This window comes from Sinohyriopsis cumingii, chromosome 1 (genome assembly GCF_028554795.1).
Source record: "Sinohyriopsis cumingii isolate HCF-2022 chromosome 1, ASM2855479v2, whole genome shotgun sequence".
NCBI classification, from domain to species: domain Eukaryota; kingdom Metazoa; phylum Mollusca; class Bivalvia; order Unionida; family Unionidae; genus Sinohyriopsis; species Sinohyriopsis cumingii.
Genome location: NC_142961.1, coordinates 89,126,293 through 89,270,471, shown reverse-complemented (window position 1 = coordinate 89,270,471; position 144,179 = coordinate 89,126,293). Strand labels below are relative to the sequence as shown.

Sequence of the window (144,179 nt, the reverse complement as noted above, 5' to 3'; positions counted from 1 at the left end):
TACAATGTTGACGGTACCTTAGAGACGGTACCTTCCAAAACAAGACATATAAAACGTAAAAAAGGAAAGATGTACAAGCTTGAGACTGCATTGCGGCTAGTATAAAAAGGGGCTATGGTCAAGATCGATAGTTCATTGGGACTACCAAGACCGAGCGAACAAGATGAATACTTTCAGAGAAACACAGAACAAGTTGTTTAGAAATGCACAATTCAAGTGTGAGACTTCGGAAGAGGAATGCGATTGTGAGCCTTGCGATGGGTACGATGCTGTACGTTGTGACCTTAGTGATGCCGTAAAGCATCATGGGAACTTTGTTCTCACGACCCCTATCATGGAAAGGGATGCTGTGCGTGTCAAACCTGAGGGATGTGAAAGTGATGCCGCTCGTCCTCTTGGACATTTTACTGGGTTTCGTTTTAAAGGGGGATGTTCACCTTCACGTCTACCCCCCTACGGATGTCATCCAACCCTGAGCAAACTCCTGCCCATGTCACCCAACCCTCATCGAAATGAACCTGTGAAAGACGAATATTCGTTTCCTGTGCGTTTGTCGGAATACTGCGACTTTGAAAATCGTCTTCAATCGTTCAAAGGAAAATGGCCTAAGTATCTGGGAGGACCGACCCCCGAAGAATTAGCCAGAGCCGGATTTTTCTACTTGGCCGAAGGAGATAAAGTCAAGTGCTTCAGTTGCGGTGTGTCACTTCACCACTGGGAACCGCAAGATTCGGCCTACGTAGAACATGCTCGATGGTCACCGAATTGTCATTACTTACCCTTAGTGGGACCGAGACATTGAAGTAACTTACCATAATCTGTTCATGGATACTTTACAAGAGAACATTCGTGCTTTGCCTGTGGAGTTGAGAGAACGCATTTACCGAGAGCTGGTCAAAATACAAGTGAAACGTAAAGAACAATTGCATCTGTTACGTCACCGGTGTTTGAACCACTGGTACCTGAATGCTATACAAGGAATGATTGAGTTGAAAGTGTTCCATTGGACAGTCATTGATCAACGACCCCTGGTTTTAAAAAGGATTGGTTTGGTATTGACGATTCTATCTACTACATTGTAAACGTACTGCATCGAATTCCAGAGGAAGAGTTAACGAATTACCAACATCTTGAACACAATGTCAACTTGGTGAAAGAGGAAACTTCTGAACGAATTGTAACGTGTAAATTAGTAACTAAACGATTTAGATTCGACATTGAATTGAAACCATGTCTGTGCAAACAGTACATGTCTTGTGTCAGACCAAAGAGGATTTAGTATGACCTATTCATGGATACTTTGCTAGAGAACATTCGTGCTTTGCCTGTGGAGTTGAGAGAACGCATTTACCGAGAACTGATCAAAATACAAGTGAAACGCAAACTCAAAGTGATTGAACCGTTTTTAAATTATGCCCTGTTCCAAAGTATAAGAAGACTGATTATGAGTGGATATTACATCAGGCACAAAGGTAAACGAGGCTATTGGCCACCACCCAAGGATTCCAAAAACAGTGTATATACTTATGGATACTTTACAAGAGAACATTTTGGGCTTGCCTGAGGAGTTGAGAGAAAGGATTTACCGAGAGCTGGTGAAAATACAAGTCAAACGTAAAGAACAATTGCATCCGTTACGTCACCAGATCTTTAACCACTGGTACCTGAATGGTATAAGAGGACTGATTCGTCAGAAATTTTTTCAGTGGTCAGACCTTGTTGAACATTTTCAGTTTGTGAATGATGAAGTAGACGTTCGTAATTGTGGTTACTTCGAGATTCACTTACTGCAACGTATTGAGGAAGACGAGTTAAAGGATTACCAACATTTGTTACATGGAATCTGCTTAGAGAAAGACGAAACATCTAGACAAACTCTGACGTTTCACTTACAGTATGTAACATTTAAATTCCCTACTGGAGAACGAACATGTTTACTTAGAAATTACCTTTATTGCTTCCGAAACAAAGACACTATAAAATCAAGTTGCTATGCCACGGATTATGTCACATATTATTGAACAGATTCCGTGGAAGGAACTCAACGACCATATTCAAACCGTGGATCATTACCATCGATTATTACAAGAACTGTATCCATTCAATTTGGGACGACAAGTGGTGTGTGTCTTAGTGACTTGTTTCCTGGGATTTCGTTTACCAGCCGATTCTTTGTGGACTCTTTACGATCAGTACTTACCACCTCAATGGCCTTAAATGGTCACGAAAAACTCCTTTTGCTCAAAGCCTTGCGGTTTCATCTGGATACTTCTCGACCTCTACGGGAAAAAAGATTCGTCAACTTTTAGCTACCCAAGACGTGTATGACGATGTGTGTGTAGCTTGTGACTTACATCCCCATTGGACAGATGTCCGTGCCTGGAAAGAATGGGATTTTGAGGCTTGGACCCAAGAAGTGGCCCAGTATGCACGAGAGTTGTTCAAGGATAAAAGTTACTTTTCAACCTGTGTTAGTGACGGTGCCAGAAGAACCCGTAACCCAGGACGGGACTGTCGTGGACAGGCCTGAAAGACCCTTTCGGGAGGACACTTGTGTGACCTTACCCCCTACTATAGAACTGGTTAGAACATTACCCAAAACATGTTGTTGTACAGACACTTGTGTTTATTCCACGTTAATGGTTATCATGTGCCTTTTGTTCTTGTACTTAAGTCTTTGGCTTTTATGTATTTTTGTCTTTCGTATTCATGTTTGAAAGCATTCAATAAACGTGTTCTGAAAAAAGTATATAAACTCTTGTCTTGTTTGTTTTCGTGTCACAAGTGACATTTCTCACACTATGGCTACCTCTGCTGTCTCTGCTCCCTCTTCCTCTACTGTCAAAGTCATCGACGAACACTTAGATCGTGCCAGTTGGGAGGCTTTGTATCTTCGTCATCCCTTTAACATGCTCATTGCTGGACCTAGCGGTTCAGGCAAAACCGAATTCGTCAAACGTTTGATCGAACATAAACATCATTTGATCGATCGACCACCTCAACGGATCGTGTGGTGTTACAAAGAGTGGCAATCGGCGTACAGCCTCTTGCGAGAAAGTCAAGGCGATTCCATCGTGTTTGTGGAAGGCATTCCTAAAGAAGACGACGGCATCGTCTCTGACTCCCGTCAAACCCATTTGGTCATTTTCGACGACATGTTAGGAGAAGACGAAGAAGAAATTAAACTGTGGTTCACACGTAAAGGGCATCACCGTAATGCCAGTGTCGTTTACATCACCCAAAATTTATTTCAACAAAGTAAAGCCCATCGCACCATCAGTCTCAATGCGCATTATGTGGTCTTGTTTAAAAGCCCTCGAGATAAATCGCAAGTGCAAGTCTTAGCCAAACAGTTAGGAACGCCTTGGCTGATTCAGGCGTACGACGATGCCACTCAAACGCCACACGCCTATTTACTCGTCGATTTGAAACCTACCACCCCCGAAGATTTGCGATTTCGTACCCACTTGTTTCACCACTGGTGCCAAGACGGAGGGCCTGTCCTGTACACGTCTCCGTCCTCGACTTCATTTCACTCCACATAAAAAAATCTATAAAAACCTCACACCCTTGGGAACCATGTTGGGAGGACTGGTGGGAGCAAGATAAAAAGGCCCTCGGAAGTCCCAAGATCTCAGAATCGACCCCTGACAACCCCATGGAAGGACGAAAACTAGCTTTAGTGCCTTACAAACGATGGATGGAATACCATCGGTGGCAAGAACAACGCACCATCATTTACCTCCCAATCCCAATTTGAGCGAGATGTCCCAGTTACAACACGAATTGCAGTCCTTGATGGATCGCCAAGATTTGTCCGAAACAGAAAAATCGCAAAAGTACGGTAAACTCTTGCAACGACTGCAACTCTTTCACCAGAAAGCCTTAGACGAAACAGCTCTACCCACTCTGAAAGATTTTAAGACCTTGATGAAAAGTTCAGCACCATCACCAGTACCAGTACCAGTACCACCAGAACCAGTGACCAAGACAGAAAAAGGAAAAGAAGAAGAAGAAGAAGGGTTTCAAACTCCACCAGAAAAAGTACGCAAGTTAACAACACCACCTACCTCCAGAATTGGATGGATTAAAAAGATGATGGCCACCCCTTCTGAAACCACAAGAGAAAAAGAAAGTGAAGACAGAAGTGAAACAAGAACCGATATCCCCCGCTCAGACATCCTCCTCCTCTTCAACACCTATTGCCGGTCGCACACGCAAAGCATTGCAATCCAAGAAAATACCCCAAGAGAAAAAGAGTAGCATCCTTCAAGAGTGGGTGCCTTATTAACACACCAACCAACACAAAAAATAAAAAAAATGGAAAAAGTCTTAGCCAGCATTTACTACGATCCCTCGCATCCTGCGGGTTACGCAGGAGTTCAAAAATTGTATCGTGCTGCCAAAACTCGACTGAAAAGTCTCCGTTTACCTCAAGTGCAACGATGGTTACAAGAACAAGCTACCTACACTTTACACAAACCCATTCGACGCAAGTTTGCCAGAAGTCGCACCCGAGTGGAAGGCATCGATCATCAATGGCAAGCCGATTTAGCCGATGTCTCTCATTTGGCCAGCTATAATCGTGGCTACAAATATTTGTTTTGTGTCATCGACGTCTTTTCCAAATTTGCCTGGGTCGTGCCCTTGACTTCCAAATCGAGCAGCGAGTTAGTGCGAGCCCTGCAACGAGTGCTGAAACAAAGCGGTCGTCACCCTCTTCGATGGCAAACGGACAAAGACACCGAATTTCTGAACCAAGCTTTCCAAAAAGAATTAAAGAAACGTGACATTCATTTTTTTACCACCGAGAATCCCGAAACCAAAGCCAGCATCGTGGAACGTTTTCAACGCACTTTGAAAGAACGCATGTGGAAATATTTTACGCATCACCACACTCTAAAGTACATCGACATCTTACCGCACCTGGTGCAAGCGTACAACCAGTCTTACCATCGAAGCATCGGACGTGCCCCGCAAGACGTGACTCCCGAGAACGAAGTGTTGGTGTTTGAGCGCCTGTTTGGTACGTCCCCGACGAGGGCTGTCCCCAAAAAAAGTGGAGACTTGGCCGTAGGAGATTGGGTGCGCATTGGCAAAACCAAACGCACTTTCGACAAAGGTTACTTACCTAACTGGACGACCGAATTGTTTCGCGTCACTGGACGAGTGCATGGCCGTCATCCTACCGTCTATAAATTGGAAGACATGAACGGAGAAGTGCTCAAAGGAACGTTTTATTTGCCCGAGTTACAACGTGTCACCAAAAAAGAAGACGACGTGTACGACATCGAAAGCATTCTCGAACGCAGAACCCGTAAAGTGGGCAAACGACGTGTCAAAGAAGTCAAAGTACGTTGGAAAGGATATCCACCCAGTTTTGATTCTTGGATCGACGCTTCGCAAGTCATCGACTATAAAAAGAAGTGACCATCATGCCCTTTCACACAGACGCAGCTACGTCGACCACTCCTCCTTCACCTAGTTCTTCTGTGCAAGATTTACAAAAACAACCCTTGTGGGTCTGGTGTGGAGAACGTGTGCCTAAAACGCAAATCGTCTTTTTCTGCCAAATCTTCGTGGTGTATTGTGTCATCGGGGCAACCATAGCCAATTTGAGTTTGCAACAAGGAGACAAACAATTGTGGACCATTTTATTGAGCAGTTGCATCGGTTACCTGCTTCCCAATCCCTTCCTGAAATTCTCCTCGAACGGGAACCACGGGAACCTTGTGTCCAGTGCCAGTGCCAGTCACCACTCCAATAACAACAACCACAACCAGAACCCCATTTTGGGCGGAGACACACCTCTGACGTCCAGTAATAACCCCTCGGACAGCCACAGAACTCTGGAATTATGAGTCACGAAAACCAATTTTACTTAACCTTACCCAGTGACAGTTCCATGGAGGTGTTTCCCAACAACACGTTGTGCTGTTACACGGCCAAATTACCTCAAGCCATCCCGTTAGATCACGAAGCCCATTGGGAAGTGGCTTTAGTGGAAATCATTCACCCGACCCAAGTCCTCAATGTCCTTCCCAATCAAAATAAATTTGATGTGGAAGTTCATGACGAACAAATACAACGCCACTTGGATGACAACGTCAAATATGACAAGAAAACCCGTACACAAAAGTACACCACCTATCACTTGTTCATTCCCCCAGGCTATTATTTTAGTGGTCAACATTTGGTCAGCACCATAGCCACCATGTTTAATGGTGTGTTTCTGAAAGCTTTGGAAAGTGTCAAAAAAAGTGTCACCCTCGTCGCTTCCTGCTGAAATTTCCTGAGGGGGGTAAAATCATGTCTTTCTTATTTTGTCCTGAATTGTTTGACATGTTGGGCGGAGACATGAACATGAGAATGACCATGATGAAGAAAAACGAATTACCCATCGTTTACGACAACGAGTCTTTTAGCAAGTTATTTCGTACCCGGGTAGAACCGAACCAAGGACTGAATTTGATGTTCGTGTATTCCGATGTGGTGGAGTACAACGTGGTGGGACACACCTTCGTACCGTTACTGCGTGTCATTCCTTTCAAAGTGGATTCTGCCGCGAACGCTGACGAGGAAGGTGGAAACACTTACCACGTTCACCGCGAATTTGTCCATCCTCACTATTTGCCTGTCAGCAAGTCGTATTTGGACACGGTCAACATTACTATAAAAGGAGATTTGGGACAAAACATTCCATTCACCAAAGGAAAAGTCACGGTGAAACTCCATTTTCGAAAACGGTTCTCTCACGATTCGTAAGTCATGTATCCACTGTACCGAGGGGTTGCTCGACAGCGAGGACACGGTTTAGGAGATATGTTAAAATCAGCCTTTCGTTCGGTGGCCCCGGTGTTGAAACCGATGGTGACACGCGGATTGCACGCCTTGAAAGATGCGGCACTGACACAAGGCAAAGAATTTCTCCAAAATGTCATCATCGACAAACAAAACCCTAAAGAAGCCTTTATGAGGGCAGGCAAAAATGTCTTGCTGCAAACGGGCAAAGACATTTTGGGCCGACGAGACACACCTATAAATGCCCTGCACGCTACCGAATCAGGCATTCAGCAAGGACAAGGCAGAAAGAGACGACGAAGAAAACACCCTTTCACCAGACTTCAAGCTAGAAAAGCCAAGAAAAGAAGAACCGTTCGAGACTTAGACGTTTTCGATTATTGAGAAAGAGAAAAAAAATGATGCACCGAGAGTCTTGCGCTTGTTCCAAGACGGAACTGGATCTGTTTGCCATGCCCCCCACCATGATGACGATGCAAGAATCCCAGTGGGTGGAATTTCACCCCGTCTCCTCATTGACCGATTCTGCTCCCATCGAGTTTGAAATCAAAGGACAGCCCGAAGATTACATCGATCTGAATAGCAGTTACTTGTACCTGAAAGTCAAAGTTGTAGATAAGACTGGAGGTAATATAGACGATGAAGCAGTAGCTCCCGTCAACAATTTCATGCATTCCTTGTTTAGTGGAGTGGACTTGTACTTGAATAACAAACTAGTCAGCAGCAGCATGGATACTTACCCTTACCGTGCCTACCTGGAAAATCTATTGACGTACGGAATAGACGTAAAGAACTCTCATCTCAATGCCTGTGTGGTATGGGAAGCTGACGATGCAGAGCAGTTCGAAGAATTCGAAATTAATACAAAGAATCCACACAATGCGGGATTTGTAGAACGAAGAGACAGAATCAAAGATGGAAAGAGTTTAGAACTGATGGATCGTTTGCATTTGGACATGTGGTTGCAAGAAAAATATTTGCTGAACGGGGTGGATGTCCGCCTGAGACTGAATCGGAGCAGTACCGCTTTCCATTTATTGGCTGATGCTGACGAGTACAAAACCAAAATCCAAGAAGCCAGACTCTACGTACGCCGTGTGGAAGTGTTACCTAAAGTAGGTAACGACATCAGTCAGACGTTGAGCAGAACGACCGCCAAGTATCCCATACGACGCGTGGAAGTGAAAACTTTCACCATTCCCAAGGGACAACGATCCATGATCGAAGATCATCTGTTCCAAGGACAGCTACCCAAACGTTTAATCATTGGTATCGTCGAGAATGAAGCCTTCAACGGAGCTATCGCTAAAAATCCTTTCAACTTTCAACACTTTGGCGTGTCCAAGATTGAAGTCAGTCGCGATGGCAAGACCTTGTGTACCCGACCTTTCGAACCTGACTTTGCCAACAAAAATTACTTGAGATCGTACTTGTCCCTGTACGAAGCCACCAGTCAGTTAGGAACCAACACCAGTCACGGCATTACGTACGACGATTATGACGGAGGCTATGCTTTGTGGGCTTTCGAATTCACTCCAGACCAAGGCAGCGACGAGGGACATTTCCACCCTATAAAATCTGGCCAGATTCGTGTGGAAATTCAGTTTGCAAACCGAGTCCCTGATGTAACGGTGAACGTCATCCTGTATGCAGAATTCGACAATACGATAGAAATCAACAGTTTGAGAGAAGTTATTCTAGATTACTAGAAACCATGGTAGATTGTTATCCCTCTTTACCTAGTGGAGAAACTTTGGACATGAAATGTCAGGAGACCGTGGAAAAAGAAGAAGAAGAAGTGATCATGATGAAGTCGAGATGGCCAGAACAAGAAGCCCATTTAGTCTCCTGTTTTGCCAAACACTTGGCTGAAAAAATAACGGAATTGATCAAGAAAAATTGCTATGGATGTCAAAACGATCATCCCAGTCAAATTCAACACGATAAATGTCTGATGTTGAGTCAAGAAGAAAAATTGGACTAGTATCTGGACGAAGCTTGGAGTCTCATCTCGGACGAAGTCGTGTTGCATCAGTGGTATAAAGACTTGCGTGAACATTCTTGTCCACCATTAACCACTCAAGAGATCCATCGTATCGAAGCTCTCCTGAATCAGAGTGAGGAGACGAAACGAAGAAACAGTTACTTGTCAGACATTTTCAAGCAAAAAGTCAGGATCGAATTGACAACGTATTAATACCTTTGAAGAAGAAAAAAAGCACACAAATCAATGGATACTTGGGAACTTTATTACCTTTTGAACCACAGTTCGTATACGGTTTCTTGGAATCCTGTCGTCTGTGCTAAAGATGAACTCCCTCATCGCAAACCTAAAGACCATCAAGCTTACGTGATCAACACGGACGACAGTCATCTCCCAGAAACCCACTGGGTAGCCGTTTACTTTCCTCAAGAAGGATGTGTGGAATATTTCGATTCGTACGGATTGCCCCCTTTGGAAGACGATATCATCGACTTTATGAGAAGAAATGCTCAGACCACCCGATTCAATAATGTGAAATTACAAGGCACAGATTCCTTGGTGTGTGGACAGTACTGTGTGCATTTTCTGCATCATCGCAGCCTGGGCTATTCCTTAGAACATTTAGTGACTCATTTTGATCCTCGTTCTTCTTCAAGAAACGATGTGAAAGTAGATCGATGGTTCTGTGACCATTATGCTTATATTTTGTCTCAAGCTAGGAAACGTAGTGTCCATCAATGGCCTAATGATTTCCAACAGTGGAAATCACAATTTCATTCACAACGTTGTCAGCCCTGTTTAAAGTACAGTGCGAATTGAAGACAAAAATGTTTGCCATTTTTTTTTTTAAGAAAAAATGTTTGATGTTATAATGTTGGATTATTGTTAAAAATGTTAGAGTTGTTGGTTAGTGTTAAGTGATTTTTGAATAAAAAATGTTGTGTTTTGAAAAAATGCCTTTGTCTTTTGTTTAGCTATAAGAATGTTTGATTGATGCTCTTTAATTTCTTACTATCCCTCTCATGACACTCATTGAACGTTGCGGCTCGAGATCCGTGTGGGGGATGTTTTCCTTCACGTCCGCGCTTTGACTTTAAGAACCGGGTTGCTTCCAGTCTAACCATCTATTGTCGACTCATCCTCCTACGAAGATGTGCTCCAAACTAGCTAAGCTAAACGAAGCCTACATGAATTTGCATAGGGTCAGATACAGTCTGATACCGAAGCCAGAAGAAATAGAGAATGTGAGAATGCTAAAAGTCACTGGAGACCTGATATAAGAACTCTTCAGAGAAGAAGTGAACAGGGAGAAAGAAGAATGGACAGAGAAGTACAGACTTCAGAGACAGCAGCAGCAACAACAGCAACAACAGCAGCAGCAGCAGCAACCTGAACCTGACAGAGGCTTTGTCGATTGTCGTATCGACACCAAAGAGTTCTTCTTCTCTTTCCGAAGAAGCAGACCTATTGCCAGAAAGTCTATCCTCAGAGGACATCGCATTCTTAGAAACTAAAAAAGATTGCCATAGCAAACAAAAAACAAAACACAGCCCTTTTCAGGGCTACCCAATACTCTAGAAAAGAAATAACGATCCATTTGCCAATGTGTGTAAGTAGAGTAGTGTGACTATAAACACTAACTCTTTTCAAAAAATGTGAGGGTATGTGATTGTGTGTGTTTGTGTTTGTAAGTGCTCACGTAAGTTAGTATGGATAGTAGATTAAGATGATGTCTTTTTTTGGCTGTTTGAGGTGTATATTTGGGGTTAGATTGGATTGCTTTGTGTATGTGGTTAGTCTATTGAAGTGATTCATGAAAAAAATTTTACAATAGGAATGGGTAGCATAAAAAGTGAGTGAGTGTTTCTTTTAGGTCCGCGCGTTGTTTTTTGGTCATGATCTAGGTAAGATCAATTTTATCTTTTTAGGGGGATGTTTTCCATCACGTCCGCGCTTTCACTATAAATTGAAACTGGTTCGGCAGTCCAGCTACCCTCGTTGATTGATCAACACCAAAAAACGAACACGAGACTGGCGAAACTGTTGGAACTTCATGTGCATCTGGAATATGCCAGGCGCCTGTTGAATGAACTGGCCGCGGAAGCCATTGTGGAAGACGGAAGGATGAGAGAGCAGGAGGAAAGAAGAAACAAAGAAGAGGAGGAGAGAAAATACAAAGAAGAGGAGGAAGAGAGAAGAAACAAAGAAGAGGAGGAGGAAAAGGAGAGAAGAAGAAGAAATTTCAGAATCCCAGAGAGCGAAAATTGGGATTCTGACGCCACATATCCTGCCTCTGCTCTCTCCCCCCCAAAAGGTAAAAAGTAACTGGGGGACAAGATGTGTATGTGGCGCCAGGCCTGGAAGGTGCCACCATTAACCAGGTGTCCATGAAGTTCCAAAAAAAACAGCCCTTTTCAGGGCTACCCAATATTCTAGAAATGAAATAACCATCCATTTGCCAATGTGTGTAGGTAGAGTAGTGTGAATATAAACACTAACTCTTTTTTATAGTGCGAGTGCATGTGTTTGTGTGTTAGTGTGTTTGTGCTAGTAACTGTTCACGTAAGTTGGTGTGAATAGTAGATTATGGGTTACTTTATTGTTTCTTAGCGTATGTGGAGAGTATAGTTAGTTAGTTGGATTATAGTGGTTTTCGTTCTTTTGAACATGTACCACTTTTTTATTCACGCACTGCGTGATTTTTAATTACTCCTGGGGGAAGGAAAAGGAGCCTCATCCCCCAGGCTTTTATGTACTCAAAGAGTACTTTTTAATTTAGCCACTCAGGTGTAGGACTAACTAGTCCTTAACAACCTGACTGAAAGGCTAATAGACATGAGTGGGAATAGTCACACCACACACTCGTGTTTCTTAGTTGGATTGAAATGCCCCAGGTGTCAAACCAAGCAGTATGTGACTCCCGCCACGATTGGTCGGCAGCGATGAGGTCACATTAGGACACCCGGTCTTGTGGCATTGACGAAGTGGCCCGCTTTTTTGATATCATCAATTGCCTTTCCCAGTCCGATATTCCGGTAGACAGAGCCTTCCTTTTTTCCACTCTGTTTAGGTGGTGCAGGTTCATCAGCTTCATCGCCGCTGGATGATGATACTTCGAGGGCCGCTGCCAGCGTGGAAGTTTCAAATTCTTCAGTGTCGTCTGCCAACATTGCCTGGATTTGGCTGAGTATGTTAGTAGAAATAGCTGTGGAAGCTTGATTTAAAAGTTCAGCCAGATGTTGTTTAAGAGACAAGGAGACGGTTAGGAGTATTTTTTTTTTTTTTTTTTTTTTTTTTTTTTTTCTTTTTTTTTTTTTATTCATCAATTCCTTATTTATTTTGATTCCCTATCTTATTGGTTTGGAATGAAAACTTGTTTTTATGGTTGTTTGTATGTTATTATGGAGTCCTGTTTTAATTAATTCCTATTTTCCTATTTTAATTTTTTGTGGCCTTAATTGGTTTTTATTATTCGGGGTAGTTAGGGTTTTATTATATGAAATGAGAAAGTAGGGGATGTTTTCCTTCACGTCCGCGCGTTGTTAGGTCATGATCTAGGTAAGATCAATTTTATGTTTTTAGGGGGATGTTTTCCATCACGTCCGCGCTTTCACTATAAGAACCCACCACGTTCGTCCTTGGAACCATTCTACGGAAGAACCCAAGAAAATGAGTATTGAACTATTTAATGAGCTAAAGGATAGTTGGTACTGGATGACAGATGCAGCCTATGTGGTGGAAAGGCTAGAGAAGGAGTGGATGCATGAAGTTACTAAGGACTTTGTCAAAAGTCAAGTGACGAGTCTAAAACTTGCCAGGGATCTGATTGGGGACATGATTGAAGAGGAAGTTAAAAAGTTAAGAGGCTTCATAAAACTTGACTATGTGAAAGTAGGTAAACTGAAAGAGGCCCTTGATTATGTTTTTGAAGTGAGGTGTTTTTTAAAAGATATTTTGGAGTGGACTGAGTGGTCCTATGTGAAATGGGGTTTAAACCAAATGATGAAAGCAGAGGAGATGATGAGGAAAGTGATGAGAGAACAAGTCAAGATAATAAAAGACATTTGGACTGTAGAAAGAAAAGAAAAAGAAAACAAAAAGAAAAAGGAAGAGTTTGAGAGGCTAAATCAGAATTGGATGAAAGTCCAGGAAAAGTTTAGAGCCTTGGGCCATCCAGACTGGATGCCAGAAAAGGAGAAAAAGAAGACAGGAATAGTGATAAAAGTGAGAAGATGGTTGAAGAAGTAGAAGTGTTAGAAGAAGAAGAAGAAACCCAAAGGCCCTTTTCAGGGCCACCCATATTTCTCGAAAAGAGAATGACTTGTCAATTGCCTACCCTTTTTTTAAATTTTTAAAAAAAAAAAAATCCCATATTCAATTCCCTTGTACGTAAAGTGACCCACGATTTATTCCCATGTTAAATTCCCCTTGTACGTAAAGTGACCCACGATTTATCGCCATGTTAATTCCCATTGTACGTAATCTGACCCACGATTTTTCGCCATGTTAAATTTCCATTGTACGTAATCTGACCCAGGGGGGTCTGTAATGCTAATTCCCATTGTACGTAAAGTATCCCACTTCACTACTAAGGTATATTGAAAGCTTGCTGTCTTCCTTGCTACGGAAGGGGTCTGGTTTTATTTTGTAGTTTAATTTACGTGCGAATTAAAGACAAATTTAACTGTCGTGGACTTGTTTAAAGCCTTCATTCCATATCATTTGGTTATTTCTGACGTTTCTATTGGAGCAGGTTTCCAACAGAAGCACTAGCAAATTAAACGGTGGTAATTCTCACAGAAATGTATGTGCACACAAATCGTTATCGAATCGGAGGGTGGCAGTTTTACATTAAAATACGGTTAAAAATGATGAAAGCGTCTTTTAGTATAACCATCCTTCCTTTTAACGCATATAAGCGCTAAAATATGAAAGGTATCAAAACAGGATGGTTATTTTCACAAAAATCTGTTTACCGGCATCTTTTAGGTGTCGCTCGTGTAACTTCATTTGTGACAGCAGACTTGCATGGGAACAGTGGCATCACTAGGGTTGGTGTCACCCAGCGCGGTAACTCATGGTGTCACCCCGATGGACCTCCTTCTTCCACACAAATTCAAAACTTTTATAGACAGTCATGTGCGGTAACTCATGGTGTCACCGCCATGGACCCCCTTCCTACACAATAATTCAAAAATTGTATAAATAGTCATGTTGGTGTCACCCCCTCTGATGGTGTCACCCGGTGCGGTCCGCAAACCTCCCCCCCCCCCCCACACTTCTCTTGTGACTGCATGGAAAGTCCGGTTGTCCTCAAAACCGAGCTGTTTTTCAGATGCAAGACTAAATAATATTAAACTAACAACACTTTTACTAACAGTCAAGTATTTCGGGCAAGTGTAGGAGACAATTCGACTTTTAAACTCTTTGCTCAGTTTTATTATTGATTCTACTGTCCCAACTTCAACAATTATGGAACCTTTCTTAGCGTGAGTCTAAAACATAAAATGAATGGATCAAGGTACCTTGGCCCCTTAATAAAGCTGTTAGCATGTAAAGATATGCGTTAAGGAAAGAGCCAAAACAAAGACATGATTTAATATATTTCTTTAGCTTAATTATGATGCTTTAAGCGTTTTCCAGAGGATAAAACACGGATATTCATACTAATAAAGTCATTAAAATACATGCGCAAACACAGTTTGAGGTATATTCATACACTTCAGTGATGGAACAAACTTACTTGCACCATAGCACCGAAAGACTCGTCATTGATTTTAACGTATATACCTCTTGTATTTTCAATGTGAATTCTTACTGGAAGAAAGATTACTATGCAAGATTTTGAGAGTTTCAAGTAGTATGTGTTTTTGCTCGCCGAAATATTAAGTTATAAAGTAAACGCCACCAAAATCGTATTAATTCCTCTGCAAGGAAGAAATAATCCAATATATTGCAAGCATAAAGCTGGTCAATATTAACTCCTACAACTCATTTTCACTTTTTCTCCAGCATCTACCATACACAACATTATTAAAGCCAGACAAAACTCGTTAATTTTTTTCTTTACAAAATGCCTTATGCAAAAACAATCATTTTAGATAGCTGATGGCATTTAACGCACAATAAGCCATATCAGACTTCCATGCAAATCATTGGCGTCGCTGGGGGTGGGTGTGCGGACCGCAAAGGGAAACACTATCAGAGGGGGTGACAACAAAATGAATCACTATAAAACTTTTGAATTTTTGTGCAGGAAGGAGGTCCATGGGGGTGACACCATGAGTTACCGAACTGGGTGACACCAACCCTAGTGACGCCACTGATGCAAACCAACATTACTTTAAAGTGAGTCTAAATTAGTAATATCCGCGTTTTCGTTAACTAGCCATGAGTCAACACAATTACTTAAGAAAGATCCCCTAAAATTTATTGGGGGCCCCGAGTGGTCTAAAGCGCTGTCCGTTACGGATCACTTCCATCTCACCTCTGTCTGCGTGGGTTCGAGTCTAGGATTCGGCCAATGTGGGTATGTGTGAAAGCTTGCCAGTAGGTTCTCGTTGGTCGGTGATTCTTTCCGGGGTTTTCCCGGGTTCTTCCTCCATCATTAATACTGGCCGCCATGTATAGCCTATCGTGTGCTGAAAATGGCGTTAAACCCCACAACAACGACAACAAAATTTATTATTCTGCAGTAAAAATTTCTTAGATCTTCAAAAGATTGTTACAAAACAGGGCGATGATAAGGAAGATAATTAACAGTTTTGGAAAGAAACATTTCTCCCTCAGTCTGCCTATGAAAGTAAATGACACCGATCTTCACTCCTTTGTTGTAATCACACACACACACACACACACACACACACACTATGGAATAGGGTGAATTATAATTATTTTTTAATGCAATTGGGACACAACTCATGTTGCTTATGAAAACGCATTGATTTAAATGGTATGGAAAAGGATGCAAAAGAGTTCATTATATTTTCACTTCAAGAATTTCATACGTTTTTTTATCTGCGTTTATATATACATTCGATTTATCGAGAAATGTTTAAGGGTTGTAGTCGAAACTGACCATACCCGAGAAGATTGGCTGGAAGTTGATGTAATTTATATTGGTGTGATTAATAATGTTCAAGAGCCATCTCTGTCAAAACTTAGAAACTTCATTTTTCTAGAATCTTCTTGATTGAACAGAATACATCAAATTTCAGTAAAAGGTGGACACATTATTATTTAAGTTCAAGCGGATGGAACTCCTTTCCTTACTCATTCATCCGATTCTAGTTCGTTGAGCGCAGCATCACGAAATATATTCGCGTATGTATCTCTCTGAATTTTCACGTGAGCATCTCGAAATGTAGCTAAAATTACCGATTTCGTTTCGTGCAGGTATAATTGCAACACCATTTGTATTAACATACAGAGCAACACCATCTGTTTCATATATGCTGAAAAAGAGTGGTCTGTGTATATGTAAACCGCCATATTGGTGCTGAAGAAGTTATGGAAGAGTCCATTTTCGATACAGGACTGACCGGTTATAGGAAACATCACTTGTCGAAGTTAAACTAGAATAAGGCAATGTGCTTACAATAGCCAAAGAAATTATAAGTAGAAATAATACATAAGGCAATGTGCTTGCAATAGCCAGGGGCATTAGAAGTAGAAACTGTTATAAGGCAAAGTGCTTACAATAGCCATAGATATTAGAAGTAGAATATCACATAAGACAATGTGTTCACAATAGCCAAGATACATTAGAATTAGAAACTGCACATATGGCAATGGGTTTTCAAAAGCCAGAGTCATTTGAAGTTCGCTCTGCATATAAGATATGTACAATAGCCAGTGAGATTAGAAGTAGAAACTGCACAAACAACAGTTTGATATATTAGAAGTAGAGATATTATATAAAACAATGTGCTTACACTAGTCAGTGATATTAGAAGTATAAACTGCACATAAGGCAATATACCTACAATAGCCAGCGACATTAGAAGCAGAAAAAGCACATAAGAGTAGTGATAGGGGGCTGTTTAGCGACAGTTGGAAAATACATTGGGGAACATTACAGTAGAGATATAGACATAGACATATACAACACATAGACATAGATTGATGAACATCAATCTATCACACCTAAACTATAAAATCTACTTAAAAATATTTAGGCAAGTGAAAATAGAGAGAATATATATCTTTTCGAGGCATATGAGTGGCCCTAAAAAAGGGGCCATTGGTTTTGTTCTTATTCTGTGTGTTCTAATTCCTTCTTTTCCTCCACCATCTTATGTTTGTTATCGCTGTTGTCTTCTTTTTTTTTCCCTCTTCCTGTTTCTCCTTTTCCTCCACCTCTTTCTTCCTCTTTTCATTTTCTTCTTCCTTTTCTATCTTTTCATTCCATTCCCTCATTCTTATTCGATCCTCTTCATCCTCCTTCTCCTCTTTTATTTTTTAATCATTTCCTTAACATGTCCTTTGATTTTCACCGACTGTTGATCTACATCTTTACTCGATGGGGACTGTACTAATAAAAATCGTCATCCAGTTTGACTAACATTTCTTCGACCATTCCCAAATTATCAAGAAGGTCTTGCAGATTCTTCATTCTATCAAGGTGGTTACTTGCCATCTTGGTTTATTCAATGTTGAATGGCGCGAATGACAAACGCTCGACTTTATATTTGTCAAGCACGGAAGCGACGGAAAACAGTCCCTACGCTAACTTCACATATTAACTACTATCCATACCAGCGTACGCGAACGCATACAAACCCCAAATATACTATCCACACAAACGTACGCGAACTTATAGAAACACAATATCTACTATCCTACTATCCACACATGGGAAGAGGAAAAAAATATACTATCCACGCAATGTACGCGCACGCATACAATCACAATACCCACTATCCACACAAACGTACGCGAACGCATACAAACACGATATCTATTATCCACACAAACGTAGGCGAACGCATACAAACACAGTAACTACTATCCACACACGGGAAGAGGAAAAACAAATCCAAATATACCAACCACACAACGTACGCGCACGCATACAATCACAATATCTACTATCCACACAAACATAAGCGAACGCATACAAATACAATATCTACTATCCACATAAACGTAGGCGAACGCATATAAATACACACTCTACAATCCACTGAAAGTCACACTACTCCACATTCACTCAAATTGGAAACTTGAATAGTCTCTTTTCTAGAGATTTGGTTAGCCCTGAGAAGGGCTGTTTGTTGAGCTTCAGATACACCTGCTTAATGCTGACATCTCCCAGGCCTGGCCCCACACACGCAACGTCTACTCCAGTCCTGCTTCCAACTGACATTTGTTCTTGGGAGCGCAAAGGCGGGTTGAGTGGCCTCATCATCCCAGTCTTCACTTTGTGGAATAGTGAAGACTTCCCACAGTCTTCTATTTTGCAGTCGGGAATGATGAGGTCTCATTATCTCTGGCACTGGTACTGGTGGCTGTAGCTGACGTTGTTGTGATTGTGGTGCTAGTTGTCGTACTTGTTGTAGTGGTGGAGGCGTCCTCACCTCAGGCGTGACCTCACATAGAGATCTCAGCATGAGTTGAGGCAGTATCCCTCTCTTCATTTCCTTCTCTTCTTCTTTCTTTTTCTCCTCTTCCTCGTCCTCTATCCTAGCACTTTTGCTATAACCTCCATGTTCACTTCATCTAGTATGCGCCTGGCATACCCCAGATGCATCTGAAGCTCCAACAATTTCGCTAATCTACTACTAATTTTCTCGAAGTTGATACGTCAACGATGGGTAACAAGACTGATGAACGCCTCTCTTTATATTTGTGAAGCACGGACGTGAAGGACAACATCATCTGACACTAAAACTTACATTGCCCATAACATCACCTCAAACATATGGAACTCGCTGACCTAAAAGAAACAAATTTTTGTAACTTACAATCACTAACTACAAACAAAAACACAACTATTTGATAAGCTACGGAAACGATGTGCTTATAGACACACTTCTTTTTCTTTAAACGTACAGACAAACACATATACACAATATTTTGGCAATTGAACTTGTATGTCTTTTCTCGAGCATTGGGGTGTCCCTTTATCGTCGAAGATTGCGTTACCGCTTGGATGCAGGCCTTTCCACAGGATAGGGTGTGCTTCTTCGGAAAGAGAAGTAGAACTCTTTCGTGTCCACACGACCGTCTACAAAACCTGTATGGTTCCTGCTGCTGTTGCTGCTTTATCTGCTCTCTTTACTTCTGAAGTCTGTACTTCTCCGTCCACTCTTCTTTCTCTTTCTTGATTTCCTCTCTGAAGAGCTCTTCTATCAGGTCTTCGGTCACTTTTAACATTCTGACATTCTCTATCTCTTCAGGCCTGGCTATCAGGCTTTGCCTGACACGATGTAAATTCACGTCCGCTTCAGTCAGCTTGGCTAGTCTTGAACACATCTTCATAGGAGGATGAGTAAACAATAGATGATCAGACTGGAGAATACATCGCGGACGCGATAGAAAACATCTCTACGATTTGTTGTTGGGTCGAAACGCTAGGATTGTTGATTTTAGGGAGAGGGATAGAGAGAAGTCAAAGAGCATGTATAGTGATACAAATTGGAAACAAACAATAGACACGAATTTTTCAAAACACAACCTTTTTATATTCAAACAACAAACAACCAACAATTAACAGTAAAATATTTTTTTTCAAACAAACAAACAAATTTTCAAATAACAATTTTTTGACAAGGTTGACAACGTTGTGAAGTCAAGCTAGACTTCCACTGATGAAAGTTATTGGGCCATTGATGTACACTACGTTTCCTAGCTAAAGACTAGAATATAGCCATAATGGTCACAAAACCGTCGATCTACTTTGTCATCGTTTCTAGAAGAGTTACGATTAAAAAGTCACTAAATATTCTAACAAATATCCAAGACTTTGTTGATGAATAAATACACACTGTATTGTCCACGCACCATTGAATATGTGTTTTTTATTTTACATTATTGAATCGTATGTTCTGGTCATTTCTTCTCATAAAATCAATGATGTCTTCCAAAGGTGGTAATGTATACGAATCAAGATACTCCACACATCCCTCTTTAGGGAAGTAGACGGCTACCCAATGGGTTCCTGGGATATGACTGTCATCCGTGTTGGTGACATAAGCTTGATGGTCCTGAAGTTTTGCGATGAGGCAGTTCATCGTTAGCACACACCAATGGATTCCAAGAAGCAGTACACGAACGTTTATTCAAAAGGTAATAAAGTTGCCAGGTATCCATTTTTTGTGTTCTTGTTTTTTTTTTTCATATGTAATGAAATGTCATCAATTCAAATCGAATGTTCTGCTTAAAAATCTCCGAAAATTAACCGTTTCTTCGCTGCGTCTCCGCACTCTGAGCCAAGAGAACTTCGATTTGATGGATCTCTAGAGCAATCATTGGAGGAGAGGAATAATCACGCAAGCCTTTATGCCAATGATGCAACACGGCTTCTTCTGAGATGAGACCCCACGCGTCTTCTAGATACTCGTCAATTTTTTTCTTGACACAGCATTAGATGTTTATCGTGTTGAATTTTAATGGGATGATTGTTTTTACATCATAGCAATCCTTCTTAATCAATTCCGTAATTTTATCCGCCAGGTGTTTGGCAAACAGGAGATTCAATGTTGTTCTTGTTCTGGCCATCGGGACCTCATTACTATGTCCTTTTCGTCTTTGTCTTGGGTTCTACCTCCACGGTATCTTCCCATTCCATTTCAAAAGATTACCTACTATTCAAAGAGGAACTACAGTCTTTCATTGCTTCTAATAGTCTAGAATAACTTCTCTCAAACTTGATTTCTATCGTATTATCAAATTTGGCATACATGATGACGTTCACCGTCTTAGGTAGAGCTTTAGCAAACTGAAGTTCCACACGAATCTGGCCGGATTTTATAGGGTGGAAATGTCCATCGTCGCTGCCTTGGTCTGGAGTGAAATCAAAAGCCCACAACGCGTAGCCTCCTGCATAATCTTTGTACGTAATGCCGTGACTGGTGTTGGTTCCTATCTGTCCGGTGGCTTCGTACAGGGATAAGTATACCTCAGGTAATTCATCTTGACACTAGATTCAGGTTCGAAGGGTCTAGTACACAAGGTCTTGCCATCGCGACTGACTTCCATCTTGGACACGTCGTAGTGCTGAAACTCGAAATGAGTTTGATTGGGGGCTCCTTTGAAGGCTGCATTGCTAATTTTACTAACGATTAATCGCTTGGGTACCTGTCCTTGGAACAGATGATCTTCGATCTTGGATCGGAGTCCAGTGGCAATGGTGAAGGTTTCCACTTCATCGCGTCGTATTGGATACTTGGTGGTAGTTCTGCTGAAAGTGTGACTGATGTCGTTCCCCACTTTAGGTAACACTTCTACGTGTCTGGTATCTTCGATGCTGCTTTTGTAATCGGCAGTATCAGCCATCAAGTGGAAAACGGTACTGCTGAATTTCAGTCTCAGGCGGACATCCACGTCGTTCAGCAGATACTTCTCTTGCAACCACATGTCCAAATACAAATGATCCATTAGTGCTAAACTACGGGTTAGTATGATTTTCTTGTTAAGTTCGTCGAATCACTTATTGGTGCAATCTTTACTCGCTACCTTATCGAACTCGGTCAATGTGTCAGGTTTCCATATCAGTCAGGCATCCAGATGGTGTTTATGACCTCTTTCCCGTACGTCAAGAGATTTTCGAGGTACGCTCGATAAGGGTAAGTATCCATGCTGCTGCCCAGTTTCTTACTCATAAATACACTTCGTTGAACAACGAATGTATGAAATTGTTGACGGGAGCTACTGTCTCAGCGTCGTCTAGTTCGGAGTCATGCGTTTTGATCACTTTGACTTTCAAATACAAATAACTGCTATTCAGATCGATATAATATCCCCGCTGTCCTTTGCTTTCAAATTCGATGGGAGGTGAAGTCGCCAAAGAGGAGGTGGGTTGAAATTCTACTCACTGGGATTCTTACATCGTCATCATAGTGAGTGGAATGGCAAACAGATCCAGTTCCGACTTGGAACATTTGCAATACTCTCTGTGCATCATTTCTCTGGTTAATAATCAAAACGTCTAAGTCTCTGGCGGTTCTTCTTTTCTTTGTCTTTCTACCTCTGTGTGTGTGAAGTCCTCTGGAAGGGTGTCTTCGTCGTCTCTTTCTGCATTGTCCTTGGTGTGGCGTCAGGGAAGCAGGGATGTCTGACTCGGCACCGTTAACGGCATTTCTCGCCGACCCAAACTCTCTTTAGCCGTTTGAAGCAAGAAATATTTCCCTGTTCTCAAGAAAGGTTATTTAGGGTTTTGTTTGTTGATGATGACGTTTTGGAAAAGTTGTTTGCCGTGCGTCAATGTGGCATCTTTCAAGATTCTCGTGTCATCACTGGTTTCAAAACGGGAACAACCAAATGAAAGGCCGATTTTAACATATCTTCTAAATTATGTCCTCGCTATCGAGCTACTCCTCGGTACACTGGATACATGACTTACAACTCGTTAGAAAATCGTTTTCGAAAATTTAGTTTCACCATGACTTTCCTTTTGGAGAATGGAATATTTTGAACCAGATCTCATTTTGTAGCAATGTTGATAGTGTCGAAATACGACTTACTGACGGGCAAATAGTGAGGATGTACAAATTCGTCAGTGACCGTGGTAGAATTTACTTCGAAAGGAATGACCCGCAGTAGCGGTTCGTAGGTGTGTCCCACCATATTGTACTTCACCACATCGGCGTACACAGATATCAAATTGAGTCGTCGTTCAGTTCTACAAGGGATCCAAAAGCCCTGTAAAAATCCACATTACTGTTAATCTTCGGACTCAAATTCTGTGCTACCAACTGTGGAAGTCCACCTAAAATTTTAAACAAACTACCATCAAACATGATTGACAACGTTTCGGTATCCTAAAATTTTATCACTAGGCGACAAGCCACTTTTTGTTATTCAATCTTAACAATTGTATGGCTCTGTTCAAAGCTTCACCAAACGTTGCCTCGAACGTGTCAGCTATTATGTCCACCAAATTTTCACCGCTAAATAATGCATGACGAACTTTTTACAGTATAATGCTTAATAATGGAATGCTTACTGACTTTGTGTCATCTAAAAATCCGATTTTATTTATCTCTGTTTGCAATTCGACGTTCAGGATTTCGATCTGGAATTTTTTTGAGTTTCAGAGATGTTTTTCATTTGTGTAGGTTAAATTATTTACACAAACTCCACTTCCCAATGGGCTTCGCGATCTAACTGGATTGCCAGAGGTAATTTTGCCGTAAAAACGCACAAAGTATTGTAGGGAAATACATCCATGGAACTGTCACTGGGTGTCGTTAAGTAAAATTAGTTATTGTTGTTCATAATTCTAGAGTTCTGCTTCTGCCCGAGGGGTCACTCGAAGTCAGAAGAGTGTCTAAAAGTGGATTGCTGTTGGAGAGGTTATTGCTGAAGTGGTGACTGACGTTCGACACATGACTCCCTTTGTTCCTATTTGAGGAGTATTTCAGTGAAGAATTGGGAAGAAGGTATATAATGCAGCTGCTCAATAAAATGATACACAATTGTTTGTCTCTTTGTTGGCAACTCAAATTGGCAATAACAGCAAAGATGACACAATACACCACAAAGAATTGGCAGAAAAAGACGATTTGTGTTTTAGGCACACGTTCTCCACACCACACCCACAAGTGTTGCTTTTGTAGATCTCGTAGAGAAGAACTGGGTGAATTAGTGGTCATGATTGTAGTGGCAGCTGAGGCTGTCTTGAAGGGTACGATGGTCACTTCTTTTTATAGCTGATGACTTGCGAAGCGTCGATCCAAAAATCAAAACTGAGCAGAATCCTTTCCAATGTACTTTGACTTCTTTGACATCGTCGTTTTCCCACTTTTCGGGTTCAACGTTCAGAAATGCTTTCGATGTTGAACACTTCGTCTTTTTTGTTTTAACTAAGGCAAGTAAAATGTTCCTTTTAACACTTCCCCGTTCATGTCTTCCAATTTATAGACGGCAGGACGACGGTCACGCACATGTTCAATGACACGAAACAATTCGGTGGTCCAGTTGGTTAAGTAACATTTGTCGAAAGTGGGTTTGGTTTTGACAATGTGCACCCATTCTCCTGCTACCAGCACTCCACCTTTCTTGGGGACAGTCACCGTCGGGGACGTACCAAACATGTGCTCAAAAACAGTCACTTCGTTGTCGTGAATCAATTCTTGGGGGGCACATCCAATGCTTCGATGGTAAGATTGGTTGTACGCCTGGACCAAGTATGGCAAGACATCGACGTACTTGAGAGTGTGTTGATGCGTAAAATATTTCCACATGCGTTCTTTCAAGGTGCGTTGAAAACGTTCCACGATGCTGGCTTTGGCTTCGGGATTCTCGGTGGTGAAAAAATGATTTTCACGTTTCTTTAGTACTTTTGGGAAAGCTTGGTTCAGACATTCGGTGCCTTTGTCGGTTTGCTATCGAAGAGGGTGACGACCACTTTGTTTTGACACCAGTTTTGAGGCTTGCACTAACTCACTGCTCGATTTTGAAGTCAATGACACAACCCAGGCAAATTTGGAAAAGTTGTCGACACGATTGTAGGTGTCCAAATGAGAGACATAGGCTAATTCGGCTTGTCATTGATGATCGATGTCCTCCACTTGGGTCCGAATTCTGGAAACTTCTCGTCGAATGGGTTTGTGTAAAGTGGACGTGGCTTGCACTTGAGGTAAACGGAGACTTTTCAGACGTGTTTTGGCGCACAATAGTTTCTGAAGTCCTCCGGATCCCGCAGGATGGATGGGATGGATCGTAATACATACTGGCTAACACCTTCTCTATTTTTGTTAATAAGTCACCCACTCTTCACTGATGATACTCTTGTATTCGTGTGGTATTTTCTTAGATTGTAATGCTTTGCCTGTCCGGCGAGCGATAGGTGTCGAGGAGGGGGAGGATGTCTGAACAAGGTTAATCGGTTCTTGTTTCACGTCTGTCTTCACCTTCCTTTTCTCTTCTGTGGAAGAAGTGGTGGCCATCATCTTTTTAATCCTGGATGCATGTGGTGTTGTTAACTTGCGTACTTTCTCTGGTATTGTGTTTAACTTGCGTACTTTTTTTGATGGAGTTTGAATCTCTTCTTCTCCTTTTTCTGTCTTGGTCACTGGGGGTAGTGGTGGTGGTGGACTTTTCATCAGGGTCTTAAAATCTTTCAGAGTTGGCTGATCTGTTTCGTATACAGCTTTCTTGTGAAAGAGTTGCAGTCTATGCAATAGTTCACCGTGCCTTTGCGATTGTTCTGTTTCGGACAAATCGTTACTATCCATCAACGATTACAATTCGTATTGTAACTGGGATATCAAGGTCTAATGAGGATTGAGAGGCAAATGCGGGGTCCGTTGTTCTTGCCATCGATGATATTCCATCCCTCGTTTGTAAGGTATTAAAGAGACTTTTCGTCCGTCCATTCGATTCCAAAGGTCACGTCTGAGATCTTTTGATTCCGGAGGTCCCTTTTATGTTCTAGGCCCTTTTATCTTGGACCCATGGGTAAAACACCTCCCAACAGTCCTCGCAGCAAATCTCCCGCTATTCCTTTGACAAGAGGCCTTTAAAAAGTCCTCCGCGTAGCACAATCATGTTTTTCTTTTGACGGATGGGGATTTTCTTTTGGACCATTTGGCGAAAAAGGTGTCGATGTTTGGCTAAGCATTCTTTCTAGTGTTTAGATAAAAGTATCTTTCCTTTCAAGACATTCAGATAACATTCACTCATGGTATGAACGACATCTTTTGAGGCTGTTTAAATGGGTTGTTTTTGCATGGGTGAAGTTGCTTTGAACAGGACAGACAACAACTCCCATTGTTTAGCTAAACGAGGAGGTAGTCCTTTCCTATTCTTTCCTTTTTTAGCCTGAGACTGGTGTCATTTACCGCAGGCCATTTTTATAATGGAATGCGTCGCACTGATTGTCTTTCCGTCGTATCAGCTTGATGACAGGCATAGCACGTCATGAAGGGGTTCGCAACGAACTAAATCGGGTGAGTTCTTGCTTGGACAAATCTTGTAAGCTCTGTAACATGCCCGATCTCTCTTGGCCTTTGATTTGGGGAGCAGGTACTTTGTAAGCAGCTGCTACTGCAGCTACAGAGGAAGAGGGTATCACCGCTGGAGAAGTTCTTGGAGACGCGGGTTTCCATTCTTTCATCAAATGAAGAAGAACGGGTATCAAGTCGGGTTTGACTGGCATCAATAGCAACGGATAAAAAGTGGAAGAATCCGAGGCTGCTGGGGACGCGGTGGTCACCGTTGCTGTAGGTCGTTGCCTCTTGAGGGAAGAAGCTGTTTTCTGGGGTCTTTTCTATGGGGTTTTCTTTTTCTAATGCTGTGACCTGGTCTTGACACCATTGCTCTTTTTCTTTTGGGTCCGTTTGGAATTTTTGGGAGTGGCTATTTTCTTGAGGAGAACTTTGGGAGCATTGGGATCCCATTTAACGAGGGAACGAATGATGACACCTCCTAGAGAATCGCTACCTCCAGGTTTCAAAATGATTTCCTTTTTGGGTTGAGTGTCGATGCGAGGATCGGCCAGTTTCGCCAAGGCTACATTGTTTCTCTCAAAAAAGCATTTGGTTTGATGTGGAATGTGAACGATGCCTTGCAGTAATTGACGTGCTGTCACCGTAAACCATCGTAAGACTTCCTTGAGACTGGCTTCTAAGACACGAGCATGTATTTGTGGATTGTTTTCGCGAATGATGCCGTTCAAGGCACGAATTAATTTGATGGGAAGATAAGACTGAAGGGACCTCATGTTGACACTGTGTGAGACAGACCCAAAGTGACCGAGGTTTTTTTTTATAGATTTTTTGTTATTGTTGTTGTTAAATCGACGATGGGGACGTGTACACTACAGTGGTGGTGAAACAGAAAGGTATGAAATCGCAAATAATCGGAGTTGGGGGGTTAAATCCTTGTGTAAATAGGCGTATGGGGTTTGAGTGGCGGCGTCGTACGCCTGAGTCAGTCAAGGCATTCCTAACTGTTTGGCTAAGGCTTGCACTTGCGATTTAACTCTAGGGATCTTAAACAAGACTACGTAATAAGCACTGACACTGATGGTGCGATGGGCTTTACTTTGTTGAAACAAATTTTGAGTGTTGTAAATGACACTGACTTTACGATGATGCCCTTTACGCGTAAAACACAGTTTAATTTTTTCTTCATCTTCTCCTAACATGAGGTCGAAGATGACCAGATGTGTTTGACTGGGTTTGACTTGGTTTAGACACGATCCCGTCGTGTTCGCCAGGAATGCCTTCCACAAACATGATGGAATCGCCTTGATTTTCTCTCAGGCGACTGTACGCCGATTGCCACTATTTGTGACACCATACGATCCGGTGAGGTGGACGATCGATCAAATGATGCTTATCTTCGATAAAACGTTTGACAAATTCGGTTTTTCCTGAACCACTGGGTCCTGCAATTAACATGTTAAAAGAATGGCCTTCCGACTAGAACGATCTAAGTGTTCGTCGATGACTTTGAAAGTGGAGGAAGAGGGAGCAGAAACAGTAGAGGTAGCTATAGTGTAGGGAATGTCACTTTTGACACAAAGACAGACAAGGCAAGAGTTTATACTTTTCAAAACATCTTTAAAATGGAACAACACGAAAACAAAAATACATGAAAGCCAAATGGTTAGGTACAGCGATAAAATACACATCACAACGATCAAAGTGAAATATAAACATAAGTCACTGTACAACATGTTTTTGGTAACAAAGGTGTCCTATTTACAGTGTGTAATGTTATTACAGTCTCTACATTGAGTACAGTCTCACAGGTGTCCTCCCGGAATGGTCTTTCGGTAATATCTATGACACTCCTGTCCTGATTGGAGTGATTTCCTCGGTGTCGTGTTCTTCTTCTGGCCACTTCTTTGGTCCAAGCTTCGAAACCCCAACTTTTCCAGTCATGTTCATCTGCCAAGCGAGGGTGTAAGTAACAAGCTAAACTCACATCGTCGTACACATCTTCAGTACTTAATAGTTGACAAATATTTTTGTTCCCGTAGAGATCGAAACGTATCGACACGAAAACGCAAGGCTTTTTAGCAGAATGAGTCTCGTGGACATTTAAAAGGACCACCTTCATTCTTTATTTGGTGGCAAGTACTGTTCGTAAAGAGCCCACAAGGAATCGGCTGGTAAACGAAATTCCAGTAAGGAAGTCACTAAGACACACACCACATGACCACCCGGACACAGTTCATGTAATAAGTGTTGGTAATCCTCCACCGTCTGAATAATGTCATTGATTTCCTTCCACAGAATTTGTTTTATCACCACTGATAAAGGTCGTGGCATGGTAGCCCGATTTTAGACATCTTTTTGTCTGAGGCAATAAGTGTACTTTCTGCACACAGGTGATCATACTCCGGTGGCGAATCTAAATGGTTTAATCACTAGCTTGCACATCACACTCTGTTCAAAAGTTTCCTCTTGAACTAAGTTTACATTGTGTAAATATTTTGATAATCCTCTAACTCTGCTTCTGGTTTTCGTTGTAGTATGTCTACCTTGTAATAAAATGAATGAGTCACATCAAACGAATCCTTCTCGCCCACGTCCATTTTAACAATGTCTGACCACTGGAACACTTTCATCTGAATCAGTCCTCTTATAGCATTCAGGTACCAGTGGTTTAAACATCGTTGACGTAACAAATTCAATTGTTCTTTGCGTTTTACTTGTATTTTGACCAGCTCTCGGTAAATGCGTTCTCTCGACTTCAGAGGCAACCCACGAATATTCTCTTGTAAAGTATCTATTCAGTGTCCTCCAAGAATCAGGAATCGCTGTTTCGTGGCCAATAGCCTCGTTTATATTTGTGACTGAAGTAGTGTCCTCCCAGTCTTCGTTTACTTTGGTAAAGAGCATACTTTAAACATGAAGAAATGATTCGGAGTTTGATTTTCACTTGTGTTTTGACCAACTCTCGATAAATGCGTTCTCTCAACTCCACAGGCAAAGCACGAATGTTCTCTTATAGAGTATCCATCCAGAGATTACTGAGGTCGTCCCACTAAAGGTAGGTAGTGACAATTCGGAGACTATCGAGCATGTTCCAGGTAAGCCGAATTTTTCTGCTCCCACTCGTGAAGTGACACACCGCAACTGAAGCACTTCACTTTATCCCCTTCGCCCTTCATCCAAGTAGATAAACCCGGCACTGGCTAATTCTTCGAGGGTATGCCCTCCCAGATATTTAGTCCAGTTTCCTTTGGAGGTTTGGAATCGACTTTCAAAGTTGCAGCATTAAGGCAAAAGCATAGGGAACGAATATTCGTCTTTCATAGGCCCATTTCGACGAGGGTACGGTGAAATCCGCAGGAGTTTATTTAAGGTAGGATGACATCCGTTGGGTGGTAGCTGCATCGTGGAGGATGATATTGGCAATGAAAACCAGTAAAGGGATAAGGTGTTCTGTAACGAGTGGCATCGCTTTCGCATCCGTCAGGTTTGAAACGTACAACATCACTTTCCATGGTAGGTGTAGTGGTAATAGTCATAGCAAAGTTCCCATGATGTCCTGCTAAAATAGTCATATCAAAGTTACCATGATGTGATAATGAATCCCTAAGGTCACACCGTACGGCATCCCTGCAATCACAAGGCACAGCATCGCACTCTCACTTGAATGATATCCGAATACAAATATTTATCTCTCTCACTTGGTCTTGCTAGTTACAATGAACTATCGGTCTTGGACGTTGTCCCTCTTAATATGATGACCAATATCGACGTGATCGTACGGCAAAGTGAAGTGGTTGGGAAGTTGCACTCGCTTCTGGTACACGATTTGATGCACTTTTTTCTAAATTCTAAAGGCCGACTGACAGTTTGGTGTGTGGGTAAACGTACAATCTTGTGCAGCTCCTAGGTAGTCACTTTAAAGTTTCCATCCTGTCCAGACTGCAAAGGTTCTTTCAGCACACTAAAGTGCACGACTCTTTACACCTTACACTTCGTGTGCACTTCTCATTGTTTGTCCTGGTATTCGTAGCCATAATGTTTAGGACCACCACTAGCAAAATTTAGAATCTTGTCGTCGGGGTGCTCGACCGTCCAGGCTTCTAAATGGTCTCCTTCAATTTTAGGGTAATAGTGACCCAGGCGATCGTTGTATATGCAACTGTTCGTGTCAAAATACAGCACACGATCTCCTAACAGTTCTAAAACTTCGTACAACGTAAGCCGCAATGATGACATTTCCAAATTCGTCCGCTTCTACAAAATTCAGTTCTTCTTCGTATTTGATTAAGATCAAGTACTCACGAAGGACGTCCATGTGTTTCATGTACTTGGTTTTCTCGTGAATCATCTGGAAGTAGCGGGACAGATCGGACAAATACTGTCGTGTTGCTTTGACAAAAAATCGCCTTCCTTCGTTTTTCCCCAGTTGGTCTAAAGTGATGCCTTCCTGCTCACAGTATTTCTTTTCAATTCCTTTAAGTATTCGGGAGTGTGGCACCAGGAAGGATAGAAGCTGGCTTCTTGTTTCAGTTTCCAAAATACATCTACGTAGTCCGCGAAAATGCCTCTCTGACTTTGGTCACCCGTGTTTTATTTTTGTGTCTTGGGAAAGTGGTAAATTTCGTACACTTCTAACAATTGGTATCCCAGGTCCAGAGCATGGAACAATTCCACTCTGACCCACGTTCCCGTCAAGGCGCATTCTTCCTGGGTGTGCTGACAAGGTCGGTCTTGGCTTTATGTTGAGGCACAAGTACGGCACAAGGGTAGCATCAGTTTTCCTTGGCAATGGAGGTAAAACGGGATCGTATAAGTCAGAGGGAGGCAAGACTTTACATTTAATCAATCCTTCTTATTATTGAATGCTGTGCAGGTCGATGTGTTCCGTCAGCAATTGCGGGTGTACAGCGGGAAATTGACAATATTTGCACACGTATTGATACAGCGAACACACGTCCAAGTATTTGATTTCTTCTCCTTTCTCCTCGTCGGCGTGGTACAGCAAACAGGTGACATTCGTCCATCCTCCGTACAAACTATCTCGTGGATTCAGTGGTTCCACCAACTTGTAACTTTCCAATATACGTTTAAACTCGGGATCGGTTTTCAAATGGCAAATGTACTCGTGTTCCAACATTTCCACCAATGGTATCCTTGCTGTTCTAACTTCAAGCGCCGCTGACAAGTGGCCTGGTACAAGTCTTGCATGGTTCGTTATAAATACTGATTTTTGGTGTCACGTTGAGGGTATCAGATGGGACATCCGTGAAAGAAGCAACCGTTAAATTCGTACACGAGCTTGGGGTTTTCTAAGTCCCAACCATTTACCGAACAAGTTCCGATGGTCTTTTTGCCTCCTCCAATGCGAGCGTGCTGGATCAATTTGTTTCCTTGTCGCACAACTAATTTAGCCAGCGTAGGGCTTTGACTGAGTATTGACGTTTGACAAAATTGGTCGTTTGAGGGCTTATGACAGCCAGAGTGTTTTCGGGCATGAATCGTTGGCGGTACAGTAAGGAACACGCTTTGGCAATGGTGCAGGCTTCTTTCAAAGGATCGATCTCTTCGTACTCCATGAACAGTTCTTGAAAGTTTCCACAGTAACGCCGGAATATGCCCACGTCGGAACGACAATACTTTAAAAATAGCCTTTAGTCATTGCAGTCATTCAAAACGTTTTAGGCATTCGACTCAAAGGTATGGCGAAGAAAACTAATCGAATATTTAAACTGCACTTGTCCCACTTGCATGTAGATGAGTCTGGCTCCGTTCAAAGTGACAAGGAAGTTCGATACTTTGTTCCGTAAAATATCTGAGAAGAAAATGTCTATCATATCCCGAGGAATTGTGAGCCATCATCGTGGCATAGCGATGACAATCTCCGTAACGTTCGATGTCCTCTTGACTCCATGTCTGGTCGATGGGGTCTAAGATCCATCCGATGACATCGGCCAGCGTGTTAGATACCCGAAATATATTTTCACGTTCTCCAGGAATCTTTTTGCTGCAGTGAGGGCAATAGCTAAAGACATGCTCTTGAAGGCACTTCTCACACGCTCGATGAGCCACTCAGAAATTAGGAATATGAATACTGGTCTCTTGCATGCATTCGAAATCGAAAAAGATTAAATCGCATTTGTTTTGGTCATCGTCTTCCTCTTGACATTTGGAATGGTATTTTTTTAATGAAGATTCGTGTTCCTAGTCCACGATTCAGTGACAAATATGACATCGTTTCTTTTCTCGACAAACGTGTAACTTGGCACTATTAGAACGTATGAGAACGTATGCCTCGTCAAAAAGTATGGCACAATCTCAGGAGTTGACAAACACTTTTCCCTGTAAACCATATGTCTTCAAATGTTGATTGTAACATGTTGGACTGACAAAAGTGTTTTGTAATGCTTTCGTGCTTGTCCTTCCTCACGACAGGGTTGAGAGGCCACATTTCGATCCACAATGCTTGTGTTGCTCTCGACTGTTATAACCATAGTCACATTTTTAACAGTAATAACAGTATCTCAGGAATGGGGTGATACTGGTGACGGAATCGAAATGTTCATCGGGATGATAGATGCGAATGTATTTTCCGTCTTTGAAATATTTGCCTCAGATCAGTAGAGGTCCACGCCCTTCTTGAGGGTGCACTTTCAATGTGTAGCGTGGAGCAAAGACGTCTTGCAATTTTTGAATTTCATGAATTCCACAAAGGGTGTCTTTGGATGTTCCCGCTTGCTGTAACATGAATTCTGCTTCTATTCGTTGTTTGGCTCTTTCCGATCTTTGAACAGTTTTCCAGGCTCTTTTCCATTCTACCGTGTCGTTCTTGTTGGCATATGTTCGTCCCACCACGATGACACGTGCTAAACACATATTGAGGGTTGTTAATTTGGACGAGGCTCCTTTTGGTGCTGCAATGTTCGTCAAGCAAAATAATTTTTTTGGGGTCCTATCCCTTGGGGAAGAGACACGTTGGTCATGAACATCGTTGCTTTTCCATCAGTGATGTGAAACTTGTCGTTGGATTGTTGCACGTGTTGAATATTGTCGATGACTTTGAAAGGTGTTAGTTATGCCAGGCTGCTAAACGCGATCCAAATGGGAGACTTCAAACTGTCGTGATGAATGGAAAGTCTCAAGCGATCGTCGACTTTGGCTTCACATTATCGTCTCAGTGTGATTAACAAAGAATCACACACCTCAGTGGTGAACCCCGCTACTTTCTCCAACGGTACTTCGGACTTGAAATCTTTAAACATCACCTTGTAAGCCGTGGTTGTAAATTTTCTAGAGGAGCGCTTTTCCGTCTCTGGAATGTGGTAGTACTTTTGAGGAGTTAATGGTGGACTTTGGTTGGGTGTAGAATCTCTGGGTCTTAATTCTGGCTCACGCATGTCATCTTCAAAATCACTGGCATGAATTTGAGCCAAGACTTCAGCTACTGTCGAGGCGATAAATCACGTTTCTGCCTCTTACGTTCTTCTCCTTTCTCCACGAAATGATGCGATCCTTTTATCATGACTGCAAAATGTCAAATGACTACATTTTAAACACAATGGTCACATATATCCATGTGAGACCACTGACTTCCCTATATAAAGGGCCAGTGTCTTCACTCCCATTATTCATTTCACTCTCAGTCCTAACAGAACGCTGGAAGAGCTCACACAAATCGAACTTCTCATCAGAGTTTTGCGAAGTGTCATATGAAAGTTCTCTAGAGACAAGCTGACGTACTACTCCCTTCATTTGGAGATAAAAATCAAGATACTTGCTATATCTGTAAGAAAATAGGGCAATGGGCAACAAAGTGTCCAGACCGTCAAAAAAGCAAGACAGGTGTCAGAAGAGACAAAAGTCAAAATACCTGTAATCATTGTCAAGAGAAAGGACATTGGTCTTCACAATGCCCTAAAAACAACAAGAACAAGAGGAAGAGAGGGGTTCAGAACAGGAAGAAGAGGTACCCTCCCAAAAAAAAGAACTCAGACACGTTAAGAAAGAGAAAAATGTGAAGAAAAGAAGACAAGGAGAAAGTGAGGAAGAAGAGGAGGAAAAACCTGTGAAAGTGAAGAAATTCAACAACTAAAACAAAGAGAGTGAACAAAAGGACAATGAAGTTTATGAACTTTTTAAAGTGTTGTGTTGTGAATTGGATTGCAAAAGTTGCAACAGAATAGACCAGATAAAAACGTAAGTTTCTCTTTGTTTTGAATTTTTAGAATATGGACCTACACTCACGCATGCTATCTCTTTTAAAGAGATGTGAGTGGTCCTGATAACGACCTTTGGGTATTTGTTTTTTTTTTAAACAACAAACTCAGAAAAGGGACGCAGTCAGCTTTAACTGTTTTAAGCCTTTGCCACGGCCAAGGACTACTTCTGGACTTGCTCGTGTCGATGATGATTTGGTAGAAATCACTAGGGTGTTTATCTCAGGCGACGTAACAGGGTTAGGCTGTTTTTCTCGGGAAGATCTTATTCTCTTGGGCCGTATTAAAGAAGCCTGATACATTTGTTTCAGATTCCTTAACTCTGCCAAAATGTCTAAGAGTACCATCACTGTTTGATTTTCACTGTCCTCCTTCTCTCCTCGGCCTTGTTTCTTGCCTACTGCTTCATCTTCCTGTCGTTTCCTTCTTCTTGCCTCTTACTTTTGAAGGAGAAAAGCTTGTTCTGCTTCTTTCTGCTCCTATAAAATTTCTCCAATTCTTCTTTCTGTCTGTTTAAAATCTTCGACGTGTGGTAAGGAAGGAGAATGTGGCGAAGGTGCTGGTACCGGAACAAATTCTTGCGAAGAAGAGAGAAAATAAACTAAATCTCAGTTAAAATCAGTCTCTTCTGGAAGTAGGACTTTGTTGACTTCTCGTTTCCACGGCTGATGCACCCCAATTCATGGTCTTCTTTGTTTCCGTCATATTTGAAAACTTTGTCGCATTGATTCGCTGCACACAGACGCTAGCGCATCTAAATAGGGAATGTGACGTCACAGGCAGCCCTCTTTCTAATGGAAGACAGACTCCACACTGTGACTGAATTTTGTAACGCGTACTAGGTTTCGATCCGCTCTTCCATTATAAATAAGCGCGGTTCATTTCATTCCCTTCACCTGTTCTCACCACAAGACGTGGACTAACGTTGAATCATATACCCTCGTGTCATCAGTGCTGTTCCGCAAGGACTTACCCATCTATGTCAAATCATCATGGACAGTCAGCAAGATCACCGATACGAGCGTTTGGAAAAGAAGAATCTATGTGGAGAGACAAGGTTATCTGAAGAGAGTCCCCATCTACGGTCCAGAAGTTATAAGAAGTTTGAGGAAGAGAAGAAGATCTATGTGATGAGCTCTGTGTTAATGGAACGGTGTTAACAAAAATACTAAAGGCCCTTTTCAGGGCCACTCCACTGTCTCGAAAAGATATGTACTCTCTTGCCTAAATGTTTTTATTCGATTTTATAGTTTAGGTGTGATATACTTATGTTCATCGATATATGTCTATGTGTTATATATGTCTATGTCTATATCTCTACTGTATTTGTCTCTCCCTAGAGTAGCGCGTATTCAGGTCAAACCCTTGCCACATTGTTACCCATGTCCAGTACCGTGACGTCACCTCACCTGTTCCATTCCTATTGTCCATATACAACAACACAACTTTGTCTTATCGCTATACAGACCCAATATTCCCCATATTAAATTCCCCTTGTCGCTAAACGTGCCCAAGGTGTGCTAAAAAGTGCTGTCGTTAAACGTGCCCAAGGGGTTCTGTAATGTATTTTCCCATTGTCGCTAAACAACCCCCATCACTACTCATAAGAAAATGCGCGTAGAATAGCTAGAGATATCAGAAGTAGAAACAGCACATTAGACAATTTGCTTATAATACCCAGATACATTAGATTCAGAAACAGCACATAAGACAATGTGCTTACAATAGCCAGAGATATTAGAAGTAGAAACAGCATGTAAGACAATGTGCCTACAATAGCCATATATTTTAGAAGTATAAACAGCACATATGGCAATGGGCATATCAAGATCCATCAGAAGTAAGATAGCGCTGTGATATACAACACGCGAGGAAAGAGATAACAAACAAAACAGCAAATAAACAAAATAACAGAATCATATATCTACGATCATATATCTCTTCAAGCTCAAGTAGGACTTTACTGTCAGTGAGACAGATATCTTACTTATCCTATTAGAAGCATGTTTATATGCCTTCCTACTGAAAACAATTTGAAAAGTCGAACTTTTGTCTTTATTTCAATTTAAAATTTACTGACGAGATAATGTCATCCATATTATCCAGGGTATTTTCTTTTTGTAAAGCCCTGCATATATGATTACATTCAAGATAAGTTTGTAAATTGACATAAAACCCCCAATTAGCTCTCTTTGGCTTAATTATGCACAAATGTACATGTCGGGCCAGTCTTCAAATCGCTATTAGTCGAGTATGCCATTATGGGCCCAAGTGTTTCCGCCATTAAAGGTTACACTGTTGTTCGTGGATAACAGTGCGTTTCCTTTGCTTTAGTACAAACATCAGGTATAGCTATATTCCGTCAGTGCTGAGAGATCCGACTGATATGTGGAAATAAATTATTTACTAAGCAAGCTCTGATTTCGCTCATATTAGAAGACGATTCCCCCAAAATTCAAAATTGTATGCTATGTATTAGCATCATAACATGTCTCTAAGGAATATACCAGTACAATACTTCTTTTTACAAAATTCCCCTTGGTTATTTTTTTTTTCCACTACCTACTTGTCATGGATAGTTTACCAAATTGTCTAAACGAATACCCCAGACACATACTCACTTCACTGAGGGACACTAGTTTGTATCTAACATGTCTAAATCAGAAGTCAAAAGTCATAAAGCTTTTTCCTTTTAGAATCGATATGCAAGTTTACAACTTGAACATTAGCTCCGACCAACAAAACATAGCATTTTAATTATTCATTTTTTCAGTTCACTATCGTTTAAAAATACTTCAGTCTGAGAGATTAATTAATTTGTAGAACAAATGCTTTTTTCAGCATGATCGTTGATACTATTTTATTTAATGCAATGATTTTAGGAAGCATCCCTTTAAATGAGAATACATGTATATCTACAGGCTTCTTTACTCTTGGTGCATGACTGTAGATTGCATGTGAGCTATACAATGGTGTTGATAAGGTATAAAATTAGTCTTAATCATAAACCTGTCTACAAGTTAGGGGTAATTTCCCATTCGATGATCGAGTCAAGTGGGTGATGTCGAGACATAAGGTTTTGGGAAATATGTCACGTGGGAGGTATTGCGACCTAGATCGACTCGGAAAATGTTTTGATGTAGAGCCGTAAGGATGTATCTAAGGAAGTAGCGGCGGAGAATTAAATCATTACAATTTTCCTAATTTCTTTGTTCGTGTTTTAAAATAAGGCTGCATATGTTTTTAATGCTGTGTTTAGATAAAATCCAAGAAGACTTATTTGTTTGAATTATTCATTGGAATTACAAAGTGATCATTGACTCTGGACTGAAATATTATTTTGGGATTATTGTGAATTCACTCAAAGGAGATTTTGTACAATGCCATTATAATATATCAAGATTGTTGGCAGTTCAACACATTCAAAGATATTCTTACATCCGCACATTCGAGAACATGAAAAAAATTCATGTAGAACACTCTATTATGTTGGGCTTGTGACTGATTAGGAATATTTTCGATTTAATTCACAATAATATAAGTTTCAATCAAATTTTCATTGTACATCTTATAGAACAAAGCATTACGTTTTATATAAATTGTTGGTTTTGCTTCTTTCTGTTACTTAGATTGAGACCATAGATTCGTAACAATGCTTACTATTTTACTATTCATACCCTCGATGACGACCATAATCTGTCATACTTTACTTCATCAAAAGCTTTTTAAAATCGACAAAATTAAAATACATCCTACCTTTTTTAGAGATATATTTTTGAGCTAAAGCCTGAATATTCATAAACAATGCGTGTGCTTTATGTATCGGATGTTGTATAGACTATTAATAAATAAGATGCCTCTGTAATTGTTTTTTTTTGTCACCTCACTTTTATGTAAGATAGATAATTCTTTCTCCCACTGTTTAGTAAAATAACCAGGTTCAAAACTATTGTTAAATAGAACGTTAATAAATGGTAATATTGTTTCAGTCGTGCGCTGATAAAAACGAGTAGGTATCATATCAGGTCTGGGTGTTTTGTTTATGATTTTAAGTAAACGTCTCATAATTTCATAATTTATAACAGGAGTAATTAAGTCGTGGTCCTTTAAGTGAGGAAGTTCTTCACTAACAATATTGTTAGAGTCATCTAACTCGGATACTGTCTTCTTAAATGAAGATTTAAAGAATTCATACCAGTTTGGGGAATATGTTCTACTTCATGTTGAGAATAATGCGTTGCATGTTTTTTTAATAAAAATGCCAGATTTGTTGAGGGTTTAATTTGAAACTCTCTAGTGTATCTTTTCTTGAGTGCGATTATTGATTTAAAAGCTGATTACTACTTTCTATATAACTTGTCAACTTCAGAATATGAAAATCTAAAGCGTCGTAAACAGTATTATAGGATTTTTAATTATAGGATGATCATGGTTTGGTAATTATCGATGTGTAAATTTTACATAATCACTCAAAAAGTAAATATAGGACTTCATGTAAACTTTGTGAGTGATTAGGTAAAATTTACACATTAATAAATAACCAACCATGATCATTTAATCCTTATAATTCCAATTTACTTCCTTTCTAATATTAGATCAGCAGATTTAATCAACAAAACATTCACTTTTATGTACATCGAAGTTTTCTTTCATTAGCCTCTTAATTGCGATAGAATACATAGCCCTATCTTCGCTAGCCAAGATTCATCGATTCTTTATACAGTGATACTGGGTAGAATGTCATAGCGGGTCATGCCAGTGATATATTGTTATGATCATGTTTTTAATATATAAAAAATGGTTGTTGCGGTTAAACTAGGAATATTCCTTTTTTTTAAATCACACCTGCGTATGGCTCGTGTTGTTATAGCAACGTCGTTGTTATTTTCTACACATTTCGATCTTTCAAAAGCAAAATCGTGTCCATGTTTAGTGACATTCCTTGGTTGACGTATGACCCTGATCTTTAATAACCGCTGCTGTAACATGTCGAGGTAAAATGCAATAATTTCCATGATTGGCTTCTGACAAATGCCTTCTTCGGCAAAAGGGGTGAGTGTTGGAGTGTAGGAAAGTCTGTGCAATTACGTTGTTTTAACTTCTAATGGTCGATTTTAAGCTGTGGCTTGTCATTTTTGATCGGAAATCACAGGATTGGGTGGATGGGAGCTTGTTGTTATTATTAGTAGGGTGTAAGACGTTGATATAGATAACACTTCACATCATACAATCTGGTAACAGGGAACCAAAAGTAGTCCGGCAGGATTTATCAATGTGTACGAAATTCCAGATCAGTATCACGTGACCGTTTACATCCAATCAAAACGTAGAAAACGCAGTCAATTTATAGAAATTGGAATTATTATATTTTGCCTTATCGCATTCTTTATTTCACCGAGGAGTTTATGTTGTCATCACATTAGGCGCTTTACCTCTAGTCTGAAAAACTGAATGTATATTCTATTATAGTAGAGCTTATTTTCTGTGAAGAAGTCAGTATCAGTTTCAAGATATCTATAAGGATCATTTCGTTATGTCTTCATAAGCTGTACTAAACATTCTTACGAATAATTGTATATTGCCTTCAGTAAGACGAAAATATTCATTCACTAAGGGTGACCACTCCGGTGGTCTAAGTGGTGAGAGCGTCCACCTCGGATGCGGGAGGTCGCTGGTTCGAATCATGATGCCTCAGTGCTAGATATCATAATAAACTGCCACACTGCAGACATCGTAGCGATATGACTGAAAATTTGTTAAAGCTACGTTAAAAATCTAAATCACACACACACACACACACACAGAGGGCACAAACAGCCATGTTAGATTTCTCTTCATCCTGAAGAATTGGATATCTTTAATATTTACCGTGCTTGTGGTTTGGGAAGTGCTACCTTCATTTCTCACATACTGACTTAACCTAAGTGAACAATATATAGGAAAATGCGTAGATTGATCTCGAGTCCGAATTGCAGCTGGTAATCTAATTAAACAGTTCGTAAGAACATACCCTATAATCAGCTACGCTGTAACCATTGAAAGCTATGCACGTGTTTCCGCAGGGTCCGTATAAAATAACGTTATTTTGATCCATATGTAAATATGTAAACTTTGTTTCATTTATTGACACTAGGATCCCAAAAAGAAACGATGTTCTTGTCTTAATCTAAACACCAGCAATAATAGCCTTACGATGTTCCAGTCTTGCGAATACCAGCAATAGCAGTCATGCTGATTCTTGTCTTACGCTCGGTATTAACATAGATAACCGTCCAATACAATGAAATTAGATGACAGACAGTAGAACCGGAGAAAGGATACAAGTAATTGTCACACATTCTTGGATTTGTTCCTGAAAGACCTTTAGCTCAATTATGGGTCTTACCGGTGTATATTGTCATCCTTCATTATCTTGAGACCAGTAGGCATCAAGGGAACCGAATGTTTATTTGTCCATTTTTGTAGAGCAAAATGGTCCCTTCACGCTGTTAATTGGCAAATAAATGTTGCTATATGCACGCTTTACCAATATCGACGGAGGCTATTTATCCCAAGAGCTGATATAATTGTAATCTATAGCTTTCGACTTTTGTAGTGACTTAACGTTTTATGAAAAGATCAGTCCGGGTTGAATCGTTAAGCAGCTTTGTTCTCCTTAGTTGAATGCCAGGTTTGTCCATTGGTATACAAATGTAACTATCCTAGAATAATATGTACACGGAGTGTTATAGTGTCGAATGTGTTCATCTTTCAGAGAGACGGAAAGATCTTAGTATAATTGTGAAGCGCAAATTTTTTCTTGAGTAAAAAAAATCAATGTGGTGTGACGGGGTGTTTTGCCGTCATTGTGGTAGGTGTGGGGTGGGGTGGTTCTAGTATTCTACTCAAATTATTATAGAAGTCCCACCCAGGCTCAATTTTGGTTGGAAGTTAAATTAGTGAAAGATAGATGTAAAGCTTCGAGCCCCAAGTCAGCAATGCAGACGGTTAAATGATTGAATATACAAAATAGTGAAATTCAACTAATAATTTAATGAAAACTCAATAATCAAACGATTAAAATTTCCCAAATACTCTCCTTCCGCTCGACCCTGTGCTAACCTATTGCATCATCTGATTAGTAGTGTGAGATAGCTTGCCACCTGTCCGTGTATTCTACTCATCTGTGTATTCTTCTCTCCTTTTCCTTCTATTCCTTCTCCTCTTCCTCCCGAATTTCTCCACACTCCTTCTCTCCACCGACTCCTTGATACTCCTCATCCTTCTCCACTTTCTCCTCCTCGACTCCTTTTCTTCTCCTCCTCGACTCTCTCCTCTGACTAGACTTGTCGACTCCGACTGCTTTGCTAGTCTCACTTCCGTCTCCCTCTTAGAGACTCGGGACTTAACTGAACCGGAAGTTCTGTCCCCTCAAAAGCTTCTTGTGAAAACACAAGGACGGTACAGCTTTTTTTATTATTATCTCACACTACACCCAGCCTAAAAGTCAGATAACGGCTATTAAATTTCTTCGGTCACGCATTCATTCATATCGAAATATTCATACGTCCTTGTATGGTAAAACAACGTAATAAAAGCACGGTATCAATTACTTATATTACATACATCAATTAATTGCGTCACGTCAGTACATATTCCTAATCCCATTATACTATATAATATCACAACAATTAGACGCATTTCTTTTCATTATAACTCATACAAGGTACACAAATATTCAAATATCCATGCTCTGATATATCATACATCTATATTAACTAATCTTACAACTTCAACCATTTTCCACATTCACAAATCGAGCATGTATAAAATCTAATATATCACATGAATAAATGCACTAGTTTACTACGAAGTACCCTGACAGCGAATTACAAAATTAATTCTGACCACAAGCTAACAATCTACATAATTCACTACATACTACTCAAACTCATTTTCAAATACGTACGTAAATTAAACACTACAAAGGTAATTCTACGTACAAAACGATCCTAGTAATTAAGTATACATACTACACAGTATTACAATTACTATGCCGTAATGTTCTGCATAATCGAGCAAATAACTTACTGACCTTTACGAAGCTTTATATTTCCTTAGAATGTTCTAAGTTTTGCCGCAAAATTACGAATGGCTTTCTCGGAGTAACATTATATTGCTCATCAATCTTCCTAGGCGAGACTAAATTTTCGCTTGCTAGTTAGAAGTTATAATTCGGATCGAAATTGTTATCACACCCTCCGTCTCAATTCCGATTGGATGTTGCTTTGATTCGATCCAATCAAACTTAGCAGACAATGTTCTTCTCGCTGTCTGTCCACGTGGGGACGGATTTAGAACATGCCCCCGGTTCCTCGCGGTTCCTCTGATCCAAAGACAAGGCTGTAACACCTAGGTGGGATGTTGCGCTATCTAACGCCTGTGCCGATTCAAGATGCCGGATCTTTTCTCTGGTCACGGTAACCTTGTGTAAGAAATTAACTCTTAACCTGCGGGAATGTTTAGACAGCAACCATGGCTTGTACTAATACCTTAGTTTATACACGACTTTCGAACTGGCTGAGCAAACGTGACAATCAAATACTGTTGAAAATGTTGGCACTGTTGAAAATTACATTATTGTGTGCGTAATTCACCTTGGTGGTTTGACATGTTATTAGAATATTTATAGAGCTGGTAGACGTTGGGATGCGAGTTAGAATCCCAGTGCCGACAGGAAGTTTCAATTTCAGCGAGTTACCAAACCGTTCTTTGTAGCAAAATTACCTGAAAAAAATAATGTTTCTTGTTGGAAATAAAAAGCCATGCTAAATAAAGATTAATATTATTACGATACGGTCCTCCGATCCAATATGTGGTAGTTGTGCATGAATTTGGCATGTTTTGTATTGATGCATGCATTAAGTACGCTCGTTTCTGTCTGTTTTTAGGTGAAAAGTGCCATGCTGTGCACATATTCTAATGGTAAAATTTACCAGGACACGTGACTTTGAATGAAAGTGTGTTCTCACTGTTATTCTCATTTTAGTTCAGTTTCTCAAGCGGTCAGCAAGAAAAAAAATGGTATTTGAATTAGAATTTGAGGACATCGAAGAAGCTTTAGTGCCGCAGATACATTGTTTTTCATCTTTTCCACGCGGTGGTAGTGACTGTGTCTCATTGCAGACGACATTTACAGGTTGAAATGTTCTCTGACATGGTTCAGGCAGTCAGTTCATGCATAAATCCAAGCAAAAACTTTACTCAACAAATTTATTCACACAGTTGCACAATAATTTTAAGCAAAATGAACACAATTTTATTTAATTTTTTTAATTTTGCGATTGCCATACGCGTTGATCCAGATTTGTGCTCTAAATTCATTTATAACTTCACCATCGAACTTCAACGTGTCAGTTTCTAGCAGGAACGAGTCATTGTGCGCAGAACCTTTACTGGCGTGTCACTGTGCACCTCCCTTCGCACGCAAAATAGATAACTACAAAAGATGAAATAAATACACAAGACATGATTTTCCGTGTTCTTGATGCAATACCAACACTCGCAAAGTCATAGGAAATTACGGGTCACATATGCAATCACTGAGATGATAATGCTTGCTATGATGGACAAAGACTGTTTTTGCTTACTCATAAATTAAGAAAACTGTGATAAAGTGATATGTTCTGCGAGAACACATACATACATACATACATACATACATACATACATACACACACAAAAATATACATAAAGCAGTGAGAAGAAAAAGACGGCGAGTTTTTAAGAGAAATAAGTTATAACAGCTGTGTAGTACTGGTGTATTTTGCAATCGAACCGGTCAGCCATTTAACTTCCTTTGTAGACTAATATAAACGTCACACAAGCATTGCTGCGCAAAAGAGCAAAAGGCAATAATTACACAAGATTCCATATTCTTTACATCCTTTATTGCTCAAGTTTGTCATGTTTATGCATTATGCTATTGGTAACTTTAAGTGGCTGCAGACATTTAAGAGTTTTTAGTTAATTAAAGAAACTTAAGGACAAAGATGTGTCCTTCCGGTTGAAAGAAGTGTCGTTGTTATATTATTGGGGCAGGTGTACAGATTGGTTGAATGACTGCTAATCCTCATCATAAATCCATCCCCAAGGATGCATTACATGTTTTATGGAATGGAGAGTTTTTGTCTGTATCTTTGGTTTATTTTTTATTTTATTTTTTTGTTTGTTTCTATAGACTACACAGGACATGAACTCCGTTATTATTGAATCAAAATTAGAATAAAATCGGACAAAATTTAAGCCTCAAAATTTTCTCTTTGATGATAGGTTCGAAATAAGTAGTGAGTCAAAACTGTTGGCCGACTGAACGTTTTAAATTTGACATAAATGCATTTCAGATTTTCAGGAAAATTAAAACTAATTAAAAGTAATGTCAGTAATATAATCTGGATTACTATCACGCATTTATAAGAAAATATTTTTTAAAAAGTTATTTTGAAAAGAGAATCTTGCATTGACATATGTATAGTCAATTCTCTTTATATGTAGATATGTTTTTATAATGGTATTGGAAAGTTCAGTACCACAGTGTTTTCAAAATAATTATGATTTGATGTTAATGCAGGAGTTTTATCTACTTAAACTACATACATTCAGATTTATAGATCATTTCTACATGTTCGTAGGAATCGTTACCTTTATCAAAAAGAGATCTTCGGCTCGAAAAGGCGTTAAGTTGGTTAACACAAAGAAAGATAAACGACATGGCGGCCTTAAACTAGTAAAAATTATGGAAGCAAATCTGTAGATATTTGAAAGTGTTCCATAAGGCACACGTGTGAAATGAATAAAGACAAGTTTAGAAGAAAACGAACTTCAGGCGTATATAAAACATGCGATCAAAACTTTTTCTTTCTGAACTCTGAAAAACTGAGAATTTGTTATAACGTTCTCCCATAGCTGTAGACACTCAGGTCAAAACTTTAATGGAGATCCTTGACATCTTGGTCAACTGATTATATTCGTGGCAGAAATTTATAAATGTAACGTTTCAGGTTGAGGGCATTGCAATGCCAAATTCATTCTGGCGATATTCAATCACAAGATTTTGTAAACCTGTCTCTTAGATTTCATTATGACTTTATTTTCGAGTTCTATACGTAATATTAAAAATAGAAAATAAACTGACTTTTTAGACCTCATATCAGATAATGAATACTTACAGTACTTTTACATGAAGTAAGTATACGGGTGATTATATCACTATTTTTAGTCTTGTTGTTACAAATGCAAAAAGTCTGTTGTGAGGCAAGTCGATAGATTATTTAAAATGTAGGTCATATGGATGTAATATTCAAAGTAGTTGATTTCAAAGCTAGTAGTGGAATCTCTGTGAGACCTAGAAATTTAATTTTTGTATGGTGATGCAAGCAAGACAATGAAACAGAAGCAAAACCAACAAAAAACAACAAGCAATAACAAACAAACAAACAAAACAAAATAAAACAAATGTCACAGTTTTATGATAAAAAGAAGGTCCTCAGGAACTAAATACTTATGGTTTTGGAAAGTACAGTGCAGCATGTTTAATCCGGCCATAAAGGGACAAAATGTTCAGTATCGAATTAATTTGGAAGAAATAAATTACAAGGGACTAAATTTTGCAGATGTTTCTGGTAGGGATGTTGACTAGTTGTTGTACAATTAGACAGAATTCTTTGCATACCCTCTAAAGGCTTTTTTATGTTAATTATGAACTCGGTCAAGCTAAAGGAAGCCGGGAACATGTAGACTGTTTGCTACAGTAATACCGATTGCTGCACGGGGATTCCCTACTTTGAGAGTCCTTTTATTGGTTGATATTACAGCAATAATTGATAAAATTAAGCAACATTAAATGGTGATGCTGTTGCCATGAGATCAGCATAAATATTTAAAATCACACTTAACTGCAAGGATCTTGTACGAGGGTTCTTATGTCTATCGTAGAGTAAACAAGTAGGTAAACTACATAAATTATTCACTTCTCCTGAACTATATATAAATGGTTTATATTATTGAAAGACGGTATATTAAAGATTACAATAATTGTATTTAATGATAATTATGTATGAAAGAGTGACTGTGATCAATAATGAAGACATATTACTATTTTCCTCATATACGGGTCATTGACATGAACTATTTATCTTTTAATAGACAGACTTGAGAAGACTCCATACTTTTACATTAATTGTAGAACTAGTATTAAACGATTAGCAAATAAAGATTGGGAAATTGAAATTTATTTTTTATATTGTAACATTATCGTTCATTTTCAAAATCAAACGAATATATTATTTCATCCGCTAGTTTCGCATGGAATTGTTGAATATGTATCAAAGAGACATTTGAAAATCTGCACACAAAAAAATTATTTTGTTTCCGCTGTCCAAAAATAAGTGACGCTTTCATTCCTAATAAAGAGTAACCAAATCATTGATACTAACCTCGCACACATTGCGGATGCTAATAATTACCTTTCCCCGTTCTCCCCTGATATGACCATGACCCTGTCGGTCTTCAATGTGTCACTTCCACCAGAGCTCCATAAAAAGCCACTGGAAGATTTGACGTAACTGACGTCAATATTGTCAACGTCACCTACTTCTATTGCCGAAACGGCCAGTAGGTGAATTTGGGCGCTTGGATTAATGTCCTCCCTGAAAATAGTTTGTGTTAGATTAATTTACATAGGATAATCTTTTACACAAGAAGACGTTCATGTTAGATTGTATATCCAGTTTACATGCATGTGATTGGAATTGATACTTGGTCAGCATGACACATGACGCTCTCGCAACACCTAAACCAGGATGGCTCCAAACTGCTAAAAGATTGACGAGATTAGATTTATAATTACTATGCCGGGCAAAACAAAAGTCAGTTAAAAGTTCGGCTTCGAGCTCTACGATTAACATTGCAATGTAACTCAAAGACAATTTTAAGTTAAAACAATTTGAATGCATTATGTGTTTATTTTAAAGACTATACTGTACTGTCCGACAATATTACAACTGACCTTATATCTCATATAGAAATCAATTTGGATGTTCTAACTAGTACAGCGATAGGAAGTACAAAATTACTGTCAAACCAGATTTCAGACATAGCCAGATGGCCTGTTGAAGTACACTGCAGTAAGCTTAAACAATCAGATGAAGAGACTGTTCCACACTTTCAATTGATCTTGACAAAATTATTTGCACATAAACAATTTCAAAACGATTAACTGCAAATATCACGACTACGAAATTAAGCACGGCAAAAGCCAAGCAGTAAAATGTCGACGGTTTTATTTCTGTGCAGTGCGATGCAAAGTATTTGAAATATCATCTTCGGCTTTGCCATAAACCGCTTAAGGAATATACGTGCACTAGTAGACTATCATCTAGACAGCAGCAATTGCAAAATGATTAAAGGACTGTCTGCAGGATACATATGTAAATGAGTTGCTATGTTGTTGCATTGTCTGGAAACGCAAATGAAAACGATATGAAAGTATTAGAATAAATCACTTGAATTCACAATAAAGACTCGAACATCTAGTCGCTCCATTTTTTAATCAGGCAACTAATCAGGAGGATGACAACGTAAAGAATGACTATCTGAAGTGTGATTCGTATATGGCAAAAGTTTATATTTGCTTTAAAGTTTGGAAAGGTCATCTTTCATACCAGGTTGTACTAGCATATTCCATAATGGAATGTATTAAATATAATAAAGGAATATAATTAAGTTTTAAAAATGAAAGGATGCAATTTTTGAAGACCATGAGCGTTGAATTCTCATCTTTTACGATTGCATCAATACCCACAATATATAAGTCGCGCTTCACAGTAATAATACCAGTTTAGTTGCAACATATATTTCATATATTCTGTACTGATGTTTGCAACATGTGATCAACGCATTGAAAACAAATATATGTTATCACATAGGTGAACCTATGTTCATCGCATTTTTTAAACATGTAATTAATATATACCACATGTGCATAAACAAAATAATTGATTCATATGTGCGAGCTAATTCCTAGGCAAATCTGCTTGTTACATTTTTTATTGTGAACCAAACTCGTTTTACATGTAACATCATTAGATGTTTTAGAGGTGTGAAAGATTTTATCTTTTCGCATGTTGTTATAACACATTTGTATATGCATATGCAAGCATATGCTTTACCGGTGTAGCGGTCATTTTAATTCGTTAAAAAGTTAGGCATGTGAAAGATGCACGTTTTAAACGGACTACAACAGCCTTGTTTGGTCTTTTATAAGGTTAGGTTTGTGAAGGCCCTAGTTTTTAAACGGCTTACAACATCGATGTTTGGTTGTTACAAGGTTCTGTTTGTGAAGGCTGCACGTTTTAAACGGATCACAACAGAGAAAGTATGTGGATAAACTTTGCAGAAACTACCTTCTCTATCCATTTCTAAAATTCACATCAAGATGTCCAGACTTTTAATGGATCAGAGATAGAACCTACAATATCAATTCCATTAAAGTGCGAGCATGTAAACAAGTTGCGTTTGATTAGTTGTAATTGTTACGTTAACCTTGATATTATTCTCATTTAAAATCTGTGAGATTTAATTTCGTCGGGGAAAAAAGTTTTAAAAATTTTGATTCCATTCCGCAAAACTGTTAATATTGCATTTTTCTATTACCTACAATAACTAAATTTTTGTTTCTATAGACAACGGGAAAAGTTATGTCACCAAAGTGTGACATCAAAGCTCTTAAATATTTTATAGTGTATCTAAAGCTTGTTATCTGCCTGTAAGTTCATTAAAAATTATTTCCACTTGATTCAGCGTAGTTTTTGTTTTATTGATCATTACTTTTTAATTAAAAAATAATAGACCTCCAAAATATTTTTTTCCCAATGAGGTTTCATTGGTGATAAATCAGAATTTATTTAATAGGGTCACCCATCTTAGATTAGAAGAACACTAGGGGTGTAGATCTACTTAACAGAGTGTACGTAAGCCATTACATTTGATTTTTTTTATACAGGATACATTAAAGCAGGGGTGGGCAAACTACGGCCCGCGAGCCGCATGCGGCCTGCCAAATGCTTTCATGCGGCCCGCCAAGGGTTTTCATGAGGCCTAGGAACAAGTCATCATTCGCACTGACTCTGTTTATGTTACTCTGTTTATCAAATAAATGTGCTTCTTTTGAAGTTTAAGTTTAAGTTTTCAATTATTAACAACATATTAAAAACGGAAATTTAATTAGATATTATTTAGAAAAACCTTTTGTTTTTGCTCTTTCAAATATTGTTTTTTTTACTTAATGAACTATGCGGCCCGCGACAAGGTGTAAATTTGTGTATGCGGCCCTTGCACTGGAAAGTTTGCCCACCTCTGCATTAAAGAGTACATGACTCTACAGAAGAGGCACTATATTTGCACCATAGCCATTTTATTTCAAACTTTGAAATAAATATTATTTGCCTTATATTTAAATAATGAATAAACCTGGTTTTGAACGTTACATGTTAATTGCTATATTTATTTCTAAAATGAATAAGTCAGTATCGTTTAGTGATTGCAGGTCATTAAGATGAACTGTATCCAATCAGATCTTTGTCATATTGAGGCTTATTGCTGTACATAGTGAACCGGGACTCAACTTGCATACAAAAAATGTGAAACCCGAAGAGATTGAAAAAGCAGAATACAATATCATAGATGCTGAGAATGAGCGTATCAAATGCAATTACTAGTTCACACTGAGTTCTTGAGTGTGATAATTGTGTTTAATTTGGATGATAAAAAGGATGACTAACAATATGTTACCTTGAAGTATACCCATATCGAGAGTAATGTTTTATGAAAGTGTGGCTCCACCTATAACTTCTGAACTGTCTATTAAAAACAATAAGATATACTGATAGATTTAAGAGGTCATTCTTTATAATGTATTTCAGTTAACTATCATATTTTTTTTTCAAACCAAGGAAAATTAATATTATATGTTCTTTTTTCAAGAAAGCATTTCTTTTAAATGTTTCCATTGGGATTTGAAGATAAATGTTTATTCTGTGACGTCTGAATCCTCATTGAAAGTCTTTGTTAGTTCAAAGGTGCCAAATGAGTTGGGCATTCGTTAAATGTTTGTGAATCAGCAGCAAGTTAGTACTCTAGAACGATAATTGGAAGGACTGGATGGTACTCTAAAACGATAATTGGAAGGACTGTATAGTACTCTAGAACGATAATTGGAATGACTGTATTGTCCTCGCAAAAGTCTAACTACCAGTGTAATTGTTGCTTCTAGTCATAATAACGAGTAGTCGGCATTTTCCAAAATTAATTTAAAATGTGAAGTGTGTTGAGGGATGTATCAGGCAAGTTTTTCAAAAGCTTATACTGGATATCATACGGTCTTGCTAAAACTTCATAGACTCTCATCGTGAGCGTTTTATAGTTCTCTGAGAGCCAGAGGTTATTGTAGCAGACTTAAATTTAATGGATTTTTTTTTCTTTCAAGATTTTGATACGATGAAATTGTTCAGAATATTTCGGTGAATATCCACAAAGTTTGAAATTTGTGATAGTTTAGCGACCACTTTGTCAGACTGCATTAAATGATTGATGCAGCTGGTTTCATGTTTTGCCAAAGATGTTTCGCACTGTATTCCCTACTGATGTTATAAACGCACGAGAGTTACACCTTGACATAAAAGATTTCCATTTTGTTTGTTTTTTTTGGTGATTTTTTTGTTGTTGTTTTTGCTTTCTGTAATGATTCAATGGACTTTATTTTTGGAATATACGGTATATATTAAGGTTTACAGTTGTTGGATTGGTGTTGAAGTTGTTAAGAACCATTTTCCATTGAATGATCGACATATACATTGGAACACTAAAACCAATTGTAGAATTCTTAAAAGGAGAGAAGAAAAAGTTATTACAGAGCTGTTGAAAAGACAGGGCCAGAAGAAAACAAGAAGGCATAACCACGAATGGTTCCGATACTGATCCTGTGTGATCCAATGTAGGATCTTTGGATTCAGTTTTAAGTAAACATATTTATCCCGTGTGATCTAAAGACAGGACGAACCTCTTTGGCTACAGTATTAGTAAAACCATTTGTTTTGTCTTTTCATGAGTTTCGCAGTTAATGCTGTTCTTGTCATTCCTTCCGTTAGTGTAAAATAGCCAAAGCAGAACACGTTCAATTGGTACCTTAAAACTAACTTGAAATATGACCCAATATTTTAAGGCACCCTAGGTACTTAACATCCTTAAGTAATATCGTATTGTAGAGAACTAAATGCCAGACATGATTCACGTTATTGTTTGGTACGTATAAATACTGCTGTATTCTGTGTTCAAAATTAGGGCCAAGTTTATTTTGTAGCTACCTGAAATACCAATATAACTCTTTACATAGTTTACGAACTCGAGGTGTAGTCGTCCAGATATTTCTATTTATTTATATATGCTGCATAGATTAAGTTTGAAATGCAAAAGAATATTGATAATGTCGATACGTGCTGCGATACTATTCGTAAATGCAAAACGTATTTCCATTTACAAAGTAAGTGTAGATCATGAAGTGTGGCATGAAGGCAAACACAGATATTGATGTATATCACGAACATGCCAGCATTAATATTTTACACTACTGATATGTGATGGAGATAATCACACGTTGAATCAAAACGCAAACATCTGTCGATAGATGAAATACGATTTAAAACTGCATCTAGTATGAATCTATCGTTTATTTAACTTAATTGTGTCTATCGGATTTTCGGTGATATATCTGCAAGTGGTCGTCATAAGGGTACCACATTTTCCTTCTGGTCTACACCGCTGACACATTATGACAACAAGCAGTTTGACTATCTTATTATTATTATAAATATTTTTTCTTCCCTTCAAACATCTGTATACTTTAAGTTTTATACTGAAACATACTATAAAATCATACTATAAAATCATCCTATAACATCATACTATAAAATCATACTATAACATCATACTATAACATCATACTATAAAACTGATTGTGTCATAGACTATCGTCCTGATATGCTAAGTCTTTGCGTTGCATTTAATCTTTCTTTCTATCGTTGCACATTGAAACTAAAATTGAAAGTATTTATCGAGAACAATATTTATAATGGTTCTAAAGAAAATGAAATTAAGGTGTAGAACACACACACACACATATCTGTGTGTGTGTGTGTGTGTGTGTGTGTGTGTGTACCAAAGAGTCGATCATTCAATTTGTTCTCTATTTATGGGACTGTATGATTCCCAATTAAAATTCCTAATGATGCCATGAGTGTTATTGAAAACTGCTTCTCTAAAATACCTGACTGAAGCGGGATAATTGCCTCACACTACGTCAAGAGATTTGAATATATGACCTGTCCTGTCTTAAAACAGTGAGAAATATCATCCGGATATAAGTCGTCTTGTTTTGATCTCTTGTCTATAAATATTTGTCTATATTAAACTCTTTGCTGAGATCCTATAATTCAACCACATTCGTTTTAAAATTGTACCAGTTGCTTTAATTGGATATTTTTACCTAATGTTATAATGTAAAAAATATTTCCGGTATATTTATATGTCTTACATTTAATTCCAAACGATATATGGGAGACAAATGATTCAGGTGGATAATTTTGACAGAATTTCCGCTTCACTTATGTGTTTATGAGTTGTTTGAGGGAACGGTGTTATTTGTAAGGTCTTCCAGTTAAACAGGTTAAGATGGATGGCCAGTCGGCACATCTTACAAATCTTTTTAATCTACTTGCCAATTTCTTAGCATTGCCTTCATTGGCAATGTTTTCATCTTGACAAGCTTTGTTTTATTTATATGACTGTACGCCTATGTTGGCCATGTTGCTTGGGATTAGCTAAATCTTTAAAAAGTCTTAAGTACACATGAGTAATGTATTGCATTTTCCTTGGCACGGGTTATTCTCTTTTCCCCTGTTTTACAGAGAACTCAAGATGGTCTTCTTGGAATGACACTTGTGTCACCTCGTGGTTTGGGTTCGGCAAATATCCTGGTTTCTCTTTTTGATATATTAAATACAGGCAACCATTTCAAAGCAATTTTGTATGGAATGATTGAGAACAGCTTATTATGAGTTAAAACAGTGGTAATAATTTCCATTAATTGACTCTTACATGTTCAGTTTTTAAAGATTGTTTTTCTCGTTTAGTTTTTTGCCTCAAATTGCTTACTTTTTACTGTTCTTTTACCAGCTATCTCTGTTATAATCCTTTCCAACAGTAAACAATGTAGAAGACTTACTCTGTCGTATCCATCCAGTCACTTGTTCCCCATCGTCCATTCAGTCGAACTCGTACTTTGCCTTTTGTCTTCACCGCATCTACAGCAGTATGGATCCTGATGCTGTAGTGGTAACCTTGGGAAATAATATACACACTCTATAAACTCCAGTTTATTAGGAAAAGCTATTTGTAAAGGCAAATCCATTTAAATGTTATCTTTTTTAAAGGAAAGAAAATTGACTTCGTTAAGGAAGCAGTTACTACTTCTAGACCAGGTTTGTCAGAAAAAGGCCAGATAAACACGCACTGATTGTCTCTTCAGGACAAGTCGTGAGTGGCAATTAATGTATGTTGGATGGTCTCATATCTTCAAAGTCTTTTTTCGTGGTAGTTTGTTTCGTTTTGGAGGATGCTTTTCGTTAAGTTTATATGTATTTTATATGGTACATGTACAAAAATCTGTTGTGTAGTATAACATTTACCCATGTAAATACAACAAGGATGGTAATAATGATTATCAGATATTAGTTAAAGAAGCAAATGAAAGACATTTCGGATCGGCAATTTTCGTGTCGCCAAACCCGGGTTCCAGTGAAGCGCAAGTAGACATGATTCGATATATCACTTATCGAGATCAACGATGCGAGAGAAATCTCCACTATTAACCTTACGAAACAACTTTTAGATTCCAGTATCAAAATGAACATGAACATGGTTCAACTAACTTAATAGTGTCGTAAGTTCGACGCATTCAGTAAATATAATCTGGCAAAACTAAAAATTTTTGCAAAGACCGAGCTCGTTTCATGTTTGAACAATGTAGCATATGGCATGAGATAATCTAGTTTCTAAATATGCGCCTTTGCACTCTTGATGTAAGTGACACGGATAAAATGCTAAATATGAAAAACATCGAAGAAGTTTATGAAATGTAATTCTTCTTAATCCAGATATAGGTTTAAATTTTACCCACAGTTTAATGGACGAATTTGCATTTCCCACTTGAACAGTTGACTAAACATGTACTATCATGCTAGGGAATTTGACCCACGACTGTCGGATTGGTAGCAATAACAACACTTCCCATCGTGTGCTTACAGGAGATGAATAGGAACTGAATGCTTTAAATGCGTAATGGAACAAAAATTCGCAGGTGCTTAAGTTCCTGTTTGATGATGAAACTTCATGCTGAGTGCTAGATCTTATGTGGCAGAGGCATACACGTATTAAACAGTTTAGGGCTACCAAAATTGTTCCCTGAACATACGCCACCCCGCCCCAAATACTCCCTCAAAACCCTGAAAACCCCCAAAAAACAAAAAAACAAAAACAAAAAAAGAACAACAACATGAGAGCGTCTTTTAAAGAAGACTGGGTGACCAACTTTGCCTAAGAATACTATTAATTACATTAACAAAGAAAGGTAGTATTCAGTGTTAGCCTTTCAGATTAAAAATTGTCCCATCCACAGTAAATAAACTAATGCAATAAAACAAGAATGAAGTTGCAGATTAAGCACTGCGAATACATTTAGCTATAAAGGTTCCGAATATAAGAACTGGTCATGGAATGGCTTAACACCACTAGGACGAAAACAGATTATCTTAAAGTCCAGAAGACTTGGATAATATAAAGGAGTATGCATGTCTGTTGGAAATGGCACAGATCTCAAAATCTATTTTTTAAAAACTTCTAAAGTGGTATATGCATGGTCACCCTGGTGCCACTGTGTCTCGTTCTGTGTTATATATTAGCACCCTTTTCAAAAGCCTAACCTTGTACTGTGAAACAACAACAACACATCCAGAATTTCACAAGTATGTAAAATTCATTTATAAATTAAACCACCGAGAACATTTTCAAATAACATTTATTTTCAGATCTGTTTAACGTTTATCAGTGAGAAAGTTATGCTCTAATTGAACATTTCAAAACGCTTACAGACTTATAGAGTTTGAAAAATATGAAATTGCCAAGTCTTGAAAAATATTAAAAACTCCTAAATGAAAATGCACAAGTGTTTTCTTACGAAAGGTTTGGATGCAGACGACACACACATATAAATATTTGCTCGGATATGGCCCGGATTGCAGGATAACCTTTCAAGATATTAAGCTTCATATCGCGATCTGCTATTAGCTTGGTGTTGGCACTATTTGTATATATTATAAGTCCCAAATAAAAATGATTAACCCGCAGTCAGTAAAATATGTAGCATCGGCTGCATGCCCTGAAACAAGGATAGTACAGGTTGGTTCAAATAAAGATTAGCCATGCGTCATACAATTTAAACAACACTTTTAGTTTAAAATGAACATTCTTCAACGAATATTCAGAATAAAAACCATGGATGTTTTCTTATATTTAAAATCTCTCATTCTGGTTAAATTTAGTAATCTGAAGCTATCATGTTTTTCGAAAAAGGCATAAATTATCAACATTATAATAAACATTTCCTGACGAGTATTTGGACTGGTTGGTAAAAACGTAACCACAGAGAGAGAGAGAGAGAGAGAGAGAGCTAGCTTTGAATGTACGTTTTGAGATTAAACGTCACCTGGCAGATACAAAGATATAGAGACTTACATTTTAGCTGACTATTCTCGGTGTCTAGAGTTGAATTGACAAGTTTACCGAACTAAATACGCCATGATGTTTTGTTGGGGAGTTCCAGATAGAACATTTGTTTTCATATGTCCACACGTCAACAAGGGCTTTTGACACTTTCATATAGTTTGGCACTCAAGGGTACAATTATGTAATTTGTGTTCTTACCTGTTGTATAAACCCCTCGATTTAAAATTCTATGGCATATCAGTGTTAACCTGTTTATATTTCTCAACAATGCCATATTTTCTTAAGGATATTTGTTGAGTACTGTCGATTGTTACCTTTCTTACGCGTAAGGTAAGTTAATAAATGAATCCCTAAAAATCAAAAGATTAAGAAATTTACAATGAATAGTAAATAATGAATAATTAATAAAAAAAATATGGCATACTTTTTATCGAAGTTAAGTCCAACAATGTTTGATAATTTAAATAAATTCGAAGATTTAAAATTATATTCTTTCATTTGATAAATAAGTTATGGTTTTCGAAATAAGACACTGCAACTTGCAAAAAAATCCAACCACGCATTTACGACCACTGATTTTTCTTGGGAAATGGATGGAGAGGCGTTTTGATGTCATTAATAGGTTTACAAAATTCTCAGGAATATTTACTAGTTTAGTGAATTAAATATTATTATCGGAGCTCTTTGCGCTTGTCGATCATTAGTCGGTTTCAACAAACCAGCATGGGATTATAAGAAGTCGCGAGTTTTTGATAACTTCCTCGTAGAATGCAAGATTCTTTGGATAGCAGACCAAAAAATATCTAAGTACATGCACGTTATGAATACAAAGACAAAATGATCCCCTTTACCGGAGCCGTTAAATTTACTGTACTAATATTGATCGGATTTTATATATGTTTATATATACTTGAGAAGATAGTGTGAAATTAAACTTAAAAGATCTGTCAATGTATAATTAATAATTTGAAGGCTCTTAATCAAAAACAATACAATGATTGTTTTCCAACCATGTCACATAACACGATAAAAATCATTTTACCATTGTGTAGTTATTTATAAAGTAAACACACGTATTGAGAAGAATGTTTATAGATCCCACAAAGCGGTATAGCCTATTCTTGACGCTTTTGAATATATAATTATACATGTAAACGCCAGAAAAGCAAGCGAAAGGACTGATCAAACAATGTAAAAATAAACTTGTCCGTCTGTGAGAATATAGCTCTTTTGGTATTTTTGGTGAATTGGGCTCTTTTTACAACCTGTAGAGTACCATATTGGATGCTTAAAAAATCTATATCATTTATTACGCATTTCAAATGACAGCGATTCCAGCAACACTATTTGATGTTTAAGTCTTTGGATAATGTGAATTTTATAACTTGACGATTTCGGTAAAACAATTGAGTTGAAGATATTAGTCTCCTGCTAGTTTGACTATCCTAAACGTTGTTATCTTTAAATGCTAATTGTTTATTTCAAAAGAAGGCGATTTGTTACTATCAATATATGTAACATGGTGACCATAATCAGAAAATTATCAAAACTATAAAGTTTTGCAACAGTTTGAAAAGGAAGAATATACAGAGGCTTGGTTAATTACCTGTTGACAAAAATAGTTATTGGAAGACACCACCAACTAGATAGGGTCAAAAAATATTTAGAATACATGATAGTGATGATGCTGATAATCGGATTTATTGCTTGCTAACATGTAATACATATGGAAGATTCGAACAATATTTCCATCCTTAGGATCTTTGCGTCCGTCTTACGGGCTTGTTTTCGTATTGAAGTATGACTATTTATAGAAACGTATGCATGTTCGCAATTTTTTCTCAAACCAACATGCCAAAATAATTTTTAATGAAATACTCTTGTACACGAGTTTACGAACTTGCAGACATTTAAACTTTCTTTTATATACATAGCATGGTATGGACGTGGTCTCACTGGAGACCATAAAGTAGAGAGCTTTCGCTTGATTTCTTTCTTTCTTTCAGCCGTTACATTCATTTTATGTGATGTACGGATCGTCAGCGAATTCGAAAACGGACCCACATTATATATAATATTCCGCCATATAGGTGAGAAACAAATGATACAGCGTTGTCTAATTAAATTCACATGGTGTAAAATTAGATAGTTTCTGCTATAATCATTTCAAAAACGTTTTTGCTTGTGTTCTTTTGCAGCTTTTTCTCCGTGTTTGGATCATCCTTTCAGTTCTTATTAAGTAGCTCACGAAGCAGTCGCACACTTTGTAAACATTTTGTAATTAAATTAAGTGCACGTAGTTAGGTATTTTATATAAAACTAGGCTGTAATATGCTGCGACGGCTTATCTTGCTTATGTAGCTTACGTATTCCTGCAAACAAGTGAACGATGAAGTCAATAAAACGTTACGTGTTAACGCAAGAAGTAGATAACAACACAAAAATGGGTAACTCATCGGAGCATTAGACGTACCACAGGAAACGTTTGTCTACCGGATACATTATCTGAAAGCCAGTATCAATGTCTCTTAAAGTTTACAAGAAGAAAAAAAAACGACAAATTGGATGAGCTTCCAAATATGTTTGACGGATACGACTTTTGTCACTATCTTACAGCAACTCAAAGAAAAGAAAATTAATTTCTTTGGGGTGTATTCAAGATGTTCACAAAATCAGGATTTAATTTTCTAAAATTGATCTAAATATTGCTTGGTTCAATAAAGCATTTACAACAAACTGATGTATGCTAATAACTCTGAGATCAGACAGAGAGGGTCCGCACTCCGAGAATCTTGGATTGGTGTTACACAGGGGTTATAAAGTAATTCAATTTTTATATACATCCATATGATTAACATTGTAGGTCACTCTGAGATCTTTCAAGAATTTAACATTATTATAGCATTTTAACATGAATATTGGTCACCCTGATCTAAAACTATTACTCTATGCACGGGGGGTGGGGTCACTTAAACTACCATTTTGAAAATTTGACCATCTGGGATAAAATAAATTTAATATTTAAAATATTCATAAGTTTAACTATATGGGTCGGTTTGGGATTTATGGGAATTTAACATAGGCTGCAATTTTAAGGAATAAATTGGACCTTTAAGAAGGTAACGGGAATTGAACATGGGCTAACAGTTCCGGGACACGTGGGACTGTATGTTGTCTGATGGGAATTTAACATTGTCGGTCACTATGAGGCCCTATGGTAATTTAATGTCCAAGACGTCCACAGGAATATCACTATGGGCGGATATGGCGGTTATAGGAATTTAACATGGACTGCAACCCATGCTATTTATCATAAGGACGCCAAACCATTCACAATATTAAACCTAGCTTTAAACCTTAAATTCCCCTTGTGCTCAGAGGGTTATAATATAAAAATGGTCTGGTGATATTAAATTCCCTCATGCCCGGAGTGCCCGTTGTGCCCAGGAGCGACCCGTTCTAGTGTTAAATACCCATAGCGCACCAAAATCTCATCCTAATGTTAAATTTTTGTAAGATCCCAGAGTGATCTAAAATGTTAATGACATCAACATTTGTAACAATAAAGGTCCATATCCCCCAGAAGTGATTCAATCGAAGATGGCCGGAGACTAAATTTTCTCATTTGACTTAAGAGTGAGGACTACAAAGTTACCCCTATAGCAGTTTATATTTACAGCATAACTTAAGTTAACTAAAGCAGATATGTATTTCGCATTTATTCGTCTTGAAACGTCTTTTGCATTTTACAATAATTCCTATCCTGCATTGTTCCTTTCCATAGGTTAAGAATATTAACTTATCATAGGGACAGAAAGTCATCTCCACCGAGGTTACTTACCACAGAAAGGTTTGGAAGTCCTTGTTTTAAGATACATCTTACCCCGTGCTTTGTACCAGTCTGAGTAATACCCCATCTGAGAGCAGCCCCTTGTTCCACAACCGGTACACTCTCCTCGCTGAAATTTCTCCTGCAGAATGTAGTTTTTATGCGTTTATTATCACTTTCAGAGCGGCAAGCAATTCATAACTTTCAGGTCATACAATCCTCCCATCGGTTAATGGTACATATACATGATATCCTGTTTCATGTTCTTTAAACTGTAGTCCAACTCTTCGTAAGTTTAACACGAGTAGTTTAAGTTCCTAACTAAATATATTTCTTTCCCAAAAGGTTTATTTGGATTGAGCAGAATGACAATTAGCGAGATTACAAAACGACAAAAGCAGACATTTCAGAAGCCCGTGACATGTTTAAACATATATTCGATACATTATCTTCTCCAATAAAAACACAATCACACTATCAGTAAATGAAAATGGAGCCGATTTACTTTACGTTAGGTAATCATTTACAACCGATACAACAGATGATAAATAGTGACAGAATCAACACCAAAATAAACGAAAATGTAAAGGCATTAAAAACTGCATTACACATGGAATGGGTGCAAAGAGCACTAAATTGAGAGTTAGAAGAAAGGACAAAATATCGATGAAAAGTTACTCTCTCTCTCTCTCTCTCTCTCTCTCTCTCTCTCTCTATATATATATATATATATATATATATATATATATATATATATATATATATATATATATATATATGTGTGTGTGTGTGTGTGTGTGTGTGTGTGTGTGTGTGTGACAATCATCTCATACTTTACTAGTCTCTGACGGTAGCGCTAAATATACATCTAGATTACACATTTAAAGATCGTGTTTCAGTTAGTTCTTTCTTTCATTAATCAACCATTATTTTTAGATTCCCCCGATATTCCAACATATAGGAGTATAGATTTGCTCTTGGCGTTTGTGTTTAGTTTTTGTTTGGTGAATGTAAATTGTTCTTTTCTTCCCATGAGGAATAGCTTTTCTAGCTCCAAACGTTAGTATATTGTTTTGAATTTGCGACGTTATCAATTTGTGTGTTACTACATAGAAAATGTACACTGTATACACAACTTATCCAAAGAGAAATCTAATTTGTGCATTAGAATCGTAAAATCTTTATCTGAAAAGAAGAAAATTCATTTTGTTAATCTGCACATAAATGAAAAGTGCCATTGGAAGTATTTAAATTAAAAAAATATAGGCAACGGTATTGAATATAATCGAAAGAACAAAGTTCGGTCACTCTGTACTTGGACATCGTAGACAATACTTTCTAGCTGTAGTTATCCACGTGCTCTTCCTCGAGACTTCACATTTAACAGTACACTAGTCAAAAAGTTTCCAGCCCGATGACACTAACTCTGAATCTGAATCAATTGCTTAGTTTCTCAATGACAAATACAAAAATGGACTTGCATTTTTGATGACTACGTCACAAGAGAGAGAAGGGGGAGGGGAGAAAAAGGGGAGAGGTAGAGAGAATCCTAGACATAAAAATACACCATTACCTATTTTACGACTATATGGTAAGTAAAACCAATAAGTTTTGCAAAACGTAACAAATAATTTAAGTATCAACGTTATAAAATGAAAATGTAAGAGGAACATATTATGAACTAACACGTTACAGTTCTATTCAAGTCCAAAAGAATCAAATGCATCGATTAAATTTCAGGTCTTCGAATGCAACTGGTCTACCAGCATTCCCGGCGTATCAAGATGACAATGTCCAGCACTCTTTTGAATAATTCACAATAGTCCTAGAATAATATCTGTGTCAAATGAGCACTTTGTAGTTCCAATAAATAATAAAAACAAATGTTCCCCTCAAATAATATCTAAACGCAATACGTCTGAAGACTGATGTTGCAACAAGAACATAACAAATAAGACTGACCAGAATTGTTCGGTTACATATACTTATATACAAGCATAAACGCAATCTACACTTTAAATAATATGATTTCATATCCGTGTTCAAAAGGTAGCTGTCTAATATGTTAACTATCGTTGATCATTACAATTTACAGTCGTGAACAAAATTTACACATTATAATGACACAATCATGAACCAAGAGTTTCAAATATATATATATATATATATATATATATATATATATATATATATATATATATATATATATATATATATATATATATATATATATATATATATATATATATAACGACTAACACCACTCCCCATTCTCCAAGAATGAGGTTGAAGAATAGTATGATAATGTGCTGAAAGGCCTGAGAAAGGGATTGTGAAAGGTTTTACAACTCAGCGTTTGAGAAGATTTAGGTGACGATAGATATTCAAAATGGATTATTATCTGGTATTCATACTGAGGCAACTATTGACAGAAGTCTGTGTGGTTTTTCTGCCTTGGGCAATAACAGACCATAGAAATGTGCAACGTATACGTCAGTGATGATTACACTGTATCGGGCTTGATCCGAAGCAGAAAAGAAAAGAGTGTTACTCACAAAATGTATATCTATTTCATTTTAGAAGGTCAGGTTAATATTCAGATCTATCAATTTTAATTTTTTGTTTTATACATTAATGAGTGTATTGCAATAAATCTAATAACATAATATGGTAGAGTGACTAATTGTGTTAATTATGTACATTGTCTACAATTCGGTGGCAAGTGTGGTATCCGATGCTCATATTAGCGGTGGAAGCCCATCGACCGTTTTTCAGATGATCAACGTTAGGTTTAGTCATTCCAGAGAAAGTTTTATATTACTGATATCTTTCTCGCATAAACCATGCCTCTGATCTCAGAGAGGAGTTCATGACCTTTGGGGCTTCTAGAAGTTTCTTTGAAAATAATCTAAAATAATATAAGGACGTGACGATGTCATAATAATGGTTGTCCTTCGTCAAAGGAACAATTCATCTCGATGGATTCAAACTACATTCACACAAGCTGTCGATGATTTTCTTTGGGAGAAATTTTAAAGATTTGTTCTTGTATCTGTGTTCCAGATAAGGTTATTATTGTCAACAATTCCCAATGCTGGACTAAACTACGTGGTATTTAATTTTTCCCAGTTTTATGAGTTCTTCGACGATAATGAAAATTGTGGCAACGATGCCAAGATAAGTTTCTGTATGACATCTTGTGAATGCGAAAATGTGAATGTTTTCTATCATACAGGTTAACAATTTTATTTATTGCCAGGACCTCGTGCAAGCTTTCGTTGGACACCATAGGAAAACAATGGAGATTTTCATGGACTAAATCGAGTTAATAAGTGTCACGATGGAACCAGTAAAACTTTAGTTCTAATATGCAAGTATCCATTTTGATCGCTTCTTCAACATATTTGGAAAGACTTTTCTTACACATGGTTTAGCTGACATCATCAAAAACAAAAGAAAAAACGGAGTATGTAATGTTGACACGGGTGATGGTGGTTACGTTGACTGCTCTGTCCTTACTAATGGTTGTGGATACAGACGATACATACGTGTTCTGGATTAAGTGCCACTCTTTTTGTTGGATATGTCTGTGATCGTAATTATTTCTTTTTCTTTCGTACCGGGGGTGGTTCCATCTTCATCTTTATTATTTTCGCTTTCTTTATTATTTTTTACATGAATTTCTATCTGTTGTAACAATGACACTTCTTCGCTTCCTTGCTGTCTTTTTTCCCCTTACCACCACATTGAGTCCCATCTTACAAACGAAAGAACAATAACGCCTGACAAAAATTCACTTCAATTTAGCTAAAAGATAATTTGTTTTGTTGGTTAGGATATCGATTATCAGATGACAGTTGTGACATTTCTACTCCTTGCTATTCTAAAAGTGTTAATGTTGTTGTTGTTGGTTTGACGCCATTTTTCAGCACACGATAGGCTATACATGGCGGCCAGTATTAATGGTGGAGGAAGAAAACACCGGAAAGAACCACCGACCCACGAGAAGCTACTGGCAAGCTTTCTCACATTACCACATTGGCTGAATCCTAGACTCGAACCGCCGCTGACAGAGGTGAGATGGCAGTGATCCGTAACGAAGAGCGCTTTAGACCACTCGGCCACTCGGGGCCCCAAAGTGTTAATGTTTGATTAACAGTGTGAGTAATCCTTTGTAGCAATTGTCGTACCCTCAAAGTATTTCTTTATGAGTAGATCCCATAAAATATGTGAACGTACTGCTGCATAATTATCAGGAATGTTGGCATGCAGTATACGAATCAGTGTAGTTGGATTAGATGCAGTGATGTAATGAACAACAATAACAATAGCAAGCACACAGAAGTGAGTGTGTAATTTATTGCTCCAGTCCGAAAGTGCGTTAATGATGCCTTTAAACGTTTAGACGGACACAACCTATAATGACGATATGAATCACCGTGACTCCAGTTATGAAACAAGTCTGTATGAAACCTGAAATAATTAGGTGCTTTGATTTAAAATCTATTAGTAAATATGCGCGTGGAAAAAAAGGAACCATCGTCATACGCATAATTTAGCCATGGCGATGGCTATTATTTATCTAAAACGTGTACTTGAGATTTGTCTCTCTAATAACCTCAAATAATGTGCTTTGATCGAATAGCTTATCTCTGCCTCCCAGCTTTGTCGATCGGAGATTTCGTCGATCACGTTGAGAACAGACGATGCATCTATAACTATGCACCTTTTGAATTAAGAGCAAACAAAATAAACAATAGAATGTAGACAGCATATGAACTTGGCTTCTTCTTTAGTTGTGTGTGTTAGATATAAAACAAACAAACACAATGTTCTCTCTGTTTTCAGCTACAGTAAAAAAAACAACATTATTTTCTTAACAAGTACAGGCATTCTTTTTTCATGTTCATGAACAGGTTAGCTTACATACAGGAATTACGTGCAAATAAAAATAAGCCTATCAGTAAATGATTATCGTGGTTGGGGTCCAACAGCCAAACAAAACAAGACATCGAGTCTGACAGTTAGTATGATGGAGGTACGGGGTCTGTCTCCCACCCCCATCCCCGAATCGTGTCGGCGTTAAACATTGTTGGACTCTGAGCCCAATTGTTATAATGTTAATGTTTGAATCCCCTTCTCTTCACATGCCCTCGATCCATTTAACTATAATTTCAAATTCATTTGTAACGAACCGCATTGAAATTATTGTAGCCACAATGTTCTTCATGGTAGAGTTTGAGTTTCTCAGCTTTGTGGTAACTCTAGTCAACGAAACAATTAATAATTTTCAGAAAAATACGAAGATTTGTTATTGACTCTGTCAAAATTAATTTATTGAATTTTAAAATAAAATATAAATCCACCATTTTTATTTCGTTTCCATGACATGCAGTATGTATGCCTTCTGTTTCAGTGTTTACATTAGTTACTTTAAGCACGATTCTATTATAGAAGTTAGTAAAAAGTAGTTTCCGGATATTTTATACTGAAATAAACTCAGCTCGGCCTAATCAGATGGTTTAGTTCTTGCCATTGGAAATCGTTGCTACATTTAAAAACTAAAGCAATTGTAACTATGGATATATCATTATGTATTTATTGTAGATAACATAGGGAGATGGGCGGATAAATGGGGGTTTAAAATATCACATGAGAAAACTGTAGCAATACTGTTTACTACAAAACGAAATAACAAATTAACCTAACCTAACCTCTATTTACAAAACCAACTGATCAAATACGTTAAGGTTGTAAGATTCCTAGGAATGTATTTCGACAGCCACCTAACCTGGAAACACCATATAGATATCCTTATACAAAGCTGTAATAAAGACTTAAACCTCTTAAGAAACTTCAAAGGTACCACATGGGGATCCAACCAAGAAACCTTACTTACCATCTATAAAGCCCTTGTAAGATCCAAATTAGACTACGGTTGTCAAGTGTATAACTCAGCAAAACAACCACTCCTAAACAAACTAGATGCCATCCAAAGAAAAGCCTGAATCGTTTGCACAAGCACACTCCCCTCCACCTCATCGGACAAGCTTCAAGTCCTCACCGGGGAACTACCGCTAAAACTGAGACGACAAGAAATGTTACTCAGATACTCCATTCGATTAGCTAACCATCCAAACAGGCATCCCACCTAAATTCCCATTTGCAGATGTAGCATCACTTTTAGACACAAACTAGTTCCAAACATACCAAGTGGCAAAATAATCCTAGAACTTAGGGAACAACTTCCAATACTTGAACAACAGGAAGAATACACCAAACCAACTGACCAAATCCCTTGGACACAAACCAAACCAAGAGTAAACACCATGGCCACAGAATACGGAACCAAATTGGAACAAGAAAATAAACTAAAATTCATAATCGCAAAAGACATAGAGGACACCTACCCTGATTTAAGGAAAATATACACAGACGGTTACAAAACAGCTGAGACACCCAGAACGGCAGCTGCAGTAGTAATCCCTGAATTTAACATTCAAATAGGAACCAGGCTACCAGACCATTGCTCTATATAAACTACTGAATTCTGGGCAATTATTGAATCACTTCATTGGATCAAAAACAACAACATCCAAAAACCAGTAATTATTAGCGACTCCCTTAGTGTAATAGACTCAATTAAAAACCGAAACACGAATTCAAAACAGCTGTTCCTTGACGGGGCCTTCCATATGCTCAAGGAATTATCCACAAGAGATCAAATAGTCGAGTTCATGTGGGTGCCATCACATACAGGAATCACTGGCAATGAACAGGCTAATAAAGTCGCAAAAAGTAAGTTAGGAGACCCCAACCCAGCCATGCTAGATATAGCATCACATAAGCCCAATGCTTCATAAACACTTATATCAATCAAAAATGGCAAGAACACTGGAACTCCACCCTAAAGGTAGGAAACTTCACTCCATCATAACAACAGATAACAGGTCCATTAAACCACCCAAATGTATCAATGTTGACCAAAAATAGTTAACGGAATAATGACAGGTAAAACCAAATTATCAGGCAGTTTTGGCAAATACATAGGCCCCAAACCTGTAAACATAAACTGCTACCACTGTCACACAGTAAAAGACCTGCGACATGTATTCAATGATTGCACTAAATTCAAACTAGCAAGAACCAATTTCCAAAAAGCACAAAAAGCGATTGGAACCCCTTATACTTTTCCAGAAATCCTAGACTTGAAAAACCCTAACATGCAATTAACATCCCATAATATATTAAAGTTCTTAGAAAAAAACCGAACTAAAAAATAGGATATAACCAGCCCCAAACAACCTTGTCAGGCAGTTAACAAAACACGGGCGACTTTGATATGTCTACCGAGACCTGATTTTTCAGCAAAGAAACCCGTCTCCAGTTAACTAATATAAAATAACCTCCTCCACTAAATTTATCTCCACACAAAAACCGATTACTCTAATTAAAAACCCAAAAACAACCATAACTAGCAGTCAGGCTAACAAACCTAAAAATTAAGGGGAAAACCAAAAAAATAAATAAGTTCAGATATCCTTGACCCATCCCAGCGACCCGACTAATTCGGCAAAGATATCTGTTTTATTAAAACAGAGTTAGCCTGAAATAAAATAACAACATATAAATAAAGCAAAACAAAATCAACTATCATATTATTAAACAGGCTAATAAACTTAAAAACTAGGGACGAAATAAGATCAGATGTCTTTGACATGTTATAGAGATCTTAATAAACTAAAACTTAGCCTGCAAATATAATAATAGCTCCATCAATAAAACTATGACAAATTGAACAAAACAACCCTAAAACCCACACATACATGAATAATGCAATAACCCTCAATCTTTATTTATCTATCTTTTAATTATTTTAAAAGCCTTCATATTTCTGCAAAAATATGGGGATATTCCTAAAGTTCTTAACCGGCTATATATGTTGTGACGGGTCTGTGGGTTATCCACAAAAAAGAAGTACAGATTTCGGAATAAGTTGCAAGTGTGCGCGTTTTGGAAAATGGCAAAGCTTGGATTAATTTTTTCTCGTGACACTTGTGTAGTGGAGAGTTATGCAAGTGTCAAAAACTAAAGTCGCATAACTTTCTATGGCTTGTTGATATTTCGACTTTAAGAAATGTGAAGTATCACTAGCCATTATAACAAACCGATGTAGAACATAGTGTTATGTATATTTAATTTGCTTCGTTTGTCAGTTTTATTTATTTTCTTTTATTACATTGTAATGTAACATTATATATTTGACTAGACCTTGTCCAAAATTGAGTTCATTTCTGCTTCACCCAAACTGAGTTTTTTATTTGTATTTATTGTAAACAACTAATATATAGCTAAATTATTCTCTATATGTATGGGCTTAAAATCAGTATTAATATTAATAGAAGAAGTAAACATGTTTATTCGGGTCTAGTGTTTGGAATTTCCTAAGTGAATCATACATACTCCAGTTTATTGTTTTGTAAACATTATGATCATTCTAGAAGTTATTTTCCATTTGGTAATGTTTTCTTTTAGAAAATGCTGATTGTGTCCTGAGGTCAAGCAGAGAACTATATATAGTGTAACTGAGAGAATTGTATCAGTTGCGTTATAACTGTATATTATGTTGTGTCCAGTTGGGCTTTTCTTCCAATTATTGAATTCAAATTATTATTTTCTCTGCGAATAAAAAAGTGCTCTGGTAAAATTCTTGATAGAGACATTCACTGGAATTTATAATGTATTTAAACCTGGAATTATATTTATGTGATTCAATAAAAGACTGTTGACACGTAAACACTCTAGAATCTATAACAGACACGTCATCGCCTTAAGTTTTTGGGATTTATTCTGGACTTTTACTGAATTTAATTTAGGACTTTAAATTATTAGGACTTGTGTCTGTAATTCTTCGATTATTTTGGAATTTTATTCGCAATACCGTAAGTTTTTTTTAAATTTTACAAAGCTTGTTGTATTTCACTCTTTTTTTCTATTTATTTTCAAAGCATAGACTCGTAACAATAGGTGAGTGACAGCTGTTTTTTAGATAAAAATTCTGCAGACTACGTTGGTTCCCTGTTTTCAGGTCATTTTATGTGAAGCTTTATATATAGCAACGCCTTATACCATAATAATAATAATAACAACAATAAACCCCCACCCAAACATCCCTGTGATTTCCTATCAAAATTTACAACCCCCAGATTAAAATCCCCGATTAGAAGTTAAAATAATGTAATTCCACATACCTTCCTGCACTCAAACACTTACCCCTTTTGCCAAAGAATGTGTATGGCAGCTTTACAAGCAACTCTTCAGAAATGATTGCATTTTGTGTCGACAATATCTCCTAAAATCTGTTATATATGGTTTCAGGGTAATATGACGAGCAAGGGATCTCACTAAAAATGTTTGCTTTTGAAAGATCGAAAAGTGTAGAAAGCAAGAAGAACGATTGCTATAACAATACTTGTCATGTACAAGCGTAACGTTAAAAACACGAATAGCCTGGTATAAATAGCGTCAATCATCGTTTTGATTAAAAAAATGATCAAAACAAGCACCTTAGATCACTGGCATGACCCTCTCTAAAGAACATGGGCTATGTATTCTGTCGCAATGAAGAGACTAATGAAAGAAAACTTCGAAACTTCGAGCTACCTAAAAGTGAATGCTTTCTTGATGAAATCAATTGATATGATGACAGAAAGGAAGTAAATTTGTATCATAATGATTAAATGATCATGGTTGGGTTATTTATCGATGTGTAAATTCTTATCTAATCACTCACAAAGTTAACATAAGCTTTGTGAGTGATTAGGTCACCATGACCAGTTAATCTCTAAATATACTTCTTTCTTAGTGCAAACGGCATTGACATTTTAACACGAAGCTATACTCATCTTACATCAGACTGCAAAATAAAAGACAGCAACAACAAGTTATTTGACGTAGTGAAGTACATTCTGGTCTCTTCTATCTCATTGATTCAATACGTAAAGTATATGCAACGTCCTTTTTTACAAGGAATTTTCAAAATTGTGTCAATTTTACTATATCCAATAACTTGTTATAGCCAAAATGTGATGACAAATTGATATGTAATGTAGCTCTTGAAGACGAATTAATCCTAGATCGCCAATTTTGTATAAATTTAACCATAGATAAGAAAAACTTGATGTTTACAACAGTTCGATTTATGTAGACTTCCCCCAGACCAGAACTATATATTTAATTCATGAACTAATGATGCCCAATTTATCTTCCGGGGCTGATTAATATATCAGACAGCAGTAGGTTATATATGAAAGATATATATTTTTTATTATCTGAAAAGATAAACTAAATCCGGTTATTCAGAATGCAGCAAGATCTGTTGAACTGTAAGGGTGTCCTCCCTAAATGACCATATGCACAATCATTCTGGGCATATCTTTTAACCGCTTGCATATATTTTGCGAAAATTTAAGTGCAACCATTCAACAGCATTTCCTTCAATACATCGACATACTTTTTATCCATAATTAAGAATTTGTAAAATTAGTGTCAAACATTTTTAATTTAACTTTTGGGACACATTTCCAAACTTTAAATATTTACCCATTGCAAAACAAATGTCTTCGAAACTTGTGTGCATAATGTGTGAAAAGAACTCCCTGTTGTAAAAACAATTGCATGCAAAACTAATAGATTCACAACCTCTAAGTCTAAACCGTTATAGAAGAATATATTATTATCTCCTATACCATAATTTAAGTTTATAACCAGATCTTGCGTATAAAATCACCTACAGTTCTATCATACATATGTCAGCACATTGAACACCACTGTTACAAAATTCTGCTCCAATGTCACTATTAACATGACAAGCGAGAAGGTCGACACACGTTTCCCTAGACCCAAGCCAGTTACAGGTACAAATTCTTCTCGCATGGTATTATTGAATCTCACTTGACATTTTGATAATTGAACGAACAATGAATCATATTTTACCACGTATATCTAACTTGGGTAATTTATACCATAAAAATACCCCTTATAATAAATGAAACGCTTTAGCAAAATCAACAAAAGCGCATAACATTTTTTTACCTGAATTATTATAATGTGTTATACATCCATATAACGTAAAATGTTATCAGCTGTGGGCAGTTTTCCAAAATCCATCGTGAGTTTCGACAAATACCTGGTGATCCTCCGCTCAGTTAACAAATCTATTATTTACAATCCTAGTAAACAATCTACTTTTCACACTCAAAAGGGTGATACCAGTGTAATTTTCTGCCTTATTAATAGAGCCTTTCTTGCATAGGTATAGCAATACCTTCATATCAGATGCAAGGGAAGCAATGAAAGTGACATTAAAATATATAGTAGATATGGCTTCAGAACATCGTTGCCATATTGCAGAAATTCTTCATAAAGATTATTAAGGCCCCTACTGATACCATTCTTTAACTCTTTAATTGCATTTTCAATTCTCCTATCGAAATAGCAATAGCAATTCATGAAACAAAACTTGCAAGTCACTCTGTACATGCTCTTTATTAAAATCTGGACTAAAATGAGGGTAATCGGTTATATTGGCACACTTTCAAAGGCTTCAAATACATTTGTTGATACGGAAGGTATTTGTTAGTAACACATATTCTCAAAAATGGCTATTATTCATTAGCAATCTACTTACTAGGTCGTATTGGTTTATTAATTTTTCTGCCACCTGTATATCCCCCCATTAAAAAAAATATTTGCCTTATAAGATGAGTACATCTCGACCAAATGTTTTCTATTATCTACTGACTCGTTGTTTCTGTATACCTTTCAACATTTACAAAATTGTCGTCTTTTACATAAACATCAAACCAAGATGGACATGAAATCGAATGCCTATACTTATGATTATGTTGGAATAAATTTCATCCATTCAAGCTGCCGCTCTATAACAGAGGATCAATACGGAAATATAGATTGATAGAGCGAGATCCGAGTGCATTGTTTTATTGTGGGTTGTTTGTTGTTATGTTGGCAAAGTGAATCAACTGTAAATTTGTCAGCATGGAATTATAGAGAGGGTTGATCATATCGTCAAATGTCAAATGCCGAAAAGGTATGATGCTACAGAGTAAAACAAATTTGTACATGGCACTAAAACAAATATGTGTACTAGACAATTAGTTTTCTAACAGAACCTTTTTAACACTTTAGTGGAGGATAACAGCAGTTGCAAACTAATTTAGTTTCGTGCATGTTCAACAGCTATACAGACTAAATTGGGACAATGATAATAATGCTCAAACTAAATATTCCCAAAATTATCAGTGAATTTCACATGCTGCTCCAAACTTCGCGCATATATTGTATTATCAAATAATACAAAGGAGACATTTAAAAAATCGAGAATGAAATAAAATGCCTATACTTTGCTTATTTTTCTATTTGTAAAAACAGCAACTTTTGAATACGGAATGATACTGTTTTGAGTTCATTCATTGTTTTTTTTTAAAAAGTGTACAAACGCGGCTGTTGTATTTCTTAATTGCAGTGTGTATAAACAGAACAGATCGAGTACACTGGGATAAAGTTCATCAGCCCAACTTGCCTATCATTCTATAAAGGAATATAATCGCAGTTTTCACGGTAATTTTAAAGTTCTAAATTACACTCTAAGCACAGAATCATGCCACACAATTAGTAGTAGATATCATACCATAACATATCATGGTCATACATGGTTTGAACGATACGTGGTGGATTATAAGAAATTGCGAATGTGTGATGACTTGCAAAAGCAAATGTTTCTATGTGATTAGGTAAGATTTACCCCATTTCTCCATCATATTTATAGTGATGTCTAGCACTGGGGCATCATGCCACAGACATGTAGCATGATGTCCCACCTAGGCACATTATCCTGACACCAGGCCGACAAGCTCTAACAATAACCTCTTAATGCTGAGTGCCTAGCGATGCACCTGTTAGCACCATTTTTATAAGTCTTTGGTACGAATCGTGCGTGGTTCGAACCCGCTACCTCTCGCATCCAAGGCATACGCTCTAACCACCAGACCATCGGAGCGATTTTGATCCATCTATACTTCCGTTTGAAAAGAATAAATTGATCCTCTCCCCCACAGAACAGAGATTACTCAACTTATTAACTTGTTTTCCTTATAATGTCACGTGTAAAAACGTTCTCCTCAATAAAAACAACAACAAATTAATTAACTTGTCTGCTTGTTTTCCTTATAATGTCACGTGTAAAAACGTTCTCCTCAATAAAAACAACAACAAATTAATTTGACGCAAAGTAAAATTGCAACACCTCATCAATTAAAATATTGACGGTTCAAGTATCCATAAATTAAACCGTTTAAAGATGTTATAAAATTACACTATGCTTAAAACAAAATATGCTACTTATTATAACGTATCAACCTATTGCATACATATTTGGTATGCAATTAAAAGTGTTATGTATATTTGATTTGCTCGTATCTGATTAAATATATATTTATTTCAATTTAATTGTTTTTCAGTTTTATTTTATTTTATTTTTCATTACATGATACTGTAATGTAAATTTATTTACTAGAGATGATACTTTTTTTCAGAAAATAATTTGATTTTGACTGTTAGTTTATAAACACCAGATGTAGATCTAAATCCTGACCTTGTTTCAAATTTGTGGCAACCACGTAAACATGTTTTCTCTTTATTTTAAAATGATTGGTTGTTGTCGAGGTCATGATTGGACCTCGTGCTTAAGATGTAAACAACTTATTTATTTTTTATTTCTCAGAGTAAATTGATTGGTTTTCGTCAGGGTCACACTGGGTAGACGTAATCTTTAACAAGTACTTATTTTCTATAGCCTTCGAGAAGATGATCACGTGACCCATTGTTTACATTTTTGAAGACCATGTAACCTCTGTTTTGGAAATGTATTCCCAGTACAAGCTGGGATGTTAAACTGGAAGTTGTATGTTTGGAGTCATTTCAAATTACTTGGATTCAAAAGGATTAATTCTGTTATTTTTCTGGAAAATACATGTGATCATGTGAGATTCTTACTCAAAGACAGTTCTTATAAGAAATTTATTCAGGTATCAGAAACCGGAGTGATAATTCTTGTTTTTACAAGAAACTGTAGAATTCAACACTACAGATTTCACCATATGATACCGTCTTCCATCTTGGATTCTTCGTCGGGATTCGAACTTGAAATCAGTATAAATATTTTGTTATTAGGACTCCTAAAATTTTATTCTTGGATTATTCTTGGACTATTTTGTATTTCATTCTATAAAACCGTAAGTTCATATTTTTTAATTTTTACAGAATTTTTTCCAGGGAAATAAATAATTGTAATTTTTTTAAAAGCTTGTTGTTTTCACTCTTTCTTGTGTTACTGTTCATTCGAGCCTAAACACGTGACATAAGAAAAGCACTATATCAAGAACAGTAGATGTGTTTTAAGTACAAAACCCTACCTCAAAATATTATTCCATTAACAACCTTGTGTATTAACTTACGACGTTATTCCAAAGTAAAACCGAGCGTGCTTATTTATTTTTCTTATGTGAAGGATCCGGAATAACGAATGAAGTTAATGACAATATCAGAAGAATTAAGGACTTGATAACCGGGGTGTGAGTACTAGCTACACATACGTCTACAAAGCCAGAACCGCTCTTTATTTTGATCCAGCTACTTCAAAAGATAATGAGAAGGGTTTACATTGTTCTGCTGTTCTGGGAAGGTGGAGTGAAAGGACTCTGCTCCTAAATAGTTATTTTATGTGTAGACTGCAAGTTGTCAAGATGGAATAAAGGATTCTGTACTTACATAGGTGTCACATGGGTAGGCTGTAAAAGGGCATGGTGAATTAATAGACTCCGTAAAATACTCGTGAGAACGGCCGTGGCTGCAGGCTACTGCATCACTAATCCCTGTAAAATAGTGTGAGTGTGAGTGTTCCATGTAGAGAAAGAAACAATACAACCTTTCGTATATTTAGCAAAACTTCACTTGCAAGACTTTGATCATTGCCAAATGATGAGTCATGCCAAATTATGAGTCATGCCAAATGATCAGTCTTGCCAAATTATGCTCAGCTATTAACAACGGACTTGCTTGTTTTAATAGCACACATACATAGGTAGAGAGTTTTACGTGTGAAGGCAACTGGAGTAAAGTGCCTTGCCCATGGAAACAAAATCATTGCCGCTCCGGGTTGATCCAATGGTATGATTCGAATCCACAGCCGTTCTATCACGTAGTCCGACACACTAACCACGGAGCTAAAACACCTTCTTATTAGCTGTGGAACTGAGCAATTATTATAAATGAGGGTGAAATAAATATTTATATTATACCATGATCATAATAAGTTTATTCCATGTTTACAAAAGTATCCATGAACTTTTGGAATGAAAATTATATGAATGTTTAGCCAAATTTGTAGGAACAAACTATTTTTATTCAAATAAAGTCCATATGAAAGCAAAATATAGCACAGTACTTCAATGCAGCCTCTTCCATTTCAGCTTTGTCAAGTTTAATAAATTTCTTCTGCATGAAGGCGCTAAACGAGTAAATAATTTTAAAGTGAAGATATTAAGTTCCATATTTGTCAACGTTTGTATATATGGCTTTCGAATCTAATATAATACAGTTCTGGGAAAGAAAGATCAAAAAAGTCAATTCCAGATGGTATTGTTTGTAATCCAATTTCGCAGACTTTTCTTAAATTAGCAGATTAAGTTGTAGAGTTTGACTACTGAAATAGACGAGCGTCCTAAAATGTAACAGATACGTTCCCTCTATTCTTCTTCGTCCTAAAACTAATACGATGATATCTTCTGGAAACTGAAAAATAAACCTTTCTAGAATAATGTTGGAAATGTGATATTTAAATAAGACACTGTCAGCACATACCATTCATTTTTAAGGTTATCGTGATTAAAGGTATAACGGTACCAATTGCGCAAGTCCAGGTGGGCGGAGCTTAAGGTGTAGGGAACATTGTCTTTCGAAATAAACAACAAAACTAGCTGTGATTGGTGCATTATGTAAGAGTTGTACTTTCTGTTAGGCTTAAAACAGAGTTGTGTCTCCTGGCAATATGTGAGATTATGTTAATTCCTACCTAGATGATATTTTGTACTTTTTATGATTTTTTTAAAAAAAATGTGGTATACATGTCTGAAACTGTGTCTGTTGTGACTAGATAACTTTTACCCCTTTTTAGTTCCAGCAGAGTTATCTATCTTAAATGCAATGGAGTACCTGGTTTTGTCCTTGTCAAATTGACAATCTAACACTGCTCTCTAGAAAAGTGTGTGACGTGCGCGCTAAAGTAGGATAGAAAATATATTTATTTCCCCAAACATTAGCATTAAGGTTTATGGAAAAATAATTGGTACCGTGATACCTAAAAACATTCTCTGTGTAAACACGCCGGATTGAATGGACTAGTACCTTTAAAATTTCCGCTGAATAGCTCTCCAATGTGTGAAAGGGCTCCGCCGATCGCGCTCGGACAGCTCGGCTGAGTTTCTCCACCATTGACATAAAAATCTACGTCACCAACTTGTTGCATTAGCCCCGCTCCACCGCTTGAGATTGGTGCTCCATTTGTGTGAATAGCATCCACAAATATGGCATCATTTTCATCCAGGCGGATGGGCATGGGGTGATTCTCAAAATCTGGCTGTGCCGGATCCATTCCTAAACAGGATAGCAAGAAGAAGAATAAAAGTGTTAAGTACATGTACTAATATTTAAATGACATATATACACGTGTAGGATCACATACTTACTATGATTTGGTATGCCTGTACCCACGAACTCATATACTCCTCGACCATGCATCCCTCTCTCCATTTTTAGGCTAAGCGGATATGGTTAAACTACTACAGGGACATTACAATGTTTACACACAAAACAGGAGGAAAACTGAAGCTATTTGGTTCAAAGCTTTGTCGCACGACTTTATGAATTCTTCTTATTGACTGTAAGAGCAATAGCAAATCGGTGCTGAACCCTTTCATATCGCCATTATTAGTATCAGACAGGGCAGGAGAGTGAGTGAGTAAAGGAAATACTAGGAAAAACGTCCTTTAATAGAGTAAGTGAAGTGAACGTCGGCCCATCTTGTCCGTGCTTGAAGATTAGAGACAACTAAGGTGATCTGCATGTAGCGCTGTCAGGGTGATCTAATTTTTGTGTAAGTAAACGAGCGTAAATATTCCCGACATTAGAACATTTCCAATTGAATGCCGTCCTTTCGCGTCGTAATGTAATGTTACTTTGCATGTTGTGCTATTTCACAGGTAAAATGCATTTACTGTGCATAATAACATTATTGAATTTATCCTATTTCAGTGTCTGGTTCCAGTTTTTGTTTTTCGTTATTATATAATTTAATTTAAATCCTCGGCAAATTTTATCTCTGGGATTTAAATACTTAAAGTAGACAACATCAATCCAAATAATTAATATTATAAATTTTATTTAACCCACTTAACTATCAGATCTTTCTAATGTCTTAACATAGTCAAAACGTCAGTACAGAACACCCTCTGAAGATTCTAATAGAATTTGGTCTCTACAGTGAACTTGGAATCCTACAGCTTCTTAAAGCCTGGTAAAAGAACCGAAACAACAAAATGAAAAATATTGATATTGCTTGTGCATCAGAGCAATTCATTCTAACGTGATTTTACTTTTCATTTTACAAGCTTGTTGAAAATATATTAGCTTATATTATACCTAATCAATTACAAATTTCGATAGCAAATATCTGTAATTGGGGATTCTGTTTTTACAACTTTCTGAGAACTAGAAAATATCGCACGATACACTGTACAGGATGTTTGAAAAGAAAACTAAAACAATTAAGTTCCTTAATTAAATTTAGGGACATGTTAAGTCATTCAGGTGATGATGTTATATTGTAAATATAAAATCGATTGGAGGCAAATCAAATATAATTGACAAAAAGGAAGATTTGTCAAAGAATGGTTTGCTTCCTTATTCCATGGCGATACTGATACACACGACCAAAGAACAAGTCTGGTACATATCAAAATGTAAAATGCTACGGTGGCTTGTTCAAAATATAGTGTTCCATGGAGGGATTATTACTTTAATTACATATGCTGAAAGAACTAATTACATTAATCACAGAAAAATAGAGACAGTACTAAGACATCCCAATTATTTTCATGTGTTGGTTAAAGCATTGTGAATAATCTCTGAAAACGACGTGATCAACGGTCTTGTTCCTCGTGCAAGAATATAGAATGCTCCTGATTACGTAAGAGGGATACAAAATTGTATTATCAATAAATGCACTAGTGTTATGCATATTTAATTTAACTTGTGTGCTTGACTTTTGTCCATCACTGAGTGTAGAGTTTTTGACTATTTGACTTTTGTTATGTTAGGAAGACGTTTAATCCGTTTTAAGTTCAAGACCTGACTTTGTTTACGAATTTGATGAAATGTTCCATTTAAAATTACCTACTTTCAGAGCATTATGTAAACTGCCAACTTCTGTATCACAAAGGTTTTCGACGTAAATTTATGAGTGTCTTTCTGCAATGCATTAGCTGAACCAGTAGCCATTAATGCTGTAAATTAAATCCCTCTTGGTTTCAAATTATGAAAGACTATTTTATTTATAGAGATACCTACAAAGAATAACGTTGAAAATGCCTGCTTTTAAAAATAAATGTATCATGGTATCGGCTACGAATTGGAACTTTTCACAATCAGGGATGTTAGATCAAGATGTAGCAAAGACATAACAAATTGATTTTTAAAAAAAATGATTTACGAAAAACGTTTGATGAATGTTGCATTATGTAAATTGTGAGAGAAAGGCCCCGATTATCAATCATGAAAATGATATCACTCCGAGCTATGGTAAAATTTAAAAAAGGTTTCTGCTCAATCTGTTAAGTAATTTATGCAAGCTTACATGACCTGAAATAAAGAGTAATGCACCATTACACCTATTACGGAAATGGATGGCGACTTCTGAGACTCTTCCATGAATCTGTAAAGAGCTCACATATCAATTATATAAGTTTACATCCATCAAGGATTAGCGTAAAAGGACACCCAGGGAGATTTACTTCCGGCGTTATGCTTCGAGACAGCTCTTAGCCGGGCTCTCTCATCGTAATTCTGACGCTGACATTCAACTAATAGAACACGATGAACTGCACAAAGACTGCCTTATTTAGGGCTGTCACATAACATTACAAAAATTCTACTGTATACTACTGGAAGTAAGTAGACCTGCCTTGTAACGTGCAAAGAATGTTCTATACAGTTCTGGCTCTTGAAAGACCTGCCTTATTACGTACAAAGACTGCATCGTACAGTGCTGACACTAAGTAGACCTGCCTTGTAACAGTAAACAGACTGTCATATTAAGTGATGACACTAAATAGACCTGCCTTGTAACGTACAAAGACTGCATCGTACAGTGCTGACACTAAGTAGACCTGCCTTGTAACAGTAAACAGACCGTCATATTAAGTGATGACACTAAATAGACCTGCCTTGTAACGTACAAAGACTGCATCGTACAGTGCTGACACTAAGTAGACCTGCCTTGTAACAGTAAACAGACCGTCATATTAAGTGATGACACTAAATAGACCTGCCTTGTAACGTACAAAGACTGCATCGTACAGTGCTGACACTAAGTAGACCTGCCTTGTAACAGTAAACAGACCGTCATATTAAGTGATGACACTAAATAGACCTGCCTTGTAACGTACAAAGACTGTATCGTACAGTGCTGACAGTGAAAAAAGACTGTCCTAAAATGTGTTGGCACTAGGTAGATTAGATAAATAACATATATAGACTGTCCTATACAGTGCTGGCACTTGGCAGACCTGCCTTATAAAACGTACAAAGATGGTCCTATAAAGTGCTGGCACTAGGTAGATCTTCCTAATAACTTACATAGGCTATACTATACAGTGCTGGCTTTAGGTTGATGAGGCTATCCTATAAAGATTTGCCACTAGGTACGTGGACAAAAGTTGTAATATCACAAAGAGGCTCCAGTTGTGTGCTACCCTCGTATCCGTGCCAATAATTGACGTTGGAGATGTCTGGGTCCAAATTGCTTTCCTGTGCATACCTGCAGAGCTATAGATGTTCGTGCACGTAGTCCCATTCTTTGGAATGCAACATCGATAATGTTCTATTTGCATTTGTTTCCACAAATTCTATATCAGCCTCGTTTTGTTGGGCTACTTTTTCTATTTTGTATATATAGGCTACTAAAATCTTTTGTCTAATTGTGTATTCATCATTCTTGTTTGGCCTCGTGCACAAAAGTGTCGACAAAATCGGAGGATATAAAAATCGACAACGTTTCTGGAATGGATCTGGTACAGGAGCGAGTTGTGCTTGGCGTGTGTTTCTATTGATCGCAAGCCATCCGGGGGATTCTTGTTGTTTGGGGATGTGGGCCGCTGGAGAAAAATGGTTTCTCAAAACATTTGTAGTTTTGGTGGTTCTTGTACCCCTATAGTATAGCAAATGTAAACAGACCGAATATTTCCAGTTCTTTCACTATAAATATTTTAGTTATTTTTCGAGATTAGCAAAACTGCTCTAAGTCCGGATTAAATGAGAAAAGCTTATCCCACCAAGTCACATGATCCTGATGCCAGGCCGACCAGCCCTAACATTAACCTCTTAATGCCGAGAGCCAAGCGAGGCAGCTTAAGTCTTTGGTATGACTCGGCTGTCGTTCGAATCTACGACCTATTGCATTTGAGGTGGACGCTCTAACCACTAGGCCACAGAGGTGGTGGATAATAAAAACTGGGTATATAAAAATATGAGGAAAATATAAACTCGACATAGAAACTGAACAAAATAGTTGCTCTGCATAGAATATGGGGAAAATATAAACTGCACATGGCTTCATCAACTGTTCATGATATCATTTAGAGTTTAAAGGAGTGATCTTCGATACTGATATTTGCTTCTGAGTTTCGTTAAAGCATATGCATTCTTAGCCTTGGTACTAGTTAAGTAGACTCTTCAATGGCTCGGTGGTCAGCTACCTGAAAGAACACGAGGCCTTGAGATATTTTGCTTAAAGAATACAACACTTTGCAAATCAAATCTCTTTACGGTAGTGTCGTAAAGCAGTGATGGTATCAGAACACAAGAAAGAACGGTAATACAAATTTATGGTGCATGAATATCAGAGTGGATAATTACAATAACACTTCCCATGCTGACTTAAGAAAACAAAATAATGACAGCGACTGGCAACAAATTCTTGAAAGTTCTTAAATGCTGGTATAGAGTAATCTTATATAAGGGGTTTCCGGCCCAAAGCCCTATTTTGTATTGGACGACAACATGATTATTACCACAACCCCCCCCCCATAGCCCCCTCGTGTTAGTCTAAACAACTACGAAAAAAGTTTTGTTAATTTATTTCATAATCGTTTACTCGTCGAGAACAAGCCGTTGAATCGTCGCCGTCGTCAAACAAAACAGGTGTTTGATCCAGAACCACTTCTATTACAAGACTACTCATATATTTCACACAAAATTGCTAGAGATTGCTAAAAAAAATTTATATCTGATATTTTGCTCAAAATTGTATTAGAGATTTATATAATATTGCTAGCGATTCACTTTAGCGGTCAATCTAAAAACAAAATTTATAATAAAATCTACTTTGCTAAAATCAATATCATATTTTTTGGTATCCTAACCCTAGTGTATTAATGCCATTAGAACAGCATCTCTTATCGTCGAAATTGCACAGAGCAGATTTTATTATAATATTCATCTCAATTTTATGAGAAATTTATTTTATTGCCATCATTTCAACATGACCACTAAACCCATCTAACGTCGACTTATAATTATCAAATCCGATTACTTTACCGACCACATTTATTTTTATTCCCTTGGCTCGTTTTTTAACCTTGTTATCTGATAATTAAAGCAATACATTTTACTACGTAATCCAATAAATTCCGTTTTAATTTTCACAGTAACCTCATCTTTAAACATTCTTGTTACATTTTTATCAGATGCTACAAGTTTATTACGACGTTCAGCGTTATTAACAATTTCTATATGTGACTCGCTTTCTAACATTCCCCCATGGTCTTTCCGAAGACGCTATTTTGTTCATGAGCTTAAAGAAGTTTGTCTCAAATTCTGTTGTTGCAACTCTTCGTCGAGCAGTGTTTGAGTCGCTATAATCTTTCATCTAACATGATTGATTAAACTTGAACACGTGATGAACTTTTCTTAATATCCGACCCGCGTCGACTGCTTGTTTAAGATTTTTGTATGCAAAATATATATCCGTTTGTCAAAAAGATTAGGAACTCATTTTCGAACAACATATTTACCACTAGCTCTAGCACTAGATGAGTAATTACGTTGCTGCTCTGATAACAAACTGTAATCTATCGTCATTGACTCGGGACAAAACGGATAATCGTTATGTGCTTCATGTAGTTTCACAGGGTAGTCAGGATCAACAAAATAACCAATATCACCAGGCACAGTTTTATCTGTTTCTTTGAAAAACTGCTCCGGACTAAATCAGTGAAATTCGCCATACTGCATCGGCTATGACATTTCATATATTCATAGAGATTATTGGTGTACAAATAAACTATGAAAAACGACGGCAATGTCTTATCATAATTGCTCATGTACTTGTAATTAGCTTTATCATAGTTTTTGTTATAACACTTATTCGACCTCTGATTCTACATTATATTAAACAATACATGTCAGGACATGTCAGCAGTTCCAGTTTTATTTTGTTGTGCCTGAGTAATGCGTACCAACTTAATCTTGGTGCTGAGTAATACCACGCAGGGTCAAGTCTGTAGTTATCAGCGCTGACACCACTAAAATTTTCAAAAATATATCGTCGAGCAACAACACATATGTGATTAGATACAGATCAGGATAATCACCGAAGGTTTTACAATCAAATTTATTCCAAATTGACTGAGCGTAAGCATAGTCGTCATCGCTGACACTTTCAAGATTTAACCTGGAATAAAACTTGTCCCGGTCAGGTAAACTTGTTTCATCAAATCTACTCCAGTAGTCAAGATATTCGTATGGAAAGAAATTTTTTTTGTAAGCAAATTTGCTTTGTCTCCGAAATGATCTTTCAAATTATCAAACTTTCCACATCCTTTCACGAGTTCGTCTAACGATGCCGCCATAAAATGTAAACTATCAATAAATCTTAACATGCCATAAACTTTTCCGCATTATTTGGGATGTATTTTATTTATCTTTGTTATTGATTTTCATTGATGCCGAACGCCTAAACGATGATATGAGAATCAGAACTACGAAAATTATGTTCGACAACAGGAAGGAAATCTGGTACGGTATATTTAAGATCACGATACTTACCGGTTATATGGCAGTGAAACACTTGGGCGCAAATATGACATGTTTTTGAAAGCAAATTTTGTTTTTTGTTTTATTGTAAGCGGTTTTATTTTAGTTGTCTTATCGAGCAACATCATGATGGCATCAACCTCGTTGATAAGGTTTTTCAACAACCACAGAGCAGGATTGACACCACGATAAATCAGGATTATTTTCTACTACTAGAACGGGGAGCAGAATAGACTCAAAATCGTAGTAGATTATAAAAGGAACGTTCATCTTATGTTTGTAGTTCGTGAACTGTAATATGTTTTCACCTTTACCAGGCATATATATTCGTTGTACGTTAGAAAAATATTCGATATGACGATTTAATGCCTTCTGTGACTTACATCCGCGTAAGCATCGGACGCAAACCTTTTTCTTTGTGTTTGTTATACTGCCCACCAACTAATCCGTTAAAGTCTGTAATCAAAACGTAGTGGTTTTTATAGAACAGTAAGTTTATTGTTGTTTGTTTTGATCTTGCAGTTTCTGATGTTACTCTGATATAGCTTAGGTAGATCTTTTGTATATCGTCATTGATTCCAAACACAATTATAGCTCCTGGTAAAATTAAAATGTTTTATTTCTCAAGTTTTGGACGAGATCACAGTAACAAATATAATGACGCATTGCAACTGCATCAACTGCATTGTAAGGCTCTTGTCCTGGCAACGGATTGTCATTTTCATCGAGTTGGTGATCAAGTGGAATCCATGGTCCGAGAGATATTTATGTCCTGGCAATTTCCAACCTGTTTTTGGTTTTGGCCATTTGTTAATAATCTTATAAATATTCAATCCTGATCCAATGACCGCTATGTGAGTCAACGCTGCCAATAATCAACTATTTTATTTTGTTGAAGGCACAGATCTTTGTTCATACCTTCGCAATTGCATTTCATTTATTTTTAGTCGCTTACTAAAATAACTTTATCGTCTGACGTTATTGTCGGATTGCTAGCATTCTGTGTTTGCACTGCACAACCACCAGTGATTATATCACCGGATTTAACTTGTTTAAGAAACATACACGTTTTCTTACCACATACAACACAGACACTTTTCATTTTTCTGTTATTAGCGGTTGTTTCTGTTGTTTCGTCGATGTTATTGGTTTTGATTCTGCATTTGAGACAATATGTTTTTATTTTTATACTTAATGTCAGACAAAATTAAAATTGTGTAGCTTTACGATCATTGCTGACACTAGGAGACGGGTCAAATTTCAGAATAAACTTTAAAAAGTTAACTGGTTGGCCATCAAACCTGGACGCTTGCGTCCCATACATCTGCAAGATAAACACAACGCAATCATAACCATAAGCTAAAGTTCCAGCTGGCTGAAGCTGTTTAGAGTTATAGTTTATTTTTTCATATTTTTTAAGATGTACTGTTTTATAACATCACTCGGAAGAAGAGCATACGAATCAAAGTAATTGTTGTAAAGTGCTACCCAATGTGTCGTTGAAATCTTGTATATTGATGACACAGCTTTGATTAGTTTCTGCTGATCTATTTGCTAACTCATCTTCTGAAAATACTCCGATAACTCCTCTTATATCTTTAAGTTAACCAGCAATTTCAAAATTATTTAACGCGGACGATTTCATCTTCTGGTTCTCGGTAGCATCAGTACTCGGCCACACCTTCCATGAGTCCGTCTTCGCATTGGGTATACCTGCATTCCGCGTCATATCCCTAACAGGCTTGATAATAAACTTCTGCTATCCCTGTTAGCAACGGAGCTATAAACCTTCCTTTGATCGCGTTGCGGTTCGTTCTTGGTTGTCTTTTTTCTTGTTGTCCGAGGCGCTTTTCGTGCTCGTGTTCTCAGCATTGTTTCTAATTACTGATGAGATAAAATTAGAGAGCAAAGCACTGCATTGCTTTTGCAATATGCACGTTACAGCATTTGTTTTATACCATCGCCATATACAGCTTTTTGGTGCTCGTGATGGCTATAGTGTTTGTACAATAATTGCTATTGATATTCCGATTGATCCACCATCGATCATTTTCGATCTGGCAAATGCTGTTATTTGTGCCACTGACAGATCGAGTATATGCGCTATGCGTTTTAAAATCTATTTGTAGTGAAACTGCTTAGCAATAGCTAAAGCTGGATTTTGTATTTGTCCTTGTGACATGTTAATAATATGCAAAATATATTTCATTATTAATTGTATCACATACAATATTTGTTATCACTAAACGTGTACAGTAATCCTATATCATACGGCTTCAAGTGTAATATATCTATCAGATGTTACAAGTGCATAAGCTTAATATTGTGCAACAACTGGAGGACTAGCAGCTCCTGGAACCGCTCATAACGTCCAAGTTACCTCCATATCAGCGGTTGATCCAATAGCTCGTTCGCTGTGCTTCGAGACGTCAAAATGCAACATTGGGTAAAGAGATCGAAACTATTCGACAGATAACTGAGATCCAGCATTAACGTCCTGATATTGTTGCATCGCCTCCATCAGGTACATATACGCACGAGATAAGTTTCTGATATTGTCATTTGTAAAATTGCATTCGATCGCTCGTTCGGGATATTGCTTAGAGCTTATTCTGACGAATATTCGCCTTACGTCAGCGCTATCAAAACAGAATTGTTTTGTTCTTGATTGCCACGCCTTTCCTGTTGTTGAATCACAATAAACATACGTTTTGGGAAATGTTCGCTCGGCGCTGTTGTTATTCGCCATGTGCTATCAGTTGCATTTGCCACTGCAACTGCATAAACCTTATGCTGTTCGAAGTATATCTTCCTGCTGTACGCGGATAACATTCTCAAGTTCTATCCATTTTGAAACAGTTAGTACAACTCGTGGCATCCATAATGCTAATCCTGAAATCATAAATTGGTAATCAATACCACCAACTTGCAGCAGACAATCGTTTTGATCAGCTCTGTCAAGTATAAACGCCTGTTTGATACTATGAAATATTTTGTTATAGTCGCGGAAAAACCCAAATATTGTGCTCAACGGAAGATTCATCGTAATTAGTAATTTTTTTATTGTTCTGCAAACGCTTTTCGTTTAGCATATCCCTCGTTGTAATTTTGTTTCCGGGCATTACGAAGAGCATTTCTAATTGTCGCTGAAAAAGTAGCTCCACAAGCCGCATCTGATGTACGTGCTGCTACGGTATGTTGTGCTGCAATATTAGCACAAACTGGTGTTAGAATTAGTCCATTTTGTACTGCAGCATCAGCATCAGTGCCGGTTTAAACTCTTTTGAAATAGCTTCTTCGGTTCTAGTAACTTTGAACCATAGCATGTTGGTTGCAATAGATCTCGAGTTATCATCGCTAAATGATGCAATGTTAAGAATGCTGCTTGCTATCGGCAGGTGCAAAGAAATATCTTCGACTGTTCGATTTGCAATCTGATATCTAGCGCTTTTAAATACACGCCATCCCTTATTAACTAGTGATATATCAACACCAGCAGCAATTGCTAATGGAGGAGTAACTATTGTCATTATACTTCCTTGAACTTCAAGAACGGTTTTATGAAGAAGTAAAAACACAGCTTCATTTCGAGTATTACATGTTCTGATGCCCACCTTTTTGGTCTCATTATAGTTTTCGTCAAGATATTCAATATACTCGAACGCCTTTGCAGAATCATCTACCGTTATCTCATCCGCAATGTCAAGATAATTTTTATAGACATTTTTATTGTATTCGTCAGACGAAATCGTGATTATTTTAAGCAACTTAAAGCGCAGCAAAATCGAGCAGAGTGTTAGCACTCTGAAGTTTAGCTATTGCCATTAACATTTTAGCAATCTCTTCGCCGGCCAGAGACAACACATTTATTTTTGTTTTTGTTTTCATCGCACGTGCTGTCTCTGATGATGGATCTATTTCAGAAAGAACATGGTTTATACCACTTGGCACTCCACCTTTGATTTTATCAGCGATCTTTTGTCCGACAGCTTTTCCTGCTTCAGATGTTGCAAAAGGTTTTGACGCATCTAACACGACACTTTGTGAGCTATCCCAGATATATTTTCTGTTATCTTTGAAGAGATATTTTAATAAACACCTGCTATTTTCCTGTGATAAATGTTTCTTTGTTTCATCTTATTATACGTATTATCTGATAAAAATTGACTTTGTTCAGCTACTGACATGTAGATGCAGATAGTAAGTCACAATTTCGTTGTTAAGATAAATCTGATGGCCTGATTGATCGTTCAGTGTCATCGTGAAAGATGATATTTGATTTTCTACACTAATAGGATAGTATATTATCTGTCTCGGATTTACTTGCATTAATGAACCAGGTGGAACATCAGGTCTAAACGAATGAATCGTTCGTCCTTGGTTACCTCCTGCTGTGTATGACCCAGTTGCAAGGGAACAGTTTATCAGGATTGTATTTACATATGTAATGTTAACAGCTGATTCACTGTCATACGATACTGTCGCAGATGAGTCAGATCCTTATTCTCGCTCATCAAATCCTATCAATGATCCTATTGTGTATTATCCGCTAAGATCAATAAACAATTTGCTTTTAATGTTATTCTTGCTCGTAAAGTGTTGTAGTTCGAAATGATCTCGAAATTATCATACTACTACTGCCAGCAGTTATAAGATATTTTATTGTTTTGTTGATATATTTGCTATATAGTACCATATTCATACATGCAGGTACTAATCCGATCTCAGTTGCAGAATCTAAACCAATTCTAGCCTCATTTGTTTTTTGTATTACATCATTTAAATTTTTTAAGAAAAGAATCTTCTTCACCTTTAGTTCATGATCTTATTTTTCGTGTTATTTCAAACTTAACATATCTTTTGTCGGACTCGAAGGCAAAATATTCTATGAAATCAATTTTTCTGTAGATGGTGTTTCATAATTTGCGACTATTTTTGTTGTTTTTTACTTCTGAAGGACCTTTTGTTTTTCTCGTTGTTCTCTCATCTTATTGTTTAAATAAAGCATCTTTTTCTCTCATTGTTTTGTAAAAACTCAGCTTGTCGTGCATCAGGGTCACCAATTTGCTCAACAATATCTTCAGCAATTTTCTTCTGTCCTTCCTCGAGTATGCCTCACAAACATTTTTCTTTTTTGGTTTTTCTAGATACTTACAGTTTTACATCCTGAATTTCCTCAAAATGTACTTTCTTATTTCTGCTTATTTCTGAGCCATGCCATAGGTACTCAATCTTGATTACACATTTCGAAATTGTGCTGTAATTTCGAATATAAATGCAAATCCATCCTCATTACTGCACTCAAAATGAAATAAGCTTTAAATTCCATTGCGTCTTTTTGATAATTGCAATTGAAAGACTTCATAATTTCCCCCACATTATGATTTAAAACATTCAATCACAGAAACAGAAACACGTTTGCAGATGTCAACACGCTTCTCTCTCGCTTCTTCAACCCGATATATTTCATGTGGAATTGTCAAACATAAATCCAGTCCATAATCACGAAATTTCGTAGAATCGAAAAAAATACCAACATCTATTCATTCCATATCAATGGAAAAGTTGTTGCAATGCGCATTCATTCACTATATGACTCCAAATTTCAATTTTAACTAGACACGCCATATTCTTTCGAAAGTTATGTCGAGCGCGTGTCTAAGTTCAAATTTATATGAGCTGAGTTAAGTGCGCAATAATAATGTTGTTGTTGTGTAATGATGAATCTGTGCTTGTGTATTTAGTTTGAAATACGGCATACGTTCAGTTACTTTGTTTCTTGTAGTGTATTTTGTTAATATAATTAAGCATTAGGTAGACTAAAAACATGAGCATATAATAAAAGGTTACTGCATTTGTGTGGGAAAATATAAACTCGTTTTGTCGGATGGATATACTGCACTCCCAAGTTCGTGCAGTATTTCCATTCGAAAAACTCGTTCAAATTTTCGCATGCAAATTCAGTAACCTATAATTATTGATAAAACTTATGAAATACATGATAGTTCCTTAAAAAAGGCGTTGAAAAACTATTTAAAAAAGGAAGCTGGAAAGTTACTGACAGAAGCAAAATACAAAAATATCAAAGAGCTGGTTGCTGGATACATAAACCTATCCACCATAGATATAGGGCAAGCAGATACTTTTGAGTTTTGCAACAGTACTCAAAAATTTTAAGCTGGGACAGTTATCTTATGTTGTTAGTTATATCGATGAATCAGAAGATATTTATCGTGATAGAGATAATGATATTACTGAAATACCAACCCATTTTAACCCTCCATTTCATCCTCATTATTAACGGATATCAGATATGATGATATCACATGTGAAGTATATGATAAGTATAGAGTGTTTCTAGTAAATCTTGTCAATAAAAATTAGTGCTCTGATCGATAAGGTCTCAGCTGAAATATTTTTACTGCGGCAATTGAAATAATTACCAAAACAGTTTCAATATGACAAAAAAAGAAGAAATAATCGACTTCAGTCATATTTCATCTGGTCTACAAGACAAAGATAGAGACGAGCTGATCAAATAATACAAGTGCTACCATAAAAAAAATGTATTGTATCAGACGCGCCAGAAAATATTACAGCAGAATCATAAGCGTGTTAAACCATATCCCGATTATATCAGCAGGAGGAACAGCAAATCCATCATTGCTGATAGTGTCAGGAGCAGGTATTGCATTATCAGTGATCAACAAAAATGTAGAACCAAAATATGAGAACAAAAACGCGTTTTGTAAGATAGCAACAGCGATTTATAATAAAATATTAAACCAACTTCGAGATTATCTCATAGGTGAAAAATTTATTATGCTAGATCTGATACAGGAAATACGAGTGAAATATGCTTTTATTATTGATGTTATACCAAAGTTGTAAAATATGAAAGCCAGTATTTGGTAAATTGTGTGTGAAATATGAAATATAATGGAAGGTATTACGGTGGAAGATACCACGCTAAAGAGGAAGAAAATTCTCTTCCAGAATAAGCATATGACCATTTTGCTTAACAACGAAAGATATAGCACGTACTTCAAAAATAAAAACAAGATAAAGTTGTCTCTTGTTTGCAATGATTATTCGTAATATTTTGATAAACTTGTTATGATCACAAAAGAGTTCGTTAAAACTGATGATAATCTGTATAATCCAAGATCGCAAAACTAATACACAAAACGTATAGTTGATAATGAGCTAAAAAAATATACGTTGATAAGACAATAGTTTCTCACGAAAACTTTGTCAAAATGTTCGAACCAGATTCTCTTATCAGCCGTAAAATAAATATATACTTGTTCTGGCATGACGATGAGAGTGTATTAGTGCAAAAGCTGAAACGTTAAAAATATCTCGATAAATATCTTGCAATTTTGTGTGAAATATCATATATAAAAATTGCTAGCAACTGCATAGTAAAATTGTGTATGAAATATATAAGTAGTCTTGTAAAAGGTGTGTTTATGTACCAAACCATATGTTGTTTGACGACGGCGACGATTCAATAACGTGTCCTCAACGAGTATTCGGTTATGAAATAAATTTTGATGCCTCAGCAATATTGTTTTCGTAGTTGTTTATACTAACATGAGGGGGATATGGAGGGGGACGACATGTTGTCGTCCAATACAAAAAAGGGTTTTGGGCCAGAAACCCCCTTATAGGGTCTACTTATAGCAGTCATTCTTCTCAATAAATCTATGAGTAAGCATCGCATACTTGTAACTCATATCAGCTGGGATTTATACTTACGATTGTCTCACACGTAAGGACATAGTCGGATCTCCGTTACAGCGGATCAAATACCGACTTTCGATTACTAATTGACTGTAATACATGACACAAAGACTGTTGTTAAAACTATTTACGTTGGTTGCGGCAGACTCATAAATATACATCATGTGAATGTGTCGGATTTTTCGTGTCTGATAAAATTGTAAATGAACCGTTTGTGTTCTTTCTCAATATTTCTTCCAAGAACATGAAACAGAAGAGTCCAACGAAATGTAAAAGCTAAAATACATCCAGGTTAGATTTACTTACAGAAGGACAAAGACATAGAAGATGTAAAATGAGTATTTATTACTAATATTATTTGTTGTAATATAACAAATTTGATCTTTTTTAACAGCCTACACGATTCATACTGTGAGTCTACCAGCTTTACAAAGCCACCGAAACCTCTTTAAAATATGAGTCCACACTTTGGTAATTACACCTTATATTTTAGCTTTATTGGCTTCAAACAAGCACAGCAGAAACTACAAATTGTAATAATCCATAGTTAGTATGAGTAACTATGTAATTACAAAGTGGCAGGTGATTTGTGATTTCAGTCAGTGAGAGTTTATTTCAGTTAGTGAAAGTTTATTGTGATATCTAGCACTGGGGAATCATGCCGAAGACATGTAGCATGATGTCCCACCCAGTCACATTATCCTGACACCAGGCCGACCAGTCCTAACACTAAATCTCTTGATGCTGAGCGCCAAGCGAGGCAGGTGTTAGGACCATTTTATAAGTCTTTGGTATGACCCGGCCGGGGTTCGAACCCGCGACCTCCCGCATCCGAGGCGGACGCTCAAACCATTAGGCCACCGGAGCGGTCTACAAAATGGCAAACATATTTAATCGACTATAGATAGAACCAATTCTTAGTTTCTAAAACTTCAACGAAATTTACAAAGTCAGAAACACTGGCATTTATGATTCAACGTATCTCTTAAACGTGCACTTGATAAGCTGAAACTACTCATCCATAACATGGGGGACCAGACTGGTTTGCATATATGACTCCTGTATTTGAAGACAATTGTATATGTCAGTGAGTCTAATAATATATTTATATTTATGTGTGTTTGACCTTTTAGGCGAGTACTTCATGGTGACAGGAGATGATGTTTTGTGTAAGCAGTCGGTATTCGATCTGCGTATTGACTAGAGAAGTTGAGTTGCGTAATTATGACTATTATATCTGAATACTGACAGAAGATGGTTGAAATGTGTAGTCTAGGGTTATTCCATATGTTAATGACAGAAGATGGTTGAAATGTGTAGTCTAGGGTTATACCATATGTTAATGACAGAAGATGGTTGAAATGTGTAGTCTAGGGTTATTCCATATGTTAATGACAGAAGATGGTTGAAATGTGTAGTCTAGGGTTATTCCATATGTTAATGACAGAAGATGGTTGAAATGTGTAGTCTAAGGTTATTCCATATGTTAATGACAGAAGATGGTTGAAATGTGTAGTCTAGGGTTATACCATATGTTAATGACAGAAGATGGTTGAAATGTGTAGTCTAGGGTTATACCATATGTTAATGACAGAAGATGGTTGAAATGTGTAGTCTAGGGTTATACCATATGTTAATGACAGAAGATGGTTGAAATGTGTAGTCTAGGGTTATTCCATATGTTAATGACAGAAGATGGTTGAAATGTGTAGTCTAGGGTTATTCCATATGTTAATGACAGAAGATGGTTGAAATGTGTAGTCTAGGGTTATTCCATATGTTAATGACAGAAGATGGTTGAAATGTGTAGTCTAGGGTTATTCCATATGTTAATGACAGAAGATGGTTGAAATGTGTAGTCTAGGGTTATACCATATGTTAATGACAGAAGATGGTTGAAATGTGTAGTCTAGGGTTATTCCATATGTTAATGACAGAAGATGGTTGAAATGTGTAGTCTAGGGTTATTCCATATGTTAATGACAGAAGATGGTTGAAATGTGTAGTCTAGGGTTATTCCATATGTTAATGACAGAAGATGGTTGAAATGTGTAGTCTAGGGTTATTCCATATGTATATGCTTGTGTGATTTAAAAAAAAATTAATATCATTACAGGTGAAGGTGGAGATATAATAAATGGACATAATATAGTAGCACTAGAAGTGGAGAGAACTTAAGGTTTTTCCTATATTTATAGTGACAGGAGATGGTGGAGTTGTGTAGTTAAGGGGGTAAACTTATGATTGTGCTTGTAAGTATTTGATAGGTATTGTGGCATGAGAAGGTTGATTTGTATATTGATGTGAGAGGGTGGAGTTATGTAGTAAAGGGGTATTTGGATATGAATGTCCTTGTGGGTGTTCGCTGTCTATTGTGGCATGAGAAGGTTGATTTGTATATTGATGTGAGAGGGTGGAGTAATTTAGGAAAAAGTCGTATTCGGATATGAATGTCCGTGTGGGTGTTCGCTGTCTATTGTGGCATGAGAAGGTTGATTTGTATATTGATGTGAGAGGGTGGAGTTATGTAGTAAAGGGGTATTTGGATATGAATGTCCTTGTGGGTGTCTGCTATGTATTGTGGCATGAGAAAGTTGATTTGTATATTGATGTGAGAGGGTGGAGTTATGTAGTTAAGGGGTATTTATATATGAATGTTGTTGTGGGTGTCTGCTATGTATTGTGTCATGATAAAGTTGATTTTTGTATTGATGTGAGAGACTGGAGTAATTTAGGAAAAAGTCGTATTTGGGTTATGAATGTCCTTGTTGGTGTTTGCTATGTATTGTGACAGTTGAGAGTGGAGATGCATAGTTAAGGTTGTTTGCTATGTATAAAGACAGTTGAGAGTAGAGTAACATAGTTAAGGATGTTTGCTATGTTTAGTGACAGTTGAGAATGGAGTTGCATAGCTATGGGTGTTTGATGTGTACAGTGACAGTTGAGAGTGGAGTTGCGTATTAGAAGGTGTTTGATACGTATAGTTTTCGTTCTAGTGGCAGTTTATTAAATCTGTTTATGTATTAGCAATTACCATTATGTACTTTAGTTACTACGATCGATTAATTAAAATTTATAGTTCTACTCTGCTCATTTGAATTTATATGAAAAAACTAAATGGTGTATCGTCGAAAGAATCGAAAGAGCTGCAAGTGTGCTATTCACACCGTATATACTCCTTCTAAGACGAGTCAAACTGCAAACAACGATCCTGATCTGCCGTTGCACAGTGCGCCTTCGTATCAGGGTCTGTGCTGTTTGTCATAGTGATTACTCCAAACAAGCTGCAGAGATCTAAATCTGCCGGCGCTTATGAGACGGTAGATCTGGGTCTGCGCAGTTTGCAGTTGGGGTCGTCTTATAAGCGAGTATAGACGGTGACCGTCATTAAAATTTGTCTTCATCAAAATAAAAATTCAGACACTGTCAAAGCAGTGCAGCCATGTGAAAAATAAATGTGCAAAGTATATACATGTGCATGCTAGATACATTTGTAAGAAGGGTTATTGTCGAAATCTGACGTAGCCCACCTTAAAAGAGAGAACGTCGTCACCAAATTCTTCAAATATGCAAAAGAGCCAACCCCTATCCCCAAACAGTTAACTGTATTTACATATTTTCTTTGCATGCATAAAATAATTAGCTATGCGTTCATCAAGGGTGCTCAGTTAGGTTTTTAAAACCAACATGTTTACCATGTGTTGTTTTTCGTTATGCTATTCACGGTATTGGTACACTTTCAACGTATATTACATTTTTCCTTCTGTGTGTACTTTTTGTATTAAATCAAGTGCATTTGTTACAAGTTTAAATGTTCCACGACTATCTTATATTAGTCACTATCTTAACATTATATTTATATATTCAATTCATCAGACACAAATGCCCACATGACAACAATACAATTAGTATATAACAACATGTATGTTATATTTACATCTAAAACAAACCCATATATACGAATAAAAAATAAACACATAAGAACCCATATATTTGTCCATCTAGAAATAATGTAAAATTTCATTCAAAGGGTTTCAAATACTGCAGTATTAATCGTCATTATGTTTTTCTATAAATGAAATAACATTTTATGGGCTGTTTCTGATGCTCAAATGAATTTTTTGTGATACAAATATATTATGTATAAAATTTTCCACGGAACATTGCACATTTCTAGCTTTATAGGGACACTCAAAAGTACTGCGTATACACTTAAATATACAATGAGAATAATTTCTTTCCTTCTAGGATGGTAAATGAAATGGTCTGCAGATCTGCCATTAATTGGTAAAAGTCAAACCTGAAGCAAAACAAATTTAAAAATACTTTCATTAAACTGTTTCAATTCGTTGGGTCAAAACCAATTAAATTGCTGGGCAGAACATATTTCACAATAGTATTCAAGTCTACGCCTTACGAATATAGATACAAAGCACGTATGACTGATATGTTTTTATAGTTCTGCAAGTGCTCTTTAACACCTCAGGATTTGCATTGTTTTGAAGCCATTTCAAGGACATTAAAGCTGCGTTACTTGTTATCCAGATAGCCAGATCATTGACGCAACTCTTACACTTTAACTTCACACCTCAAAATAATTAAGATACATACTAATTGCTCAAAACTAAAAGGAGGTCATTTATCTACAATAAATATAAGTTGATCTCGCAAAATGACCCTTGAAACACCCCAGTAAAAAACTCATCCCATTACAAACCATGGCCGTCTGCAGCCAATCATTGACATCAATTTATTTCGAGATCAAATCTGTAAAGTAGAAGAACGTTTCGACATAGAACCATCTATTCTTCACATATGTTAGAATTTTAAAACAAATTGAAAAATGTTAATCTATTTCTCAAACACTATGGATAGGATTAGAATCAGAGACATGATCCGATAACTGAAGACGTTATTACTTTCACCTGACTGAAAGATAAGAATAGCATTTGCCTTCTTGAACACGTCAGGAAAATAGACAAAACTACATATGTGTTTTGTTTTGAGTAGGCTGAAAGAATATGTTACGGCATTGTAATATATCGAGGCCGTCAGGCTTAGGTGCATGTTCCTATGCAGATTCAGACGAGTTCTTCCCCCGATTTGCAACAAAACACTTATATGGTTTTGTGTTTATTACATATGCCCTTTTTATTTACACATTCGTTTCAATTTTGAATGTATACTTTAAAAAAAATGAATTTGGCATTTTGCGTTTAAATAAAAGATATTTTACAACCCATATAATACCCCTATATACCTAACTGTGGTGTTGCGTCATTTAGTCTGTCTGCATTGCTTTACATTTTTTTTTTAATGTTGTCTGGGACATATGAATAAATTTAAAATGCAGTCATAGATAAGTGGATTTTTTCCTTATGGAGCATAAGATTTTGGATTAATAAATCGCTTTTTTCATCATACCTTACTTACTGATAATACACACTCTACTTCCAAGCAAATTTCAGGTCAAATTTCAAAGGCTATGTATGTATGTATGTATGCATGCATGCATGCATGAACGCACGTACGCAAGCACGCACGTACATACATACATACATACATACATACTTTACGGTACTTTAAAACTCGCTATGGTAATTTTTTTCATACAAGAAATGTTTGATACATTGAACTTACAGGTGATAACTTAAGATTATATTTTTAACAGAATGGAGCTTCAATCTCTTTATAACATGCGGACTAGCTTTTTAATATTCATCGGAAATTTTTAACAACAAAATTCTAAAACAATAACGTCTTGTTTTCGTCTTTATTTTCTAACTGAACCGTCTCAAGAAATAAAAATGTAACAATCATAAACGTTTCTGCATGTGCCCCACGGATGAAAAAGTCTCAGCAACATTGTAACAAGATGTAATCCTTTTAAATTTACATCACGGTCAAAACAGCTGCTAGTCTCTGTGATACGTCTACCTTTATGTTTCAAAAATGTTTCAATTTTATTCTCAGATTTACTCAACAATTTCAATTCCTCAGTAATATTAATAGACCACCGGCCGAATCACACCTATTTGATATGTCATCCTACGAAAAGGCCAAGAGGCTGCACTAAATATTTTTTTTTTACTATTCTGTTTTGGCTTTAAAGCCTCTTTCTACTTATGTTGGATAAATTTTTATTCTAGTCGGAAAACCTCCATGAAATATCAGAGAAAATGTAACCACGATTTACATAGGTAAAACAATAGGATGCCGATTGTCCCCCAGTTAGTGTAATGATACCATAAAGCATTCTTCCCCTGGAGGGCTTTGTAATTATGGCTGAAATACAGAAACAGCTGTGACTCATTAGAACGGTAAACTTAAACTGGATCCATTCTGAATTTTAAAACTCGTTCACAGATAAAAGGGACTTTTGAGAACTGGTATGGATACATAATTTAAATTCACGTTTCAATGGGGATTTCAAGCGTTTAGACATTGAAACACTATTAGAATTTAAGTTAACCCTGAAAGGATATGTTGAGTGAGTAAAATCCAAATTAAAAATGATCCATCTGTCAAAGAGGGACATTTTCTCTAATAATGACAACTTCACACATTCATGAAACAATGCAAGTTGCAAGACCATGAAACTTAACAGAACCTAAAATAAATCTTACTAATATATATAATTTCTATTATATAGACTGTGGTTTGATTTATATATCATAATATTCCCATGACACGTCAAGGACACATTATATTTTCTACGTTACGATTGGCTTTCTTTGTATGACATGGTGTAGATAATTGCTCTGTTCCACTACTACTACTACTACTGCTACTATTACTATTACTACTACTACGACTACCACTACTACTACTACTACTACTAATAATAATAATAATATTATTATTATTATTATTGGAATTTTAACAGGTCCGAGATCGTTTTAAAATTGGACGAAGTAAAAAAAATTCTTTCCTGCTAGAAAACTGAGATTCCTGAATGGATTTCTTCATATTAATAAATAATGCATGTACCATAAAGCAGTTTAGCTGTTTTGGTTTGGTTTTCTTTCTGTGTAAGATTGATTTAGGTAATCTATTCAACAATCAAGCTAGCGGATATCCCCCATCGTGCCACACCCCTGAAGAAAAAGACCAAAGCAAGCAATGGTACCTATCCATAGAAGTCATCTACTTTAAATACGTAGAACAGAACGAAGAAAGAAGAGCGTTTACTGAAATCACTCTAAGTTGTATGTAGGAAAAGATAGTTACACGTACATCGATTGACCTGGATGATATAACCCTCACATCGAAGACGAACATCATCTAGTGACTATCCTAAGTTTTGACAGTGGTGGACCCAATAAGATTACACATTTGTCAGTTCATTAAATTGTCAGTCAACCCTTGGAAAAGGTTATCGCGTCGTCTACAAGAACACAACAATGTACTTATGGTACCGCCATTCAGTATAAAATAGGAGATTCACAAAAAGACTAATAAGTCTGAAAAGAGACATCCACATAGAAATATAAATTTGACGAATACAAGTTGTAATGTAACCAACTACTAAACAAAAATAATTAAAACACGATTGTGATCAAGTGATCTGCGACTTTTGTAATGCTGTCTCCTGCGGTGTGGCCTCCTTCCACTATCAAACGTGATGCCGCCAGTGCGCCAAAATAAGGACACCCATCCTCTCGCTGTCTAAAATTGGATTTTCCCAACAGCAAAATGCTATCCAGCACACTTTCTCCAAGTTTGTTTACTATTCTAGGTGAGCACACATGACTTGATCCGCAATTGAAAGACATCAGCTACAACCGATTCTTAAAGTATTTCCACCCCTGTATCGATCTGAAGCAAATCAAAGCAAAGCATAAGCAAATCTATGAAGCCGCTAAGAAGAATGTCACAAATATAGTCAATGCAGCGAAATCAGCCCACTGCTTGAGTGCTTAGATCCAGTATTTCCTTCACTAACTGATGTTATTAATACCTCTCTCTCATCAGGGGAATTCCCACCATTTTTCAAAACTGCCACTGTAAAGCCTCTGCTGAAGAAACCAATACTAGACCATAACGATTTAAAGAACTACCACCCAGTTTCTAATCTCCCATTCATATAAAAAAAAATCTTAGAACAGGTTGTTCTATCCCAGCTTGTATCTCATCTGAATTCAAACGGTCTTTTTAGCAATGTACAGTCTGCATATTGCCCTTGCCACAGTACTGAAACTACTCTTCTAAAAGTAGTTAATGACATTCTCTCTGCTTTGGATAGCGGAAAGATTACAGTCTTCATCCTCCTTGATTTGTCTGCAGTATTTGACACAATAGACCATGATATATTACTTCACCGTCTCCAGCACGTATTTGGCATTCATGATACAGCCTTACTGTGGTTCAAGTCCTACTTGGTCAACAGGACACAAATTGTGTCTGCAAATGGAATACACTCCATCCCAGTTAATCTATGTTGTGATGTTCCACAGGGATCTGTTCTTGGACCTGTTCTCTTCATTCTATACACTCAGCCGCTCTCAAGTGTCATAGATCATGATCCAGTGTCTCACCAATTGTACGCTGGTGACACCCAAATATACAAATCTAGCCACCAAACTGAAGTTGATGCTACCACCCAAAGTGTAGAGAGGTGCATTTCTGAAGTGAAATCATGGATGACATGTAACAAGCTGCAGATGAATGATGATACAACTGAGGCCATTCTGATTACAACACAAAGACTTTCTCATTCACATCCTTTACCTCAAACAATAAATATCAGCAACACCAACATTAAATTCACACAATCAGTACGAAGCTATGGTGTTACTCTGGACAGTACTCTCACATTGCACTATGTCATGAACATATGCAAGGCTGCATATCTTGAGCTGAGACTCATCAGCTCCATTCGCAAATATCTTTCAGCTGATGCCACTGAAACACTTGTGTGTTCATTAGTACTTTCAAGACCGGACTATTGTAACTCAATTATGTCTGGTTCATCTCAAAATCTGCTCCAAAAACTTCAAAAAGTTCAAAACACAGCTGCTCGGATCATACTTAGAGTACTACGATCAGAGCACACCTCCCCGCTGCTCTGTACCCTACACTGGCTATCCATTCGATCTAGAATGAAACACAAAATTTGTTCTCTGTGCTACGTTTCACTGACGGACTCTAGTCCAACATACCTATCCGACCTCACCCATGTGTACACACCAGCAAGATACATATGCTCCTCTTCTGACAATCGTATACTCACTATTCCCACAATGAAAACAAAGTCATATGGACAGCGTTCTTTTGCATACCAGGGCCCAACAACATGGAATGAATTGCCCACTGAACTTAGACACAAAGACACAGTGATCAAATTCAAAAGTGCTCTCAAAACTCACTTATTTCGACTGCAAGAACAAACTTAAAGATCTAATAATGTGTCCTACCTTAAATATTCTTAGCATGTTTTCTTTATGTTTTCTAATTTCATGGTGTTTGTGTTTGTAATCAAATCTTTATATGTTTTTTATCTTGTAGGTATTGTCTGATGTTGTAAAGTTCTTAGAGTTTCTAAAGATTAGGCGTTATACAAAGTCCCAATTATTATTATTATTATTATTATTATTATTATTATAACAGCTTATTGACATAATGTTTTGAGCGTCTTCGATATGGAACAAATAAATTCACTGTCACATCAGCAGCAGAAAAGAGAATAGTTATTTTTCTTGGTCACGGCACAACCCATATTAGTTACTGTTATTACTTGTGGCGGAGACATTCACACATGGTGCAAAAGATGTCAGGATGGTTAACTACATTTCCCAACCAGACATCGATTTCAAAGTTCTTCTCGCGCAGCCTCTGTAGATCTCGAACAACACAAACGTATTGGTGAGTATGGTGCGTTGACAAGATGTGGCTAGTTTGTTCCTTAAACAGACGTAGATTCGTATTCATCACCAATCGTAACACTTTAAAAAAAAAACGAACATGTATCGTGGACAGACAAATTATTGTTGATGTTTTTGTTATTGTTGTTGTGGTCAGTAATATATTTTGTCAAATAATAGATCCGACAAAAATCGGTCGGCGGTAAACAAACATCATGAATAATACGCACACAACAACTCATAAGAAGCCAATAATGACAGGTATATAATAAAATTGTTTAACAACGTTAGTCTGGGTACAAAAAAAATACATGAAACACTAGCAGTATGAGCTTTTTTACCGACATGGTATAAATCGGTAGACGTTTAAATGTGAATGTCTTTCTTTAAGGAGCTCTGCACAACAACATTTTCAGGTTGGAATCTAAGCCAAAACATGAGTTGACTACAAAGCCTAGCATAGATAAAAAAATGTACATCAAAATGTTTGATCTTGAAATACTTTACTTTAGTAGAGAACATGTTTAATGTTTTTTTTAATGTTTTTTGTTTCTTAGTCTGTTTTTGTAGCACTCACATCTTCGAACGTCCTCCAGAAAGTATGTAATCCGTTGTAATTCACTCTGCAGTTAACTATTGGAACAGTTCAGATTTTTAACCTTTGATTTTGCAATACTGTCTGCTGAAACAGTAAAACTTTTATCTACATTAGTGGTAGATTCTCTTAGTGGTAGAGAAAATCAAGAATTGTGCACTCTATCAGCTACAGGTTCTCTTACATGCACGATGAGGCGCGTTTTCAGTCAACTAATAAACGTGAATTCTCTCATTTTTGATTTAGTATGGAACTATTCTATCTTTTTCCAGTAATGTTAACCGTGATTCTTTTGTATGCCAATAGTAAATATTAGAATGATGTATTCTGGGTGTTCGTAGAACGACAAACCTAAACATTCGTTTTTTATATGACATTCAGGCCGATCGATATACATTACGGTTGACGATGGATTCCAGAAGCGACTAAAACATCAAGCGGTGAAAACTCCACAAGCAAGCGTTTGAATATCAAACCCATCACTGGACAACTGATGTAAAATATACCTACTGAGAGTAGAACGCATTTTGTTGGGTATTACGAATCTATGGTCTTAAACTAAAATAATAGAAAAGAGCGAACACCAGCAAGTTTTGTTAAATTCAACAAAATATTTTTTTTCAAGAATACAAAGTGAAAATTTAGAAAGAACTTACAGTAAAGCGAAATCCCAAAATAGTTCAAAATGTTTTATCACCAGTTCTAATGAATATAGTTCTAATTAAATTTCTGTGTTATTCCAAATAAGATCTAACGCTGAAGGTGTTGATGTGCCTGTAGTGTCAAATGTACTAATGTAACAATGGTCTAATGTGTGATGATGTGCCTGTAGTGTCAAATGTACTAATGTAACAATGGTCTAATGTGTGATGATGTGCCAACAGTCTTCTGATTAATCACAATAACATAATCCAAGATGCCCTTGTTTAAATTCGCTATAATTCCAAGGTATACCCTTGTTTTAATTCACTAAAATTCCAAATTAATGTCTCCTTCCAAGAATATTATTGATGAGCACTAAATAATCTGAATGAATAAATTCCAGCCCAAAGGAAATACTGAACACAACAAATGATTCTGCTTCAAGATCTTAAAAACATGAATGAATATTTTCTACAGAAATACGATTATAAAACCGTCTACTTGACCTAGGACACAATTTACATCTTCGTGAAAAAACTATTCCTTAATGGAAACCTCCATTCTAGCAGATTCTATTACAAAAATTATTATATAGAATGTAATAAATATCATGTATGCTATGTATTTCTGGGGTGAATTCCAATAACATTGACTCAGACCCAAATGAATATGTTTACTTCTATCGATAATTATCCTAATATTTAGCCCACAATCAAACGGAATATATGTACTATGTATTATTTGTTTACAAAAGTTAAAACAATATCATTGTCTTTAATCCGGAACGCCGCAAACTTGATTTTTGACAAGGTCAGGTACACAATGCAATTATCCACAGCATGTAATGACTTTACATGTTTTACAAACAATGCAAATTAATTATGTATAATAGGGGTCAATTGAAAACCAACTTATGAGACAAAAATTTTTATTTGGCTTATAACGCATTGAAGACACTTTATAGTGTTGTACCAACATACAAATATTGGTCTCTTTTAGGGAATTTGGTTTATATAGCAAATATTAATAAGGTGTTTTTAAAAATGTTTAATTGTTACCTTTCTTTTTCATTTTATATACATTTTACAGAACATCAACATGTTTAACCAGTATCCGTTTTCTTTCAATACTACATGGGGTCATTCAGTTTGTAATGGTTTATCCCCCAAAGGTCATTTTACTATTGTTTATCTTTATAATGTTAGAACTGAACGTTTCATTGGCACTCTGTAGACAGCAATTTGTTGACCTGTCGTTAAAAGTTTAAAAGTTTATTTTATCTAGATAAAAACCCCATATATAAATAGAAGTTAAATATTCATTCCTCAAACCATTTCACTGATAAAATGCACCAGAAATAAAAAATAACCCCAACGCAACAATTTCTTTTCCTTAGAGTTCATGAAACAGACACTTTGCATGAAATAACAAAGACCATGTTTTATGTTTTCCATCGTTATTGTTCGGTGGAAGATTCTACATCAATGCAAACTTTCAAACTTAACCTACCTGTAATTCTGCCAAGCGTTAAACCCTGTTTGTTAAGGATATACCCCGTGTACCCACTGATATGGGCTCCCAGACTATGCCCTATAAGGTGCACATTCTCCAGGCTGACTCCAAGCTTCATCAAGAGGTCCAGAAGGAGTTTAATCTGGGTTCCGACCATCCTTGTGTTGGCCACGGCTCGAGCGTAGTTAGGAAATTCGGCCCCAGGACCCCATGTCACGACCAAAACATTCGCATCAATCTGATTAGAGAATTATATATATATATATATATATATATATATAGAGAGAGAGAGAGAGAGAGAGAGAGAGAGAGAGAGAGATTAGGTAATTCTTACGTATAAGGGATGGAAATTTATGCATATTAGCGCATCACAACCTAGATGAACATACTGTTAGTTCAGTTCTACGTAATGCGCTGCAGTTTTTGTTCTTCTGAAAAGAAAATACAACCTAAAATGTTTGTCTTGCAACGCTGATTTGTATCGGTTTAATTGTGTATATTCATAGAATTGTATGTTCCATTTTTATGCTGCCAAATGTAATTTTTTCTAAAGTTAGTCAGTAGTAATATTTATTGATATAAATTGGATTTTTCTTCTGGTATGGCCAAATTTATTTATAAAGAATCTATTTTCGTTCTTTTATCAGCTTTGTCGATCATGTTATCATCGCTTTCATCTCCTTTATGCAAGATTTCTTTCAACATTCTTACCGCTTTAAGCAGCTCGTCCTTCATTTCGTAAATCCACTCAGTAGTAATTGAATTGGAGAAGCCATGTATGATGAATTTTGTCTTTTTTGTAGCATCAAAATAGGAGTTAGTTAAGTTTCTGATGTCTGTATAGTTGATAAACTGTGTTTCATTCCTCGCAAGATTTTGTCTGGTAAAAAGCAAAAACTGTGTCCCCACTTCCTCGGGTGACATTGGGAGGTCGTAGTCAGCGTTGTCAAAGGGTGGATAGTTGTCAAAACAGCCAACTATGTCATAGCATACGGTCTTGTTTATCATGGGATTCACCAAGGTCGTTGTAGAGCCAGGAGTGGTAGAAGGTTTAGAGGTCGAGGCAGAATTGGAATGATCCACTGAGGTTGTGCTGTTGGTTTCTGATTCGAATGTGGTCTTAGATGTCAAAGCCGTCACATTTTCAGAAACATCACATTCGTGACCTGAAGTAGAACATAGAAAATCACCTGATCGTTAATGAAAGGAGATTCAAACATTCCCATGGCGGGTATTTAATTAATTTCCCTTCACCGCATTTCTCTAGAATACAGTTAAAAAAACAAATAAGTTTAAATAGAATATTATTGGTGCCTATGACTTTACGTCAATCATTCACAGCGTAAGTTCAATTATTTTGAAAGTTAATACAGAATTTTTGGCTTGATTCTTGGTCTAAAACATACTTTTTTCTTTTCTCCACATCGGTAAATATACATATGGCAGGCATACAACATTCACGGATCTATGGATTAATTGCCCCTTAACCGTACTTCATTCACAATGAGTATTATTAAGACTGTACCAAAATGAAGTGTTCCTTTTATAATGTGTTTTTATATTTATATTCAACAATCATTACTTAAAGTGGCTTTTTATAGAGTCAGCATTAGCTGTTATCAGCCATTTTGCCACAGACAATAAATCTAACAAAGTACCTGAGCGGAATCAGAGTACCCAGTCCAGGGATACTTGAAATGGTCAGTCGGGAGTTAGTCTCTCTCTCTCTCTCTCTCTCTCTCTCTCTCCAGCATATAGCCTTAATTTAGTGTTCTATGTTGTTACTGGACAGTTAAAAGATACATACGCATAGGGAGCCATGTCATGGTATTCAATCTTCTAACAGCAGGACCGGCGCCAGACCCGGCCAGACTATCTGGCGCCCTAGGCAAGGTTAGATTCTGGCGCCCCCCCCCCCCCCCCGGAAAATATCAATTTCAAAATTTATAAACAAAAAAAAAATAAGTTGCGCGCCCTGAAATCAGCGCCCTAGGCGGCTGCCTAGTTTGCCTCTATGGTAGCGCCGGCCCATTCTAACAGTCTGTATCAAATGCAGATTTATGTTTCTCTAATCCTTGAATTTAATACTGGAAATATTTTTCTTTATTGGTTTAAAAATTCCCTTCGCCGTTGCGTTTTAAATTACAGCAAGGACATGTGCAATTTGTGGACATCTTAATAACGTCATTTGAAAATACCGACAAAAATAAGCTACAGTGTGTGTCATGCCGTCATATGAAAGAATCGATAACTTCGTACATGTTGAAAACTGAAACAATAACTTGAGAACGATGCATAAGTTGCAGGTGCAGTAATGAAGTGCCAAGGAAAAGTCTGAAGCAACATGAACAATGATTGCTGAAAAGGAATTAAAAGTCGGGTTCAGGACAAGGACAAGAATTGATAACCTTTACTACAGATAATTTGCAAACAGTTAATGTGTTTACTGAGGCCTCTGATAGATGTAGGTGGTGATGAAGGTGTAAATATTAATTTTGATTATGAGCAGGATGAAGAGTATGTTATAGTGATCGTGATGAAAGTTGCAATAACGATGCAAGGGTGCAAGAAAAGTAATAGATAAAACATTTTGCGACTTGTTTTAACAAATTGGGAAGAATTATGCCGAAATGGCACAGAGAGAGAGAGAGAGAGAGAGAGAGAGAGAGAGAGAACATTTAATAATGAGTAATAGGGTGGTTGAAAATGAAGTCAAATTGGTGAGGGATAAAATAATGAGGTTTCTGCTGCTGCTTCCTCTGCTGATAATGATGACAACGATAATGATGTATTTGGGTGATTATAATAATAATAATAATAATAATAAGTAGTAGTAGTAGTAGTAATAGTAATAGTAGTTGTTATTGTTGTTGTAGTCATTATAAGGAAACGAGGCAAGCCTTTTAATGACACATTTATACAACGAGTGGTATATCACTGATACAGCGCACACACTGTACATATGTTTATTTATATCACATACAAATACATACATTTGCCATTTTGAACGGAGTTAAAATTTACTACAAGCAGCTGTGTACTGACGGAGTGAATGAACTTCTCGCATCCCCGACTGCGTCCGCTACAAAAAGTAGTTATATGCCTTTTGTGGCTATTCTCAATCAACTTTGCATATTGATAAGTTGGTTGTTGTTTCTTTTTACTTTTTAGTTTATATTGTTCTTCATAACTTGATTAAATTAATATAACACACACTGGTAATTTAAACGTGAAAGATGGTTTTAATGATGAAAGTAGAGCACTACAATCCCTTGGTTAGCTATGCCATTCACATGAACGCTTAGCCATTCAGGTACCGGCGAATGGAAATTATTGTGGAACAGAAACTAAGCAAAATGACGAATCAGCAAGAGGTAATTGAACTATTTTAATAAATTTACAGTTGATCTAAGTCATTATAAAGTAATAGTACCATTGATTATAAACTCTCTCTCTCTCACTCTCTCTCTCTCCCTCTCTCTCTCTGATGAGCGATCCTTTGGTGGGTTTGACTTAACTTTCACCATCATTCATAAGTCCAGAGGCATCGTGGGATGCCACAAACGAAAATCCTCTATTTTCATAGATTTTAGCCCGTATCTTGCTACGATAGCCGAGAGAGAGAGAGAGAGAGAGAGAGAGAGGCCTCCGGATATATTCATATTTTAGTTAATAATAATCGATTTTTAAAACATTATAATATGTTTAAGAAACAACACCAACAACAAAATATATCAGTGTATATGTACTTCGTAACCGAGAAATTTACAGTATAATGTCGACAGAGATTGCAACTTTGTATCATCGATAAAAACTTTAGATAATCCCCAGGGAAAGTGCACACATATCGTTACGACGAACCATATTCTTGTAGGTTACTTGGTGTAATTTCTATTTCAAGGTTTTAATCCAGCCCAAATTCCTTTCCCCTCTCGCTCCACATTTATGCGTAGTTTTTCCGTTATGCATGAGAGGGGGAGCAGAAAGCAGAAAGGATTGCGATGAAAATGTGTACCATTTTGAATTCATTTAGAAAACGGGGATTATTATTAATTTATATCGCTATTTTCATACGTTACTAATGATTAATGTGTAGAAATTGATCGTTAATCAGGAATCAACTGCGTACGGTCGCAATAATGTTTATATATTATTGCGCCATGGGCGGATCACAATTTGATATACAAATAGTATTGGTATATCAGATTATTTTATACTAACACTTTAAATAATGCCATGTTATTTTTAATTATGTATGTATGTATGTATGTATGTATGTATGTATGTTTGTATATAATTACGACTATATGGTCACAAACTAAGTAACAAAAGAGAAGCAAAACCAAACATTTTTGAACCATTTAACAATCAGTTTAATTAACAAAGTTATAATGAAAATGTGAGAGGAACTTATGATGTTATGAAATGACTCAAAACTGGTTCTTATAAAAGTCTAAAAAAATGAATGAAATGCTGCTAATAATTTTCAAAACCGGAAAGGTACTGGTCCACCAAGAACCATGACGTTGTCAAGATGCATTGTCTAGAATTCCTTCTAATAATTTTTAACAGTTCCAGAATAACATTATAATCCAAATAATGAGCACTTTTTATTTCCACTGAACAGCCAAACAAATGTTTTTTCTCTTGAATAATGTCTACATGCAATATGAAACACGTCTGCAGACTTACAACAGGAACACTATAAGTGTGAACGACTCCAAAAATCGAGACCTAGCACAACCATTCTGTACAGTTTACAGCCATTAATAAAATTTAAAAAATTAGATAAATTAATGTTCTTGGAGTAAGCCATAATTAATTTGATTCTAAATCGATTGCCAACATAACTTATATATATATATATATATATATATATATATATATATATATATATATATATATATATATATATATATATATATATATATATATATATATATATATATATATATATATATATATATGTGTGTGTGTGTGTGTGTGTGTGTGTTAGCTAAGTAAATTATGGTGGCAATCGACCTAGAATCAAAGTAATTATGGCTTAGTGTCTCGTAAGTACGACTTAGTATCTCATAATTATGACTTAGCTAGATATTAATTCGCACTTTCAAGATAGCTAAGTATTAATTATGATAATAGTAAGTCGCAATTACGAGATAGCTAAGTTGTAATTACGAGATAAAAATTGATTTCAACGTTGAACTAACAGACTTAGATAAAAATGTGTATTCAAGGGATTGATGAAAGTTTTTGCAGACTCAGGAATATTCAAGAAAATCCCTGATCATAAGTGACAATGTGTGTGCAATGGTTCTGTACATTCAGCATTTGATGTCCAACAAATAGCACAGCACTGAAAAGGAGATAAAGGTCAGGTTTTATCTTGCAGTAGCGTGTCCTCATAATCAGGTAAGTACTTACCTTATGTCATGCAGAAATATGGTAAATGTATCCTACTGCTCAAATCTCGTTATTATGTAAACTTCTGTGTTCAGCACATTTTATCGCAAACCAAGGTACTTAATGTACTCAAACAATTTGATATCTATGGGAGATTTCAGGCATTTTTAAACCAGTAATCAACTTTCCCTCATCAATGTTGCTGAAAAAAAACAGACTATAATTGTTATTATCTAAATAGTTATATTGTATTTGTGCCAAACAAGAACTGGTATGACTTGAAGGAAACATCTTCAAACATAACCTATTTTCTCATAGTTATTATTGTACAGTAAATACATGTAGGAAAGACATTGGTCAAATAACTGTAAGTTAACGTTACTTTTATTTCAGCTTATGAAAGTTGCATCGTGAGAAAGACAAATTTTCGAAACAAAAAGCAACTTTGCTTTATACCAAACCGGTCACTAAGCTAAAGGAACTAGAGGACACAAATAAAAACAGCAAGAAAAGCAAACAAAACATAGTCCAATACACATTCTAAATATCACCTTGTTGCCAGTAAAAATATCCATTTGGACAATAACTGATAACTATCACAGAAGACTTTTTCGATGTCTTTCAAAACCAGCTTCGTTTTCAAATGTTTTCTCTTTTAGTTTCTCTGTAATGGCGTGCATTACCCTGATAGGACATCGCGTGTTTTCTATGTACAATATTGTTATTTATCTGTGATCCACTTGAGTGTACTTGCGTTCCTCCCGCTGGTAATTCAAATATTTTAACAATTTTTTTATATTGCACATATGTTTAAATGTGTTATAGCCTTGAAAGTTTGTGTGTGTGATTAGCTAAAACTTTACACATCAATAATTAAATGCTCAACGATGATCATTTAATTCTTATAATTCCAACTTTCTTCCTTTCAGTTAACGTTTCAGCAGCTTTCATAAAAAAAGCATTCACTTTTAAGGAGCTCATAATTTTCATGCATTAGTCTTTTCACTGTGCCAGAATTTTGTAGACCCATCTTCGACAGCCATGAGTAGTCGATTCTTTATATAGAATGACAGGCAGAGTGTCAGAGCGGGTCATGACAGTTATCAAAATTAGTTAGTATGACCAGTTTTTATTTTAAATTTAAAAAAAATTGTTTGGCTGTTTTAGTTTAAACTAGGCTATTCCTTTTTTTCAACATTGCGCTTGAGTATTATACTTTTTGTATTAAGCTTGAGTATTATACGTTTTGTATTAAGCTTGAGTATTATATGTTTTGTATTAAGCTTGAGTATTATACGTTTTGTATTAAGTTTGAGTATTATACGTTATTTATTAAGCTTGAGTATTATACGTTATGTATTAAGCTTGAGTATTATACGTTATGTATTAAGCTTGAGTATTATACGTTATGTATTAAGCTTGAGTATTATACATTTTGTATTAAGCTTGAGTATTATACGTTTTGTATTAAGCCTGAGTATTATACGCTCTGTTTTACTATGCGTCTTTCTTGCTTTCTCCCCATTTCAAATTTTCAAAAGCTTTTATCCGATTTTTATGAGATCTTTTGCTTATCATATTACCCTGGTCTTTAATACCAGCTGGTGAAACATATTGTTGGCGCATAATGTAATTATTTCTAAAGACTGTGTTGTAAAGTCTCTGATATGCTTTCTCTGGCAAAAGGGGTGAGTGATGGAATGCGGGAAAGTATGTGCGATTACATTGTTTAAACGTCTAATAGGCGATTTTAATATTGAGGTTGTAAATTTTGATCCGATAATCTCCCAGGTGGGTGGGATGGGGATTGTTGTTATTATTATGATTGTGTCAGACAGATAAAGCTGCACAAAAAAGGACATGGAAACAGGGAACAAAAAGTATTCCGCAAACTTCACCGATGTGCAACAACAAAAAATCAGTATTACGTAACCGTTTGTATCCAACCAGAGTGCATAAAACTCAGTCAATAGCCGGAAACATATACATATGGCACAAATATCTCCAAAATAAAATTGTGTTCATCTTCATATTAGGTTCATCATGGTTATAAAGGAATTTAATATAGGGATAAATACCCTGTCTGTCTTAATGAGATAATGATCGTTTTTATTATTGAAGTCATGGTGCTGTTCGTCGATGCCATAATCAAAGAGGCTGAAAGTGAAGTGGGCCCTGAAACAAATACGTTTGTAGTTACCTGTCATACTGTTTTATTGCAGAAATGAATAAATCCATGAAACACTGCACATGTAAACTTCTTCGTCATAATCATCGTCATGATGATGAAAATCATCATTTTCATGAACAACACCTATGTCTTCTCTCCTTCTTCTGTCTTGCAACTAGTAAGATTATTACTGTCACCACGATGCTACTACTACTATTACTTCTACTATTACTAAATATAAAGTGAAGTAAAGACTCCTTAGTCAAACTGAGAAGCCGAAACAAAGGATTCCTACTGAGATACGATATTACTTAGTGCTAGATCTAAATAGAATATTCTCGGTTGAAGCCTTGGTAGAATATTAATTTTCATCGAGTCATGTTATTGCCATGACAACAATTCCATTTTGAAGATTATTAATTAGAACTTTGCCAATTATTTAATTGACTTGACATTTGAGTCCTTATTTACAAGTTAATAACAAAGTAGCACGGGATGCGAATGGAAGACTTCAGTCGTATGGGTCAAAAGAGATTTTACCTTAGCCTTGAACACGTCGTGTCAGGTATATGGACCAGTACGATTACTATTAATTTTTTTAATTTATTCTGATATTATAAAACTGAAAAAGATGAGAAATATTCACTCCAAAAACAAGACTGCAAATAAACACTATAAGATAATTGTGAATGTCAATGTATCCTGGCACTTGCTCTTTAATACATGTGTAATTAAGTTGGTAAGTATAATCATAATTAATTCTTAGGCAAAACTTCGAATCTATTTGTCTAATAATAATAAACCAGCCAAACTACATGTAGGGCTTTCCTTGTGTTGGCTGTGCAATTAGTTATAATCATAGTTATAAATATGTCCTAAATATAGTACAGAATTAGACATTAGATGAATTTTATATACTGATCCCAGTTATACGATAAAGAAGACGAATAATAAAACCCTGCAAAGAATTGTGTCCCGCTTTGTTTGAATGATTCGTTCCATGCCCCATACCATATCTGAGCCCCTTTTAACTACGAGGACTAACTGTATTTAATGGCCCCAAACATTGCACCTTTCTTGCTTCATGTCTGCGAGCCCCTGATGTTATGCTTCTGGTGATATCACACTGTGGTGGTCTCTTTAAATGGATAGAATGTCTTGTCCAATAAAAGAACTATAATGTTGCAGTACTTACCCCGGAGGGCTGCAAAAATGAGAAGTAAAAGTTGCCACATTTTTACTGTTCCTAAACTCGTTATCTTCCTCGTGGATATCACATAGGTCGAGTTCCTCCAGACGTCTGAATGTCTTATGGTTATAGTGAGAGTCTTATCACCACACCTGTCTTAGACCATATCAGCTGATAGTACTGACCTGACCGGAATTTTCAGAGCAGCCGGCGTCAGGTATTTGGTGTTCGAACGTTACATAATTTTGGAAGGGTTAGTGATGAATAAAAGGCAGAATGAAAGAAAAACAAGAGGTGTAAATCACTGAACTACACTAGATACTCAAAACAGTACAAAATATCAAATAATTAATAGAATTATTTTTACATCGATACGAAACCGCATGTGGTATCGTCATATGCAGAATTATGACATAAGAGAGAGAGAGAGAGAGAGAGATGTGGCAGCTTACACGACCTTACAAAATGAAACACTTCATTCACCAAGAATGAATTTAAAAGAAGCATTATTTCTGTGTAGTAAGGACAGAGAATCTGATCCTGAAAATAATTTCAGTTCTGCACTAGAACATGTTTTTTTCTTCTTCTTCTGTGAATGGATTGCCAAACATGTTTTATCATCATGGGTTCGAAATAAATCAACACCTTATAGAAGCAACGGGTCAGTTTTAATCTTTAAAATAAAACATACGGATATTTCGGATAGAAACATTAGTAACTTTTATATCACCATTCTTTGGTGCTGGACTTGATACATTTTAGAGAAATTTAAAAAATAGAAAAGGTGTTAGTATGTTATTTTTCCCTAAATATCTTGATTATCATACCAATTTACTGTAACCTTATGCAATGTATTACTGTATATCGCGTAGGATCTAATTACATACATACATCTCTCTCTCTCTCTCTCTCTCTCTCTCTCTCTCTCTCTATATATATATATATATATATATATATATATATATATATATATATATATATATATATATATATATATATATATATATATATATATATATGTTTTATATACCAATAATGTTGGTATATCAAATTGTGATCCGCACATGACGTATTAATAAGTATATCTAATTATTAAATTATTATATGCTCATTTTTTTTCCCCGTTAACTTTACATTGTCAGAATCGTTCAATATTCCCCGATAGTGAACGCGCGCGACAATACACATATAGCATTCACGTGAATAATGGAACTACTTTCTTTTGTAAACAAACAATGGACGCAGACGCCAGCACTTTTGATTTGGGACACAAATCATGTACATTCGCACAAGAGGCTCTTTACGTTGTGGTTGTTTAAATTTGTTTCTGAAGGAACTAAAATAGATGTTTCGTGGACAGCAAAAAAAAAAAAGAAAAAAAACCCAGCTGTTTTTGCACATTCCGCGTTGATACAATGTTTCGGATTTAGGCTAGCTAAATTATATAAATGACGAAAGATTAGGTCCTTACAAATAACATACAAGTGACAAGGCATATACTCTCTTCTTTAGCTGGTGATAAGAATGGCAAAATAAAATATACTTACAGTTTTGCATCCTGAATTTCCTCAAAATGTATTTTCTTAATTCTGCAAATCCGAATTACATGAGCCATGTCACCGGTTTTCAATCTGGATTACACATTTCGAAATTATGCTATAATTTCGATGATAAGTGCCATTGCATCTTCCTTATTGCATTCAAAATTAAATAAGTATTAAATTCCATAGCGTCATTTTGATAATTGCAATTGAAAGACTTCATATTTTCCCCACGTTATGATTTCAGACATTCAATGACAGAAACAGACACATTTGCAGACGTAAACACGCTTCTCCCGCGCCACTTTAATCCGATGTATTTCATGTATAATTTGCACAGATGAATCCAGTCCAAAATCACAAACTTTCGTCGAATCGAAACAAAATACCAAAATATATTCATTCCAGATCGAATGAAACAGTTGTTGCAATGCGCATTCATTCACAATATGACTGCAAATTTCAATTTTAACTAGACACGCCATTTTCTTTCGAAAGTTATGTCGAGCGCGCGACTAAGTTCAAATTTATCTGGGCGGAGTTAATGCGCATTAATAATGATGTCATTGTGTAATGACAAATCTGCGCTTGTGTATTTAGTTTGGAATACGGCATTCATTCATTGACGTTGTTTCTTGTAGTGTATTTTATTTATATAATTAAACCTTAGGTAGAATTTAAAAAATGAGCATATAATAGAAAGGTTGTTGCATTTTTATGGGAAAATATGAACTCGTTTTGTCGGAAGGTTATACTGCACTCACAAGTTCGTGTAGTATTCCATCCAAAAAACTCGTTCATATTTTCCCATACAAATGCAGTAACCTATAAATATTGTTTCAACAGTAGGTTATATTTCAACAACAGACTATCGTTTCTATATGCTATAAATATATGATGAATTTCCACGGAATTGTTATGTATATTTGATTTAATTTATATCTGATTTAATTGTTAGTAAGTTTTAAAATCTTTCAATTTTTTTATTTCATTGTATTTCAAAATAATGTAGTTCTGTCTACTAGGAACTCGTAGATTTTCAAGAAAATAGTTTGACATTGACTGTTCATTTCTGTAAACACATAAGGCTGACCTGGTTCCCGACCTTAATTCAAATATGGTAACAGTCACGTCAACAAGTTCTTTTCTTATTTATTTGTATTGTGTGAGTAATAAGAGTGAGATCGAGGATGTATTGAATACTTGATCCTAGGATTGTAAATAGTTTTAGTGAAGTAAACAATTTCATTTCTCGGAGTAAAATGATTGGTTTTTATTGAGGTCATGCTGGTGCTACGTGATCACTTAATCCTCTATTTCGCAATTCAGGTACGCGTTAGTTAGTTTTAATGAATGATGCTTAGAGAGAATTTAGTCAACCTGGGGTTAAAAACGCTTGATGTCAAGTCGTTTCATGCTGTTTGCGATTACTATGTTAATTTTTCTTCAGATTATTTGGATTCTAAAATAATCAATTCATTTCTCTGGAAATATTTTTTTACTCATACAGAATTCTTGAATAAACAACATTTCTTAAAAAAAATATTTGGATTTCCAAACCCGGAGGATTATTTATTGTGTTTCTACAAGGAACTGTAGACAACAACATTGAACAGGATACAGCATACGTCATCGCCTTCCATCTTGGATTCTTCGTCGGGACTCGAACTTGAAATTATAAGAACATTTCAATATGAGGACTTCTAAAATTTTATTCGGGGATTATTCTTGGATTATTTTTGGATTTAATTCTTGAAACCGTATTTTTTTTTTAGACTTCATTTTTACAGTATTTTTCCAGGGAAATAAATTATTTGTTAAATTTTCAAAGCTTGTTATTTTGACTCTTTCTTGTGTTACTTTTTATTCGAGCCTAAACACGTAACATAAGAGAATAATCATTAGCCTTGAGACAAAAAGATGACAAAAATATTATTAATTCCCTTATTATAAATTAATTAAATACAGGGTAGAATTTCATCGAAATCCTCTCTCTGTCTCTCTCATGCATAATAATTGCCTGCACTTAATATACTTTAGATAATTTCTCTTATCCATCTTTGCGTACGTAAAATGATAAATAAACATTTAGTGACATTATCCATTTCGCTTTGTTCATTACATTAATTACTCTTGTACTGGGATAAAAATGTTATGTTCTCAACTTTCCCCCCCCCCCTCCTCTGCGGGCTGTTTTCTTTTAAGTCTGATAGTGACAACTGATTGAACGTTCTCAGAAGCAAATATTCTACTTTTTTTTTCGAATCACGATGTCTTTAAGTCTGGTTTTATTTATTTAAGTTAGAAGTTTTCAAGACATATTTAAAAATTAATTTTTAACAAAATGCAACAAAAAAGCTGGCTTTAACCTTGCAATTTACGATCTTTGGTTACAAATACCTTAAGAATGTATATATGTCCCTGCCGATTATCCGAGTCCAAGGGAGATACAAAATAGCTATTACCGATTTTGCACCAACCCCCGAGCAACGCCAGCCCGATCTTGTCATTACATTGTTAATTGTTCGTCTGTCCGGTCTGAGTATTGATAACTTAAAATTCTACATTGACTGTTAGTATATTTATTTAATTATTATATTTATGAGGCGCCGTAGCGGACAAAATCTGCTCCAATCAGAACGTTGCCGTTGAAATTTTAATGTCACATGTCCAGAATTCCAATTTAACGTGCTGTATCAGAAATGACTGTCCTTAAAATTCCATTTCCTGGGTCGAGATTTTAGATTGTATCTGTTGAATTAAATAGTAGTGGTTGAAAGATCTAGAAAATGGAACTTTAAGGAGATGCAATTAGACCCAACAAGTGATATTTAATTTCTCGACATAATTTCTGAGTTTTGATAATTTAAAACTCTACATTGATTGTTAGTATATTTATTGCATTATTATATTCTATGTTTTTTAATACAGTAAAGGAATAAATGCATTGGCTTATTTACTTGTGTGTAATTATGTTGGTTCTTGTGAAATAAATATTTTCAGTAAAAGTCACCTATAGGTTCATAGTTTAGAAACAATAATTTGCATTTCTGATCCTATAGTAATGAAAATCAATAAATGGTATATTTTGCTGGATTCAGCTTGACCTGAAAAATGTCCAACATGTTAATTGATTTCGAACATTTCAGTAAATTTGTTGACTACTAAATTTTCAGTCAAGAGATTAGAAAGTTCTTTTAAAGAGAACTAGAGTGTATTGGCATTGTTTTTAAAATATATCAGTGTGGTCCTTGTGCCCTTATAATTTCAATGAAACAAGAGCTCTTCCTTACGAACATTCTCGTACCCCTCTACATAGTGCCATCGCTTTCATATTTTTATTATTCGTGGGACTTCATTAGATTTCCCCATTGCATACTATGATCAATTTTAAATAAAAATGTATTCTTTTTTCTGTGATCAGTTAAACTTCAAAAGCTGGTCCTCTCCTACACACAATGCAACTTGATATGGTCGACAGCTACGTTCACTTTACAACGCCTGATTAGCATACCTTACGTTTAAACTGCGTAAACGCACAACACAATTACCATTACATACGTAGACAAGTGAATTAGCAAGAATTGTACAAAAGACCTTTAAGACCTAAGGTCTCGGGAAGGTGAGAGACTTCAGTACAAAGACCAGCGCAAAGGTTGTTGAAGAAAGATATAATAATAATAATAATAATAATAATAATAATAATAATAATAATAAATGTATTCTATAGCATTTTGGGTTACAAGATTATAAATTGTATTTCATTATCTGGAACAGCCACGAACGAGAACACTGAAAGTCACGTTTTCCGCTCTGAACTGGCGCCGTATATGTGGTATGTCTTTGATATAATAACAAAACCAGACGTATCTAAAGTCACCACGGAATAAAACAAGGTTCATTAACTTGGTCATATAACCTAGAACGTTCCATATAATGAATTAGTCAATTGTCAGCAGGAAACACAATTCAAATCTGGAGTACATTCTCCAGATAGACCGAGAAATTGCTAAATGAGAAGAAGAAAAAATTATATATATATATATATATATATATATATATATATATATATATATATATATATATATGTGTGTGTGTGTGTGTGTGTGTGTGTGTGTCACATGCCGTAAGGGACACAAATAGTTCAAATCTGAGAGATAACAATCTGAGCTCATTAAAATGCTTGAATTTCAACTTACACAACGTAACGTAGAGGAATCTGAGTCGTTGTGACCGTGATGCTGTAAAGGCATGGATTGCTTAAAAATTCTCAAGAATTACAAACAGCATACAGATTTACCGTTGCATTATTTATCCACGATCATTCTTCATCGAAGTCCTCTACTTTAGATATTTAATTTTTTATTTCTGTTCAGAGACCCGTCTTGTCGCTGGACTTCAGTAAACGCGCAGTTCCGTACATGTTAGTCTCGGAATATTGTTTCAATTTTTGGGTCAAGGTAAAAAAATTTCAATAAAATTATTTGCATGTGCAGCACTTCTTCAGGGTGCATAAAACATCATAATAAACTTTTAGGGAAATATTTCGTGGAGATATTGAAAATTTGCATTAAAATGTGATGATTCTTTCTATGTATATACTCTCAGTCAGTAGCAGACGCCTCTACAAGTAGTCACATTTACATCGATTTCAAGCTATTTTTAACTTTAAGACTTCACAGGATATAGCCTTATTGCTTTAATGATATGCTTAAAACAAAAATAAGGAAGATAATACTAAGGCATCTATGTTGAATACTATCATGATAAAGAGAAATACATTGTCATAGATCCTAGGTTTTAAAACATATCATCCGATGTTTGCAATAATTTTAGTCAGCTTGTAATATAGCACATGAACTTTACTTGATATCAATAAGTTTGCTCTGTTAAGGCAAGATAATAGAAAATTTTATTTCCTGGAAATTTTAACAAATCAGTAATTTGGAACTTGCACAAATACTAACATTGACAACGGGGGCCCCGAGTGGCCGAGTGGTCTAAAGCGCTCTCCGTTACGGATCACTGACATTCCACCTCTGTGTGCGTGGGTTCGAGTCCTGGATTGGGCCAATGTCGGTATGTGAGAAAGCTTGCCAAGCTTCTCGTGGGTCGGTGGTTCTTTCCGGATGTTTCCCGGGTTCTTCCTCCACCATCAATACTGGCCGCCATGTATAGCCTATCGTGTGCTGAAAAATGGTGTTAAACCCCACAACAACAACAATATTGACGACAGCGGTGTCCGTTGCAATTTATGTCAAAATGTCTTATGTAATATTGAAATATTCTCTGTAAAGAATTAATTGGAGCAGTCATATTTAAAAATGATACAAATCAACATGTCATCAGATGCACAGTTGTTGCAGACATCTGCATACTCTTCCAACTGCCTGTTCTTCATGAATCCAACACCTTGTCCAATTCTCCGTAGTTCGGAGGTTGTATCACAACGTAACAGGGAATGAAGTCTTGGTTCTTTTGAAGTTGCAGCTTCTGACTTACCTAGAGGTACGTTGTGGGCTAGTAATACTACTTCTCTGCTTTCCATGCTAGCACAATAACAAAGGAGCGTTAATGTTATGTCAATGTCATCAGCTAGAACTAACACAAAATGTCTCTTTCCGTGACTGCAGCTTCTGCCGTCTGCAAAATAATAACATCTGTATCTTTAGTTACATGTCACACCCAGCTTTCTCTAGACGTTTTCCTAGCGTGAATATTTTAAACATGTTTTGTTCTCTTTGTTTATCGAGAACAAATTCTTGTTTTCAGTGAGCATTGTTCCTGTGAATCGATACAATTGTGCCTGGTGTTGCTGATCTTCTCGTATATATGACATCTTTCAGTGATGAACTCTCTTTGTAACCATCAAACACCACTGAACATTTCACAGACTTTCTTGTCATGCAGTGCACATGCAAATTGCATATGTTTTGAAATGTCGATCCCTTATTCCAAATTAAACGACGCAGTAAAGCTCCCAGTTTCAAATCTCCCATTCATATAAAAAAAAATCTTAGAAAAGGTTGTTCTATCCCAGCTTGTATCTCATCTATATTCAAACAGTCTTTTTAGCAATGTACAATCTGCATATCGACCTTGCCACAATACTGAAACTACTCTTCTAGAAATAGTTAATGACATTCTCTCTGCGTTGGATAGCGGAAAGATAAAAGTCCTCAATCTCCTTGATTTGTCTGCAGCATTTGACACAATAGACCATGATATATTACTTCACCGTCTCCAGCATGTATTTGGCATTCATGATACAGCCTTACTGTGGTTCAAGTCCTACTTGGTCAACAGGACACAAATTGTATCTGCAAATGGAATACACTCCAGCCCAGTTGATCTATGCTGTGGTGTTCCACAGGGGTCTGTTCTTGGACCTGTTCTCTTCATTCTGTACACTCAGTCTCTCTCAAGTGTCATAGATCATCATCCACTGTCTCACCAATTGCACGCTGATGACACCCAAATATACAAATCTAGCCACCCAACTGCAGTTGACGCTACCATCCAAGGTGTAGAGAGGTGCATTTCTGATGTGAAATCATGGATGACATGTAACAAGCTGCAGATGAATGATGATAAAACTGAGGTCATTCTGATTACAACACAAAGACATTCTCATTCACATCCTTTACCTCAAACAATAAATATCAGCAACACCAACATTAAATTCACACAATTAGTACAAAACCTAGGTGTTACTCTGGACAGTACTCTCACATTGCACCATGTCATGAACATATGCAAGGCTGCATATCTTGAGCTGAGACGCATCAGCTCCATTCGCAAATATCTTTCAGTTGATGCCACTAAAACACTTGTGTGTTCATTAGTACTTTCAAGACTGGACTATTGTAACTCAATTCTGTCTGGTTCATCTCAATATCTGCTCCAGAAACTTCAAAAAGTTCAAAACATAGCTGCTCGGATCATACTTAGAGTACCACGATCAGAGCACACCTCCCCGCTGATCTGTACCCTACACTGGCTATCCATTCGATCCAGAATCAAACACAAAATTTGTTCTCAGTGCTACGTTTCACTGTCGGACTCTAGTCCAACATACCTATCCGACCTCACCCATGTGTACACACCAGCAAGATACATACGCTCCTCTTCTGACAATCGTATACTCATTATTCCCACTATGAAAACAAAGTCATATGGACAGCGTTCTTTTGCATACCAGGGCCCAGCAACATGGAATGAATTGCCCACTGAACTTAGACACAGTGATCACATTCAAGAGGGCTCTCAAAACGCACTTATTTCGACTGCAAGAACAAACTTAAGGACCTAATAATGTTTCCTACCTTAAATATTCTCAGCATGTCTTTTTAATGTTTTCTAATTTCATGGTGTTTGTTTTCGTAATCATATCATTATATGTTTTTATAGGTGTTGTCTAATGTTGTAAAGGGCTTAGAGCTTCTAAAGATTAAGCGCTATACAAATTCCTCATTATTATTATTATTATTATTATTATTATTATTATTATTATCTAAGATATATAATGAAAGACAAGTGGAATATATTGTATTTTGACTGTCTTTTACTTCCTTCGGCTATACATCAGCAAGTACAGATTTGCTTGGCTGTCTCAATAGATATGCGTCCAGTGAATCGATACAGTTGTGCCAGTTGTTGCTGGTCTTCTCATATGTGTGACATCTTTCACTGATGCAACTTCTCTTTGTAACCATCTAACATTAAAAATCATCTTTAAAACTTTATTGTCACCTAATGCACATAAAAACTGCATATGTCTTGAAATGTCTAACCCTTATTCCAAGCAAACGATGATGGGAAGCCCCCATCTAAGAATAAAATGGAAGACAAATGAATGATGTTTTATTTGGCTGCCTTGAACAATTTCTGCACCATCTCTCCTGAGACTATATTGCGGAAAGACAGTCAACATTTGAGTAACTGTATTCCTGCCATGAACAGTTTCAAGTATCTCTCTAAGACCAGAGCCATCCATCATATGTCCAATACAGCCACACACCAAAAAAGCTCGTTTCAGTGTGGGGTCTATTACATTGTAGCACGAATGACTTCAAGGGGCAGCCATTTCGCTAGTTTATTATTATATTAACAACTTTCCACCCCAGTGCCGGGTCTTTGCCATGCAAAGAAGAGAAGGTGATAAGCTCGGAAGATTCTGATAATGACGGAGAAGCGGCTGCCGACACCTAATCCTACATGTAAGACCTTGACGCTGATATTTATGTTTTGTGCGTCAGGGTCTTACCACCTAACTAACAGCGCTGTGCAGTGTGTTTTGATGTCGACTAACATCGTAACGAAAGTCAAATTTTCAAGAATATCTCACACAACTGGCAACTAAAATAACGGTGCTTTTCTACATTGTAGAGTCATAAATGTTTTAGTCAGACTTTACTTACTCTCATGTCTTTTCTCTAATAAATTCAAATTCTCACAAAAGAAATGGACCTGTTTTCAAGTTTCATTGGCCGACATTTCAGTTGACTGGAAAGCGATGCAAGCCGGGCATGCCGAAATCGGGTTATGTTGAAATATTATTCTTTAACGAAACCAATAAAAATATAGTATGTCTATTGGAACTGTAAAGCAACGTTTGGTTTCATTCAGGAAACATATACGCCACATGAACCTACTTAAACATACTTAGGTATACCTCGACTGCCGTCACATTGCAACTAATGTCAACGGAACATGAAAATGCGTCCATTTGCTAGTGTCATATTTTCATTCCGCCAGGATACAGACAGCACAGTAAGTATATTAATTGCACATAAATTAATGGAGGAGTGTCGATATATGCTGCCAAATGTGTGAGATATTCCTGAAACTTTGACTACTCGTTCCGATGTCAACATCGTAAAACGCTATACAAGGCCGTTATTCATTATTCATCTAAAAGTATTTTTTTTACGACAAAAGATTTCAACCATTTTTTTCACTGTTTGAACCACTTGTTTTGTTTCTCTCTCTTTCCTCCAAAGTACCATGTTCACATGATACAAATAAATCACCATGGCCAGAATGCACATTACTGATGTGGTTTATAACAGACTGCCACTTTTCCAGCATTAATTCTTCGTTTTGGTCAGGCAATGATGCTGCAGTCCAATACAGGTGGTTGACCAAACTCTTTATCCATGGAGTTATATCCGAACAGTCTTTTTCTTTTGATAAGGTAAAGAGTTTCTTTTTCAGCCCTGTATATAGAAACAGACATTAAGAGCATCATGAAATTAGTGTTTCAACAATAACTTTCACAAGTCAATTGGAAGTTTTTAAAAAAATCCTGTTTTAGCAGCTGATTGAACAATATGTTATATTATGAATATCTAAAACTTCTACACTAAATGAAACCACCTACATTGGGTATGATTGTGAGTGTCACATTAAAAACATTAACACTTGTTGCATTGACATTTATTTTAGTCTGGTTCTTCTTCACTTCGTAAGGCAAGTTAAAAATGAATATCAATGCAAAAACATTTTGAATTTTATTTTTCTTACCTTTGGCAACATACCAGACATCAAAATAATGTTGAGTGTCTGTCATATTTTCCCTCACCCATTTCACTATTTGGACATGTCTGTAATTAGGGATTTGATTGGGATCCCATGGTACTTAAAGAATTCTACATTCCTTACAAGACTTTCCTTTTCCATGTGGCAGTTGCTCTTTACCTCATTATTCTGTAACATAATGTCGGCACAGTATTAAATCATATAGAATTTTATATTTGATTTTGAGGTGTTTAATGCTGCACCCAACAATATTTCACTTACATCCTGTCAACCAGTTTTATTAGTATTTTTAGGCAACTAATGCCACTTTTAACAATAACTCAGTTGTTTTGTGTTGGAAGCTGTAGTATCTGTACAAAACCTCAAACCATGCACAAGCAACTTTATGATGTGAGGTCAAGCCAAGTACACCTTGTTCCAAATGGGATTCAAACCTATAACCTTGTGGCAAGCTAGTAATCAAGAGATATGTGTAAACAAATGACCATAAGATCAAGGACATGGAGACCACTATCCACCGTAACAGAATGTGTTTGAAACATTTAAAAATGTATTTTTAAATACCAACTTATATTTTCCTTATGAAGAGCAAACCGATCCTTTTCTCCAAACATTTAATCTGTAGTTCTTCCTTTAATTTATTTCTAGAAATCTGATACGCTTTTTGTTAAAACATGTCAGAAATGTCACTCTCATATATATATATATATATATATATATATATATATATATATATATATATATATATATATATATATATACAATGAAACTATATTTTATGTACCTCATTCATAATGTCAAATGGATTTTCTAATCCTTGATCTTGAGTTGTCTCACTGTCTGTCTGTTGTGAACAGTGTTCCTCATGTGCAGCAATAATCTACAAGAAAACGTACCTTATTAGAGAACATTTATCAGTCACTTATACTGATGGCTATTAACTGACTTCCTAAAAAATATTCATGATACAACTGAAATTATTTTACAAAATGACAACACCACCACCACCCAAAACAATCATAACACAATATTGTCAAATTTCTACTAATATTGTTTTGTAGAGATTTGTATCAATTGGGGATGGTAATAAACCTAATCATGTTTGGAAATATCTATATGTAATCTGATTCACACATTAGTCCGACAATGAAATATATCTGTAGGTCTTCTAAATCTACCAGCATAATGATTTTTCTATTCACATGGTCGAACAAAGTTAAAGGCAACATGAAAATTTTGACAATATTTATCAGATGTTTATATCTCAGTTCTTGATTAATTAGATATTTACTACATTTGTTTTTGGAAACTATGAAGGAACAATTTACAGGCTACAAATGGAAATGATGTGGTGACTGATCTCTTGAATATCAACAATATAATAATATGGTACTTCTCATAAAAACAATTCACCCTTGCTGATTCTCTCTTTGAATAGCCCCTTCTTATTTTCTTTGGAAGTGACACTTAACAATTTACTTCCTCTGATGGTGACAACATTTCAAACCTACACAGTTGATGCTTTGGTGTTGAAGGTTCTAATATATTTGCAGTTACCTTGGCTTGGTTGTCGGTTTCCTTCCAACAATGGATAGAAGGGACAGCATCGTCCTTGAGTTTGACTTTTCTTTGGTGCCCTACCTGTATGCTCAACATCAAATATATACCTAAATGGGAAGCATTCTGGTGTGTAATAAAACGAACCGAAGTCAGAAAACTTAGACTGACCATCCCAGTTTGCTCTTTTGATTTTTACAAAATCTGTCCACCTACGACGAAGTGCTTGGTCTTTCGGGAAGGAATGCATGGAAAACCCATCAGCATTTGTATTCTAACAATTTGCTGCCTGACCCCTCTCCCTTCCTTGTACCTGCAGATCTCCTACTGGCATGATTGTGATGATACAACTTTTCCAAATAATATGGAACGGACCACGAGCTTGTTTATATTTCGATACAAACGGAAGTAAGGTGTGTGTTCAAAAAATGACGTCAGGCGATCTAAACACTCCGGAAATTACCGAGCGATTATTATTTTCGTAAACACACCTGAGCGCATTTCTCAGTTATTATGGCGAATTTTTCCATCCGGTGTTTTTTATTATACCACTTTCAGATTTTATTTTCTATTCAAATAATATTGAATTGTATTTACTTTATATACACTGGTATGGCACTTTAAGGCGAAAAGATTTTAAACAAAGTAATGTATGAAAGGTACAACATGTTTACTGATGGAATATAACCGATATGATGAATTGTCTGAAGTGGTTAAAACATAAGCGTTATGTGAATTTGTTGTGAATTAAAAAAAATTAGGAAAGAGAGAATGCACATTGAGAAACATCACCGGTAAAATCAACTAGTAGACATGAAAAAAGTGATAAGGAGATCACAATAGAGACAACGTCCATGCCGGATAACAAATGCAATCACAGAAGAAATAAAAATAGCTAATATTGTAAAACATGAAGGTGATTTCAGCTTCAACTCAATAAACCTAAACAAAACCCTAAGTGTTGACCACCATTCATATTATCTAGATAAAACAGTTTGAATATACAGTTTCTTTAATTTTCATTTCGCATATGATGCTCGTTAAACATGACAGATTCAACACTGAAAACTGTGCTAGAATATATACAAAGCATGGTGCTTTAGATGATATTAAATCGTGCCCATGGCAACGTGTATCGGATATCCAATTAGTGGTAAAATGCTAAAAATGCATCAAAGAAAAACAGAAAGCGGAAAAGAAAAAACAAAATCGAAATACTAGCTTCCAGATTCGAAAAGAGTGAATAAGTTTGCAAGATAAAAATACAATTGCAGTGGAAGAAATTAGAACAGAAGGGAAAGAAATTAAGAAAGAATTGGATGTGAATCAATAAGGACCAGAGATACGGCCTACTGTTTACTCACATATGCAGACTGCTCTTATGCGCGGCAATATGGTAAAAATATATGTGATCACAGAATGACAGTTTTATAGATGAAAGATCGTCACGATTTGTCTCGAACACGATTGAATTCAAATTGTGAGGCTTGAATAACTTATCGTGGTATTTCTAAATATTCTACCAGGAAACAGATCAGCCATTCTAACACCACTAACTATTCATAAATTATGCCAGCTGTCTTTCAGAACTCATGCCCTTGTCTGATCACATGATGTTTAATTGTACTTATAGTACCAATTATTATTGGTATTTTATCAAAAATCGACACACTTGACACATGAGTCGTCTTACAGTGCGAACGTACTATCAAAGGATATATATATATATATATATATATATATATATATATATATATATATATATATATATATATATATTAAAATATCCTTAATTAAATGAGAAGTACAAAAATTAGTATTAACATAAAAATATGACTATTAATAAAGCTATAACCAGTATTCTTGTCCGAGAAGAGGAAATATGAAATGAAATCAAACGACATTTGTGGTCTAAATCATCAGTGACCAATTCAAGAACACCTGGACGAAAATGAACCTTGCTTATTACGAAACTACAAAAAATCGCAGGTCAATCCTCATTTGAATATCTATACCATGAGAGTTCCTGCAGGCAATTACTTAGTTCTAAACCTTTTGTCGAGACAAATTAAGCAAGTCTCACGTCATTTCTCATGATATAAAACTGAATGTTTGTGCTTACAAAACGCTAACTTTTTCTCTCAGTTTGTTTGTTGTTCTGAGTGGAAACACCAACATAGTTCCTACCAAAGACATCAACAACAACGACCGATTCAACAAGTATGTGATGCATGATGCAGACCACAATGTTGGATTGAACCACTGTTGAAGCTAAATGAAATAAGGACTGATGAATCATTTGCATTTAAAGATGTGGGTGCAAGACTAGTATCTGTGGAATGGAGTGGATGTACACGAGTCAATCGAAATCTAAGAAAGAACAAAACCGTCAATGAAAAGCCAGATTTTATGTGGTCCGTGTAGAAGTTGTACCCAAAGTGTGAAACTAGATTAGTCAAACGTTGACATTCAAGCATCTGATACGATGAGTGGAAGTGAAAACTTTAACCATTTTCTCTGTCCTCCAAACCAAGACTGAAGATTTTATTTTCAAAGTACAGCTATCCTAAGGTTTACGCACTGGTACCCTCTGCAATGCGGCCCTCAACTGAACAATCGATCAGTTCCTTTTGAGTTATGTGACTTCAGCGCGTCCAAGATAAAAGTAAATGTTGTGTGTCATACCCTTTGAACCTAACTTTGTCAAGAAAAATTCTTGAGACTTTACTGAAGCCACATAACAGTTACGTACGTACAGCAGACACGGCATTTCGTACTAGGAGAATGCAGTAGGACATGCTTCGTAGGGATTTAATTTCACTCCAGACGAAGACAGCAATGAGGAATATTTTCACACTTTAAAATCAGCCCAAATATGTGTGCAGTAGCTCTGGGAAACACAGTGAACGTCATATTGTATGCAGAATTAAAAAAATACTCTGAAAATCAAAGTTTAAGAAAAGTGATCGTAGGATATTAGAAAATATTCAGCACGACGATCATGAAGATGTTCTTGATATAAAATACGAAGAAACAAAGACCAAAACACCGTCGTGATTTCAAATTAGCTACAACAAGAACAACAGTTACTGTCTCGTTTTACTCAGAACTTGCTTGAGAGAATTACAGGTCTAACTATGGAACACTGATATGTAAGTCACATCGACCAACCCTAATCAGACACAAAAAGACAGATTTACGATGATAAATAAAGAAGAAAATAAAGTTGGATAGGTGCTACGAACGTTATATATATATATATATATATATATATATATATATATATATATATATATATATATATATATATATATATATATATATATATATATATATACTCACGTGACCATTCCTTTACTCCATTTACTAATCTGTGAACTAGCCGCATCGAAGCTCTCCTATAACAGAGTATGGGGACAACCCGTGCTTCATTGACTTACTTGGCAAACAATTTCAAGGAATAAGTACGGTATGAATTGATGACTATTAATGCATGTAAGAAAAACGAATGGATATCTGGGTGAAATCAGTCTATGCTCTTAAAATAAATAACAGAAAAGAGTGAAGACAACAAGTTTTATAAAATTTAACAAATAATTTATTTCCTTAGAATGCAAAGTAAAAAATGAGAAGAAATAACTTACGGCATTTTGAATTAAATGCAAAAATAAACTAAGAATTAAAACATAGAAGTCCTAGTAATAAAAAGCCCCTGAATGAAGTTGAGTTCGAGTCCCGATGATATCCTAGATTGAAGGCGATGACGTCTTTAATATTATACAAAGTGCCGATGTGTCAAAAGTCTCTTGTCGAATCACAGAAAATATTATTCCAGGTTTGAATTCAGTATAAATTTCAGTGAATGTCTTTATCCAAGAATTTTGTCAGAGCACTTTTGTATTTCCAGAGAAAATAATCACTTGAATTCAATAATTTGAAGAAAAGAAAATTCAGCCCAGGCTCGACACATCATAATAGAACTTAAAGTGCCAGATATTACAGCACAACTCAACAAAACATCAGTTCTACGACTAATTAAGACGCAAAACAGATACCCGGACAAGCGTCAAAAGTTCATTCTTCTGGGGGAAAAAGAAGTTTGTTACCAATTGACACATGATACTTGTCACGTAATCCAGATATGATATTGACTCACTTTAATGATTCTTACTCTGAGAGAGACTAAAAGAAAATTTTTAAAAAAGTCGTTTACCAAAACTGTCACTGATTTTGGAACAAGGGCAGCAACTAGATACAGTGTTTTATTTGCCGTAGAGGACAATGAAGCTATTATTAGTTATTTACAACAATGAAATAAACAAAATGTCAAAGTCAAACAGAACTGAACTCAGTTCTGGACAAGGTAAAGTCCAATAAACAATGTTACATTACAATAGCATGTAATGGAGTAAAAAACAAACATATTTAAAACTAACAGGCAAACAATTAAATATAATATACATAACATAGCTTCTTGGAATCCTGTGGTATATGTCATGAACTTTCTCGTCGCAAACATAAAGGGCTTCATGCCCATGTGATCAAGACACACAGACAACATCCATCGACTAGAAGAAACCCAGTGGGTAGTGGTTCTCTTTTCCCAACGATCACGTATACACTATTTTCATTCATATGGATTAACTCGTAGAATACGACAGTAGAATACGACATCATTGACATTATGAGAAGAAATGCGGTAACGAGTCGATTCAATAATGTGGCATTACAATATGGTCTGTGAACAATATTGTGTATTGTCTTCATCTGTGCAGCCTTGGAACATTTAGTGACCTGTAGTGAGTTCTCCAGAAATGACGAAATACTAGAAGGATGGCTTTGTCAACATTATGGCTATCTCTTATTTTTAGACGCGAAGTGTTCATCGATGGCAAAATTACATGTCCTTAAATCATTGGATGTCAATTTAGACTCCAAAACTATGTCATCTTTGTAAATACGTTCATGTCTAATGTCGTTTATTTATATTCATGTTTTGTGTCATTAAAGCTTCTTATTATTATTGTCAAATATGTTAATTTTTCAAACAAAAAATGGCGTCGTCTTCTTTTTCTACTGAGTGAAAACAAAATTGTTTGAACATGCTCTTTCACACATCTCCCTTGGTCATGTTTTTCTTGACGTCCGCATACCGAATCAATTTGATGTTTTTCCCCCATCACGTCTGTGCTTCAGACATATTAAGCGGTTTCTTAGATAGTCTATTTAAAAGTTTTTCGACATAAACCCAGACCATCAAGCCCAGCCACACAAGGTGGCAAAAGATTAATCTGCCGAAATCTAGAAGTATATAACATGACCGCAGACTATTAATGTTAGCAGGTGGTCATACGCACAGACCATCAGGACTCGTCTCACAAAGAGGCATTTGTAGTACAGACCAAGTACCTCCAACATTTAGTGAAAGGTAATATTTTTGATCTTACGATCCTTGGATGAAGTGAAACCATCCTTTGACATCTCAGATCTTGATGAAATAAGTAGGTAGTACAGCAAGAGTGACCTAGATAACAACAGCCAGAACAAATGCCGTGCTCCCCTAGTGAGGGACTCCAGCAAGTACATTCTCCTCCTACTTCTACAACAACAACAACAACTATAGTTCCAAGATTGGTGGTACCGAGATAGGACCGACCGATGCCTATACTATTTGAACTATCACCGCAACAAGTGTCATGGCAGGAAAAGGAGGAGGAAATGAAGACGAAATAGAATTGAAAAAGCAAGAGTAAGAAAAAAAAACGCAGCCTTCAAGAATCGCAACTGTAACAACAACTACAACAACCAGTATAACAACAGCGGTAGCTACAATATCAGCAAAAGCTAAGAAATCAACCCTGCCTGGGAGCAAATATAAAGTAATTCTACCATTTGTAGCTCAGTCAGAAAAGTCAACGGCGAATTTACGACAGCCAACTCCACAGCAAAGGGAACTTATGACAAACTACCTAATATCACAGGCAAATAAATGGGGGATGGAAGTTCTTATGGCGAACATATTAGCAGGCTAAGAATTCAAGAAAGGCTTAAAGACCGTCCTGGAAGCTGACAAGAAGCAAGGAAGAGGGAGGGGTTCAGACAAAACGAGAAAAGAGGAACTTCCTGCATGCAGCCGCAAATATGAGCTAACTGGGGGAGAATATTACAAGTGTCCACTTTCCCTATGTAATACTGATAGTGAAAGAAACGATAAGAGTATTCAGTATCTCGGCTCAGCCCATTCAGTGCAGGCCAGAATTAGCCAGCATGGTGATAGCAGATCTGATGAACCCAAACTCCAGTCATGGGCGAACAAAACAGAAGTTCATGACGCCTGACCATCGAAGACCGTTCCTGGTTCTTTTTCCAAAGGTTTAACCTCAGCCCTTTTTAAGGGCTGCTGACCAAACTTATTTCATAAACTAGAGTTTTCAATTGTAATGTTCTAATAATCTAATGCGATCCTTTAATCCACCGTTCGACACTTTGGATTCTAAATTTTAAAAGGACAATGAGTATGAAAATTTTACAATTGAATAGAGTAATCCTAATTACAATGCGTGACTAACAAACAGTTGGTTGTAGGGAACAACCTGAATTAGGTAACTGGGTAGAAGTTGATAATGAGTATATCTTTGGTGTTTCAGGAAGTACATATGACGCTTGGGCACTTCAGCCAGCCTCCTGCTACTTTTCTGCGTCCAGGCATGCATATCAAGTTGCATGCAGTACAAAAAGCAACGAGTGAGTGCCTTTTTTCATGCTCGTCGCATTAATCAAATCCCAGAGGGCATGCTTTCACGCAGCTGATGTTTCGTCAGATGGTGGCTCCATTCTCAAATGACGACCAATTAATTAGAACGCTTTGGTGCAATAAAGTGTCGAGTGGCAGCACTTGCCTCCTTACAACTTGACGAAAAATTGAGAAGCCTATTGTTCAGACACTACACTCGTCGAACTTAACGAACTGGTCAAACACGAATCAAATTCAAGACAAACAGACAATTTTCAAATCATTTCATTCCACACAGTTTCAGCTAGACACCAGCCGTCTAGACAACATCATTCCGCACCTACCGTGGCAAGAGGCGGTGGCACCTTTGGGGTTGCCAGTGCATCCACGTGCATCTAATCACCATTCTACTGAGTACAAGGAAGTCAGGGCGAAGAATACGTGGCAGTACAACACAAAAGATAGATGCACTATCCCATCCCACCGTAGTAGAGGACTACAAACTAAAGGCTCAGAATCATTGGAGAACCGTCCGGATGTTCCCCAGAAGTACATCAACGCAGCGGGTATTAAGGGGGATTACCTCCATAATTATATGCATGTATTTCCTAATCTTCCTTGATGTATTATTGCAAATGGCTGCTTGCAAGTGCTATTTTCTTAATTCTATCAATGAATATTGTATTTTCATTAATGCAAATTATACCTAGCAGTTTGCAAGTACTACTTTCTTTCTGCATTATTGTAAATGACACATTATTATTTCTAGCTTGATTTGGCAAGAAGATTAGTGTTGAATAGATAAATGACATATCACTTGGGTCCAAGTCAATCATTTGGTAGTTATTTGATCGATGCTTTCTCTACCCGATTTTTTTTTTTGATGAATCATTTGCATAAAACCAGACCAAATGGGGCATGGCATCCGCCCCTCCTTACAATTTATCTTAGTTTTATTTTCAATAATCAATGACCAAATTAATCAGTATTGTTGGAGATAATAAATTATCCATATATTTAATTTTTACAGGATTAAAGACTGAGCATAACAATAAGACTGATTCCGCTTCCGGTGTTAAAGTGCCATAACAGTGTATCTACATTTTTTCAGTTCATTTCTTGATGAATGCAAATATACATTCAAATAAAAATGTAAAAAAAAATCCGATTAAAATTTTTTCGGTAATAACTGCATGGGAGCCGACAGAATATCGCGTTTGCACCTGTCTACGATAATAACCGAATGCAACCGCCCACCATTTCCGGTATTTAGTGAAAACAAAGCGTGACGTCACATTTTGAACACTTGTAAACAAAGCTCGAATTTGTATCGTCATATTATGAAAAGTCTTCAGAAACTCAACACGAAAGCTGCGATTCTGAAGGAAGTGAATTGTCACTTACATTGTAGCACGAATGACTTCAAGGGGCAGCCATTTCGCTAGTTTATTATTATATTATCAACTTTCCACCCCAGTGCCGGGTCCTTGCCATGCAAAGAAGAGAAGGTGATAAGCTCGGAAGATTCTGATAATGACGGAGAAGCGGCTGCCGACACCTAATCCTACATGTAAGACCTTGACGCTGATATTTATGTTTTGTGCGTCGGGGTCTTACTACCTAACTAACAGCGCTGTGCAGTGTGTTTTGATGTCGACTAACATCGTAACGAAAGTCAAATTTTCAAGAATATCTCACACAACTGGCAACTAAAATAACGGTGCTTTTCTACATTGTAGAGTCATAATTGTTTTAGTCAGACTTTACTTACTCTCATGTCTTTTCTCTAATAAATTCAAATTCTCACAAAAGAAATGGACCTGTTTTCAAGTTTCGTTGGCCGACATTTCAGTTGACTGGAAAGTGATGCAAGCCGGGCATGCCGAAATCGGGTTATGTTGAAATATTATTCTTTAACGAAACCAATAAAAATATAGTATGTCTATTGGAACTGTAAAGCAACGTTTGGTTTCGTTCAGGAAACATATACGCCACGTGAACCTACTTAAACATACTTAGGTATACCTCGACTGCCGTCACATTGCAACTAATGTCAACGGAACATGAAAATGCGTCCATTTGCTAGTGTCATATTTTCATTCCGCCAGGATACAGACAGCACAGTAAGTATATTAATTACACATAAATTAATGGAGGAGTGTCGATATATGCTGCCAAATGTGTGAGATATTCCTGAAACTTTGACTACTCGTTCCGATGTCAACATCGGAACACGCTATACAAGGCCGTTATTCATTATTCATCTAAAAGTATTTTTAAAAAAAATAAAAACTTTCAACCATTTTTTTCACCGTTTGAACCACTTGTTCTGTCTCTCTCTTCCCTCCAAAGTACCATGTTCACATGATACAAATAAATCACCATGGCCAGAATGCACATTACTGATGTGGTTTATAACAGACTGCCACTTTTCCAGCATTAATTCTTCATTTTGGTCAGGCAATGATGCTGCAGTCCAATACAGGTGGTTGACCAAACTCTTTATCCATGGAGTTATATCCGAATAGTCTTTTTCTTTTGATAAGGTAAAGAGTTTCTTTTTCAGCCCTGTATATAGAAACAGACATTAAGAGCATCATGAAATTAGTGTTTCAACAATAACTTTCACAAGTCAATTGGAAGTTTTTTAAAAAATCCTGTTTTATCAACTGATTGAACAATATGTTATATTATGAATATCTAAAACTTCTACACTAAATGAAACCACCTACATTGGGTATGATTTTGAGTGTCACATTCAAAACATTAACACTTGTTGCATTGACATTTATTTTAGTCTGGTTCTTCTTCACTTCATAAAGGCAAGTTAAAAATGAATATCAATGCAAAAACATTTTGAATTTTATTTTTCTTACCTTTGGCAACATACCAGACATCAAAATAATGTTGAGTGTCTGTCATATTTTCCCTCACCCATTTCACTATTTGGACATGTCTGTAATTAGGGATTTGATTGGGATCCCATGGTACTTAAAGAATTCTACATTCCTTACAAGACTTTCCTTTTCCATGTGGCAGCTGCTCTTTACCTCATTATTCTGTAACATAATGTCGGCACAGTATTAAATCATATAGAATTTTATATTTGATTTTGAGGTGTTTAATGCTGCACCCAACAATATTTCACTTACATCCTGTCAACCAGTTTTATTAGTATTTTTAGGCAACTAATGCCACTTTTAACAATAACTCAATTGTTTTGTGTTGGAAGCTGTAGTATCTGTACAAAACCTCAAACCATGCACAAGCAACTTTATGATGTGAGGTCAAGCCAAGTACACCTTGTTCCAAATGGGATTCAAACCTATAACCTTGTGGCAAGCTAGTAATCAAGAGATATGTGTAAACAAATGACCATAAGATCAAGGACATGGAGACCACTATCCACCATAACAGAATGTGTTTGAAACATTTAAAAATGTATTTTTAAATACCAACTTATATTTTCCTTATGAAGAGCAAACCGATCCTTTTCTCCAAACATTTAATCTGCAGTTCTTCCTTTAATTTATTTCTAGAAATCTGATACGCTTTTTGTTAAAACATGTCAGAAATGTCACTCTCATATATATATATATATATATATATATATATATATATATATATATATATATATATATATATATATATATATATATATATATACAATGAAGCTATATTTTATGTACCTCATTCATACTGTTAAATGGATTTTCTAATCCTTGATCCTGAGTTGTCTCACTGTCTGTCTGTTGTGAACAGTGTTCCTCATGTGCAGCAATAATCTACAAGAAAACGTACCTTATTAGAGAACATTTATCAGTCACTTGTACTGATGGCTATTAACTGACTTCCTAAAAAATACTCATGATACAACTGAAATTTTTTAAAAAAATGACAACACCACCACCACCCAAAACAATCATAACAGAATATTGTCAAATTTCTACTAATATTGTTTTGTAGAGATTTGTATCAATTGGGGATGGTAATAAACCTAATCATGTTTGGAAATATCTATATGTAATCTGATTCACACATTAGTCCGACAATGAAATATATCTGTAGGTCTTCTAAATCTACCAGCATAATGATTTTTCTATTCACATGGTCGAACAAAGTTAAAGGCAACATGAAAATTTTGACAATATTTATCAGATGTTTATATCTCAGTTCTTGATTAATTAGATATTTACTACATTTGTTTTTGGAAACTGTGAAGGAACAATTTACAGGCTACAAATGGAAATGATGTGGTGACTGATCTCTTGAATATCAACAATATAATAATATGGTACTTCTCATAAAAACAACTCACCCTTGCTGCTTCTCTCTTTGAATAGCTCCTTCTTATTTTCTTTGGAAGTGACACTTGACAGTTTACTTCCTCTGATGGTGACAACATTTCAAACCTACACAGTTGATGCTTTGGTGTTGAAGGTTCTAATATATTTGCAGTTACCTTGGCTTGGTTGTCGGTTTCCTTCCCACAATGGACAGAGGGGACAGCATCGTCCTTGAGTTTGACTTTTCTTTGGTGCCCTACCTGTATGCTCAACATCAAATAGATACCTAAATGGGAATTCTGGTGTGTAATAAAAGGAACCGAGGTCAGAAACCTCAGTCGGACCATCCCAGTTTGCTCTTTTGATTTTTACAAAATCTGTCCACCTACGACGAAGTGCTTGGTCTTTCGGGAAGGTGTGCATGGAAAACCCATCAGCATTTGTATTCTAGCAATTTGCTGCCTGACCCCTCTCCCTTCCTTGTACCTGCAGATCTCCTACTGGCATGATTGTGATGATACAACTTTTCCAAATAATATGGAACGGACCACGAGCTTGTTTATATTTCGATACAAACGGAAGTAAGGTGTGTGTTCAAAAAATGACGTCAGGCGATCTAAACACTCCGGAAATTACCGAGCGATTATTATTTTCGTAAACACACCTGAGCGCATTTCTCAGTTATTATGGCGACTTTTTCCATCGGGTGTTTTTTATTATACCACTTTCAGATTTTATTTTCTATTCAAATAATATTGAATTGTATTTACTTTATATACACTGGTATGGCACTTTAAGGCGAAAAGATTTTAAACAAAGTAATGTATGAAAGGTACAAGACGTTTACTGATGGAATATAACCGATATGATGAATTGTCTGAAGTGGTTAAAACATAAGCGTTATGTGAATTTGTTGTGAATTAAAAAAAATTAGGAAAGAGAGAATGCACATCGAGAAACATCACCGGTAAAATCAACTAGTAGACATGAAAAAAGTGATAAGGAGATCACAATGCAGACAACGTCCATGCCGGATAACAAATGCAATCACGGAAGAAATAAAAATAGCTAATATTGTAAAATATGAAGGTGATTTCAGCTTCAACTCAATAAACCTAAACAAAACCCTAAGTGCTGACCACCATTCATATTATCTAGATAAAACAGTTTGAATATACAGTTTCTTTAACTTTCATTTCGCATATGATGCTCGTTAAACATGACAGATTCAACACTGAAAACTGTGCTAGAATATATACAAAACATGGTGCTTTAGATGATATTAAATCGTGCCCATGGCAACGTGTATCGGATATCCAATTAGTGGTAAACTGCTAAAAATGCATCAAAGAAAAACAGAAAGCGGAAAAGAAAAAACAAAATCGAAATACTAGCTTCCAGATTCGAAAAGAGTGAATAATTTTGAAAGATAAAAATACAATTGCAGTGGAAGAAATTAGAACAGAAGGGAAAGAAATTAAGAAAGAATTGGATGTGAATCAATAAGGACCAGAGATACGGCCTACTGTTTACTCACATATGCAGACTGCTCTTATGCGCGGAAATATGGTAAAAATATATGTGATCACAGAACGAAAGTTTTATAGATGAAAGATCGTCACGATATGTCTCGAACACGATTGAATTCAAATTGTGAGGCTTGAATGACTTATCGTGGTATTTCTAAATATTCTACCAGGAAACAGATCAGCCATTCTAACACCACTGACTATTCATACATTATGCCAGTTGTCTTTCAGAACTCATGTCCTTGTCTGATCACATGATGTTTAATTGTACTTACAGTACCAACTATTATTGGTATTTTATCAAAAATCGACACACTTGACACATGAGTCGTCTTACAGTGCGATCGTACTATCAAAGGATATATATATATATATATATATATATATATATATATATATATATATATATATATATATATATATATATATATATATATATATATATATATATGTATGTATGTATGTATGTATGTATATGTATATATGTATGTATGTGTGTATGTATTAAAATATCCTTAATTAAATGAGCCGTACAAAAATTAGTATTAACATAAAAATATGACTATTAATAAAGCTATAACCAGTATTCTTCTCCGAGAAGAGGAAATCATCGAAATATGAAATGAAATCAAACGACATTTGTGGTCTAAATCATCAGTGACCAATTCAAGAACACCTGGACGAAAATGAACCTTGCTTATTACGAAACTACAAAAAATCGCAGGTCAATCCTCAAACAAAGACCAAAACACCGTCGTGATGTCAAATTAGCTACAACAACAACAGCAGTTACTCTCTCGTTTTACTCAGAACTTGCTTGAGAGAATTATAGGTCTAACTATGGAACACTGATATGTAAGTCACATCGACCAACCCTAATCAGACACAAAAAGACAGATTTACGATGATAATTAAAGAAGAAAATAAAGTTGGAAAGGTATATGGAAGTGGCACGAAGTAACATCCCATAAAAGATGCTACGAAAGTTATATATATATATATATATATATATATATATATATATATATATATATATATATATATATATATAGATATAGATATAGATATACACTCGTGACCATTCCTTTACTCCATTTACTAATCTGTGAACTAGCCGCATCGAAGCTCTCCTATAACAGAGTATGGGGACAACCCGTGCTTCATTCACTTACTTGGCAAACAATTTCAAGGAATAAGTACGGTATGAATTGATGACTATTAATGCATGTAAGAAAAACGAATGGATACCTGGGTGAAATCAGTCTATGCTCTTAAAATAAATAACAGAAAAGAGTGAAGACAACAAGTTTTGTAAAATTTAACAAATAATTTATTTCCTTAGAATGCAAAGTAAAAAATGAGAAGAAATGACTTACGGCATTTTGAATTAAATGCAAAAATAATCTAAGAATTAAAACATAGAAGTCCTAGTAATAAAAAGCCCCTGAATGAAGTTGAGTTCGAGTCCCGATGATATCCTAGATTGAAGGCGATGACGTCTTTAATATTATACAAAGTGCCTATGTGTCAAAAGTCTCTTGTCGAATCACAGAAAATATTATTCCAGGTTTGAATTCAGTATAAATTTCAGTGAATGTCTTTATCCAAGAATTTTGTCAGAGCACTTTTGTATTTCCAGAGAAAATAATCACTTGAATTCAATAATTTGAAGAAAAGAAAATTCAGCCCATGCTCGACACATCATAATAGAACTTAAAGTGCCAGATATTAAGCACAACTCAACAAACCTTTATTCAAACATCAGTTCTACGACTAATTAAGACGCAAAACAGATACCCGGACAAGCGTCAAAAGTTCATTCTTCTGGGGAAAAAAGAAGTTTGTTACCAATTGACACATGATACTTGTCACGTAATCCAGATATGATATTGACTCACTTTAATGATTCTTACTCTGAGAGAGATTAAAAGAAAATTTTTAAAAAAGTCGTTTACCAAAACTGTCACTGATTTTGGAACAAGGGCAGCAACTAGATACAGTGTTTTATTTGCCGTAGAGGACAATGAAGCTATTATTAGTTATTTACAACAATGAAATAAACAAAATGTCGAAGTCAAACAGAACTGAACTCAGTTCTGGACAAGGTAAATGCCAATAAACAATGTTACATTACAATGGCATGTAATGGAGTAAAAAAACAAAGAAATTTAAAACTAACAGACAAACAATTAAATATAATATACATAACATAGCTTCTTGGAATCCTGTGGTATATGTCATGAACTTTCTCGTCGCAAACATAAAGGGCTTCATGCCATTGTGATCAACACACACAGACAACATTCATCGACTAGAAGAAACCCAGTGGGTAGTGGTTCTCTTTTCCCAACGATCACGTATACACTATTTTCATTCATATGGATTAACTCGTAGAATACGACATCATTGACATTATGAGAAGAAATGCGGTAACGAGTCGATTCAATAATGTGGCATTACAATATGGTCTGTGAACAATCTTGTGTATTGTCTTCATCTGTGCAGCCTTGGAACATTTAGTGACTTGTAGTGAGTTCTCCAGAAATGACGAAATACTAGAAGGATGGCTTTGTCAACATTATGGCTATCTCTTATTTTTAGACGCGAAGTGTTCATCGATGGCAAAATTACATGTCCTTAAATCATTGGATGTCAATTTAGACTCCAAAACTATGTCATTTTTGTAAATACGTTCATGTCTAATGTCGTTTGTTTATTTGTATTCATGTTTTGTGTCATTAAAGCTTCTTATTATTATTGTCAAATATGTTAATTTTTCAAACAAAAAATGGTGTCGTCTTCTTTTTCTACTGAGTGAAAACAAAATTGTTTGAACATGCTCTTTCACACATCTCCCTTGGTCATGTTTTTCTTGACGTCCGCATACCGAATCAATTTGATGTTTTTCCCCATCACGTCTGTGCTTCAGACATATTAAGCGGTTTCTTAGGTAGTCTATTTAAAAGTTTTTCGACATAACCCCAGACCACCAAGCCCAGCCGCACAAGGTGGCAAAAGATTAATCTGCCGAAATCTAGAAGTACATAACATGACCGCAGACTATTAATGTTAGCAGGTGGTCATAAGCACAGACCATCAGGACTCGTCTCACAAAGAGCCATTTGTAGTACAGATCAAGTACCTCCAACATTTAGTGAAAGGTAATATTTTTGATCTTACGATCCCTGGATGAAGCGAAACCATTCTTTGACATCTCAGCTCTTGATGAAATAAGTAGGTAGTACAGCAAGAGTGACTTAGATAACCACAGCCAGGACAAATGCCGTGCTCCCCTAGTGAGGGACTCCAGCAAGTACATTCTCCTCTTCTTCTACAACAACAACAACAACTATAGTTCCAAGATTGGTGGTACAGAGATAGGACCGACCGATGCCTAGACTAATTGAACTATCACCGCAACAAGTGTCATGGCAGGAAAAGGAGGAGGAAATGAAGACGAAACAGAATTGAAAAAGCAAGAGTAAGAAAAAAAGAAATGCAGCCTTCAAGAATCGCAACTGTAACAGCAACTACAACAACCAGTATAACAACAGCGGTAGCAACAATATCAGCAAAAGCTAAGAAATCAACCCTGCCTGGGAGCAAATATAAAGTAATTCTACCATTTGTAGCTCAGTCAGAAAAGTCAACGGCGAATTTACGGCAGCCAACTCCACAGCAAAGGTAACAAATGACAAACTAAATAAGATCACAGGCAAATAAATGGGGGATGGAAGTTCTTATAGCGAACATATTAGCAGGCTAAGAATTCAAGAAAGGCTTAAAGACCGTCCTGGAAGCTGACAAGAAGCAAGGAAGAGGGAGGGGTTCAGACAAAACGAGAAAAGAGGAACTTCCTGCATGAAGCCGCAAATATGAGCTAACTGGGGGAGAATATTACAAGTGTCCACTTTCCCTATGTAATACTGAGAGTGAAAGAAACGATAAGAGTCTTCAGTATCTCGACTCAGCCCATTCAGTGCAGGCCAGAATTAGACAGCATGGTGATAGCAGATCTGATGAACCCAAACTCCAGTCATGGGCGAACAAAACAGAAGTTCATGACGCCTGACCATCGAAGACCGTTCCTGGTTCTTTTTCAGAAGGTTTAACCTCAGCCCTTTTTAAGGGCTGCTGACTAAACTTATTTCATAAACTAGAGTTTTCCATTGTAATGTTCTAATAATCTAATGCGATCCTTTAATCCACCGTTCGACACTTTGGATTCTAAATTTTAAAAGGACAATGAGTATGAAAATTTTACAATTGAATAGAGTAATCCTAATTACAATGCGTGACTAACAAACAGTTGGTTGTAGGGAACAACCTGAATTAGGTAACTGGGCAGAAGTTGATAATGAGTATATCTTTGGTGTTTCAAGAAGTACATATGACGCTTGGGCACTTCAGCCAGCCTCCTGCTACTTTTCTGCGTCCAGGCATGCATATCAAGTTGCATGCAGTACAAAAAGCAACGAGTGAGTGCCTTTTTTCATGCTCGTCGCATTAATCAAATCCAAGAGGGCATGCTTGCACGTAGCTGATGTGTCGTCAGATGGTGGCTCCATTCTCAAATGACGACCAATTAATTAGAACGCTTTGGTGCAATAAAGTGTCGAGTGGCAGCACTTGCCTCCTTACAACTTGACGAAAAATTGAGAAGCCTATTGTTCAGACACTACACTCGTTGAACTTAACGAACTGGTCAAACACGAATCAAATTCAAGACAAACAGACAATTTTCCCATCATTTCATTCCACACAGTTTCAGCTAGACACCAGCCGTCTAGCCAACATCATTCCGCACCTACCGTGGCAAGAGGCGGTGGCACCTTTGGGGTTGCCAGTGCATCCACGTGCATCTAATAACCATTCTACTGAGTACAAGGAAGTCAGGGCAAAGAATACGTGGCAGTACAACACAAAAGATAAATGCACTACCCCATCCCACCGTAGTAGAGGACTACAAACTAAAGGCTCAGAATCATTGCAGAACCGTCCGGATGTTCCCCAGAAGTACATCAACGCAGCGGGTATTAAGGGGGATTACCTCCATAATTATATGCGTGTATTTCCTAATCTTCCTTGATGTATTATTGTAAATGGCTGCTTACAAGTGCTATTTTCTTAATTCTATCAATGAATATTGTATTTTCATTAATGCAAATTGTACCTAGCAGTTTGCAAGTGCTACTTTCCTTCTGCATTATTGTAAATGACACATTATTATTTCTAGCTTGATTTGGCAAGAAGATTAGTGTTGAATAGATAAATGACATATCAGTTGGGTCCAAGTCAATCATTTGGTAGTTATTTGATCGATGCTTTCTCTACCCGATTTTTTTTTTGATGAATCATTTGCATAAAACCAGACCAAATGGGGCATGGCATCCACCCCTCCTTACAATTTATCTTAGTTTTATTTTCAATAATCAATGACCAAATTAATCAATATTGTTGGAGATAATAAATTATCCATATATTTAATTTTTACAGGATTAAAGACTGAGCATAACAATAAGACTGATTCCGCTTCCGGTGTTAAAGTGCCATAACAGTGTATCTACATTTTTTCAGTTCATTTCTTGATCAATGAGAATATACATTCAAATACGAATGTAAAAAAAATCCGATTAAATTTTTTTCGGTAATAACTGCATGGGAGCCGATAGAATATCGCGTTTGCACCTGTCTACGATAATAACCGAATGCAACCGCCCACCATTTCCGGTATTTAGTGAAAACAAAGCGTGACGTCACATTTTGAACACTTGTAAATAAAGCTCGAGTTTGTATCGTCATATTACGAAAAGTCTTCAGAAACTCAACACAAAAGCTGCGATTCTGAAGGAAGTGAATTGTCACTTACATTGTAGCACGAATGACTTCATGGGGCAGCCATTTCGCTAGTTTCTTATTATATTATCAACTTTCCACCCCAGTGCCTGGTCTTTGCCATTCAAAGAAGAGGAGGTAATAAGCTCGGAAGATTCTGATAATGACGGAGAAGCGGCTGCCGGCACCTAACCCTACATGTGAGACCTTGACGCTGATCTATATGTTTTGTGCGTCAGGGTCTTACCACCTAACTAACAGCTCTGTGCAGTGTGTTTTGATGTCGACTAACATCGTAACGAAAGTCAAATTTTCAAGAATATCTCACACAACTGGCAACTAAAATAACGGTGCTTTTCTACATTGTAGAGTCATAAATGTTTTAGTCAGACTTACTTACTCTCATGTCTTTTCTCTAATAAATTCAAATTCTCACAAAAGAAATGGACCTGTTTTCAAGTTTCGTTGGCCGACATTTCAGTTGACTGGAAAGCGATGCAAGCCGGGGATGCCGAAATCGGGTTATGTTGAAATATTATTCTTTAACGAAACGAATAAGAATATAGTATGCCGATTGGAACTGTAAAGCAACGTTTGGTTTCGTTCAGGAAACATATACGCCACATGAACCTACTTAAACATACTTAGGTATACCTCGACTGCCGTCACATTGCAACTAATGTCAACGGAACATGAAAATGCGTCCATTTGCTAGTGTCATATTTTCATTCCGCCAGGATACAGACAGCACAGTAAGTATATTAATTACACATAAATTA

The 144,179-nt window shown here is 36.5% G+C and overlaps 1 protein-coding gene across 1 annotated transcript; it reads right to left on the bottom strand.

Moving 5' to 3' along the window:
- Positions 1–43,350: 43,350 nt before the first annotated feature.
- Positions 43,351–112,536, bottom strand: LOC149807311 (pancreatic lipase-related protein 2-like). The gene is made up of 9 exons (XM_089936555.1): positions 112,386–112,536; positions 104,329–104,783; positions 103,615–103,855; positions 76,297–76,545; positions 74,662–74,765; positions 59,827–59,956; positions 53,428–53,542; positions 46,616–46,798; positions 43,351–43,590 (listed from the first exon to the last, which is right to left on the bottom strand). The coding sequence occupies exons 1-9, from the start codon at positions 112,423–112,425 to the stop codon at positions 43,512–43,514; spliced, it is 1,596 nt and encodes a 531-aa protein (XP_089792681.1). The 5' UTR covers positions 112,426–112,536; the 3' UTR covers positions 43,351–43,511.
- Between the last annotated feature and the right edge of the window lie 31,643 nt (positions 112,537–144,179).

Excerpts from the sequence above, each read along its gene's own strand:
- LOC149807311 (XM_089936555.1), bottom strand. The coding sequence starts at position 112,425 with ATGTGGCAACTTTTACTTCTCATTTTTGCAGCCCTCCGGG. Across the intron at positions 59,957-74,661 it reads CCTACCCATGTGACACCTAT|GAGAAATTTCAGCGAGGAGA; the intron begins GTAAGTACAGAA and ends TACATTCTGCAG. Across the intron at positions 43,591-46,615 it reads TCAGGGGAGAACGGGGAAAG|TTATCTATTTTGCGTGCGAA; the intron begins GTAATTATTAGC and ends CATCTTTTGTAG.